Genomic DNA, 144,179 nt, shown 5'->3' with positions numbered 1-144,179 from the left:
TGACTGGGACGAAACAGTCAGCCTTCCCTGCTGGGTCCCTGACCCAGCACCAGATGAACAAGGGGCAGGAGCCCACTGGGGACCTTGCAGTCTGTGATGGGTAGCCATAAACTCTTGATCTGTCTCCTAAAACCCCACCAGCAGCGCTGCCCCACTGAGCCATTGCTGAAGTCAGTCAATGCCATCAGCATTAGTGTCATTTTGGGGGAACTGCCGAGGTTTCTGGTGCAGCTGAGTGATGTGTGCTAACACCGCTCCCTCCCGAACTCCAGACGAGCACTTGCAGATAAAACCCCGTTCGGCACCAGGGTGCTGAGCATCGTTTCTCCTGCAGGTTTGGCTGCTGGTGCTCAGGGCCAACCTAGAGACAGCCCAGAGCAGGGCTCCCCACTTCTCACTGGTGGCCGTGGGGAAAGTCTTCCAAACGTGCCGTGGGGGGGCCATGGCCAGGGTTGACCCCCACCCTGCAAGAGCTGCTTTCAGCCGAGCTTCTCCCATTCGACCTCTGCCTGGTCCCGCTGTGTGGGGCTGTGGAGCACTCTGTGTGCCCCCAGTCGGTGTGTTGCTATCCCACACAGCCCACCCGTGCTCCTGTAGGGTTTGCTTGTCCCAGTTCCAGTAGCCATGGTATTTGGATCATCTTCTGCACCTTGTGTTTCCTCAGTGATGATTCCAAGCGCACCGTAAAGCAGATCCATAAATCCCTCTGTGTCACCCCATAACACCCTTTGCTTTGTCACATATTTGGCATTTGTGCACTCCGAGGTTCTGACCACACCATACTCTGGGTCTCCTTCAAGCTAAGCTGCAAACCACCTACAGCACCTAATGCTGTCCCTGTTTTATAACATCCTCCAATGGTAAAAAAAGCCACCTCAAGCCTGCCTCAAGTTTTTTTTTGGCCCCCGTGGGAAAAGTAAACTCATCCGCACCCTGTTCTGGGCACCTGAGGTCCAAATTTAAATACGGGTCCCACCTGATCTTAATCAACAGTGCAACAGATGAAAAAGCATAGGGAAGGCCAGGCCATATTCATTACTGCTTCAGAAACTGCTTTTAGGCCCATTTCAAAACACAGCTCTGATGGCACCTTCCAAAATGATCTAAACCTCAGTCTGTTCTGATTTAAACTTCCGTGATGCTGTTCTGCACCATAACTCCCGTAATTGTTGTCTCTAGAGGGTAATTTTCCAAGGCTCCAGGACAGGAGCTGTGCAAACAATTGGTTTTTTCAGCTCTTCAGCTAACCTGAAAAATTGAAATTGAAATGAGTTGCAGTCTCTGTCAAATGGCAACTTTTTTTTCTCATTTAAACAATGGACAAATAATGGCAGAGTAAAATCCATCTCAGGATTCAAACCTTGCAATGTTTTCCTCTGGTTTTGGAGTTTTAATCTGTTGAAAAAGCTTTAAGATTAAATTTTTAATGTTTTCATCTGTTTCTTTCCCTCCTGGAATGAAATGACTTGCTGAATTTTACTCCTATGTGCAAGTAGCTGTGCCCTCCCTTATCCCTTTGTCCTAGTTGCATTTTCAAGGCAGAGAAATATTTCCCTCCTCTCGCCCCGCCAAGTTGCCTGTCCTCTTCAGGGTGGCCAGAAGACCATCACACAAGGCTGCGGTTCTCTCAGTGGTAGGAATCTAACCCGAATTTCCTTGTTTTGTCCTCTAAGCGTGTCTCCCCTAAGCACCATTTGGGAGAGGGAGGATGCCTTCCAGCCATAGCTGCCAAGAGCGTGTGGCTAGAGCAGTTAGCAACACGATGTCTTCGTGGCAGCCTTCACCTAAGGAAGGGACAGTCTTGGGTATAGCTAGCTGAGAAAGAAGTGCTCTGGTGAGCTAGGTCTGATGGACCTTGTCTCTGGGTTAGCGTAGCAAACGGGCTGAAGCAGTGCCTGGATGAGTCCGTTATCAGCCACAGCTCCCGGAGAGTGAGTGAGGGACCAGAAGACTGGAAAAGGACATATGCAGGGCCTATCTTGAAAAAAAAAAGCGCAAAGGAACCAAAGAATTAAAAAAAAAACCCAAACATTTAGCTTAATTCAATTCTTGGAAAAGCTCTGGAACAAACCAAGCAAAAATAGAACTGTAAGCCTCTAAGGAGAGACTGAGTAACTGTAAATGTAGCTTATTCAGGAGCAAACTATTTGAAACCAGTCTATTTAGTGAACTAAGGAAGCATGAGTATAACACTGGGTGGACAAACTTTCTAAAAAAAGACACTGTTGATGGTTAGTTGTCAAAAAGGAAGAGGCTCCTTGAAGAGTTTCATGAAGTCTGAGATAACCTCAATGTTGTTTCTGGTACGTGTTTTTGCCTGGTAGAGGAGACAATACAGATATTAAACAGGCCTATAAAACACGTTGTGAGATGGGCTCAGACTCCAAAATAAACTTGACAAATTGGAAGAGAGGTCTGTGAAAAAAAATATAAATAATGTAATTTCATAAGTACGGGTGCGAGATAGCACACAGGCGGAAACGCTTAAGTAAATACGGAATGGGGGACAACTGGATGGGTCAGCTGTGATGTTTTACACCATCTCCAGATGTGACCTTTTAGTGACACTGAACCCGTGGAAAAATCACATACACAGAAGTGAATATGCAAGAGGTGAGCAGGAGGAGTTGATATTAGTCATTGTGTTTCAATTGGATTCAAAGTCTGTAATTCCAACACCAGTTGGACCAGTAGGATGCTGACACTTCAGCTGGGTTGCAGATGGACCCACTTTTAGCACTGATACCAGAGTACAGCAGGAAATGCTGCAACTGTTGGACCGACAGAGGTAGCAGTTATTTTGATGCCTGCAGAATGAAATGTCACCACATTAATTTTGCGGATTTGTGCTCTCCGCTCTGTTCAAGCCAAGCGAAAAGGAAGCTTGCCAGCTGCCAGCGTGCGGGGGAACTTGCAGCCTGGACTGCTGCAGAGTTTATTCCCCTGCCCCAGGGTTGTGAAGGAGATCAGCCCATGCAGCAGTGACTCCATCCTCCATCCGTGGAGGATCGGACGTGCACCGCTCCCTCTGCCCCTGCAGCTGGGAAAAAATGCCTGTCAGCGGAGGAGCAGAGCGGACAACTCTCTTTCTAACATCTGGAACCAGATGAGCTTAACTACAGCTGCCGTAATATATTATTACACAGCCTCCGTGAGAGGGAGACCCCTTCGCTGTGGTAGTAGACAGTACTACCCCTTTCAAAATAAGGCTCCACATACTGGCTTTTCTCCCCAATTCACTCAGCAATGACCTTCACGTTGCAAAGCCAACTCCGTGGCGGCAGTGGCAGAATGGATGCCACCCTCTGTCCCCAGATGTCCCCTGAGCAACTGGTTACATTGCCTAGACATGAAGCCAGATCTGTTGGCTATTCTAAGTTGCTCTCTCAAATTCTTGGTGTCCAGTGCTAGCATAGCTTGTCCCTATGCAGAAATGCTGCCTGAATACTTTACTGAGAGATATATACCCAACATGGGGAATACTGCAATCAAAACTGATAACATGAAACAAGTAGAAACTCCTGAGAGCAATAGACTTCATTTACTGACAATAGACTATGTGATGAAATACAACAGCAGTAATGAAAAGCAAGGAATGCAAAGAAGGAGATAATAGCTAGTTAAAGGTACCGGTGAGAAAATGGCAAAGGGAACTGTGCTGCATAGTACCTGTGGCAGGAAATTTCAGCAGTATCTAGGGGTTTTAGGAAAAGATGGCACATGTAAAATAATGTGCAATAGGTCGATGAAATGGACAAACCGCATAACATTTACACATCTGCCAGACTTCCCTAAGTCGACTGAAGATTTTCTCAGTATCTTTCCCCTTACTTTGACCTGTTACTATTTGTTGGTGCTCTCCACTACCAGAGCATGTGTGGGAAGCCTAGGCACGCACACTGGATGATTTCCAGAAGAAGAATTTGTTCATCTTTTCTCATCCTTGCTGAAAAGTTCAGGAAAAATGACCTCTTGGGAAGACTGGTAACACAGTAAAGTTTCCTGGTGTGGTAGAAAAAACCTATATATAGGTATATCTCAAGACTGAAAGTTGCTGGACCCATGCAGTCCTTGGTGAAAGGGCAGCTAGAATTGCAGGCTGTTGTGCCTGGGACTTCTCTTTGCCAGGCCACACTGGGATAGAGAGAGAGGTTTTTGCCGCTGACTCAACAGAAATGACTCTCGATTCAGGGACTCTATGTACTTAGTTAAATGACCACAGGACTGGAAATAACAATTAGTTTAAATACTGAATAGCAAAGGAAGTTTGCAGGTGGTAGCAAGTAGCGTTTGGAGAGGAATAGGCGTGTAGAAGCAAAATTTTTGGACAAATACCGTCCAAATGCTGCAGCTTTTGCATTTCTGGCACATGAGAAAGCACCTATCACACTAATGTTTGCTCTCATCCAGCAAAAACTGGGTGCTGTGCTGCCTAAAGCTGGGCGAGGCAGAAGGACCCATTGCTAGAAGTTTCTTCAGCTGCCGCATTCAGAATCTTGATAAAATCCATGCAAGCCCGGCAATCAGGAGCCTCACAGAAGCTGTCGGGTGGGGGCCCGGCAGTGCCTCTACTAATTAAAGCAGTCAGTCATTTCCAGCAGAACTCGCTGCCATTAATGTTTTGTGCTCAACCTCCCTCTTCCCCTCGCTGCAATATGGCACGGAGACGCAGACTGCCTTTGGCGAGGCAGCGCTCTTCCTCCTCACCTTCATCTTACTTAGTGTTTGTAGAAGGTGAGGACTTTTTCAACCTGCTGCTCCTCTCTACGTTTTCATAGGGATGAAGGAGCAAGATGTTTGCTGGTGCTGCCTGACACCCTCAGGGGAACGCACGGAGACCGCTGCGCAGAAAGGAGGATCACACTGAAGGTAACGTTTTAATGCAAATTTAAAATGTTAAACCCACGTTGAAGCTCTTCTGGACCTGAAACTTGAGTGTTTGGGTGACTGACGGCATCCACGCACTAAAAGAGGCAAATCAGCATTTTGTAACTCAGACCCGTGCCATTCTTGGCTGATAAGTGATTTTGGAACATCACTTGCAGCAATGAAAACCAGAGTGAAGATCAGGCTTTAGCTCTCATTTCACCAGAGACTAGCTTATGACCTCAGGTGAACATGATAACGGGAATCAAGACAGACACAGAATCATAGAATAGTTTGGGTTGGAAGGGAGCTTTAAATGTCTATCTACTCCAGCCCCTGTGCAGTGAGCAGGGACATCTTCAACTAGACCAGGTTGCTCCAAGCCCCATCCAACCTGGCCCTGAACTCTGCCAGGGATGGGGCAGCCACAACTTCTCTGGGCAACCTGTGCCGGTGCCTCATGACCCTCATTGTAAAACGTTTCTTCCTTATGTCCAATCTAAATCTACCCTCTTCCAGTTTAAAACCATTGCCCCTTGTCCTGTCACTACAGGTCCTGGTAAGAAGTCTGTCCTCATCTTTCTTATAAGCCCCCTTTATATATTTAAAGACTGCTATTAGGTCTCCCCGGAGCCTTCTATTCTCCAGGCTGAACAACCCCAACTTTCTCAGCCTTTCCTCACAGCAGAGGTGTTCCAGCCTCCTGATGGTTTTCATGACCCCATCCGGACCTGCTCCAACAGGTCCACGTCTGTCCCGTGCTGAGGACCCCAGAGCTGGACGCAGGACCACAGGTGGGCTCTCACCCAGTGGGAGCAGAGGGGCAGAATCCCCTCCCTCGACCTGCTGCCCACACCGCTTGGGATGCAGCCCAGGACATGGTCGGCTCGTGCCCGGCTTTTCATCCCCTGGTACCCCCAAGTCCTTCTCGGCAGGGCTGCTCTCCATCCCTTCATCCCCAGCCTGTGTTGATACTGGGGGTTGCCCCGACCCAGGGGCAGGACCCTGCACTTGGCCTTGATGAACCTCATGAGGTTCACGTGGGCTCATTTCTGGAGCTTGTAAATTGATGGAAGTTAATGCATGCTTTTATTTGTAAGACAATTTTTCTACTTTTTTTTTTTTTTAAGTGGATATTTAAAAGAAATTGGCAATTACGCAGCATCACAGTAAATGAGGTTGCATGCTCACTGACTGCAGAACTATGTTAGTAGCCCAGCGACAAAAGGCAGATAAGCCATGAAATAATAGAACACACAAAGAGCTAAGCAAAAGGGGCAGAATGGTAGTTGCAGAGATTTTAGCTGCACTATGACAGGGTCAGGTATGTGAACTGGAGCAAATAGAGCTGGAGGATATGTTTGTGGGACTATTATTTTTAATGCAATGCAAAATATCCAATGACAAGGAAGTTACACTTCATTGCAACAGAAGATGATTCAGGCAGTAACAAAGGTCAGATGAGGAGAATCTGGGAGAAGCTATTAAGACAGATGCCTATGTGATGTCTTTTATCAAGTCCTTGGTTGGCTCTGAATGAGAAAACGAAGAAAAATGAACACCTTTGAAAGGTTACCTAGACTAGTCTAAATCTGGAGCTGATGGTTAGGAGGAAAAAACCCCCACTTGCTGTGACATTTAAGCTTTTAATGAGTGTAGGTCAAGTTCAGCTTAATGGCTATATCTAATCAAGGTAGCAAGTCTAGACCTAGACTTCATCCCAGCCAACTAAGGTGTCTAAACAACATTTGTCCAGATGACATTAGGATTTTAAGATTGTTTAATAGCAGTCAGACTTGAACGAGTGTCCAAGGACACTGATGGATTAGACCTCCAAAGCCAAAAGCCCCTGGAATACCCCAGATTTATCCTCTGTAGGGAAGCCAGAAATAGTCCAAAAATGAGCATGTGGAGCTTTAACAAGTGCTTTCTTGTCAGACTATGTCTACTTTATTTTATTCCAGCCGTCAGATGAAGGTTGTACAGCTTTATCAGGTGCTGCAGAAAATGGAGAGCTCTGGCTGCTGGAAGGCATGAGGGGCAGTCTTAACACTAGAATTTGTGCTTGAATTACGGTTAATGCCAGCATTTGATGTTCATCTATTGGATGAGCATGCCCATAGAAAAATTATTATTTTTCTTTCTAGACAGGGAAACTGGAGTCACAGGAATTGTCAAGGAGTAAATGTTTTAGAAGGTCCAAGACCCTAGGGCCCACTTTTTGCAATGGTAAATTGCACCCACAGTTTTGCATCTACAGATAGAAATATTAGTTGTAAATCCAAGTGTTATTTTCTCTCATTGCACGAATCACATTGTAATGACATTACCAGCCATTCTAGTCCCCCAAAGTCTCTGTAGCTGGGGTGTATGGGCAAATTTGGGGTGCAAAGGAAAAGAAAATGGGGCCATCCTCTTTGTGAGCTCTCTGCAGGTACTGCTGTTTAAAGGAATAGTGACAGACGCCAGGTCAGGATGCTTTGGTTCCAGCTCTCCTGGAATACCTGTGACTACTGAATATCAGTGACTACTGCTATAGTAATTCAGTGCTGAATAAAGGGTGACTGGTAAACTTCAGCACGTCACTCCACCTTTCTGAGCTCCAGCTTTGCCCTCTCTGAATCATGTTTTTACAGAATGTTTTTACATATTGTAAATTAGGCAGGAGGTGGAGAATCCACATTAGAACAGACGAGATCTTTGATTTTAGGCATTGTTGGTACCATACTAAACTTGTCCAACATTTCTGTTTCTAAGAGTAGGATCCACTTCAAGCAGCCTCTCTGAAGTTCCTTTGTAATTAGTGGGAAAGAAATAGATTGATTTAGGCTGCCAATCACATCCTCCTATTGTAGATATCTACAATGTATTGGAGAAATCCCACCTTTAAAATGCTGATGATGGCTAAGAAGGCAATTCAGGGTGACTACCTCAGACAGACATCACAGGTTATGAGAGCAGAGTTACCCTCCGACTGACACTCGCAGGAAAAGACTCAACAGCTCTGTCGACTTCAAAGAATCGTTCCAGTTTCTCCCAGCATTCAAGACCAGAGGTATCTGACAAGCTGGAAATTAACCATCAAATATAAAATAAGGTTTAGGCTCAGGACTGGAATACTGTATAGATTCAGCACCAGAGGATAAAAGAAGCACCTGGAGAGAGATATCTCCTGAGCCAGAGATGGAATGAGGAGAAAATGGTGGATGAGGATGGTAACGAGAGAGAAAAAGGTTGAGCGGAGAAGTTAAATGTGGTCTTGGCCACCTCCTTAATGTGGAAGTCAGCAGTGGGACTTTAAATTTAGTAAACATGCAACCTTGAGACACTGTTGGGATGGGACCCAGTGAAACACCAAGGAGCAGAATCACAGGTTGAAATATGTGAAAATGAATGGTGCCTGCTTTAAAAGAAGGGGTCACGGTTTGAAAGGGTGATGACACCCCATTGGAGGCTGTGGAGCCTCAGCACTGGAGCAAACTGGGGGCAGGGGAGACGGAGCAGAAGAAGGAAAGATCAGCAAACTCAGTGAACAAGGAAACTGCAAACATTTGGCAGTAAGGGCAGAATTGATGAGGATCAAAACAGAGTCTATGTTTTGGACTTTGCAGAATCAGCTGCATGGCTCGCTGAGTTCAACAGACAAAAGGGACAGCATTATTCCCAGTAAGCAAAAGGAATGGGCTCATTCCCAGATCTGAAGCTGTATCTCCAAACTATCTTTAAAGCTCAGGACATAAAGCTACAGCTTTTCAAATGCCAGGGAGATGACCCCTGAATTAACATGATAAGGGATTCTCAGCTCCTCCAGCAGCACCCTATCTCCTGACCCAGGGCTAAACAGAATAAATAAGCCTTTGCAATAGCCACATCACGTACAGTTTGAATTGTCATCCTTCAGTCCCTTTGCTACTCCAGCAAATTAAAAGTCTCACAGTTTCTCTGGAAAGATTGCATTCCCATTCTGCATGCTTGTCACGGAGGCAGGAAGGCAGTCCTGCATGCCAAGGAGCAATCTAGTTCCATTAAATAAATGCATTTATAATTTTGTATTATCCTGGCTGTGTCAGGTGCCCCTATTCATGACTTCATACAGTGTCCTGAGTCTCTCCTCTCAGTATCTCTTTTATAATTTTTTTTCCACATTCTATGCATTATTAAAGATTTTCATGATGCATAAATCTCACATCTGTCCCTACAAGCATCAAAGAATTGTTTGACTCATTAGATAAATGCGACACACCAGATAACACCCTAGAATATAGTCTTGTATAATTTGTTGAGGGCATTCAGATCAATACTGAAGAACACCTCAAAACTTCCTGAAGCAAGTTTTTAAGGCTTTCCTGAATCAGGGTCACATTTCTCAATCTCCAAGTCATTAGTTTAAATCGTAAATAACTAAAGCCAGCAGAAATCAAATGTTCCTGGGGAGAAAGAGTCCCATAAAGCAGAGAATGTGCTAGAATTTGACTTATCTCTGATCTCTTGCCTTTTCTAATCTCCCCTTGCTTTTTAACACATAATCGCACTACTGGTTTCGGAATTTACACACACTTTTGTTTTAAAAGCTTTCTATGCACCTTTGACTTGTAAAAAATTAGAACAACAATACAGTTGTGTTAAGGGAGGCAATTCCTAGTTCTGAGTTTCAGACTTTGCTTGCATAACATTGCTTTCTTGATTTTTAACTTTCATCTGTAAGGATGGTTTCATTCATCTTGTTCTGTAAGACGTAAGATGCGTGATGTGTGTCCCTGCTGAACTGGCTCCCCTTTCTCTACCCAGTCACATCACTCTTGTTTACTGTCACTGCACTAGCAAACAAGAGCTCCCAGTGATCTCAGAGATTTTTCTTCTGTGCTTTGCAGGCATGAAGAGACAGTGGGAATAGCAGAGGCATTAATGTTATGGCCATAGGACTGCTTTCTACCCTTCTGAGTTTCTGCTCCCAGCAATGACCCACTGAGAACCCCCATGCCTGTTCCCGTTACACCCAAACAGGTCACAAAGTCAATAACAGGCAGCGTAACATTCTGGTTTATACTGGGTGAGTAGGATGTGGAATATGGACAAAGAAATTTAGGATAGACAAGCAAGAAACAGATTGGCAAAACCAAAAAAACCAGCCAAAGAACTGAAAGAAGAGACAACATCTGCACAAGGAAAAATATAACTATAGCTATTCAGTCAGAAAAGAAATGTTGGTAGAAAAGCAAGATTATGCCTCATCAGGGTCCCAGAAGAAGCTCAAAGAAGTTCCTTCTGTTTCTTAAGACCTGTGAATACTGCCTGGGGGCACACAGAGAAGTGCTAACCTGCGAGTCAGGCAGGATCAGTCGGATGTGACAGACCTTCCTTGTGGCCTTCAACAAGAGTCTCTCATCAGCTCTGCCAAAAGTACCGATAAAAAAAGTGGGCCCGTCGTGAGCAGCAAGCACAGTGACACCGCTCAGGCTGCGGTGTTCAAACCCCACAAAGAGAATCTGGAGATCTTAAAGGTTTGGTTTTTTGTTGGTTGGTTGTTTTTTTGGTTTGTTTTTTTTTTTTTTTTTGAGGGAATTTACTTCAGCTCCAGTGCGCTCTCTTCAATTTCTCTGGCATGTTTGCAATCTGCCTTAGAGAGGCTTTAACTCTGTTCTTGGGTCCCGCTGGCTTACCAGAGGGTCAAAGCACAAAGCACTAAAAAGTTTTCTGCTCCATCATTCTGTATTTTAGATGGCAAAAGATGACTGCAGCTGGGGATTTGGGGTGTGTTTTGTTGCTAGGCTCTTTGCTGAGAGGACCCTGCAGGTTGGTTCACTAAATGTGAATTAATTGGAAGGTTACAAACTACTGCCATGCTTTGAAATCAAAGCAGTCAGATCCTGTTGTGGCTTACTGATAAAAGACAGCTGAAGGAGGACAGGGAAAAGGTCAAGACAGAGAAAAGGGCAATCATTGTTTAGGCTTCAAGAAAGTGTGTGTGGGCAGTGCTTGGGTTACTGTGGCTTGGAGAAACTGAAGCAGCAAGGGGGCTAATCAGCCGAGCTCATTAATGGAGGAAAACAGAGGGACAGAAAGTGTGCCTGCTGCTAGGAAAGACTTCAGAGAGGAGTCTAGAGAGTCTGGAAAATGTCATGGTGCTACCGCTGCCGTTAGCTCCCTCCCTGCCTGCCTGCGGCTGTAGGGAACCCATCCAGAGGAGGATCCCTAGGCTGGGACCATCTGCTAAAGCCCTGGTCTTGGTTTGCTGAGACTAGGACAAGCGCAGTCCCACTGGAGGAAGGTGTACAGGGTGTGCGTCGCGGTGCAAAAGGCTGGTCCAGATGCGGATCGACCAAGGGCACTGGGACTGAATTCAGAGGGAGCTTACGGAGCTGCTGTGTGGTGAGTTAGAGGTGAAAGAGCTGCCAGAAATGCTGGGTGTCGGTGTCGCCTATCTGGTTAGGTCAAGAGCAGCTGTGAGACTAGAACCGTATGACCCGACAACTGAAAAAGAGGTGGCAAATATTATTCTGCAAAGGTTTCCTTCTGAACTGAGCGATGGCTCTGGGAGGCAGTAAGACGATTGCCAAAACTCAACGTGGGGTGCTGCACAATAAATTGTTTTTCATTGGGGTACAGCCAAGAGAGGCAAAAGAGCAGAATACGGCCACAAAAAAGTCTTCGAGTTAGGTCTGGAGTTGGGTAGACATCCAAGCAAGGCCAGAATCTTAAAAAAAATAGTAGTCCACCACCATGGTTAAATCTAAAATTGGTGAAGTACTAAACGTTAGGCATATTTGGCTAAGACCACGAGGAATGAACAGGATCAATGTATGGTTTAGTATATAGTAATGCACTTGACTGATGCATAGGACCCTGGATGTGCCAGCAGGGTACAAGCCATAAAGACTAGCTGGAATAAATCCTAAGCCTGGAGCACTGGTGTGGAAAGCTATTGCTTCTTCAGGAAGGACTTGCAGGAGAAATGGAGGGAGAAATTGTTGCACTGGCCATCACAGGTGAAACCCAAGGGAGAAAAGCAGGCTTGTTGAAGAGATCGGAATGGTAAGAGATGGAAAGTACCAGTCGCAGCGGGGTGCAGGGCAGTTCCAGTTTGGCAGAAGGATTTCCCTCTTCTCTCCCTGTGTGTCTTTGCTGGCCCTCAATGTCCTCTTCTGCCAACACGACATCTCTTAGTCATTCTCCTTGCTCTCTGCCTATGCTAGGGAGCATGGTACCAAGGGCATGGATGAACATAGGGCAGGGGCAAAAAATGTCAGTGTGTGCAGACCACTATGGGTCAGAGAGACAAGGAGAAAATGTTTGAGGAAGAGAAAGTCCTGGGAAGAGGGGGAAAAAAAGATGGAAGTGATAAGCATAAAAGAAAACAGCAGACGGAATAGTGTGAGGAGGGAGAGATGATGAGAGAGCCTGAGGGAAGGGAAATAACTCGGAGGGGATTGAGTGGAAATGGGAGAGTACAGAAGGGGGAAGCCAAAAAGGGAGGCAACAGAGGGAGGGAACAATACTGCTGTTTGGAAAGCAGGTTTGAAAGAAGTGAGGAAGAGTGGAACGTGAACCCCAGATACAAAACCAGTGAAATAGTATGAAAGCTGAGAAATGAAATGAACACAGGCAGCTTTTCAGGCATTTATTAGCTTTTGTCCCCCAGAAGAGACCGTATAAAACTCAGTGCACAGAAAAGTACATGTGTGAGTAGGGTGGTGTTATCTTACTTTTACTTCTCATTCCCAATTTTCCCATCTGTGGTATCATACTCCTTATGTCATGCTCGCACGCTAACATGTGGCAAAATTATCTATCTAGTTAGAAGATTCTGTGTTTCCTATTTTGCTAACATAACTTTCCCCTTATAAGTTCTTTTTTCACTCAGTTGGTAAAAGAAGTCTGGATGACTAATACTGTAGAAATCAATGATGAGGTGAGGCATGATATATCCCATCCAGCTTACAAGGTTCAAGAAAAGAAGCCTTATGGTGCAGGAAATCAAGAAAGCAATAGATTGGCATGGCAGAGCATTGGGACCTTTCATTTTGCACTGTGCAAAACTGCAGAGAAGGCACTGTCAGTATCACAGTATGCAAAGTCTGAGAGAGTGGGTATCCACAGAAATTGCGTGGGCTCACTTCAGAGTCGGTGTCACAAGGGCCAAAGCATTTTCTAGTGAGCAGAGAAAATCTCGGTGGCATATATAAGGGTGGTGGGCAGAACATGTGGATCTCAAAAGCCCTGGAGGAGTTTGTAACAGTTAAATTTCAACAATCCAAGCAAAATAATGGAATAACAGAGAAAAAAAATGCAAAACCAAAGGCTCCTCTGCTGAACTTTGCCTCAGAGGAAAAATTGCCAAGAAAAATTGCCAAAAATTGCCAATTACCTGCAAAGTGAACCTTTTGTGGGGGTTAAGTTTGGAAAGGAAAGGGAAGCCAGCAGGATTTTGGTGGGAGCAAGGCATGTTTTCCAAATGTAATTCTAGTTGACAGCTCTGTAGAGAGGGCTTGATGAACAAGTCTGCTCGGATGTGGGGAAGGGCTTCAGTTACCAGCTCAGGAGTGGATTTTCAACTGGTGGGGATCAGAGGCATTTATATTGGTGGAGGACTTAAGCATCTACATCTCTCAAGAACACAACAGATGAATGCTATTCCTTTTTCACTGAGCACTTACCTTCATTTCATACTGTTTATAAATGTCTCATGAAGTAGCTTATCCTCCTATGACACAAGCAACACTTTGTGAGGTGTTTGGCAGTGTCTGCTAGATTAGAAAACATATCATCATTTGAACTATGATAAGAAGTGACAAGAAAATAGGCAAGATTTCATTCATATTGTTTTTAAAGACATAAAACATTTTTTTATTAAATTGGTGAGGAAAACAACAGAAGAGGATGATCAGCCTGACTTGAAGTTCTGTGCAATATTTTATAAATCAAAACACACCATTAATTCATGTTACAAACTACAGGAACTGATGACAAGCCTCATGAGAGAATCAATACAGTTAGTGTTTTTAATAAGATCTCGGGAATAAAATATGATTCTGCAGCAAAAAAGGTGTATGGGGCGTAGAAGAATGCATTATGAAGAACAATAGAAAAGCAGAAGTAGAACTTTGTACTGGACTTAGAGAGTGAATAGCCCTAAGTGTACTGTTTCTTAATTTATATTATTGGGTAATGAATGGTTGAGTCAAAAATATCTTTATTTCTTTACCTCCTTTCAGGCCCCTCCCCTGAGCTGAATGAATCAAATATCAGTGGATATGCTACAAGGCCCTTCGTTCCCTTATGGGTGCGTGCAGAGAAGCAGAGGGTCTCACTGAGTAGGGTCTTCCCCACAGGAACTCCTCTGGTGGACGGCCTTGCCCTGTGGAATCCCATGGCACATGGCAGTCGGCCAAAGGGTGAAGATGAAAAATGGGATCCTCTTACTCCCGTTACAGCCACTACTGATGAACTGCAGATGTTCTTACTGAGACTGTAACCAACCATCTGGCGGGAGCTATCTGTATTAGGACTCAGGCAGGCATTTCTGATTTTCTCAATTATTTCCTGAGAAGATAACTATAGTTGGAAGCATGTGGGGAGAGGATCTGTTTCTCCAGGCTTCCTTCTCCTCTGCTCCTCAAAAGACTGTGTGAATGAGAAACATGAGGAACGATGGATGTGTTGTCTGGTTATGACTTACGGTGGTACTGCTGACACAGGGCAGGTATTCTCTTCTCTGTGGCCCCTGCAGTAACATCTGCTCTAGAGACTGAACCTTGCTGAAGTCCAGCCAAAATTTATTACGACCCTTACAAGATCTACTTTAAGACTTTTGTGAAATTGTAGGTGGCCATGTAGGTCTTCAACTCAAAGTGTAGCTTACTCCATCAGCCCCTGAAGCTACAGGCCGTGTACTCTTCTTTTGTGCCCAACACACTGTTGGACATCGCTCTTCAGCACAGGCTCCCAGTGGCAGTCCTTTGAGCCCAAATCTGACTTGGTTTCTAATAAAACCGTGATACTGGAACAATGTTTCTGCTGCAGAAGACAGAAAAGATGTTGTAGTCCAGCTGATTAGTTCTCTCTACAAAATAATAGTGCTGGCACTTGGGACAGGCTTTTAATTAAAGATTTAATTAAAAATTCTAAGTGTTCAGGAGTTCTTAGTGTACTTGGAGTTCTGGATCTTTAAAAATCTATCGTACATTAACGGAACTTTTTAGATTTAAATATGTGGGAAAATATTAGTTTTAGTATGTGTCAAATATTCCCTTGTATTCTTTAGTTATAAGAAACAGACACAACTATTTTGGCATCCTATGAAAATGAATAAAAATTTAACCAGGTTTGGAAATATTAATGATCACTTGCAGTTTCTGTGAAATTTATTTGTTTGCTTGTTCACTTTCATTTTTCAGCTACTGCACTCCTGGAATGTAAATGTTTACTCTTGTGTGGAAAATACAAATAAAAACATAAAGGAAAATCAATAGATTTTAATATATAGGGTAGGAGAAGCTGAGCAGAAGGGTAGTATTGGGAATGAGAATAAGACAAATTCAGATCTTGTGCTGTACATTAGCCAGACACAAAAAGGACCCAATGTCTATTGAAGATATTGATTTCAGTAGATATTGATTCAGGCCTAGAAACACTTGGTCTGATACTAAAAAAATTTAGCATGAAAACTCACTACAAGTCTTTGGCCTTCTCAAGAGCAGTCAAACACCTGAAAGGTGATTTCACGTTGGCTGGAAATATTATATGTCATATTTCTTAAAGACCTCTCTTTGGGCCTGACAAAGATACAGCAATTCTTGTCTTGGGTTAATGAATGTGCACAGCTGTCCTGAGCACAGCTGGATTTCCCATTCTACATGCACATTCAAGATGTTAAAGCTGCTCCCTTTCTGCCATAGGAGAAAATTAACATCTTTCACAAGGTCTCCTGAAAAGGCAGAGAGAGACAGAACAGGTCATGCTAAACAGATAACAGCCTAGTGGTTATGGCATCTCCAAGACCATAGATAAAGGTAGTTGAAATTTGCTGTGCTTGCGTAAGTAGCAAATGAAGCTGTACTCCACATTTCAAGTGAGTGCCGACCCACTGGTTTATTGGTTCTTCTCAGGAGGAAGCAAATTTGTCCAGTCCGCCCATCTTATTAGCTGTTCTGCTGTGCACAAAAAATAATTAAAAAAAGGCCAACAATACTCCCCCTTTCCCATATTACTTAGCTAGCTCTACAATCCATCAGGCAGGGGACTTGCCCAGCCTGCGAGAAACACAGATTCATTTTTCTCCCTCATCTGCTACTGAATTGGTTATACAAACTGTTAAAGACATTCCACTTGGGACAGCAGTGGGTTTTTCTTCTCAGAAACAATGGAATGAAACAGAGTTAAGATTTTGATGAAATGGCATTTCTGAATCCTTATGCCTCTCAGCTCCCTTTTCTCCCATCAATCGCCTTTCTTCTTCACCAGATGGAACCAAATAATCAATATGTTGTCAGAATAACCCGAGGCAAAGGCATAGACCAAACTCAGCAAAACTACAGCACAGTAAAACTGAAATACTTTGTCTTCCTTGTATGTGTGTTCTTGCTGTTTGTTTCCTTGCTTTGACATTAGTACAACAAATGGTATAGTTTCAGGGCAAAAAAGGTTTTAGTGGAAAGGGTAGGTCTTACACCGTTACACAAATTCAAGCACCATTGCCCAAATTCAAAGGTACAGTTAAGATACAAATTTAAAGATATAGCTGTTTGTTGCTTTCAGAAACATAAATGTCTCAAAAGAAATCAGAATTTAAAATAATGTAGAGGGTACAAATACTGTCATTTGTAAAAAAAACTTTAAACGGGCTTGTTCCGAGTTTTTCACCAGCTCTTTATTCTTCATACCTGACTCACAGAGACCTTACTGCTGTCTTGAAAGGAACATCTTGAATTTCAGGAGTTGAAATATCCATGCCTTAAAACAGGACGGAGCATTTTTTTCCTCCAGAGTCCCCATAATTGGTACTAGACAGCTATTTTTACGCCACCAGATTTGCTAGCTCATCCTCCACTTTCTCAAGTCAGTTTGTTGGTATTCTCAGAAGCCCCTGACACCAACTGAATCCTTATGGGGAGGTCTGAATTACCCAAACCCTCCGGTGTCCTTCTGGTAGACCTTGGCATGAGTGTCTAAGGTTTCTGTGCCGCAGAAGCAGGGACCTTCCTGCCATTTCTGCCTGACGTTGGAGAGCTTTGACCACCCCTACTTTGCAGAACGTCGTGCTTGATTGAGAAGACAGCATTTTAACCGGTACGTTTGTTTGAGAACTCAGTTTGATGAGCTTGAGCTCCAAACACACTTTCCTCAGCTGCTCATATCTTCTTCTGCTTTGCCCAGAGAATCTGAAATCAGGCGGTGGGAGCGACTCTTCTTCTTGTTTTGGGAGATCCGTCACAGGTTACCAGCAGTTGCCAACTACTTGGCAACTATGAGCTGTTTGCCCTAGTGCACAGACTGGATTGCCATTGGAAATGGCATTAACCGTATAAAGATTCAGAGCAATCATCCAGCAGTGTGTGGCTTGAGAGCTTCGGAGAGAGACTTCCCTGTGAAGAATGACTATGTGAAAAGCAGATGAACCCTGTTTTAGGAAAAAATGGGGAAAGATAGACTTTATTAGAATAAACTGCGCTCGTTCATATATTTGTAGAGATACGTTTCTCTTTGCAGGCAAGTCAGCTTTAGAGAGGGAAGTTTCCTTCTGGTCGGTTATCTATCTGCTAAAATCCTGTGAGCTGTATTTTCTCTAAATGATTTGTGTGTACACAGAGAAAATTCTCTTAAGGGCTGCAGATGCTTTGAAAGATCATCCTGATGGAAATTCCACCTGTACTGAATGTAAAACCTCATCGGGATTGAAATGGCTTCCAGAAAACCCACAACCCAATTTCAGCTACATCTGTGCTACATTACTGATTGCTACTACCCTTTATTTTAAAATGTTTTAAAGATATCTTCCAATTTTTTGTTTCCATAAAGCAAAATACATTGTGATGCTGTGACCTAATTTTCTGAAAATGTTTTTTTCACTTTTCTTCCAAGCTCTCCTTATCTGCAGATAGTACCCAAAATCCCAAATGTTTGTGTGCAGATCACTGAAAAATGTAATGAGGATTAAACTGCTATTTGATCTTTTGTACCATTGATAGCCTTTTAGGAAACCAGAGAGATGTCATATAGTATTTTTCAACCTTTTTCCTCAGAAATACAAGCAGAGTCGTAGTCCTTAAATTTTGTTTAGCACCAGTCAGGCTTTGGAGCCTATAAAACTAAATGCTCTTTATGCGCTACACTGTATTTTAAGGCATCTATACTCAGTTTCTGCCTCTTCTCCTGTCACCCCTTAATTTCTTCTGCTACTTCCATAAAAGAAAGCAACAGTCCTTCATTACCCTTTCCTACCCCTACATAGAGTCTGAAATTCTCTTAGTAAAAAAAAATCCCCAAACAAAGCACGATTAATTCTGTAATAGAAATAAAACAAGGCTAAGCATTAATCTGCCGAACTGTGTTAGCTTTTGCCTTCTCCCTATGTGCTTTTTCTATTATGAGATCTTTGAAAGCAGAACAATGCCTTCCAGTGTGTTCATTCAGCATGTAATACAATGAGATATTGATCATCACGAGTAATTCTGGACACCAACATAACATCAGGCAGCTGCTAACGAAGGTCTTTCCTGAGCATCGTTGCTCATAATGGTTCTAGGGCCTGACCAGGATTTTTTAATCTTCCAGTGCCCTCACGCAGTTCACGCGTTGCACTACAAGTCCTTCCTGGTGGGGTAATCCAGCCTGTTTCTTCTCTATACTCTTTTTCCCTCATTCACTGTTCGAAATCTTTTAATAAACTGTTTTTGATCTGATGATCCAGATATTTGTCAATAACTATTAATAATCCCAGGTGGTACAACTGTCCTAGAATAGTCAAATCACATGGTGTAGAGCTTCACATTCCATGAATATTTCAAGATAATGAACAAGAGCTAGGTCATTGAATATAAACTTGTATTTTTCATCCAGTATCTCTCCCATAATTACATGAACTTTACCTTTTAGAAATTTTACCCACTGCAACCAAATCAGCAAGCAACAATAGTAAAGAGCAGGATTTTTTTTTTTAATATTATAGTTGGACGTCCACAGTTGCAGAAATGCCCTACTTTGTGTTTGGTAAATCAGTGAGACCTAATGCAAATGCAATGAAGTTAAAAGAAAAAAATTAATCGGTTTCTCATGTTTAGACAGGTTTGTCATTTGATGTTACATGGGGACCAATGACACTGACCACTTATAAAACATGAACCAGGTATTGGGTTTGCATGGCAAGGTTTTGGTAGTGGGGGGGTTACAGGGGTGGCTTCTGTGAGAAGCTGCTGGAAGTTTCCCCCATGTCTGACAGAGCCAATGCCAGCCGGCTCCAAGACGGACCCGCCGCTGGCCAAGGCCGAGCCCATCAGTGATGGTGGTAGCACCTCTGGGAGAACGTATTTAAGAAGGGGGAAAAATACTTGTGCAATTGCAGCCAGAGTGAGAATATGTGAGAGCACCAACTCTGCAGTCCGTAGTGAAGACCACGGTGAGGCAGGTTGTCCCCCTGCAGCCCAGGGAGGTCCATGGTGGAGCAGATCTCCACCTGCAGCCTGGGAAGAACCCTACACCGGAGCAGGGGGATGCCCAAAGGAGGCTGTGACCCCGTGGGAAGCCCACGCTGGAGCAGGCTGTGCCTGAAGGACTGCAGCCCGTGGAAGGGACCCACGCTGGAGCAGCTCGTGAAGAACTGCAGCCCGTGGAAAGGACTCATGTTGGAGAAGTTCATGGAGGACTGTCTCCCGTGGGTAGGACCCCACGGTGGCAGGGGCCAAGTGCGGAGTCCTCCTCCCCCTGAGGAGGAAGGAGCGGCAGAGACAAGGGGTGAGGAACCGACCCCAGCCCCCATTCCCCGTCCCCCTGTGCCACTGGGGGAAGGAGGTGGAGAATTCGGGAGTGGAGTTGAGCCCGGGATGAAGGGAGGGATGGAGGGAAGGTGTTTTTAAGATTTCGTTTTATTTCCTCATTACCCTTCTCTGTTTTGATTGGTAATGATTTAAGCTAATTTCCCCAAGTTGAGTCTGTTTTGCCCACGACAGTAATTGGTGAGCGATCTCTCCCTGTCCTTATCTTGACCCATGAGCTTTCCGTTCTTTTTTCCTTCCCTGACCAGCTGAGGAGGAGAGTGATAGAGCAGCTTTGGGGGGCACCAGCGTCCAGCCAGGGTCAACCCATCACAAACACTAACGGTTCAGATTCTGTAATTAAAATCCGAATGTAGACAAGGATACCCTTTGAAGCAAAACAGTAGATTTCTGAGTCAGCAAAGATAAGGAAGACCCCTGCACTTAAGGAGACTGATGAGCACTGCCTCAGCCCCAGGTGATGGGGAGAAGCCCTTTCACACCGGGGCCTCAAAGTACAATGACGGTCACTCACTGCTGTACCTTTGGCCACAAGCAGGAATGCACATTCCCAGTGGTGCTGTCACAGGACCTGGCTGGGCTCCCTCTTCCAGATCCTCTTCCAGCCTCCAGAGGAGAATGATTTCAAATGCCAGACCGCGCTGCCCGCGGTGTCTCGAGTGGGGCTCTGCAATCCTCCCCGTTTGACAAGATCTCAGGTTGTAACCGTGTTGCGTACCAGAAGGAAGAAGCTGGGAGCCTGTCTGCACTGAATTTTCCTCCAGGAATCTGTCAGCATAAATGGCATCGGGCTTACTCAAAACCAAGTACGGTCTGTTTGTCAAGAGGAACATGGAAAGATGAACCTGTAATAGGAAATCAGTGCAAGTTCTGTCTAATGTCTCCTTTTGACTTTCTGCAAGCTTTCTGGTGGATGTGTGCTGAGTCTGGGTGTTCTCTCACCCTCCGAGGGGCCAGTTTACACCTTCTTTACCTACAAATCTTGACGCTGTCAGCCTTGAGCAGCTGTCAGCTTCCAGCTGCTTTTGTGCAGGCAGTACTGGTGCTGAACAGTCACTTTGATCCCTACAGTCTCTCTTCAAGAACTGTTTCATAACTATTTGTCCTGTCTATCGTATTTCTTAGTTCTGCTCTATAGATTGTCTTTGATATAACTCCACTGCACTTTGAGGAATGCGGCGGGTGTGGATGTGGAACCACATTGCAACATCATTCTCCGTCTGGTAGGAAATGGTAAAAAATGACACTAAAACAATACCAAGCCAGTACAAAGACTGCAGAGGCAGCATCTGATCTGCACCAATGGTAAGCTGAACAAGGACCACATAGTTATAAGGCTGTGACTTGCTCAGCAGAAAACTAAACCAAAATATGACTGACCTGGAAGGGACAGAACCACAGTGCCTTGAAAGCTGGCAGGTTTCAGTTAAAGCAAACCTAAAAAACTCTGTGTGGTCTAGCCTTATGAAAATGATGTGCCTATGTCTGACGACAAATTATGGCTGCAAATAATGTGTCACAGGAGGTCTACCTGGGGCCACAAGACAAATTCCAGGGACACACGCATTACAGAACATGTAGGTGGCTCCCATCATCAAACTGTAAAGGGAATGGAGATAAGAATCAACAAAGTATTGGTTGGTTTGAGAGTCTCAGACAAACAATATGCACAGAAGAGCTGAGGCAACTGAGCCCTGGTACACGGCACAGCCAGGGACACTTCCAGTGCTGCCTTTAACAGTGGTAGTGGTACCCCCAGAGGGAAGCGTGCTGGTTTACCCAACGGTGAAGGGAGGCTTACCAAGTAATTAACCATTGCTCTCTTTGGTATGGCACGTTTAACTTCCCTATTATGTTTATTATTCAAACATGAGACTTGGGAAAGCACATGTGGGGAAGTGCTCTCGGAAAAGCTAGCGCACAGTGTCCTCAGCACCGTTTTTGTTCTGCAAACGGTCTTTGTCAGAAGCTCATATGGATCTACAGAATCCGTGCGTGGTCCTCACCCTCACGCTGCATGCCATACAGGTCGTCAGGCTATTTTCCTTGACTGTTTCATCAGTTCAGCTAGCTTTTTTCTTTCAGGCTATGCTGGATGCCACATAATGGTGTGACTAATTGAAGTTGTTTTTTTTCTGTCCTCCTCCTCCAGATCTCTTGATTAATATTTTGTTGTATGCCTTAATTAGCACATTTCTGGCTTCTGGCTGCTTGTACCTCTTAGAGCTTTCTGAAGAGACACTAGTAAAACTTTACACATTGTATTATAACAAATATTGCAGACACAAACTCCTTACTACATTTGTAATTATATCATGCCCACAGAATTCTATTAAAAACCCAGCATGACACCGCAGATGGTGAAATGGGGAATGGGCTGCTTCCTGTATGCATGGAATTAATTCTGGTAAACCCCATCATAATCATGTTAGAAAGTTAGACTATTAAAAGGAAAATGGCAATTGTTAGCCTTTCTAATACAGTTTGTGTTTTCCAGGGGTTTTATTTTAGTGTCTCAGTTTCCTGCCTACTGAATCATGCTCTCAAATGGGGTTTATATACAAAAACACAGAGGAAACCAGCTCTGCCATTAGTTTTCCCATGAAAAACATTTGTATTAGCTGTAAGAAACAGCCTTTATAATTTCTCTTAAAGAAGTTTAAGATGTCTTCAACTTCTGCTTTTGGCCTTACATGCATGTAAATTTATTCCCACTGAGACCCAAGACATCTTCACGATGGATGGGAAAGTTTCAAGTTTTACACAGTTTCAAAGGGGGTTAGGAGGAAGATGGGGTCCCAAACTTGGCAATATATAGTCTTCTTTTTAGAGGCAATAAAGCCTGCTGCAATTCTGTGCCTATTGGTGTGAATCAGATGAGAAGAGACTCCTTTGAGACGCTGTGAACATGACTACATAAGAGTACATACTTTAAGCTCTTTGCATACATTTTGCTTTCTGTTGGGGAGGGAAAGAACACCACCACTATGGAGTTATTTGGTACAACTACTTTGCTTGACTTAGAACTATTGCTTTCTCACTTTAGGTTGCCACTAAAAATACACATTTTCTGGGAAAGAGTAAATTTCCTGTGTTTTCTGTGGGTATCTAGGTATTCAACTTCTATTAGTATTGGGATGAATCCATGTAGCTAAATCCCCGTGAGCAAATAAGCATCTTTCTTATGCCCAGACTTGGCAAATCAATTTCATTTCCACAAAATGGAGAAGGCAATGACGCAGAAAGACAATAAGCTAAGTCCACTGCTCTGGGCATGTGATCCTTGAAGGAATACTTATTTATTTTACTTATGTATTTTTAATAGAGTTGCAGGCTTCAAGCATTACATCACTTGCTGGGAACAGGGATTATGGGAACTGAGATTTTACTGACATCAACCACAATAATATAAATCATCTACATTTACAAAAGAAGAAAGACATCAGTAAGTGAAACAAGCGTGCATGCGCTCTTCCTGCTGAATAAAGCCTGGTTTTGAGAAAAGATGCTTGGATAGTGCACAATAATAATCCATCTTTCTCTAAAGACTGCCACTCTGTGTCTTATAAAAATTAAATAAAGCGGGCATGTAGAGCCAGATAGTTATTTCCTGTTATTAAAGCTTTAAGGGACAAATTCATCTCTGTTGTAACTCCATTGACTTCCACAGGGTCTCCATTGACTTGAGTGAAATTACATTGCAGATGATTTGGATGTGGGTTCTGGAGGATGGGGACCATTTAGGGAGTCACCTGTGTACCACTTCTGCATTTCACTTAACTGTCATGAGTTGTCTGTATCTTTGGATACCACTTCACCATGTAGTTCCTTGTACTACTAATACAGCAGCTTTGCACTATACCGTGCAGCACGGTGCTTGGGTTTTGGAACTAGCATAGTGGACGTAACTGGAATAAACAGCTCCAGTGTTGAAAGTGCATTAAAGCATTGCTGAGTTTGGAGCAAGTTCAAATACGTCTTTTGAACTGTGTAGTGTAGATACACCCCAAATCTCACAGTTGTCTTTTACTGTATTCTTGCCTCCCTTTCTCACTTGGGCACGCATTTAATAAAAAGTCATCAGTTAAGTGCTACGAACAACTGAGTCAACCCTGCGACAGCAGACCAAAGGAGGAAGAAGCTTCACCTTACCACTGAAGCAGGTAGCTGTGCTTCCACATCCTAGCCCCCCTCATCTGCACTCTCATGTGGACTGGGAAGACTGGAAGGACTGGAAAGAAGAACAGATGGAGGCTTTGGAGGAAGCAAACTGGTTAACAGATACTTAAGGACAAAAAGTACCTCCTTTTTGCGGAAGAAGCATCTGTCTCACTGCTAACACTAAGGGTGGGATTATGTTAAATTTAAGTGTCTAAAAATTGCTTATCTACTCTAAGACAACCATACTCTCTTCAGACAGTGAAGAGGCAAGCACCTCCCATGCCTAATATATTCCATCCTAAAGCTTGCGTCTGAGGAAAATGGGATGAAATGCTCTCTGGGCACAGCCCTTTACCTCCATGGACTGTAGAGACCACCTGCCTTTTCAGCACTGGCTGTAAAGGAAGATGAATCCAGGTCAGTTTGGGCCATAGCATTCCAGGTGGAATGTTACAACTGAGCACAAGCCTCTTAAACAAACTCTTGAGATGATACAGTTTGTTCAAAAACTGAGAAAATGGATGCAGATGTTTCCTGTATTTCCTGCCTCTTTCTGCCTACTCTACTGCCTACATTTTTATGACATTAAAAAAAGCCATCTGTGTGGCTCTTCTGATTATTTTAGGTAAGCCTACCCACCACTCTGAAGCACTCAAATAAATCTAGCAGTTTTTCTCCAAGTGTACTTAACTCACAAAGGTGGTTTTGGGCCCCTAGGCTTGCTCAAGACATAGTAGGAAGAACAGTGCTGATCTGCACTGGAACTTTGCAACACCTCTGGCATCAACTACACAATAAATGTGAGACTTGGTCTCACACCCAGCAGCGTAGCTGCTACGCTTAATTATTGAAACTGTGCCCTTGGGTGGAAAAAAACTGACAGTCATTGGGCCATGAAAATCCATGGATGGGAGAATATCTCTGCAGTCCAGTGATTAGACCACAAGTGAGAACTGTATTCGAGTCCTTTCACAGTAGAAGAGGAGGTTAAACTGTTTTCAGTTGTTCCTTTGATGGCTGCCTGACACATCCATTATCATAAAAAATGGGAGCAGCTCCTTCTTCAGATACACCTTAAAGAAAACCGTGAGTCTTAGCCAAGTTGTGAGAAGAAAGACTACAGCCAACTATTTTCAGTCCTCTCCATCCCAGATGTGTAGAGGGTATTCTCCAAAGCCTTGAAATGTACATTTGAAGCATTGTCCCTGCTCTCAGCATTTATTTTTCTTTTGTCTGTGCTATTCTTGCTTCTCTCCGTCAACACCCTCAGGACAACTGGGTTGGGTGTTATGTGGCCCAGTTTAAGGACCCTCCATCTCTTCATATCTCGTAATAAGGAATTTGGACCAGTGAGCCCCAGCACCAGAGACAGGCACCTACAAGTGGCTCCATTTCTCCCCCCAAAACAATTACTCTCACTCGACCTTTTCTTCCCAAATACGAACATGGTTACTGCCAGCTGGTTTCAAGTGGTCGGGGCTGCAAACGCCCAAGCCAATGCTAAGAAGGTGACTCAGCAGTGCTGAACTGAACATGGCACAGGCTTTCATGAGCAAAGAAATACTGCCTGGGATATTCAGCTGTCATTTTGCATGGAAAAACCACAACCACTGCTGCAGAGACAACGACTGTCTCTGAATCAGGTCCTTCAGGCTGGGTCCGTGGGAACCTTGGCATCACACTGAGCATTTCCTACCCAACAACAGGCTGCCCTGTGCTTGCGGTTCATCGTAGGCTAAAGTACCTATGCAAAGAGTTGTATTCCCTTGTCTAGGACTCCTAAAATCAGCACAGATGACTAAGAAGCCTTCAAGATAGCCTGGGAAAGAAGGACCCTGCCTCATCGCCCCCAGCTCTCACAGTCAACGCATCACTTGTATCTTGTAGATAGATACAGGACTGTGTCACCTTTTGGGCTTCTCAGCCGTGAACTACCTCTCTGAGTTTGCAGGTAAGCCCAGTCAACCTTGTCTCACAGAAATCAGAGGCAAGTGCATTATTGCTGGCAATCTGGTGGCAATGGCAATCCCAGAATCTGTCCAGAAATCCCACGCTGGGTGGTAGTTTAAAGGAAGGTGTTAAATCCAGCTGCCATCCCATCACAAGGCAGTAATCACCAAGGTCTAGGGTCTTCCAGGCTTAGCCTTCCTTAAGCTCTTCTTCTGCACATGTGTCATCTTTTGTCTAATTGTTAAATAATAAGAGGATAAAGGGCAAGAATTTTATTTTCCAGTGAGCTGATGTAAAGATTTTGCTGGTTTTACGTATGCCAACCAACCAGAATTTAAACTCCTTCAGCACTGGTAGCTGCTGAGCAGGGGTTTTGAAGAACCACGGGGTTTGAAGAGCTAAGATGCACCCAGTGCAGCCTTACGCTCTACTAATCCCACTCTGCTGATGTTACAAGAAATGCTAATGAAGGACGAGCTGTACAGCTTTGACCAGCAGGCAACAAGCAAATCCCAGCACTGCAGACTGAGGAGTTAGCTGCAGTTGTCAAACTCTGGGGCTTTTTCCTCATGAAATTCAAATATCAGGGATGTTAAAATAAATCAGATGGTGGAAGGATTCCAGAGAAAAAGGATTCCAGGGTATGAAATTGTTCTCAGTATTTCAGAGTGTTCTTACGTATTCTGGTTTTTAATCAAGCTTGTGCTATTTATTAAACATTTTAGGATATTAGGGTGATTTCTTTGGCAACATCAGATGCCAGCCGATTACTTCTGAATGAGACAGTGAGGAGATTAAGGACAAAAAGACAATGCCTTTCAGCCCAAGGCTTTGAAGTGCCATCAGAGATGAAATATTAACTTTAGTGAAGAGGTGGGACTTTGTGAAATAAACTCCAGGAGAAGGCTTTGCGCTGCCCCCACCACTGCACTGGGATGCTCTGGGCATGGTCCATGCTGTATCCCAGCGTGCCGGCAGTGGGGCTGGACAGGGTCTGACCAGTCTCCACATCTGCATCCCGGCTTGAGGAACCAAGCCGTGATCTACCTGGGATGCCTTTAACTACCACAGCCTCTAATGCTATAGCCCAATGGGGGGAATAAACCTTCATGTAATGTGGGTATAAACCTACGCTAGCTGAAGATCTGTCCAGACAGGAGACAAAAAACCCTCACAATTTTTTTTTTTTGTACTAGACAACACAGTGGTGCCTTCTATCAAAAATATAGGCCATCCCATATTACCCTGGAATGCCGATGTCAGAGCATGTGCGATAATTTGAAAGGAAGGTGTTAATAGAAAAGCATGTTTTTAATCTATTTTCCCTTCTCTATAACCAGAGGGCGTTTCTCCGGTTATCATGAAGACGAACAACTTCATGTCTGTGGTTTGCTCTACTCTGGAGATACTGAGAAGCAGAGAACATTGGGATTCCTCTTTAACTTCAAAAATAGTTTGGAGTATGCTTAATTAGTGCTGGTAGAAACAAAAGTGACAGGAACATAAACCACAGAAGGAGTTCAATCCATCTTGAATTTACTTGGCTTGGAAATAGTGCCAGTTGTGGCCAAATATAGTAATGTGCAAGCAAGAATATCCTTACCTTCCTCAGTTTGCCTGAACAAGTTATTTGAGTGGGAAAAAAAAAGTAAGAAACTTCCTTTCCCTTTATGACTTGGAAATAGCACTGGGAATCAGAATAGATTTTGCTTAACCACTTACAGCAACTTGGTGCTTTGCTGAAGCCCTTATTACTGTCGAACAGAAATGTTGGAGGCAAAGGCATTAGCCGCTGCCTGAATGTGCTGTATGTAATGCGCACTGGTTACAAATAGCTTGGGGAAAATAGAGAACTCATTAAGTAGTTGGGATTTAAAAAAGACAAAACCCAAACCCACAAAAAGTTCTTTATTGAGCCTGAACAGCTGCAGTTACATATCTTTTTCCAGAATCAGTAAGATAATGGATTTTGTTATTGTTTTTGTCTGGATGTTTTTTATTTTGTTCTAAGATATGACCTGAATGTAATGCGCTTTGCCAATGCGATCAGACTGCCAACAATCAAAGTGAATGCAAACAATAGAAATAAAAGATGTGGGAATCTGGCACTTACTTGGACCAGTATTTTCAACTCAGGAGTTCAGGGTTTGGAAAAAAAACAGGTCTTGGGCCAAATTTCAGGACTGTAGGTGTACCGCTGGTTAAAATACAAAGTTGCAAAACTGAGGATTTGACATTATGTTGGCGGTTTAACTCAGCAAGGGATTCAGTGTGTTTGAGTGTGGCACAAGGAGGCCGCTGCAATGTAGATATTTGCCATAAGGAGCCATATGGAGGGGAAGGAGGGAACATTAGAACAGGTAGAAAACAAGTTGTTCTTGGCTTGCTTAGGGTGTTAATGTGACTAATGCCACGAGGTGACTAACCTCAGGCCCCTTAAGAGATTCTTGTTTTCAAAAGTGTTGGAGCGCGCAGATTTTGAAACTCAGGCCGTTTGCGGTATATTTCCATTGGTGGTGAAGCACAAGTCAAAACTTAACTGCATACTCTCAGGATCATACCTAAAAGTCGCCTAAGCCTGACTTCTAGCGTGGAACAGCCCAGGCTCTCATCCATGCCACCTGAATGCCATGTGAGGAGTCAGAGCTCAGACCACAGTACCTGGCTAAGCCCAAGGTAATTGTCCAAGGCTTCGTTACACGGGGAAAATGAATCAGGAGGATTGCCATGGTGAAGAACAACCTTTTGCCAGCTCCTCTTGCAGTGGAGGCTTTCCTGCCAGCCCTTCTATCCCCACTGAGACCCAAAACATCTTCACAATGGATGGGAAAGTTTCAAGTTTTACACGGTCTTAAAGGGGGTTAGGAGGAAGATGGGGTCCCAAACTTGGCAATCCATAGTCTTCTCTTTGGAGGCAATAAAGCCTGCTGCAATTCTGTGCCTATTGGTGTGAATCAGATGAAAAGGGACTCCTTTGAGACTCTGTGAACATGGCTGTATAAAAGAGAGTCTACTCTTTTATGGCTACATAAAAGCGTCAGACCTCAGGCCACAGTATGTGGCTAAGCACGAGGTAGCTGTCCAAGGCTTTGTTACAAGGGGAAAATGAATCAGGAGGATTGCCATGGTGAAGAACAACCTTTTGCCAACTCCCCTTGCCGTGGAGGCTTTCCTGCCAGCCCTTCTGAAGTTACCGCAAAATGCAGACACTGAAAATCACTGGTCATTTTGGGACACCTTGACTTCATTCACATCTCCCAGAGAAAACATGATTTGGAGAGTTGCAGACTAATCAGGGGATAGAAATTCTGTAATCCTTCTGTTGTTAGGTCTTGCGTGATTTCTACTCTTTTCCTCAGGACAGTTTTGCTACTGCAAACGATGGGATATGACAAATAGACTGAACTACATTGTTTGCCTTTCTGAGATACAAGGATTAACATAAATTAACATGATGGCTTCTCTATGGTCCTGCAAAGTCAAGCCTTGGCATCATAATTATGGGATAAACAACAACTTCCACTGCAAAGGTTTTCCCTGTGTACCTCTACAGTGCACCACCATAGCCCTACAATAAAGGAAATACAGATTGGTTGCAGATCTGTTTCCTAATGACTCTCACACGTATAGTTCATTGAAATGTTGCACTAATAATTCCATATGAATGCCTCCTTTCCAATAACTACTCAAGAGTCAAGAAATGGATGCTAAGACTTCTCGTGTTTAAAATACCAATTCTTGCATTTGGCCTTTTTTTTGATTATGTGATCTGACAGACCAAAATGTCTTTTGAGAAAAGTTATCTGAAAGCTATTTCCAGAAAGATACATGACAGTCTTTATCCACCTCTTTTCTATCACCTCAATATTGTTTTCAAAGCATTTTCCATTCAGACCTACATGACTGTTAAAATCACCTAGAACATCTTTTTTATCTTAAACGTTTTAATCTAATTTTAGTTTTTATTAGAACATGCCCTGAAACAATGCCTGATGCTATGTAACATGCATTTTGCCTTGAAATCAACATTGCCTTACTTAGGTGAAGTTGAGAGACTGAATTAGTAATCTGCACGTGATTTAACAGCTCACTGGTAAAGCCTACGCTGTTTTCCTTACTGTGAAATGTTTATTCCAGCTGGGCACAGGGACAAAATCCCTCACAGTGAGAACGATGAAGCATTGGAAGAGAGACCCAAAGAGGCTGTGGAAAACTGCATTCTTGGTAATATTCAAAACTTTACTGGACAAGGTCCTGAGCAGCCTGATTTAACTTTGCGATTTGCCCTGCTTTGAGCCATGGAGCAGACTAGATGACTTTACAGGCTCCTTCCAAACTACCTTATTCTATGAGTCTATATTAGATACACAAGTTTTTCTGTGGCCTCTCTCTGACTCCTCTGGCAAAAAAAAAGAAAGGGAATACATTCTGCATAAAACATCAGTGATTATACCAAAGTTCACATGTATATTCTCAGTAAGATCATTACCAGAGTGTACAGATTCCTGAAGGGCATTATGAAAAGTAGTTCAAAATGCAGCCTGGATATCCAACGCCAACACATGAACCTTCTGCGTGCACTCTACCGGTTGGACAAATGGAGTAGCTACTTTTGCAATGTGGCCTGTCATATAAAGTTTCTTTGAGGGTCTATAATATGATCTTTAGGGAAAACCCAATTTGAACTGTATCCTGTAATGAGCATTTCAGGTATTCACAAAGTATGAGCTTCTGACTTAAAAGTCAACTAAGATTCTTAAACATCTTCTTAGAATTGCATAGCTACTGATGGAATACCATTTTAGATTCCAGAATATCTTAAAAAACTGCTGGTCTCTGCAGATGTCACGACAAGTCTGCTGCACAGTAACTGAGTCCCATTTGTCCCTTAATAAGATAAAGTCCTGCAAAAACCTGAGGAATACACCCCTTTTGCCACTGGTGCAACTTTATACAGAGCCAAGACTTCATTTTAAAAGGGACTGGGCTCTATTTTGATTCTGTTTTCCCTCTCCCACCATGCAGGCTCTCTGGGAAGGGTTGGGTAGGAGCTGGGGGTGGAGATGAGGTTCTGTCCTTGTCCCTGAGGGGTCACCAACTTCAGGAGGGATTTGAACTCTCTTCAGGTCTCCAGCACCTTTCCAAGGTGCCTATGCAGGGACCACAGTTAGGCAGCCAAAGTTAGAGGGAATTAATCTTTCCTGTAATTTCCTGCGCTGAAGGGCAATCCGAGAAGGTTTCTTCGCTTTCTGTCAGCTAACTTTATTTGTTGGTAAAAAAGAGCTACCAATTCCAGGGGCTTGTTTGCTCTTCTGTTGAGTCATTACGCTGCAAGAAACTGCCCGTGGATGTTCACCTGCAATGAACTCCCGCCACACTGGAGCATATCCACATTTACCCCAAATTATAGGGATGACCCCAAAATATAGGTATGACCCTTTTACTTATGTGAACAGTCACACCCAGAGCCCTTCCCTGGCTGGCTGCCCCCAACACCAGTTGTCACCCTGCACTGGGCTCAGGGTGGCACTGGTCAGCATTACATAGGACCATCCTGGACTCTCTGATGGGTTTTACTTTCCTTGTCTGTTTTATCGGATACTAAGGCAAAATCTTTCAAAAAGAAAGTGCCCAGCGATGCTGGGGATGAATGAGCAATCCTGCCCCAGCTTCCCAGCATGTCAGGGCCCCGTGGCGTGGATGCATTCCCCGATGGCTGAAGTGTCACTGCCGGTAACCGTCATCTTGGCTTGTGCTAAGTGGCAGGCAGTGATTTTCAGCTGGGAGTAAGACAACAGTCAGAGCAAAGTTGAAAATGATCTAAACTGGACAAAAGTTAATTTGGTTGCCAGGTTTAGGAGTGAGATTTCCAGGGTGTCAGGTCGCAAGAAAAGATGTTTTCTGGGGGTCTTTTGGCAGAACTGTAAATATTGGCACACCAGTGTTCGGGGCATCCCTTGTGTGTGTGTAAATATTAAGAAAAATATCCAATGTACTAATACAGCGAGGATTTTAACAAAGGTTAGTAGTCACAAGGATGTCAAACAATACCCACTCTGTTGCTTTCAATGGCCTGTAGCTGATGGCTAAGTTGGGCACTGTCCCCAGGAATCCTCCCACTTCTGGAGATAAAATGAAGTGATTTTGGTCTCAGCAAAGCTTTAGATTGCTTCTCCTTCAAGTCTTTCACGAGAACACAGAGCAATGTATGAAAACATCAATTCTCTTTAAGTTGGGGAACAGCTTCTCAACAGTGAAGGAAAATGTGTGCTTTGGCTAAAGTAGCATCATATCGTTCCTCTGAAACCCTCCAGTGCCAAGGCAGTAGGAGAGAGGCAGCACCAGCCAAATCATAATTCTCTCCCTACTCAATGTTTGGAGCCCAAACTGAACCTTCCTCTGTAAATGTAAGTAACCATATAAAATGCTCCATGATGTCCAATTCCATATTTGTTCATTACAGCAAATAAAATGTGCAGAAATGTTTTATTCTTTGATTATTTTTTTTTAAAATGTTAAATTCCACCATGTATGTGTCCCAGAAATCCATTGACAACTCACTGAGAGAATTCACCCAGAAAGATTTTGAACTCTAGACATGACAAGAAGAGTCATGGTTACTTCAGTCTTCCCAGTTTCATACTCTGAACATGTTCATACTGTACTTTTTTTGTAAGAAAGTTTAATAGGAGCTGGAATGAGAAAAGGACAATTTTCGTCCCAGTTCCACAAAGTGCTTAGTTATATCCATGGTTGTAGGCCTGCTGACTGTGATGGGATCAGAGTTCTCAGCTTAAATTAAGCCTGTGCTTTGGAAGAGCTTTTTCTATGCATCCCATGCATCCAAAGCCTTAAGATATAAACACATGGCTTTATGAAATGTCTGGATCATAATTTTCCAAGGTGAGTGTTAAGTAGAATTAGTTGGCAATGTACCAAATTAATTTACAAGAGTACACAAACACTAGTTTAGACATAGCTGCAGAAATTATTTCTCCTTTTACAAATATAAATCTTGTGTTCCCTGCAGGAACTTTTTATCCCTCCTACTCAATCCTTGTTATGAAAACCATACTTGAAATAACATTAAGACTTGCATTTCCTAATACCTCCTACTCCTCTTCACAGCCTAGTGATAATGAAGAGGAAGGTTTGTTCTGGGCTCTTTCTCAGCTTCTAGAGCACCCACATAACAGACACATGTGAAAATGACTCAAAAAGTGATGAAAAAAATCTCACTACATCTGCATCTTGATCCTAATCTCACATTTTTATTCCTTGTTCAAGTTGTAATAACCATCTCAGTCCCGAGATCATTACAGCCCTTTAAATATCCTGAACAAGAGTTATTTGGCAATATTCATGTTGTTCATTCAACCACAAGTCATTTTAAAATGGCTTTAACTTATGACAAGGTGCTGGCAGAGAAAGAACTATCAAATTAGAATATTTTAAGGAAAAAGAATTAGCAAGCATCAACCACAGGGCACATTATCAAGATAAGGGAAACAGCCCAGTTTTCCCAGTCTCATGAACAAGTGCTAATGGTTTTGGAGGATGAACTGTAAAACCATCTGATGTGTGCACACCTGTGCAGGGCTGGTATGGGGGAGCGCGCTACTAGCCCCCAGGGCTTCATTGCAAAGCTTGTGCAAGAACTGAGTTTGGTTTCCGTTGTAAATCTCTCTTGATGGTTTGGATATGTTCAAGCCACCTGGCATGCAAAATTATCTGTATTTTGATGATCAGCTTCTCAGCTTGACTGCGAGGACAGGAACAATACGTGTTGTCCTTTGACTGTAGCGCTTCTGTTTTCTCAACCCCAAATCATGGATTTTGCCCAGGTTCTGCCCTTGCAGGAGGTACTTAAATGACCATCAAGGTACAGTCGCCATGTTCTCCCATTCTTCTAGCCTCTCCATTTGTTCTCTTACCATTTCTCTGCCTCTTACGTTTTTTTTCTGGTCACTTTTATGAAATGTCTTATTGCTCCCTCCATACTTCATTCCTCCATTTGCTTTTCTTCTTCATGTCCTTCTTTTCCTTTCTTTGCTGTTCTTTTGCCCTCTGCCTGTCACCCATCCGGCACAGCACTTGTCCTTTTACCTCTCCTTAAGTTGTTCCTGTTTGTCCTACCTTTAACTCATTCTTCCCAGAAGATCTGGAAGAATTATTCAGGTAAAAGATCTGCACAGAGCAAAGGCAAGTAGTTTTTCAGCTGCTCCATTTGAGAAGACAGCAACAAATCCTCCATTTGTCAAACAGGTAGGAAGACTGGCAGCTTTTGAGGTTATTTTTTGGAACATTTCCTTAACGGTGGGTTACACTAACTCACAAGGCCTCTGGACCATGAGCATGCACTGTCAGCAATGACATCTCGGGCTGCAGAAGGGGTCTTCTTCAAAGGAGAAGGTGTGTGGGGGTCCTCTTCAAAAGGATTAACTCAGTTACTTGCAGTCCTCTGTCCACACCTCTAATAGCTGGTTGGGGATTACCTTTGGAAGATTATTGTCATCCAGATGAACTGGAAAATTGGTAAGTCATGATGACCAAGCCCTGGAGGTTTTGCTTGAAATACTCCCATGTTCACTGAGTCCCTTAAGCGTTGCTGAAACTGCAGTGAATTTAGCTGCTTTTATTCTTGTGGTGGTGAAAATGTAAATTCTATAGTGCAAGAAACTTGAGTGTCAGGAAGTTCACTGTAGCTCTAACTTTTTTTTCTTTTTTTTTTTCCTTTTCTTTTTAATCAATAATATCACCACAGTCACTCATGGGTTTCAGATTTGTTGAGCCGTAAGTGTGCTGTGCTTTCTAGATGAAGAGTCCAGAGGCCCATCAGAAAATGACAACTTGGTTATTAAGTTAGATGATTCAATTCAAATTGTACATACAAAAGAATAACCTTGCTAAGAACTAGCTCACTTTCTACAACTGTTTGGACCAATAGCTCCCCATGGCTTGGCTAAACAAGGAAGGCAGAATTTTCCCCAGTGTTTTCCCAGTGTCAACAGGCCAGGAAGTAAAAGTGCCTTTTTTATTTATTCTTGGTACTTACCCTGGTAAGTAGAGTGCTGAACCAGATCTGATCTTGCCCAATACACCTCTACTGTGATGCATTCCACCCAGAACTAATTGAAGATTGAGATCTTCCTTCCTTCCTTTCTTGATCTGAATAATACTAAGACCATTGAAATTTTTGTTTTGCAACTTGGGAATTTAGATAAAACACCAACTCATGGGGTTTTCTAAGGGAAAAATTCCTTCCTGACCATGTGACTGCTGAGAATTCTTGATAAAAAAAGCAATTTCATGGTGAACACATTGAAGCTGTGAAGTCGGTGGTGGTTGAGGTGGTTGGAGAGGAGAGCTTGGGTGGGTTGTTCTCTTCACAATAGGCAGCTTCAAAGCTCCTGGATGCTTGGGTGGTGCAGAATCACAGATGCTTAAATTTTACATCTCTCTTCCAAAGTCCCTCTAACCTGACATGTTTTGAATAAATTTTAGGCTCTACCAAACGGTAATTTCTGATGGAAATTTGGGAAGGTATTGACAGAATGTAATTGAGACATGCAAGTTATGTAATCCAGAAGGTTTCAATAAACTTGAAAAGATAATGCAAAGTGCCTGGCACTTCCAGAGAATGCTTCAGAGCAGAACTACAACATACAGACTCTGTGTTGTCCTCCTCAGATTTTGATAGCTCTCTAAAGACCCTGCAGGGAAACCGGGGATGCTGCATTCCTAAGTCAGGTGCCCAAACTTGGTGCCCCCGTGCCAGGGACAGCTTCTCCTTCGTTTTCTGTGTGAAGTCAACAGCTTGGGAGCAGTGCACAAGGAAGCAAACTGTTTAAAGAGCAAGAGGGCAGAATATCACTGTATTTAAATAGTGTAGAGAAAAGGCAGGGATGCTTTCTGTAGCTGGAGAAATCTCAGATGTAGTGAAGGGATGAAGCTAGATGATGCATTTTCAGCTTTCTAGTAGTTTCAGGGTGAAATGACTGACATTAATATGTTGTGTTGCTAATATCTAGGCCCATTAATAGGATTAACTTGAATCCTGAGTGTGAACATAACCTAAGGGTGATGGTGAGAACATGCACATAGCTGCCAGCTTCCTACAAGGCACTGGATTTAGGATCTGGGGAAATTTGAACTTCCAACAAAGGGCTCAGATCAAATTTCTGGGCCTGTGTGTCACCACAGCTAGATATGACTATATCTGGCTGGCTCGGAAACATGCATAATATTATAATCAGAGTTATCTGCAAAACCCTAGGTAGCATTAGCATAGGCTTATCCAAAAGAACACGGTGTAAGGAGCACCTTATACTCACAAAGTTATCAGCTAATATGTACTAGACAATCTGAAAGAATAAGGTCATACAGAGCTCCTGGGAGCTGACAAACCTTCGACTTGTCAGGAAGGATAACTCTTCTTTCTTTAGTTGTGTCTTCTTAGACTTATCCTACTATCCTACCTTTAAAACCCTCTGCCTTCTCAGTTTTGTCTTCCCTGTGCAAAAAATAACAGTGATTATTGATTTGCAGCAAGTGTGGATGTTTTTTGTTTGGATTTTTTTTGGCTTTCATAATGCTTTATGTGAAGAGGTTTATGTTCCAAAATCAGGAGTGGCACAAGGGAGGGGAAATTTCACCTGGAAAGCAACATCAGAAAAGAACATTACAAAAAAATATTGGGAACAAAAGGTTGTTCAGGCAACTGGAAGAAGCCTGAACCCGATTTGGAGCTAACAAAGATGAGTCTGAGGTTGCTGGAGATAACAGAAGTGCACATGTTTCCACTAGAGGAGGATCTATTACTTTTTGTAGATGACTTTGGATAGACAGCTATTTAATTTTGTTAACTAGACAACAGCGACTATGTAGTCTCTAGTGCTGCAAATCCAGCACCTCTTGCCAGAATTCTTTTGCCGACTTGCCAAAAATGACCTATTCCTTTAAAAAAAAAATAAATTGAGAGTTTTTCCTTGCTTTTGGAACAAACAGCTTTCACCATGCAAGGTAGAACTTGAAACTCTAAGAAACGCTTTAAACCTAGAGATGCTGAAGATGTTTGAATCCTTTATTGAATGTAAAGGCTTCAGTAACAGCCGAGAAATACATGGCTTCTCTTGTAAAAAGGAGCATGGAAATAAAAATGGGGATCTCTTTGCTTTGAAAACCTTTTAAACAGACTTCAACTTTAACATGCATCTTAATGTGTCACACATCTGCAAAACCAAGACCAAAATTTTCTTTAAAAAAAGGAAAAAGGGGTTAAAATCAACAATATCCCAAGGGGTCCAGGTGGATCCTGACTGTATATAATGTCCTTGAAAAAAGTATATTCTGCAGCTAAACATGATGCAAAAAGTGAAATAGAGAGGATTTTAAAAAAAGAGGTTTGACCAAATGAAAGCTTTTCTGAGGTGCTTCTAAAGTGTTCTGCTATTCTTTACACTATCCTCTATTATTTTCAGCAGGGGAGAGCATAGTTCTCAGGCAAAACAAAGGAATTGGGTTAATAACAGCAATTATATGGAACATTGGAAATAGCAGAGTAGAGAATGCTCATCTTGTTGTTTCCAAAGTGTGCTGTATGCGTCTTTACTTATGGTAAAGCTCAGATCCCTGTGAAATAGGCAGGAGGTAAGGCAAAGAACTTCGTGAGGAGTCAGCCAGAGTGTGTAAAGGAAGTAGCACTCAGCTACAACTTTCTTCAAAACAATAAATTCCATTCAGTCTCTTTTGTTTGCTTACACAGGAAGGATGCTGCGAAGACAGGGCTCTTATTCAGCCAGGTCCTGGGAAACGGAGCAGTGGGAAGCGTTACTCCATGTTCTTAGAAGTGTTGCTGGAGTCAACGAATACAGTCGGGTTCAGAGATGACATTTCATATAATTTGTTATACTGGACAAACTTTCTTTACTAAATTACAAGCTGTTTTCATTAGATGTCTCTTTCCTGCCATACAGACAAGTGCTGTTTCTGATTTCTTAATCTTTTCTTTTTCCTTCTGGGTTTTTTTTGTTTGTTTGTTTGTTTGTTTGTTTTGTGGTTTTTTTTTAATTCATGGTCCAACGCAGACACCCTAAATCTCATGGGGCCAAAATGAACTTTGCTCTGACATGTGTAGGGCAGCAAATAATTTCCCAGTGGGACAGTTTTCTGCTGGAATTTCCGCAGTATTTCTGCTGAGCAGCATCTCTCTGGGGTGTCTCCTACCTGCCGTCCTGCCTCCCTGCTCCAGACCATACCCGTGTGTGAGCTGCCAGGGTGTGGGAACAGCCAGATCTCCTGAAAGCGGTCTCCTCCGTCTCCTCTTGAGCTCCCCGTTTGGAAGCGTGGGCTCCCAGGGCTCCCTATATGATCTGAGGTCTCCATATTCTGAGTCCTCTGTGCTACACTGGGGACAGATCCCTGTTGTGGGGTCCCCATCAACCCACTGGAAATCCAGGTCCAGAATGAAGAAAATGTGTTTTTCTGGAAATTTTCTGTAGCTTATCAGTCCAAAACGCCTCATGGTGTATGTTTTAGGGGCTGTTTTTACTTTCCAGTTCACCACATGTTGGGTGCTGGCTAAAATCCCACAGCTGAATATATGTGGTCTCAAACTTTTAAACTGAGAAAGGGACCAGATCAACATTATCTACTGTTCAGTTGCCCTAATGATAAAAAAATAAATATGAAAAAAAGCCCCAACCTTGCTGCTGTCTTCCAAACTTCAGAATATCTAGAAATGAAAGACTTTCGTCTAGAAGTAAGGCTTTCCATAGGTGAGTGGGTCTAATACAGGATTTTGCTATTTGCACTGTGTAAAGAGTTTGATCAATTTGGGGCTGTAGATCTTTCATTAACAATACGCTCCTATTTATACTGGTGTCAGTCATCTCCTACATAAGCCCTAAGCTTGCAAAAAGTAGCAGAACCTGGAGAAAGCAAATTGTAGTCACGAATACGTGAGATCATTGTATTTGGTGCCCTATGCAGTCAGATGCCCTTATGGATCCGTTGTGTCCAAATGCAGTAATACGTTTCTCAGTATTCAAGCTATGTTCCAATTGGGTTGGCAAACTGTGCATGCAAAATCATTTAGGCACATAAATGGCAATAATTACAGTTAATATTACTGTGCTGGGGATCTAATTCTTGACTGTTGCAGATCAGCAAACTCTAGTGATGGCAAATAGGGGGAATTATGCTGATTTATTCCTAAAGCATCAGGCTGTATTGAAAATGATGACAAACTCCAACACACATTAGCCGTTTCCCTGTGGTGTATACCTCAAAGTACTATCCTCTTGATGCAATAATTATTTCTGAGCTATATAATTGCTTATCCTTTAGTGAATTTTATCCACAACTGTGGTGCTACAACATAAGAGAATGGTTTTTATTCAGAATCTTCTCTATGTTAGTCATTCTACTGTGTTCATCATGAAAAATTGCCTACATAGGAAGTTTACAGGAAAATGCCAGTCATCATCAATACATTTACAAAGCCTACAATATTTATTTGTGAGAATGACACAGGCTAATGGAATGTATTTGGCCAAAACCCCAGAAACCCGTCCAAACTCGTCCCCAAAGAATTCCATCGAGAACACATTAGGGATTAGTTTGTCTCCGTATTTTAAAATGACAATGCTCTAATAGCTTTTCCAACTTAGTTTGGATCTTGGGGTGATTTTATTGTATGAAGAATACTGACCAAAACTCCAGCATTAACCCTTTCTCACCTACACTGTCTTGGAATTGAGCAGCAATGTGGAGGGACTAACTTCAGGGTTTTTATTTGCAGACAGGGACATGAAATCACTGTTGTAGGTTGTCTTTACACTCAGGGAAGGATAGACATCTCCAGAGAGTGAGCATCCTCCCGGCACCCAATTATATGATAGCTCTGTCAGTCAGTGACCAAAAAGGTTGAACATTTGAGACAAATGAAGATTTGTCAAGGCACTTGGCTTATTGGGAAGCTGACAAGGAAATCTTTGCCTGAAGCATGTGCTTTGGCTTCAACCCAAGGCTGTTGCAGAGATTTGCTGGATGCTGTGGGTGTCCAGACCTTTTTGGGTGTAAGCAACAATACATAGTCCTTGGTCCTCTGTTGCTGAGAACAAGTTTCTTCTCTTTATTCCCAGCCTGCTTCCTCCGGACCAAGATCAATCTATATAAGGGGAAATTGGGACAGTGACATCTCCAACCCCAACTGCCTTGAGTTTTAAAGAACCCTGGTGATAACACAAGGTACTGTTGGCAGATTATACTACTGCACTACACTCTTGCCTTTCCTTTTTTTTTTTTTTTTTTTTTTTTAAATAGGATACAATTGTATTAGCATTGAGTATCTTAAATGTAATCTACAAGGCAGGACAAAAATAGTAAAAGTGGCTGGTTATGAAATTTAGTTAGTCTGAACGTTCTTCGGCATTGTGTAAAATTTTTTGTTCCTAGAGCACTGAACATCAATACAGAGGCAAATAATCCTTTAATAGACCTTTAAGCGTTTAAGAATCCATAGGCTAGTTTCATCTTTAGTAGGATCAGTAAAATGCCTTGTACTGCATTCAGCTTCCTCTGAGCAGCAATTCACATGAAGTACTCAACAGTGGGAAGATTCTCCAGTGTGTCTGGTTTTAAATGTTCCTCTGCCCCCTGCCTGCCCAGGCAAAGAAGTAGGAAAACTGTGCAAGAGAATTGAAAAACAGTAACAGTAATGACACTGTCATTTTGAGTAGTTAGGAGGTAGAAAGGATGGCAATGAAAAATAAATATTGAATGTATATTCATCTGTACAGGTTTGTAATGAAAAGTAGTACTGTGGTAGGGTGTGAAATGATGTTGCTGTTGTCCTGAGCTCTCCAGTAAAGCATGGGATGAAAACCTACCTGGAGCTGAGCGACGTTCCTCTGCTTTGTTTTGGTATTCTTGTCCTGTACAGAAAAGTACTGTGCAAAAAAGAAAAAAAAAGGATAATTACATTACCCTATGGTCTTCCCCTGATGTCTCCAAAACTCACTGTGCCTTGTCTACGCTGTTTCCATTATCAACTACCTGAGAGCTGATAGGTAAATGTAAGTCTATCCCTTGCAATAAAAAGGAAAGTAAAAGCTTGTTACTACTAAAAGCTATCTCTTTAAAAGACACTTAACGTGATAACTCCGAGATTTCCCTTGGCGCCTGTTGAAATGAGCTGCCTAGTGGCATCCACGCTCCTGAATTAGGGGAGCTGGCTGCCTGTAGAGTGCGCGGGAGCCGTGCAGAGAGGACATCGAAGCCGGCAAGAAATGCTATGGGAGGAACGTCACTATTGCCTCTGGTGATCAGAGGTGCTGAAGTTCCTTCTGGAAAGAGGTGCTTGTCTCTTTTGGGGTTTTGAACAGCGAATTCATAGCTTCACAAAACACAGGAGTGAGTTTCTAAATACCATTATTTAATGTACTAAAATTCCCAACTGAACCCCCACCAAATCGCCCATCTTGCACAGTGGCCCTAGAAACAAGGCTAAAGAGAACTTTCTTCCCTTTTCTCTTCCTCCTCAGCCCAGAAACATGGGATACTCATTCCAAGCACACCCAGGAGAGCCAAGCAGCATCCACCAAACACAGTCTCGTCTTTGAAGCAAGTTCAGGTCTCTTCAGCTGGAGGGGAGGAAAGAACCCAAGACCAGCAGAGCCTCAGAAGGTGTGTTGACCAGGAGATTATCAGCTACAACAGCAGCAAGGGAGAAAGGAGAAAGCCTTGCTTCTTCTAGAGCAAAGGTCCTCATAGCTGCACTCTGAAGACACCAACTGATTTAAGTCCTGAAGGTGGAATATGTGTAGGAATATGTCTATGTCCTCATCATGGACACAATCAGGTAGCTGCTTCGCGCTAGTATGGTGGGGAGTATTCTCGTCATACCCAAGGAGAGATATCTAAATGTCATAGGACCTTTATAAATTACTGAGAAATTCTGGGCAATAACTAAGGAAATGGGAATGTTTGGAGTCTAATTAGCATCCATATTGGGCATATTCCATGTTCCTAAATCCTTTTGTGACTCTGGTATCCTAGATATAATGACAGTTGGCATTTCTCTATTTTGAAGTTTTTAAAAATATGTTTACATATATAGTATGCAAAAAATAATAATAATAAAAAAATTCTTGGCACCCTGAAAGTTTTGTCATCCCATTACAAATCCTTCCTCAAGTTTCCCTGCTTCTGGGTACCACAAATCTAGTAACCGTGACCCTTACTCCTTTTTTCTACATCTTTGGTTGCTCTGTTTAAGATCTGTACATGCAGGAGATGCAAAGACAGCTGTTATTTTGTTCCCAGAACATTGGAGCCTTTTGTGGAGAGATACTGCACAGATGTGTCTCATTGCTACTTTCATGCTGTTCTTTCTGCATGATTTTTTTCTTGCCTTAATCTTTCCTGTACAACAGTTTAAAATTACAAATACTGTTTTTTCTCCTTATATATAAGAAATCTTACAAATTCCACTACTGCATGATGGATCCTTCTTTATAGACTACATATATTTTTAACACAGTGTAACATAATGATATCACAAGCTATTTAGTCAAAACAGTGAATGTAGGGAAAACAATGTAGGCTCAGTTCTATTGCATCAAACTCTAGGATCTTCTTACCTGAAGCGTATTTCTCCTCAACTCTCACTTTAGGCATTGGAACATGGCAGGTACCTTCCCAGAGTGATTGATCTCCTCCTAAAATCTGAATTACTCTTGGAGATGCCTACAATTCATCATGGGCAGCATCAAAATCTGGGATCTAATACTCTCAGTTAGGTGTCTTACATTAGAAGAGGGAATTTAGGTTTTAGGTGTCCATGCTGCTAGCTGCTCCAAAGAGCATCCCGTGTCATTGTGGTATTTCACTAAAAGAGATGACCAGAGGTTTGTATGCAGACCTAGAGCCTTTGTACACTTTGCTGGTAAATTTATGCTACTGTAGACATAACAATAAATGAGAATAAACAAATAACTGCAGAAACACAGTAGGTTATCTCCCTGTTGGACAACTAGCCCAATTTTGTTTTCACTGGTGTTAATACCAATAAATCCTTTCTATTCACAGAAATTGCTCTTGATTCAGCTTGATATAATTATAAAAGAATCTGTCCTGTTCTCCAGGGTCTCTTCAGATTCAAAGATTTCAAAGAAATCAGGAGTTGCCATTATCATTTTCATACAATTTTCAACACAATACACTATGTTCAGTCTGATGAAACACTGCATCATTACAGTAGTGAGGAGCAACATGACAAAATTATTTCTTACATAGCCCTGCAAATGACTGATTACCCATATTATTGGGAATTAAAATGATAAAAAAGAAAAGTATCCAAAATTTTGCAGGTAAATTAAATAGAAACTGACAGGTATAATTATTTTATATACTTGAAAGGAATTAAAAATCTCCAAAGTGAAGAGTTCTATAAACAGAACAGAGATCAGTGATGAGTCGTGTTCCTCGGTCGGTATTGGGACCGGTGCTGTTCAACATTTTTGTTGGCAACGTGGACAGTGGGATTGAGTGCACCTTCAGCAAGTTTCATGATGACACCAAGCTGTGTGGTGCCATCGACAGGCTGGAGGGATGGGATGCCATCCAGAGGCACCTGCACAAGGTTGAGAAATGAGCCCATGTGAACCTCATGAGGTTCATCAAGGCCAAGTGCAGGGTCCTGCGCCTGGATTGGGGCAACCCCCAGTATCAACACAGGCTGGGGGATGAAGGGATGGAGAGCAGCCCTGCCGAGAAGGACTTGGGGGTACCGGGGGATGAAAAGCCAGGCACGAGCCGGCAACGTGCGCCTGCAGCCCCGAAAGCTGACCGTGTCCTGGGCTGCATCCCAAGCGGCGTGGGCAGCAGGTCGAGGGAGGGGATTCTGCCCCTCTGCTCCCATCGGGTGAGAGCCCACCTGCGGTCCTGCGTCCAGCTCTGGGGTCCTCAGCACGGGACAGACGTGTCCGGAGGGGGACACGAAAACCATCAGGGGGCTGGAGCACCTCTGCTGTGGAGAAAGGCTGAGAGAGTTGGGGTTGTCCAGCCTGGAGAAGAGAAGGCTCCGGGGAGACCTTACAGCAGCCCCCCAGTACCTAAAGGGGGCCTACAGGAAAGCTGAAGAGGGACTTTTTACAAGGGCTTGTAGTGATAGGGCAAGGGTAATGGTTTTAAACTGAGGTAGTGTAGATTTAGATTAGATGTAAGGAAGAAGTTAATTGTGAGGGTGGTAAGGCACTGGCCCAGGTTGCCCAGAGAGGCTGTGGCTGCCCCATCCCTGGCAGAGTTCAAGGCCAGGTTGGATGGGGCTTGGAGCAACCTGGGCTAATGGAAGGTGTCCCTGCCCACTGCAGGGGGGTTGGAACGAGATGATCTTTAAGGTCCCTTCCAACCCAAACCATTCTATGATTCTATAATTCTCTGTTTTAAAAAGAAAAAAAAAAGAAGAAATCTGCTTCTTAATATAGTAGTAGCTGGCGTCCTGCAATTACCCTCTACACATTGGAGTCTGTGAATGTTACAGCCTGCTTACAGATAGTTTTATCATTGTGCAATTTGCATTTAATATTCTAGCGTATTTTGATTTTTATATAGCAAAAGGAAGGTGTGAGCTCAGACTCCAAAGCTGAGTGTTTGTGCTGGTCTGTGCAGGCACATGAGCATCAGAAAAAAACATGTCTGGTTCTTCTAACAGACATCCAGACTGTTTGAAGATACAGGACTAAGATCCAGAAAAGCTGAATGCAATTCCTTCAGAATCCGGCATACTGTTGGGACACTTCGCCCAAACCAGGGATAGATCCTGAGGGTGGTTTGACCTACCTCCATTTTCGGTTAAAGCTATTTAATGGTAGTTGTTTGCTGATTTCTGTTTTCACAAATAAGAATCAACTTGTCTTGACTACTGCTGCTGACAACCCAAACATGCTTCAAACCAGGGTCCTCATTTCCCCTCTGTGAAACCAAAACATTACTTCTTTAATGAAATGTGCATTGCACTTTTTTAGGTTCCAGTGTTAACGAGGGCTGTTTGCAGGCATATTTTTAAGTATCACTGCAAAATTTAGGCACTTAACCTGTCTCTAAAATTCACCTGCAGAGCTGAACACATTTAAAGCAGCAGCCAGTTGGTTTCATAGACATAATACAGACGTAGCACTTTTGTGGTCCTAAGCCAGGAGCAAATGGCACCCCTGAACACAAGTGTGCTCAGTGGCCAGGCGAGCAGTCACGGGCAGCTTTATCAGAATGTCTTCTTACCGAAAGTTGTCCCAGTTCGGTTTTTGAGGCTGTCAAATTCAGCAGGGGTCTGAGCTTGGTTGCTGAGGTACAGCAATACCAACACGAAATAATTGTTCATTTCAGTCTTGCTCTTCGACAGGGAGAGTTAAAAATGGGGACAGGAAGGTTTTTGATACCTTTGAAATATTAATTTTATTCATTGCAACACAGAGGCCAATGAAGAGTGTGGTGACAGCCTGGAAGGCTGAACATTTGCCTTACAATGTACAACTACCAGTATTGCATGTGGTGTTCCTTCTTCTTTCTCGACTGGGTGGAAGACAAAGGTTAGGCTGGCCTGTGATACTCTCTCATGAACGCTGTGAGCAGTGGTTCCTATGCGCTCCATCATTATTTATTTTAGGACCTCTAAGAAGATCAGAACAGACTTTAGGAATATTTCTTCTTGGACAAGGAAGATGTATCAATACTGCAGCCTTCTGCAAACTTATGTTTATATTGTCATGTATTGTATTTCATATACAAGAAGGGGGAAAAACCCCTCTTTTAAGGCAAACTTCCATTTAGGCATTTCAACACAAAAGAAGCACTGAGGTTCCCTAAACCCAGCAGAGCTGTCATTTGAGATACTCCAGGGCGTGCAAGACATTCAGATGGGTCTGGCACATATGACAAATGCCGTTGGAGACCCGTGCCATTCTGCAGGAGCAGCTGGAGCCGATACCAAAGGTCATGCCAAAGGGCACCAAAGAGGTACCCTGTCCTTTCCTGGTCACCATCATCCAGCAATTTCTTCCCATGGGTGAAAATCAAATCTGGAACATCCTGCCTGGGCTCTGTGAAGTGCAGAGGGCTTCTCAGAGAAAAGGATTCAAACTGTGGCAGTGCTGGGGGCCGGTGGGAGCTGAGGAACTGCAGCCATTCGAGGGTGTCCTTAGGAAGATTTGCTGTAATTTATGAAAAGGAGGAATTCTACTTTTCAGAAATAGTATAAATGCTATGTTAGTGAAGTTTTTGTGTTAGACCTTTCCATGTCTTGCTCATTACGTTGCAGAGCTGGAGGATGCTTTGATTATATAGTGCTATGTCAGATGCTTGCTCGAATAGTAATATTGAATTTATATTGAGCTCCTGAAGTCTTTGCATTTCCCACTGCTTTGACACTACCCACCCATCAAGAGTACTAATTAGAGGGAAAATATAGCTCACACCAGTTATTTATTTATTTTTATACAGCACCCCTCAGCACAAACTTCCTAATGTCCTTTTCTCTCATTAAAATCCAATCAACTACAAGTATTCTTTATTAAGTGGCCCATGAAATAACTTCTTAATTTTAGAACAAAAGGATATGAAGGCTATTACTTGTTCAAAATACTTCCTAGCAATGTACTCTGGAGAAAGAAGAGGTACATGTATCTTCAACTCACTGGGGAGACCTTGAGAAAACAGCCCCCAGAAATGATGGCTGGTGTTTCATTGCCTCGGTACCCGCTGTTCGTTTCCACCGTACCTTCTCCACATTTATGACTGCAGCTCTGGAAGAAGAAAGTGAAAATAAAAGACCAAAGCAATGACGAGGAGGAGAAGTATATTAAAAAAGAGAGAACAAGGAAACAAGAGAACATAAATGAGTCTTTGCTGATACCAGGTGCAGTGACAAAGTAATCGTTTCAGAAAAATGCTCCTGTCAGAAAACCTCTTTGCCACAAAGGAAAGGAGAGCGGGAAGACAACCATAGTACCGGCTGGAATATTTGCAATCTTACTTGTCAAATAGGCTTGTTTTCGCCTATGGAATGCATTCATTTAAATTTAAATCCTGTTGTGGAAAAGTGCAACACACCACCAGCTGGAAGCAGTGGTAGGACTTGGCTTGCCTTTGCTGATGCGTCATGCCGGAGCTTCAAAGAGGTGCACTGGCACTTGTGTGGTCACACAGTGAAGAGGACAGCGGCACAGGGACACCTTTCCTCTGCCTCTGCCCAAACTGATCCCTGTAAATGCCAATCTGTTTCCCTAAATCGCCTCTGAAACACTGATTGCAGTTTCAAGAGGGGTTCTGTTCTGTGAAAATGATGGTTTTCACGTGCATGCTTGTGGGACCAAAGCCACCCTTGTTCTGGACCTTGCTTTTCCTTCATGTACATTCCTCTTTGGAGCATTAAAGGCTTCTCCTTGACCTAGCTATCACCTGGGGGTGTTGATGGAGAGGAGATGTCGCTTGGATTTCCAGTTTTTCAGCTGTGTTTCAATAAACAGCACGTAAGCCTGGCGCTGGCTCAGTTGCAGGAAGGAGAATGGAGCTGGACTGAAACGTCTGCGTGGCCGCACATGCCAGGCAGCCTGACAAACAAGGTAAATTGTTAAAACCAGAAAAGTCCATGTAGACAAGACCTGCTGTCACAGCGTGCAGCCATGGCGTTATAAAAGCTGAGCAATAATGCTGATTTCTACCCTGCTTAAGAAGTTTAAGGCAGATTAAGGAGAAAAATAATCACCTGGGAGACATTTCTTGTTGGGGTCTCTGACAACAGGATCCGTACAGTTGTTACCACTGCAATAGTCCTACATCTTTATCATTTACCGAAGCAGCATCCTGGCTAAACTATTACCTGGGGAAGGGAAGGAGGGGTTCAGTTGTCACCATGCTTGCAACCTATCGCATTTTTAAAGATGGAAGCTCTATGGGACAACACTCCAGGCTCTGTGCACAGCCCTCAGCTGCCCTGCATCCCCAGGCAGGCTGCAGACCCACCTCCTGAGGTGGGCAACGGGCTTCTTCGCCGCGTGGGGGGGTGTAGGGTAGTCATCCCTGCCAGGGAAAAGGGAGAGCAAAGCACGGATCCCCATCCCTCCCACACCATTGCTGCTCACAGGGCGCTCGTGTCTAACTAAGCATCCTCCCAGAGAAGTCCCCCAAAGGATGGACAATTCCTTGGGGATACCTGGGCACCCCTCTGCCAGAAAAGTGGCTGGGCATCAGGCACTTCAGCGGGAGCGGAGGGTTAAATGACTCCAAAAACCTGCTCTCACCCTATGATTACAAGCCTTGCGAAAAAGAAAGAGCGAGAGACACAGTTCAGTTTTGTTTTTATTAGATCCTCACCTTTTCTTTGCCAGGTTTTTAAAGGCAAGAGCCTTAGAGCGAAAGAGGGAATGAGTCACCGCAATAGCTTCTCATTAAACTAATGACAAGACATATAAACAGAGGGAGCTCACTTGGCTAATGTTCCTAGCATCCGCAACGCTAAGCCATAGGAAATTAAACTAGAAAAAAGTCATGTAGCGTGCCTTGGACTGGGTGTTCAATTAACCTTAAATTGGAAATGTTAACATTTGATTTGAAAACAACAACAGTTAGGCATTTGCACCAGGTGCCCTGTAGCTGGACAGGGTAAAAAAGAAGTAAAATCAAATATCAAGCTCTGTTGTTTGCACTTTTGAGTGAATATACACTGGGTAATAGCACCTCTGTTGAACCACAAAGGCGGGGAGTTCCTTGCTGTTCTCATTGCTCTCTTTTTAATACCAAGTCAATTACCCAGACACCTCCTTGGGTTATGGTAGGCGCTGAACGCTTCTGAAAAATACCCTCTCAGTAAAAGCCATTATTTGCCAGTCTGAGTCCATAAAAATCAACCTGCCAGAAAAAATAAATTCTGAAGGACCCCACGCTAAAACCTCTCTTCAGAGAATACTCCGTTTTCAGTAGAGAAGTAGATATGAATGATCCTCATCCAGTTCAAAGAGATTAAAAAGGCCACAAGATATTAATCTGCAGAAAAGGTCTTATAGCAAAACTGTTCTAGGTGTACAGCATCAGTCACAGATTGCAGGAAGGATAAGATCTTTTGGTACTGAGAAAATAATACTGAACTTTTTTTAAAAGTTGCAAACACTTAGCAGCGTTCAAAACACCCATTTTCAGCAGTGTTTCCCAACTAATATTTACTAACTTTTTAAATTGAAATTTTTAGTTGAAATGAATGAAAAATGCAATCATCATTTTGAAATATTTTGATAACATTTTATTTTAAAAGGGGATTGGCAGTTCCTTATATGCTTCACAAAAATGTGGACATAGCAGTATTAATGCCAACTAGTTTTTAAACAAAGAATTGAAGATCAAGTTTTTCTAGCAACAACTCCATGTAACTGCATAAGATCTCAAGCCTCTCTGCCTGATAATTTTAAGTTTTGGAGCAATTTACGTTGAAGCATATGTTAGAGCTTTGGCAAAAACCCCAGCAATAACATACCTTTTTGCCCCATAAATGCCTTAAAAATAGCTGAAGCTTCTTCAGCTCCATGGCTAATGTAAAGGGAATGAGGAAATACATTCCTTTCATTTCCTCTCTTTTGTATAAAGGCCAAGGTTTAACAGAGAAAGAAGAATAATTTAGAATTTTAACTATGTTTGTAACAGGCAATCGGGAGAACTTGTCTATACAAAGATCCTTAACAACAGAAAACAAAAAGAGCAGAATCTTAAAAACACTAAAAACTGTATAGAAGTGGAAGGCCGACACAAAACCAGCCCAACAAATTAAGTTACACAAATACTTTATGTCATCAGTCCATTAAATTTATCCATTACAAATTGCACAACCTTTCTATATGATAAAACATGAGAGCTGAGCAATCATTTATTCCTGGCATTGCTCAGCATGCAGTAGAAGTACAAGTAGAAGAATGATTTGTACACTAACTCGCACTAATAAACAAGGCCATTATCCTGGCAATGCAAAAAATAATTACAAACAGTTGAAGTTGGGTGGGTGGTTGGGTGGGGGGTTGCTGATAGACTGGAGATATTTTTGAGCCTGGAGGTACAAGTAATTTTCTCTACTGGTTTCTAGAGAGCTATTTCAAAAGTGGTAGCTAAAAATAAAGGGGCAACAATATTATTAAACACCATCAAGCTGACAGATATTTCTTTACTAAGATGCAAATAAACTCTTCATGTCACAGATAATGACACCTGCTCTTTTCAGTTCTTTGCCAAACTTGAATGTTTTGGGCCAACAGTTTTCATACGAAGCAAGCGTCTTAGTTCGAATGGGTTTGTTTAAGCTCTGTCTAATGTCATTCAGCCTTTTCTGAGAGAGCGATAAAGGAAAAAATTTGTTTTCTTTTGCTCATCACAAGCCTTACAATGTTTCTTAATTGAGAAGTTCTAGCACCTCCACGTGACACAGCCAAGATGACGTTCATCTCTGTAGACCTGGTGTCACAGCCTTTCTTTTTGCAATCCCTGTGCAAGTTTATTGCCATCTGAGCTTCAGTTTCAGTTAAGGCTGATGTCCTCAATGTCTTCTTTGCCTCAGTCTTCACTATATATGTCTCCCAGACCCCTGTGCTATTTTCATAGAATCATAGAATGGTTTGGGTCGGAAGGGACCTTCAAAGATCATCTCGTTCCAACCCCCCTGCCATGGGCAGGGACACCTTCCACTAGACCAGGTTGCTCCAAGCCCCATCCAACCTGGCCTTGAACATTTCCAAGGATGGGGCAACCAACAACCTCTCTGGACAACCCGTGCCAGTGCCTTGCCACCCTCTTCTTCTGTGAAGAAGTTCTTCCTTACAACTAATGTAAATCTACCCTCTTTCAGTTTAAAGCCATTACCCCTTGTCCTGTCACTACATGCCCTTGTAAAAAGTCCCTCTCCAGCTTTCTTGTAGGCCCCTTTAGGTACTGGAAGGCTGTATATAGGAAGCATTTCTTTACCAAAAGGGTGGTCGAACACTGGAACAGGCTTCCTAGAGAGGTGGTCGGTGCCCCAAGCCTGCCACTGTCGTTTGGGCAATGCCCTTAACAACTTGCTTTAACTTTCGGTCAGCCCTGAATTGCTCAGGCAGTTGGACTAGATGGTCGTCCTACGTCCCTTCCAACTGAAATAGTCCAGTCTGTTCTATCTTACTGGTACTGCTGTAGGTCAGCCATGGTCAGAGGAGCAAAGTCATCAGCTTTGGCTTTTCTGGAACCTGGCAGACAAAGGTGAAGATGATTTACAGAAGGATACAGAGGGTGGCAAGATGCAGGATGAAATGGAAACAAAGGAAGGGGCTGGAGTAAATATGGAGGGTGAGGCAGGGAGAAAGGAAGGAGACAGCAGAAGCAGAGACAGTACCTGGGGATGTGTGCTTGTGGTTGGAGTCAGGAGAGGTTGGACAGGGTCTGTAACTACCAGATAACCACAAACAGACAACGCTGTCCCTAATTTCTGGTGGTGTTGTGCTGTCATACAAAAGCCAGAGAGTGCAAACATCACCTTAATTCAACAATTTGTGCATTGGCATTACAGTACAGTAGGAGAATAGTGACCAGAGGGTTAAAGTCTGCATCACAATACGTACATGCAAGGTTGCATAGACAGTCATAACTCTGCTATTTTCTAAGCACAGTGTGCTTGCCATTACACTCTTCACTATTTTTTGTAGTTTGGATTGATGAAGTCTTGCAGCAAGAGTTGTGCCTTACCTAAGTCTCAGAAAAGCATCCAAGTGAATAGTGAATCTGCATGGAAAACAGTTTAATATACTCATCAGCAGCAGTTTTAACAGTAATGAAGTTCAAATGTTGGTATTAAGAAGATAAAACCTCTTCTAAAGGAATTTTAGTTCCACCTGGTTTAATAGGAAAGAAATTATGCTGCTATTGCTAAAAGCCCATGACTTTGCTTTCTTAAATACTAGGGGGAAAAAGAATGTTTCCCTCCACTCATCAGGCTCAGACTCTCCACAGCAGTACAGACCCTCTTCCCCAAAGGGAAAGGAGGTTCCCTATCTGGTCTCATTCCAAAGGACACAGACAGGCTAATGCTGAAGATAACAGACTCAAAAAAACCACCGCACTCCATTACGCAGTGGGGAAGAACAGAAAGATGGAGCTGGAGAAAATAAATATGGAAAGTTGACCTGAAGGCCCAAATGTGATAAATCCCAAATCCTCAATCTTCTGAATTCTGAGTCCAAGCACACATTTGTACACTTGCTAAATCTGGACTTTATCAACCAAAAGATCTGATCTGTGCAAGTAGTTTATTAACAAGAGGCAAAAGGAACTGATCCTATACACTGAGTAATGAAGCTGCTCGATTACAGTTCTTATTATCCAGTGCCCCAAACAGGAGGAAGTGTGAAATTAATTGATAAAAATCAAATTCTCTCATATGCAAATATCAAGGCAATTGTTGAACGTGAAATTTATGATCAATAACCTCCAATACAGCAGGTAGCTCAAGAAAAACCACTTCTTACAATTCTGAATTGTAGCAACAATGAAAATGTCAAAGAGGCTAAGAAAAGCTTTCTTCTGCCAGAAAACTGACTTTAAAATACATGACTGATAGAGGTTGAATTGAATAACAATTGCAGTTGTCTAATATGACTAAAGACAATATGTTCTTCAACTTTAGAATTATCTACTTATGCACTACTGTGAAAAGACAAATTGAACCCAAAAGCTGTTTTTCAATATTGGTGATATTCATCTGAAAAGAAAAATTCCCTAAGGTCAAAGTGGCATTAATAATTATATGTGGGTTAAGGGTCTGCAGGGGAATTCCACACAGGATTAACATTTAAAGTGCACTAACCTTTTACATTCTGGATGTGTTATTTAATGTGAATCAGTAAGTGAATGAAAAACACATATTAAACACATTCTTGATTATTCATTAAATTCTCTTAGTGCTCTTAATAAATGTGATTACCTGGTTTGAGACAATTTGTTCATGCACCTTATATCTAATCTCCTGTTATTTGTGAACAATAATTCCCCTGAAGATTTTCAGGAAATTAAATGCGAGGATGGGAAATCTCCAGAAATGGACTGACAAAAAATAATAATCTGAGCTACAAAACATACCAGTTTTGAGTGTGTCGATGCTGAATCCCTACATTGACTCTTCAATCAAAATGTATCTAGAGGACTTGCAGGCCTGAGATGGTTCTTGTTTGAAATTTAATACCATTTCACAGGTGGTTTTTAAAAGAAAAAGTACAATCAAGTTAGTAAATCAAACATTTGTGATGCAGTGGGTAAGGCAAAAAGGCCAGTAACGTAACTGGATTTCACATGAAGCTGTCCAGATGTAAATCCCAACAGTATAATTACAGAGAGGCCAGGAGATCACCAAGTGAGGCAGCTCATCACGCAATACTCACTTGTCACCATATTTGAACGCAGACATGGGCTTCATGTTAGAATAGGGCAAGAGGCTATTTTCTCATTTTATTGGTTTTGGAACATTTTAAATTCCTCTACTGAACCGGGACAAAACCCAAGAACCTCAAAGAGACCAAAATGAAACAAACAAACAACTCCCCTCCCCAACAAATATAGCTTTAGAGCTGACTTTTATATGTTGATCTTTTTCATTAAAAGTCTTACTTTTCACTGTAGTTACATTTCAGAAGGTAAGTACTTCTGAAATGAAAAAGCAGAGCATTTCATTTTGAAGATACTGGAACAAGATATTAAACAAATGTCAAATCTTTTTGACTTGGGAAAAAAATACTGAAAGCAATGCTTTGTCATAAAAAAAGTCTAGTTTTGACAAATTGGCATTTTCAAACTAAAAAAAGAGATTTTTTCTCGTAAATCACATTCAGCTCTACACATCTCCAGGATACATTGCAAGGAACTGATTCTTGTGTGATTCTGTATGTGCATTAGGAAAGAAACCAGTCTCGGGCTGACAGGCAGATGGCCTCCTATGACCTTTGGACTTCTAAATGTGAAAAATAAACAAAATTAAGACCAGCAAAAGGAGGTCTCACATTGTAATATCCCATTCAGGGAGTTTTGAAAATGGTTTTCTTCTTGATTCTGGCTAGAATACAACAGAGATGACTACCGGAAAATGTTCTCTATTAAATAAATTAATTGCCTGACTTATCCTCATTACTTTTTTTGATATATATATTCAATTACAGATCTATTAGTAGGTGTATTTCATTCGTGGAAGATGATACCACAACTTGAAGAATTATGAACTGAGAGCTTAATCAGCCATCTAAGTACTTGTGGATATAATTTGTAAGTATAATGAGTTATTTTTTTTCTCCTTACTCACACCTTTATGCCCCCAATAATTGCAGCGCTCAAGTGGAAGTGGGAGCCGCATGTGGCCCTGTATCCCGACAGCAGCCAGTGGGTCACATCAGATTGCACAAGTGCCCAGGTTGGCGATCTCGGAGCGAGGGAGATATTCTCTGCCTCGTGCTGTTTGGTAAAACTTCGAACCTCTTAGCGAAATAGCAGCTGGATTGTTCTTGAAAAGGAAACCTGGGGCCAAAACCTCTGCCAATTTCCCACCCTCCTGACCTCGGATCTCCAAGAAAGAGGTCAAAATACCCGAAAGATGAATTTTAGAGCAGCCTAAATACAATGTTGGCATGGCGGTTTCACAATCGTTTCTCTGTTGAAGCTCAGCGAGACTCTCCGTGCTCCAGTCCCGCTGAATTCTGGTGCATCCCAGGGTAGAACCCTCTTCCTCGGGAGGGGTGGGAAGGGGCTGCTGTAAGGTAAGCACCTCTTTCCCCCTCAACCCACAGACTACTTGGCTTTTTGCCGTTCTCTTTCTGTACGTGCAGTTTACAAAATTCAGCCGCCCAGGAAAATTGGATGTTGGTGGCTATTGCACTCCGTATTTTCCTCTTTCTGCAGATGGAAATTTCTTATCAGTCCGCCGCACGAAATGGCAGGCAGGGCAGCGTGCTATCAGAGCTGGCAGGCTGGAGGAGCTGAGGACGTCTCGTCATATGCCACTTTGGACAAGAGAGCAATGGCACACAATGGAGCCGTTAAAAGGTAATTTTCACATAAAGAACTCAGGCAAGGAAATCTGGCTCACAACAAATGGATTGGAAGTAGGAGGGAACATCAGTCAGTCACCACAGACACGTATTATCTTCCAGGAAAATACAGCTGAAGAGGAGGAGGGGACGGAGGACCAGAGCTTGCTGAGAGCCGAGCAGATGGCTCAGCAGTGCAAGGGCAACGCCATCCAGTCATCAAGTGTGTCACAGGAGGAGAATTTACAAGGTATTTTTAAAGTATGCCTCCACATTTATTTGTCCCAGTCATGTGATAAAATAAGAATAAACCTTCTTTACTAGTGATGCTTTGATGTCATTTATCTATGTACTTATACAGCACAGCTGATGTGGCTCCATAAACAATGTTCTGTGGCCAACGACAGCAGTGATGAAGCTGTAAAATGTGTGCCAAAGCAATAGGTGAATGACTTTTATAAAGCCACTAAATCTTTTCTGTTGAGTTGGAATTCAGAACACTTCCTCTCATTATCATTATTATTATTACCATTATCTTTATGACTGTGACATATAGATGTTGTCACAGAATAAAAGATGTCCCTTGCCCCACAGATGGTCATGATTTAAATTTAAGACAGGAGAATATTAATAACACCGGAGAGGTGAAGAGGCATCTTCAAGGAAACAAGTGCTATATTGGCAAGATGGGAGGGGATATCAGGTTGCTAAAAAGGACAAGCTTTTCCAAATTTTTTTGTAGCTATTATGTAAAAGAAAGTTAGAAGGGGTATTCTGAATGACAGCAAGATAGAGTCAAAGATGTTTATGGCATTAGCTCCCCAGCATGGGTGAGAATGGGAGAGTCGTCACAAATGTGTTTGGCATTTAGCAAGCAGGAGATTGGGAAGCAGAGAATAATCAAAGATAGCAGTGCTCTTTGAAGGACTGAATGACAGGTGACAGGCAGAGTAGGGACTGGCCGAGAAAGGCTTTGAAAATAGACATGTCACTTAAATTTAGTGAGATAGAGAAGCAGGGTGCACAGACATGGAAAATAATTGGTAAGTGGTAGCACTCTGAACAGGTAAGGGGAAAAAAATGTGTTTTTCAAAGCCAGAGGAAAGTATGTCGCAACAACTAAGATGAGCTGATGATGACAACTGCAAAGGAGATTCAACTGAGTGGATGGACTGCAAGTACGACATTCATGCAGTGCTGTTCAGGACGAACTTCAGGACATCAGGAGACACAGAGAAGCTACAGATGAAGTTGATGACCAGGCTGAGGACCCAGGAACGGGTACTACCTGAAGGAACTGATACCAAAAGAAGGGAGTGGTAAAGCACTCTGGTAAGTATAGGCGATAGCTACACATCCATGAGGAGGTGTCAGAGAAACAGGCTGAGATCTTAGTGTGTATCAATAGAGGACGGCTGATTAGAGACATGAGCTCTCTTGTTGGGGACTGGAAGAAGATCCACGGCAAGACAGCCACTGCAACCAGAGGAAGACAAGGTTTTCCAAAAAATAACATGATCAGTGATGTCAAAGACGACAACAGGCCAGGAAGGATATTCCTGCAGCACAGATGCCAAGCCTCTCCGTGAGGAGTCACTGAAGGATTAGATGTGAGTGAGAGCTTAAGGAAACAGTGTAAAAGATGGAAACCACGTTCACAACAAGATGCAATCAACATGGAGGAGTGAAGTTCTTGCCAAGGGATAGGGCAAGTGGCAGTAGTCAGAAGAGGCAAGTGAAGTTGAAAGGAATGTTTTAAGATGGACAAGGTGGGAAGTTTTCTGCATAGTGAGGAAAGACATCCAGGGAAGAGTGAGAAGAAAGGGGAAGTGTAAATGAAAGGATAGGAAGAGATCTGGGGAGACCAGCAGGGACTTGTCAGGAGAAATGAATGTTAGCATTGCCTTAGGTACTCTAGTCTGTCTCAGTAACTTCTTACTCATGGGTTTGTGAGTTGATTAACTTGACTGTTACTTAGTTTTCCCCCTGCAGAGCAGAAAGAATTATAAAAGTTTAAAAGAAAAGTGAATGGAGAGTTTTGCTAACTCTTCATTTTGATTCAAAGAGAAGGAGCAGTGATGGAAGAAGATTGTAGAGGATGGTGGAATCAGTAGATTTGCTTGCTTGTCACAATTTAATGGTCATCCGTGATGCTGGATTGCCAGAATATTAGATCCTATACTGGAGGAATTGAAATGCTGAAGTGACACTTTTAACAGCACACAATGGAAACGACAATGTCTTCTGTGAGCAGACCACCATCACTCTGCTGCTGGCTTTATAAAAATAAAATATTTGGAGAAAGAAATTATAAGGGCTTGGATCAATGACTATGGCTCCCAAATTATATAAAGACATAGCTCTCGCTCTTGAAGATCCAGTCGTGCTATAATAAAATCAGTGGGTGATTTACCGCTGATTTCCAAAAAAATGTCTCCCCCATGATCTAAGGTAATGTCTGCATTTTACGGGGTGAGCTGGTAGATAGAGAGATCCAAACAACAATACTGATCAATCTCTTTCAAGCTGGGCTGAGCTTCCACTCCATGCTGGCCTCTCTATCACCAGCACTGGACCCTCGACTAAATAGGAGGCTGCCAAAATAGTCCCTGACATCTTTTTAACCGGTCTGTAGCCAGGAAATCTCTCTAGTATGCTACAACAACCATCAGATATAAGAAAATGGGAAATACCAGATCTAATTTCAAAAAGGTTCTGGAGGTGTTTGCTTGCATTGCCGTTACTGGTTGTGAAGCACTGTCCACAGACTCAGCTCTGGAAAAGACACACAGCAAGTCACAGAATCATAGGATCATGCCAAAATTCAGGTTTGATGTGGCCTCTAAGTCACAGCATTCTAGGATGATGCCATAATTCAGGTTTGAAGGGACCTCTGGAGGTCTTCCAGTCATCATCTGGAATAAGTCAGGGTGCTGAAACCAACATGGCTTCTCCCATCAATGTCAACAAGAACAGGACCAATGGCATCTTCTCTGAATTGCCATAATCGACCATGCTTTTTTGACCTCAGGTAACTTCCAAATTTTTAAAAGTAATGTTTCCGAAAGCTGCCTTAGGAAGTAACATGCTGCCTCAGATAACCCACAGAGCATCAGAGGTAGAAGCAAAGGCAATTAGAGACAGGAGACAGATGTGTTTGTGGAGGGGCATGGAGAACAGGCCAGTCTGTCCCCAGTTCCTTCCCCTCCCACCGGCTGCGCTGGAGATGACGCCTTTTCAGCCACCCCGGCTCTGTTGTTTGTGTAGCTGCTGAGGAGCAGAATCCTCCAGCCTGGCAGCAGCAGCAGTGATCATCCTTTCCTGTTTTTTTTTCTTAAATCAATACCATTTGTGCCTGCTAGGCAAAATTAACAGCTCCAGCTGCCAGTGGATGCAAGCTGGAGAAAGCGAGGAACCCATTTAACAATTAAGACCAAAGCCTGAAACAGAGAATTTAAGTCAGACGTAGGAGATCTCTGCCCCACATGGGACGTGGCTATTGATCTGGGTCTCCTTTCTGTGTCTTTGCTCCTTATTTAATTGTAGGCCTTCTCACAGCCAGAAAACAAGAGCAGCCTTGTATGAAAGGGCTTGTCTGGAGCATAAGGAAGCACTTTGGGAAAAGCAGAGATTTTAGAGAGCTGAATGGTAGCATTTGTCATGGAACTGTCCAGGGAACAGCTCATTAATTGAAGTAAATTGAAGCAAAGTGCACGCTCTTAGTGGTATATCTGTATAGTTAAATTATAGTAAGTGACTCCTACTTAATTACTTTATAATTTTTGCTGCTGGATTTAGGGGAAATGTGTTTAAAAGGCAGTCATTAACTATGAGATAAAAAATCCACCGTCAAGCTCTTTCCACTTTGAGATAAGCCAAGCCAACAGGGAAAAGCTTTTGATGCTTGTCACTATTTCTACATAATATTTTTACACGCTATTACCTTTATCTTGCAATCAGAGATTTCTGATTAATGTCCACGAATTCACACTTAGCAGAAAGCCTGCTTTGTGTCCAGCTGGATCATTCCCCTACACTGGGTCACTGGCCGTGCTTGGAAGCAGGGCAAGAACAACTGCTGGGTTTCAGCTGTAAAGGGGAGCAGGTTTCTGTCTGGCAACTGCTAATTGACAGTATTAATTAAACTGCACCCTCATGGGGTGATCTCACGGCAGATGAGGCCAACCTAAATGTGGGATGCCCTCCACAGCCCCTGTAACCCTTCCGTAAGCGTGCCTTCCCAAAACTGGTCACTACACTATGAACTTCAGGACTACTGGTCCTGGTGCGTGGGAAATGATGGGGACAGGAGCAAAGGGAAAGGCTGGCAAGTGGGGGGAGAGGAGCCCAGAATCATTTAGGTTGGGAAAAGACCTTTAAGATCATTGAGACCAAAGGGTTACGGTGGAGGGGAAGTGTGCTTCTGGGTAATCTGGGGGTTGCGCTCTGGTTTGGAGACATGCGTGATGGGAAATTATTACCAAGATGCGGAAGAGCTTTCTTCTGAGATTTTTGCTGTATTTTGCCTTGTTTGTCTCCAGCTCTGAGGTTTTGGGTGGGAAGCTTTCTCTCTGAGGACAGTTCTGTGTGGAAAAAATGTAAAAATGACCAAGTTTGCTTTCACCATAATTAGAAATATTATTAGACCTTAAACAAAATCTGAAATTCCAAATACAGTTAATGTTGCTGTTCCCATTTTTCACTTTCCATTTTTCTCATTATTTTAAAAATAACGGTTCAAGTGTTAACAAAGTAAGCTGCAGTTTGTTTAGCCTCCCCTTCTCAAACCTGTCGTTGACTCCTAGCCCTATTCCTCCAACCTTCTCTCTTTCTCTCCAAAATTACTTAACGCCTAAGCAGCAAAATGTGCAGACTTCACTGTGAATTTTTCCCAGGCCGCCCTGGGGGTTTGTGTGCACAGGGGATTTATGTGCACTGCAGCCCTCGCTGACCTGGGTTAGTTAGCTCAGGCACTGGAGATGGTGTGACATGACCGCAGAGGACAAACCGTTCTTACCGGTCACAGAACATCCACATTGTTGCAGTCTGCTATTAATACTTGTAATTAATGATACTAACTTTTATTTATCCTTCAAGGAGCTTTGGGAGTGAGGAGGAGGAAGGTGGCAGGAAGGGGCTGTAGGTACAACTAGGAAAACTTTTGGAAATTGCCTGGGAGGAGAGGCTTGGTGCATGTTGCAGCTGGCTTCCCTAAGCCCACGGTTCATTACATTAGAAGGAAACTCGGAGAGAAAGGGGCTTTTCCAGTTCAATGGCTGCTTTGGAGAAGATAAACATGACTTTCAGCTCTCATTTTAGTTCTTAAAGTACATGGAAGAGAGAAAGAAGAGCATAAGGGTCACCATGGGAAAAGAAGAGATGACAGATGACTCCCCTGCCACCATGGCAAGTACGAGACTGAAGGAAAAAAAACTCCAAATGACCCACATAAGTTCTGCCTATACACTTGTCCCTCAACAATACCATTCCATTTTAGCAGAATTTTGTATTTTTCAGCTTTCAGTACCCATGAAATTAAGGATCCAAGCAGACCTTTTTTAAATAGGCTCATCTGAAAGTGGTTATTGGTGCATAAGCAGTTGGTGGGACTTCTGGGGAAACATAAGTGGCCTAACAGGAAAAGCTCTGTGCTAGAAAAATAAATGGCACTATGAGCAGGATTAAGAGTACTGCCCAGGCAGGTATACAGAAGCCTTCCTGTTCCCTTTTATTTACAAGGAGCGTTTCCACCCTCTCTGGTGGAAGAACTTTTGCAGACATTTCACTCAAATGTTCTTGTAGGCTGCTTTCATTGCTCTCATTTGTGAAGTAGTAAGTAAACAAGGCAGCGGGTACCTTTAGCACAACGTTGGTACGTTCCCCCGGAGCACAGAGCAGTTGCTAAAGCTACAGCGCAGATCAAGACCTTTCAACATGCTCCTTTCTTTGTAATTAATATATCCTAATGTGCATTTGTTGCAAATCTAACCTGTCCTTCCTGCATCAATATTGAAGCACTAGACTACATAAGACAAAAAGCTCCTGAGTTTGTATACTTGAATTAAAGGCAGAGTTTGATTATTTATCTTACCTTTGCTATCTCTGATCCTGAAGGAAAATTGCTGGGTAAACAGCTTCTCATCACAGGGTTTTTTAAGGGTATATAATATCTGCTTCACCTAACTATCTGAGATTTTGTAAAGTGAAGTCAGCTAAAGAAGAGAGGGTCAGCATTGTAGCACTGGACCAGATGGTAAACAAGGTATAGGTAAGTGACACCATAAGAACAGGGTAATTGCCCATTTATTAAACTTTACCCATATTTTGGGGGGTCTTCAAGAAATGCAGAACCCAATTAATTCAGATTACCAATGTTTGCCAGTGGTATAGGTTATTTATATGCATTTACATTTAAAAATTACAGAGAACACTGTAGCCGTCATGTCTTCCAAATACAAGAGGAAAAAATTTTAAAGACAGCCTTTCAGGTGTACAGGCTTTTGTTCAAGCAAGCTGTGCAAAACTCATATGCCCAAAAGCCTTTCTGGTTTTCGCAGATGGTATTGATTGGTCTGAGATATTATCACACTTTACCAACCAAAGAATAAAAGAAGAACCAGCAGCATTTCTGGAAGGCGTGCAGGCGTACAAGTACTTAGGCTCATTTCCTTCAGGAACAAAGCCGATACCTTGGCCAGGGAACCGATAAAACGTAACCTTCAAATAGTGCCATTAAAAAACTTTCTTAGCAAGGTGGGAAGGTTAATATGAGCACCAGGGAGAGGTCTTGAGAGCACCAGAAATAGTCCTGAGGAGGTAGAACTCCTCTTCACCTCCACCTTGCCCTTGCCAGCTTTCAGGTTTGACGGATAACCAACATCCCACAGGAGCCAAAGGCACGTGGTGCCTTGTGGCATCTGCAGGACAAGCCAAGCTCGTTTTTTCTCATCCAAGCTGGAAAAGCAGGAGTTCCTCCTGTGAGAATGAGAAGCCCGCAGAGGGGATGGCGGCAAAAGTTAACGGGAAAACGATAAGTTCAGGGGAGGCTGAAGTTTGGGCTGAAGTTCAGGAGAGCCACAGGAGATTCACTGTAGAACACTTCTGATGAAAAGAGGAGTACAAATAACTGGATGCTTGGAAAGCTGCAGACAAAACAAGCTGTAAGATTTGCTTTTTTTTTTCAACTTGAACATTTTTGTGAGCTGGTAGTCAAGGGTGCTCAAAGCAATAGGGACCTGCCGCCAAATGATATCTGTCTTCGAAACTCATCAGGCAAAACTCTGGTATACCAAATTTGGTACAACTCTGTTTTCTGTGACTGATGAACGTGTAAACACAACAGTTATAAGACCATAAAAAATAATCAGGTACAAACTTTGAAATTGTTCCTTCATACTTTTTTAACCTTTGGAGAGAGCAGCAACTTTTAAAGAATATTGGAAGAAAAAGACCTAGAAAATGGAACTCCTACAGTATGTTAATCTGTCCTGACTCCCCAGCAGGTACAGCAATTTAAATACAGGTCTAGTCATTGTGATCACTGAAAGCGTGGGTGGGAAAAGGACTGCTACAAAGTGATAGAAGTGATATTCTTATCCTTGCAGTTATGGTTTCAATAGGTTTGTTCAACAAATAAGTGATTGCACATTGGTCTTTTGCAATGTTGGTGTTTATTTAAAGTACGGCTGCAGCTGCAGAGCTCCAGCCCCTTGGCTTTGCAGAGCTGCTTTCCTAAACGCTCACCTCTGCTCTCTGGACGTACACGAGCTCTGCCATTTTGTGTTAATACTGCAGAAGTACCATTTGCTTTGTGCTACACCTGGACCACTTTACTAGTTCTGGATTGACTCCAAGCACGTGCCACAGTACCTCAATACCACCTACCTTTGTTCCCTGCTGCTGCTTGTCCACGTCCAGAGATACCCACATCCCACCTCCCCAAGGTCTGTTACTATGAAATTCCCAAACTCAAAGCTTTCTAGCAGCTCCTGACGTTCTCCCTCATCACTGGCGCTGTCACAGTCTTGCCCCCAGGCACGTGTCGTTCCTATTCACATGCCATATTTCCGATTTGGAGCCTGAGCAAAATAAAGAGCAGGGCCCCCGCTCCCTTGCAGAGGAAGGGCAGATAGGTAAAGAAAGGAAGAAGCTGAGGGAAGTGAGATAAGGCTTGCACAACTACAGCAAAGCACGCAGTCCTGTGAGCAGCACAACAAATTAAAACTGAGCTTATTGAGGATTTACGTTTTGAGGAAAGTATTCCTGTGTGGATGCTCTGGTTTCTAATCAGAGCTGAACTCACCCAGCAGTCCTTCTCATTCTGAAATCCTTAAAAGTAACCCTTCACTCAGCTGCCTTTTTCATGAGATACGGGGAAATCTAATATCCTTAGGAACTCCATTCTTCTTTCCCATGTGGCTGAAATTAGCCAATTCCCTCAAAACATATTACCGAGGAAAAGGTAGACGTATGTTGAGAACACTGTCATGTACGCCACACTTTCCAAGGAAATTGGGCTAAAAATAAAATGATCTTTGCTGCATTTGGAAATTTTCCTATAGGAAATCTGGCCCGTGATGTTTCAAAGTTCTCCTCTTGCCCAAAGACAAGGGTGTGCAAAGGGGCGTGAAAGTTTTTCAAAAGCTCGATGCAACATCTTTGGAGCGTGCGTGTGTGTCTGTCCCACAAGAAGCGATGCTGCGGAGGGACTACGCCACCTCTCTAAGCCCCTCATCCACCTCGCAGATCTGTGCCACTCCTCACACCTACTCTCTGTGTTGTCTGTGGAGAACACACTCTTGCTCTTTTCCTCCACAGCAAGCGTGAAACCTGAACACTTGACTGCAGTTAGTATGACTCATCTGGGCTTTACAGTGCCCTCCATGGTTTTACGCTCCCGTGTAGCTTATGAATGGCCCTATCATTCCTGATTCCGTTCAGAACTGGACAAGTGACGTAGAAATGGAAGAACTGGCATACACTTACTTTTGAGCACCAGTAGCGATTCTTTCCGTGCGGAAGATTTCTGATAGTAAAAAGCTCCACATCATACCAAGAGGCCTGGCTGGAGCACACTTAGTTTCATAAATCTCTGGGAGCTAAAATACCATTGGGGTATTTTGGAGAAATTCCTTCTTCTAAGAACCGACTGAGAATTTATTCCAAGAATAAAGACTTCTAAGAGTTTATTCCAGGAATAAACTTCTCAACCATACCTAGTAACAAGAAGCTAACTCTTCCCCTTAGAAACCATCATTACTTTTCAGGGTAGAGAAAACCAGTAAGACTCTCATGTCCGCCCTAAAGTCCTGTCTGGGTTTAAACAACGGTATTTTGGTTCCTATATTCTAAGAAGTAACATCTTTTGGGACTTCTTTGTCTTTGAACACATAAATAGGAGTCTCCACAAAAGTTCGATGAATGTTTGGAGTAAAGTTCAAACCTGTTTTATTATGTTTCAGTGTGATTGCCATTCCCTATTAGAAAAGTCATTCATACTGTGTGCGCAGTAGTATGCATAATCTAGACTATGATCTAATATATATATATATTAGGCCAACATATGGCAAGAGGAGCTGGTGAGAGACAGTGAGCATGACTCAATGAGTTGTAATCCGTCCAGTGGGAAGTACAACATCAGAAAGTTACTGGCAAGAGACAAGATTTATGGGAGAGGGAGAATACGTGGGCAGCAAGTGCAGGGGGAAAGGGAGTGAGAAAGATCTTTGAGCATGTTTCCCTTTATTCTTCATCTGGGAAATACCCCATTTCCACATCCCATCTGCTTTTTCCAGGAATACATAAACTGCAATAGCAACAAGTACAGAGTAATTGTGTTTTTGTTTCACCACATCAATAATAAGCATTTCTAAACATTTCACTGTACAAAGCTGGCATCGTATAAAATGATTACTAACATCAGCCAAGCACGTTTACGTTCATTCTCATGCCGCAGGAAATCACGGTGGATGTGTCTGCAATGCGGGCAACTGCTGTGGAGCATGGAGGTACTTGAGCTCGAGTCATACGATCCAGGTCAGGTAGCAGTCCAGCACCACTGCAAAGACCTCAGTGCAAACAAGAAGAAGTCATTAATAACCCAGCTTCCCTCTCTGAAGCGTGAGTTAAGTTCAGAGCAGTGGAAACGAGACCCAAGTGGTAGTATAAAGCCACCGTGACCTGTCTACAGGGCCTTGCAGCGGAATTAATATGGGCTCTTGGCAGATAGAAACCATAGGGCTTGAAACATTGAGCAACCAACTTGAGCTGGAAAGGAGAAAACTCCCAAGGTGAAGGCAAGGGAATTTTAGAGTCGGCTTTACCTTGTTTAACTTTAAGCAATTAATAGTGCAGTGTTTAGGCTCAGGTAATCATCTGTGGTGTGATTCATTTGCCTTCATATAGACATAAATGCTATGTTAGCCACCCCAAGGTATCCTGTCTGGCCTCCTGCAGCCCCTTTTAGGGAATGTGAATCATCTGTAGCATCAGACCTGCCAGCCCTGTGGAGATATGGTGCATCCCATCCCCAGTCAATGAAGAAAAAGTCATCTCTGATGTGGGAGAAATCCCTTGGTAGAGCGGGTGTCCGAGGCATGAGTTGGGTGTAGGAACACAGACATCCAGTGCTACTTGAGATGCCCCAGTGTAAGCCTACATCGTCACAGGGCTGGAAGACACCACATAAGACCTGTATCCTACTGGAGTGTCAACTGGATACTCAGAGGTACTCCAGGAAATCTCAAATTGCACCAGACCCCTGTGTCTAATGAATTGTGCCCAGAGAGGAATGGGATGAGTTGCTGCCACCAGCAGGTGCCTATTCTCTCACCAGCCGGAGAGGGAGACTAAATGTCTGGTTTAGATGAGTTTTGCATGTCTGACGTTGGGTGAGATGAATCCCTATGCGTACGGTAATGCAGAGTTTGAGGGCAGTAGTGTGAATGCCAGGAACTGCACATAGCATGTGTGCAACCATGGCAAACCACATCCTCAGCTCCACAACTGCCTTTAGTCATTGAATTCCTTCATTTAGCACAAGCTGCTGAAGAAGGCACCTCACCCAATAAGTTAAATATAAGGGACAACACTCTTGCCTTCAGCTCCACATGCAAACACAGAGACAATGCACCAAGATCAAACTGTAAAGAAAGGGAGAACCGGGTTGGAAAAGATCAAGTCATTTCACTAATGAGGCCATTCCTCCATTAATTACATTAAGTGCTGTGAGGATTCAGTCGTCAGGAGCAGAACTGGAGCTGAGGGACTGTGTGACAGAGATGCCAACAGCAAGTCAGTGAAATTACGGTTGGACTCATTTGGGCTCTGGAACCCTTTCTTCCCCCATCAAATCACGCCATCAGTCAGCCTACGGGGGATAACTTCACAATGAGTCGTAGAGTTCCTCTGCTACGATTCTCAGGAGCGTACGCGCTATAATTACTCATTTTTTGTTATCCTTCTTTTTGTATTACTACTGCCATACTACTCCGGGCTATTAACTCACCATCACCCTGAACTAAGCAAAAGCAGCCCTGCTGCGCTCCGTTTGGAAGGGAGACACTGAGATCCTGTAAAAACACTGTCTCTGACCCAGTAACTGAACTGGCGCCCTAATGTGACACAGTACACCCAAAACTCTTCTCTGTGGTGTCTGTGGACCATCTTTGGGAACTTGCTGTCTTTAACATGCACCTACCTGCCAGTTTACTTCATGTCTACAATATGCTCCTTCCTCGTGAGAGGAGGGCATTAACGCAGCCCTGAGTGCAGTTCAAGGATGAGATCCCAACACAAAACTACTTTTTTGTTGCTCTGACCATGCATTTTGGAAAGAGCTGAGGGCAGAGGGACCGGTGTCTGGCCTGATGGAAGAACATGCCAGCAACTCAGATCTCCCACATCACCAGCAGAGTCAAAATGATTAAAGGAAATAAAGGAGAGGCAAGGAGGCTTGGCAAAACCAAAATGCATGTTTCCCTCTGAACCTGGATTGGACTGGTTGGCATGCTAGACATCAGGAAAACACTGGGTGCTAAAGGTAGATTTGTTCAAGTGAAGCAGGAATCTCCCATCCTGAGCGTTTGGTGTCATCTCCACTCCTCGGAGGCTGTCTGCCAAAGTCAGCTCCAGTGCTCTAGGTAAAGTTTTGTCACAGCGATGACACTCTCCCCAGTGTCAAGTCTTCAAGTAGATGCAGTAATTGCATTAATTCCTAGCCTAATTAGCTTTTTTTTTTTTTGTATTTCAGTGTGCTACTCATCACTTTAGCACTCCTCGTTCAGAAATAGGGGTGAGACTCCTGCATTTGTCTCTATGTACCTACAGCACAGCAAAGCTCCTTGGGCATAAAGATCCTGCTGAAAGCCACTATGTTTTCATTATTTCATTATATATTGATGATGCCTAGTTAGCCACAGTGCTCTGGCGTATGTTATGAGGCTGTGTGGTATGTCCCTGTGATGGTAAGTGTCAGAAACGTCCAGTTCACAGCTGTCATGGTATATGGCATCTGCTCAGAGAGCTGGGCACTGAGCTGTACAAGAGCAAAGAAAAGGACAAGAAAAAGTCGGCAGGCTCTGGGGGAGAGTCTGAGCTTGAAAGAATTTTCCCTCCTATACATATGTATGACACAGGAATACAAAAAATCATTTTAGTCTCTCCACCAAAAACGCAGGTTATTCTTTCGTGCCTTAAAGTATTTCGTGTGTGCCTGTATTCACCTCTCTTCAGCATCTTGAATTTACTGTAAGCAGTTTATTCACTCTCCCTATTTGTTCACCTTTTCTAAGCAGATCCAATCAAAGGACTACTTCAGTAATAGAACTGAAGCACTGGCACCAAAAACCATCTCAGAGAGAAGCGACCTGCTATTACTGCTTGAAACCGAGTAAATTCTGGGAAGAGTTAGCCATAAAATGCACATTTCTTACGGCTTTGGTTACCGAACGTCCTTCGAGAGGGGCTCAGCAGGTGCCAGGTATATACAGAAATAACAAGTCACAACTTCCAGGCCACTTTCCATCACAGCCCACAGCAGCAGACTGCATTAGTGTCAGCAGCAAGGCAGCACTGATGCAACACAGCAGCCACACGGAGTATTGCAAGTCGCCTGCCCAAAGTGCTTCTGACTGCTTGTACGAGCTCGAGCAAAGCGGACTTGAGGAGGTTTTTGCATGGATGTGAAGATATTTTATTTTTTGAGGAAACGGGATTGGGTTGGAAATGTTTTCTCCCTTCTGTCAGAAACTGACATTACAAAATAAGTCAAAATAAAGAAGAAAAGCCCTGACAAAATTTTGAGAATTCATGACATTAATTTTCAGATAAAATTGACTTTAAAATTATTACTTATATAATTATTGCAATTAGTTGAACTTCTGACAAAAATAAGTCTTCTGGATTTTTTTTTTTCCTTTTTATGGCAGAAATATCTGACATTGGGACTATGTAAAATCTTCTTTCAAAAGGGAAATTAATAGATATTGACCTTCTTTCCTTAACAACGTTGCTTTTGCCAAATCAGATTTTTCTGACAAAAATTGCTCATTGAAAATTTTTCCAACTAGCTTTTCAAGGAACTTTTAAAGGAATAGCAACTCTATACAGAAAAGAGGCCTCCAGTCTAACTGGATCAGACACAACATCTGGCACCGAAAAACTTTCAAATTGTAGTTCAACTTGGGGGTAAACTGTCCAGATGCAGAGATACATTTGACTGTATAATGACATCTGTTATGCAAACCAGTATTACAGGCTTAGATCTGTATCTCCTAATGGGTAAGGCAAAAATTAAGCTAAACTAAATGATAAGGAATGATTTAAGATTACAAACTTAATTAAATGGAAGATAAGGGGGTTTCCTCCTGAACAGTTGATTAAAAACTTGTATCTGATCAGAAAAAAATGCACACACATCAACATACAGGATTTAGGAGGAGAAATATTAGGTCAATCAAGAAATAGGCATTACTGGTCCATTGCAAGGTGGATCAGTATGGACGCACCTTGATGGACGTCAATGACACAATGATATTTGCCTACAGCTTTGTGGACTAGGTCATACAAATGGAGGACATAAGTCCTACATGAAATTTTTGCTAGAGTCTAAGATAAAAATCTAGATTTTTATGGCTATAAATGTAAACTTGTAGCAATAAAAATCTACTGCTAGATCAGCCTATGGAAAAAGGAAAAGACTAAAGCTGGGAGGATCCATATGAAAGCACGTGCTTGAGATAGAAGGTAACTAGGCTTATTTATATGGCTTATTTACCCTTGTCTTTAATAATGGGAAAGATGAGAGGAGGCTTAATAGGAATGAATATTCAAAAAGGAAAATTCCAACAGATGAAGATGAAAAAAATATCTACTTTCACTGTGCTGAAACTTCTGGAGCAGGTTAATCTTCCAGGAAGTACTAGCATGTGAAATCGCAAGTCCTGCAGCAAAGCTTTTCTAAATGAACCTATTCATCTCTGGCTAGTGCATTAGCATTTGAAATTAGCAGACACAGCACTTGTATTTTGAAAAAGAGTAAAATGACCCGTGCAGCTACAGGACTGTTAGCCTGGCTCCCAGTGTATGCAAGGTGTTGGAACAAATTTCAAAAGAAAGACTGCCTAACAAAATGGAGATAAGCAGAAAATGGGATGCAACACAACCGGAATTTACAGCAATGGATTTTGGCAGATAAACTTGGCATCTTTCTGTGATATACTAGTCTATGTTTAGACGAAAGAATGTGATAAACAGAACCCACCTTACCTTCTGCTAAGACTCACATACATTCCAAGGACAAATTATTAATGCTTAAGGAAAAGACAAGAGGGGATAATTACAATTAGTTTTAGGAAAAGACGTGGCTGCAGGGTAGGTAACAATAGCTAACACTATTGGAGGAAGGAAGACGAAGCCAGAAAAAGGCAGGTTCTAAGTGGAATATGTCCAGGATCAGCCATTTTGTCAGTTGTTCACAATACCAGGGCACAAAAATAACTAATCAAAATAGTTAATGACACAAATCAGGGAGACAATGTTAATAGAGAGGAAAGACAGAATATTATATAGGAGGAACCTGATAATCTTGAGCAATGAAGCAATAAAATTCAGATTAAATTTAACAGCCTGAAGTGCCAGGTCAGGCACAGAGAGACTACTACAAAGATTTGCTGTAAGCTGGGGGCTGAACTGTGATAATGCGAGGAGAGGAGAAAGCCCAGACTGGAAATAATCATTCACAGCATGGCCATGAGTCATCAACATGATTCAGCCACACAAAGGTTGATGCAATTGTAGGATGTATCAGGAATAATTTTTCCAGTAGACAGGGACAGAGGAGAACGGTAAATCAAAGAGGGTTATACCTGGAATATGACAGAAACCCAGCCACTTATACTCTATATGGTCACTTACTATAAATGTCGATGGGATAAGAGGATCTAAACAGAAAGACCTTGTTGGCCACAGAAGAGAGGGGTAAAAAGGGGACGTGGAAATTCAGGCTGGAAATGAGCAAAGTTCAAAGATGACGAGCACTGCCGCTGGCCCGCAGCAGCGTAGTCCCCTGCCCACGAAAAAACACGCATAGCACCGCAGTGCCCACCAGGCGAGGAATAAACACTTCTCCTATATGATCCGGTTCAGCCTAAACAAATGCTCTTCCATCAGCCAGAGGCAGGGACCAACTGGATTTGGGAGCTATCGGAGCAGCTTTTTCCAGCTCGAGGAAGGTTTGTGCTCCCAAACTTTTCCCACGGGTGCCATGCCTCTCCTCCCAGCTTCTCAGCAGAAAGTTTGACACGAAGTTGCCATCAAATTGCCAATAATTAACTTCATGTTGTGTTTCCTGGACTCATTTTTACTAATTTTACTATTGCAAGGAGTACATTTTGAGGCTCATGAGTGACAATTCTTGTCACAAGGAGCAGATCTCTCATTAATTCTTCCTGCTCTAGATTAATTTGTGTGACAATCATTTGTGACAAAGATTAATCTTTCAAACAATTACTGTGACAATCTTCTCCACAGAGACAAGCCATCACACTTCTGCTGCTTTGCTCTGACCTTGTTTTGTGACTTTGGGAAAGTTATTGTTTCCTTAAGACTCATTTTACCTACCTATGAAATCTATAGAAGTCATCTGCACAGAGTATTTACCACGTATCTCAGGACATGGGCACTTAATAAACTGTGAAAGGATCAAAGGGAAAAAGGTGATTGGAAAATAATCTGGGATCTTCAATAAAAAAAGATAATAGACATAACTTCACAAATATTACAGTGAAGAGCCAACCAGAACATTAAAAAAAAAAGGATGTATTTTTCTGGAAGTATTTTGTTTGTTTGCTTCTAAGAACTGAGGGTGTTTTCATAAGTAATTTCACAATTTTGATGAAATGGGTATCCAAAATTTCATAAAAAGAGTTAGTGAAGTGATCAAAGCGCTATCTCTAGCAAGTAAACAATATTAATAACACTGAACAAAGTTAATCTGCTTTTTTTGGCAGGACTGCAATGCTGACTATGCAAACAATATTTTGCAAAAATATTAAGCTTAAACATATTTCTTTTTTATTGAAATTTTTTGGCAACCTCTCATGAACATTGGTCCACACAGTGACTTTTGAAGCATGCAGAATCTCTTCTCTGCATGAAATATTCATAACGTAGAGAAAGGGTTATTCTTAGAAAGACAGAGAGAGAGTGTGAGTAGCATGACGGAGAAGGCAACTTTTTCTGTTAACAGACTCCTGCTCTCTCATTTTTTCATATTTAAATAAAAATATACCGTGCAGCTACAGTTCCTGTTCAAACCTTTGGTGTCTAGGGGGGTACCCACCTGCCTACAACACGTGTCGGCTTTACAATACGCTAAACAGCACAGCAAAGTGTACGGGATTATTCTTTAAAAATGATATCCACAGTGTTAAGGACTCTCTAATGAGGACTCTCACTTGCCGGTGATGGACACCCTGCAGCTTGCAAGTCTGAACCTGAAATGATGTTCTACATCTGAGTTTCCAAACTGTTTTCTGTTTTATAAAAGACAGATTCCTTAGGCTGCAGGGCAGAGGCAGCGAGACCGAAGCTCCGATTAACAAGCTGAGGAGAATCTGAAGGAATTTAAGTGCCCAATCCCAAGCCCATGATCTTTGCCTTCCCCCCTGAAAAGTCGTGCCCAGGGTGAGGGTCGCGGGGGTCCCCCCATGCCCTGGCCTTCAGGAGGGTCCCACTGGTGTTGTGCACCCTGAGGGTGCAAGGCTTGGCCATGGTTTTTTTGGGGAACAAGCTGGATCCTGCCTTACGCTCCCATGCAGGACCCTCATGGCCAAGGCTGTCTTTAACCCTGGGGAGGACCCAGGTCCAGCCCTCCTGTGTGACTGTCCTGGTTTTGACTGGGAGAGAGTTAATTGTCTCCCTAGCAGCTGGTGTAGTGCTGTGTTTTGGGTTCAGTATGAGAAAAATGTTGATAACACACGGATGTTTTCAGTTGTTGCTAAGTAATGTTTAGACTAAAGTCAAGGATTTTTCAGCTTCTCATGCCCAGCCTGCAAGAAAGCTGGAGGGGCACAAGGAGTTGGGAGGGGACACAGCCAGGGCAGTGACCCAAACTGGCCAAAGGGGTATTGCATACCGTGTGATGTCATGTCCAGTATAGAAACTGGGGGGAGTGGGGCTGGAAGGAATCACTGCTCAGGAACTGACTGGCCATCGGTTGGCGGGTGGTGAGCAATTGCATTGTGCATCACTTGTTTTGTACATTCCAATCCTTTTATTATTACTGTTGTCATTTTATTAGTGTTATTATTATCATTATTAGTTTCTTCCCTTCTGTTCTATTAAACCGTTCTTATCTCAACCCACGAGTTTTACTTCTTTTCCCGATTTTCTCCCCCATCCCACTGGGTGGGGGGGAGTGAGCGAGCGGCTGCGTGGTGCTTCGTCGCTGGCTGGGGTTAAACCACGACAGTGACACACTGACCAGGCAGGGCTGGTGACACCTCCACCGCAGACTCTGCTGCTGGAAGGTTTGAGCTGCTCCCCTTGTAGGTCACTGCCAGCCCCAAGGAGCTCAGCCCCCCCAGCCCTGGGTGGGGAGCAGAGGGTCCTAAATCAAACCAGCAGCCATCCCGCTGGCACAGAGGCACCTGAACGCAGATATTGCACATGTCTGTGAACCCAGATCTCAGCAACTTCACAGGGTTTCACCCAAAACCTTTCATGGAGGTGGGAATCTTCACTGGGATCCTGGAGTTACTGGTAAGTGCTCTTTCCCTACAGACATGTGTTAGCACTGCATTCCCGCAGGTTTTTACAGGTATAAGGCTATTACCTCCCTGTAGTACAGCATCATAAAGCTGGACGTGTACAGGGGTGGATCACACTCTGAACAGCTACAAAATACGCCAGCAGGTTTGTGTTAGTTGGTTGTGGGTTCTCTTCCTGGGTTACGTATGCTCATGCAGTTAATGGGACTGCAATGAAGTCAGAAAATCATGCCTGATTACAAACCATGCAAATGGCACACTAATAATGCGAAATCATGGGATTTGTATCATAGAGGTGACATGCAGAGGTGACATGAAAAAAAAAAAAGTTTTCAACAAATCAGAGGCTACAATCAGAGGGAAGCGGTTTCTGTATTCAGGCTGGAAGTTAATGAGCCTGATGTAAAGTGTGAGCAAAGAAACATGGTGGGAAATTAAAACGTTTCAAGAATCATTAGGTGTAGACATCTGGGTTTCCTAAAATTCATTTACACTAAAACTAGTTTTCCAATGTAAAGCTTTGGCAACCACTGTTTAGCTGTAAATTGAAGCAGTAATACATTTGATGTTGCTGATGTAAAAAAGGCACTCTAAATGAAAACTTTGCCTGGGAAATGTTGTCTTAATCCCTAATTCAGTTTAAAAAAGCACAAGCAATACATCTCATGCATCTGAACTTCTGCAAAGCATTAGATAGCGTAGTTAAACTGGAGACTGCAGATTGAATCACAGATTGACAGGAAAGCACTACGTGGGACGTGGTGGGAAGTATACTGCAAGAGGAAATTTTGGCTGGATGGGGTTACTGACGGAGCTCCTCAAGAACCAGCCAGAAATAACAAAGTGATCAGAGCCCAGTGCCCAGCCCCAGGGTGACTCCAGCCCCTTTGTGAGGCAGCCACTAAAAAACAACTTCAAAACTAAGCTGGATTCAAGTGAGATGTCTCCAGAAAAAGGATAGGCAAGTATCAGTTCCCCAGTTTTAGGCAGCAGTGACACCCCCCTTGAATCTTGTATGTAATCAGCACAGCCACGCTTAGGACAACAAAAGCAAAGCAGATGCTGGAAATTGTCCTCTTACAGACTTTTCAGGGGAACTGGCAGGCTGGGACGGTGCTAAAGGTACTTTACAATTAAAGCATCTGTATCATCACATCCCCAGAAGTGTAGGGTTTATACCAGCTGTAGTTCATGTAGGATGAGTGCTGGCCTTAGATTTTGGTCCCACTGTACTGCTTAACATAGGGACTGGTCAGCCATGTCACGGCTGACATCAAGTACTGAAGTCAATGGGCTCCTTCCCAGAAAATGGTGATTTTATTTGCCATAAGGTGCTATGGGTTTCACATGAAGTTGAGCTACATATATCCTACAATGTCAGAGTGAGCGTGCAAAGCTTAGAGCAAGGAACATACCTTGTGTTAGCTGTACTTCCAGCAGTGTTTCTAAGTCTGAAAAAGTCTGGCGTGCTTAGTTTGACAAAGCAAAGGCTGTTTTCCTTTATAGAGGAGAATACTTAAAAGAAAAGAGAGAGCTGAGACTGGCCAGACCTTTTAGCCTACCAATAAATCTGAGAGGATCTTCAGTGACCAGAAAAGAGAAATTTGACTTAACTGTCACCTAGAAGATAGTCAGAGCAAAAGCCATGCCTTTGTCATACTCTGCAGTCCTTCTCGCAGCCTGTCTGCTTTCACTTTGCAGCTGTTAAAATATCCTTGTGTAGTTGTCAGGGATTGTACAGAGAAATAATTCCAGTCCTGTTAAGTCCCTCGATACAAGACTATAATTTAAAAAATCAATTACTCCAAGTCAAAAGCTGTGGCTGTCCTAAAAAAGCACAAAAGGAAGAGCATGCCATGTCAGCCAGGCAGAATTTGCACAGCCCTGGTTTCCCTCCCTGGTGTGCAGTTCCTTAGGCTGCTCTTTAATTCTTTGCCATGCTGAGGATTTTCAAAGATAGATGCCAAATTCAGAAAGAATATGACACTTGCTACCTTTCCATCAAAGTCTATGAGAGCAACTCAAGATCACTGATTATTAAGCCTGCTAATGTCCCTGTGGAGAAGGTCCACTGTGGGAGACCGTAGCCCCAGCAGGTTTGTAATTTGCCACGTGGCAAACGCGGTTCCACCGTGGCAGTAATTACGACAGCTTTAAGGTCACCCTCGAGCCAGTGTCCATCCATTTGGTCTCCAAAGCGGTTCAGCTGTGGTCGATGCCCGCCTGCAGCGTTTGGCCCTTATCTGTACCTGGTAGACCACGGGCAGCAAATCCACCAGCATCATGCCCCACATTAGCTGTTCCCGATCCTCTGACCTCTCCTTTCTTTCAAAGGCAGCAAGGGAAAGCGGGGTAGATCGTGTGCCCTTTGAAAACCCCCTCGTTCCTCCTCATGCTCCTCTTCCCTGTCCCCTCCGTTGCCCACACTGATCCTTTGAGGGCCTGGGTGCTCTAAATCAACCCAAGGAAATGTTCTGGCAAACAAAAAGATTACAAAAGAAGAAGGGGTTTGGGGTTTTTTTCTAGTTGCTGTTTTAACCCCAGCTTATTTTCCTGATCCGGTTTACAGCACAGCCCTCATAAAATACTCCTGTGAAGAGGTCAGGGTTGGACCTACATCAAATAAATTTGCCAGCGGGCAAATATTCATGTAACTGTACCTTGAAGTTGTCGAAGCAATTAACATAATTAAGATAAATTCAGGGCAGTAGTTCCCTACCTGCAGAGAGCTTAACTACTTTCTTTTTTCCTTTTCTATCCCTAAGAACAGACGTACTCTGCAGAAAAGCTCGTATATTTTTTCCCAATTATACTGCTTAGTCTAATAAAAGATTCTCCTGCTCAGTAGAAGTGACAGAATTACATAAACATCCCAGGAATCCTATTGTTTAGAAAATCTTTAAGCTTGTTTCAGAACTTTGTACTCATATTAATCTATGGGCTTTGTAAGAAATTACTATAACAGAACTCTGCAAGAGATCTTATGGAAAGAAAGCTGATTTTTGCAATACAAAAATCTGTAAGTGAGTCACTTACTCCTTCTCAGCCTCTCATAGGTTTTGTTCACACACTTTCCTCTGACCCATATACTCACGAGTACCAAGACACACGTGCCCAAGCAGTCGTAGACCGCTTGTATGCAACGTGGAGGACAAAGGACATCAGGAGCTGAGGCTTCAACATGTATCCTGGGTTTTGGACTTGCCTTTTTTACCTTTTAGGAGCGGATGCCGTACTGGATTGCTTGCCTTGTGATTTTGACTCACCTCCTGTAAACGTTAGGCAAAATTCCTGAATTGCACAACTTTTATTTTCCTAGCCTGATAAGCTCTAGTTCTGTTCTTCATCCACTTGACAACTTCAACGTTAGCTCAATTTGTTCTTCCTCTTTATTAGAATGAAATCACAGATCCTGAGCTCTGTGGCAATTAACACATGCCTCTCCTTTTAACCTCTGCTCTGCTGCTTCCTCCAGTGCTCTTGCGCACACATTTCCATTCTTACTCCATTCACACCAATCTTCATTTTTTTATTACAAATTTCTGCAGTGCTAGTGGAGTCGCTCCTAACTTGGCACATTGGAACGGACCGCTCATTACAGTCCCCCCAAGAATACCAAATTCATGTGGTAAGAACAAGGAAGAAAGCAACTGCTTTTTTTTTTTTTTCTCTTTTTGTTTTTTTTTTTCTTTTTTTGTCCAAGAATTGTAAAAATATCAAACATGAGGAAAATACAAAGAAGAATCCCATGCCTTTGATCTCACACAACACATTATTTTAACGTGGGTAAGGTTATTCAGATGATTTGCCCTTGGTTGATTCCGTGAGTGCCATTGTAGTCACTTGCTATTGCACCCACACGTTCTGTACGGGACCGTCCAGGTCAGCCCCACCGCAGCCCTGCTTGGCTCTGGCAGAGGAAGATCACTCACTGCTCACCCACTTCTGCACCCACCCGTTCAACCCTCTTCTGCATGACGTGCAAGCAGGAGTCTCACACAGCTCTTCTTAATCTCTCACAGAAATGCTTTCTCCTACCAACAGGCTCATAAGCAAACAACACAATGTCATTGACAAAATGATTATAGTGGGATGACAGAATGGATCTCCATAGTAACAAGTAAGTGGGGCTAATGCCACCCCTTGCAGCATCACAGGCAGCCACCCAAAGTTTCTTTTACTTTCTCAGAGCAGAATGCACGGAGGATCTCAGCTGCTGCTCGGTCCTGGGAGGTGGAGAGCCAGCAAATGCCTCTCGCGGCTTTTTTTTGCCTGCCTGGAATGGGTAGTCAGGTATTGTCACAGCTACGAGCAGCACCTGATGTTCCTTAAAATTGTTTTAAAGGAGGCAGCAGGACATACTCGTTCCCTCCATGAGCCCTCTTCTATTCATCCTCAACAGAGCAAGCAGAGTCAGGTCCCCTGCAAAGTACTCTTTGTATTTGCATTCGGTTAATTTTAAGTAATTCTGTGTTTCATTTTGGAAGTGAAATGTATTGAGTGGTGAGGAGGTGGCCAGGGAGCTTTTCCTATCTTCCTAACCACATGTTTTATTATCATCAACATTTTGACAATTGCAGACCCACTATGTTTCAGTACCGTTGAATATCGCTCACTATTAATTCGTTGAAATCCGTGCAACATGAACAGGCCAAAGTTTCAGTCCTTAGTTTGGCTGAGGTTAGAATTTTGCTCTTTTGGTGTTAAATGTGTTGTTCATCTCCAAGTAAGGCCTTGGGCTAGTACAACCCAGAGTAGCTTTAATGATTTCAGTGCATCTGTGCATTTTTCCCCCCTCAGTATCTTGTCCTACTGTCTGTCTTGTTCGCTTTCTCTCAAGGCTCCTGCATCTCCAAATGTTTCTTGCAATTCCCACGACAAAGCTGAGAAATGCAGGCATGCATTTAGAAGGAAACGTATCCCTGGCATGCACAGTTCTCCACTCCGAACAGCAGAACCAACCTCCGGGTGGATATTCTGATCCTAACACATACAGACAATTTCCCTAAATGTCACTGCTAGGTGCCCGACTCATCCCTCAGGCACAAAGCAGCACTTCCAAAGTAAAGCCAGGATGACGCTGAAGACCAGCACAAATTTTCTACTAAGTACTTTTCTTTGTGCTTTTCTGTCATTATACATGAGATAAAGTTGCTGCCTTGAGATGTGATTCTCTACCTCTCCGGCAGATACCTGCTGGGGCTAATTCCTGTGAAGTCACGGCATTATATATCATGAAAGGAGGGGATGCTCAGGTCTCCTTATGCCCCTGGCTTTAATGGAGAATGTGTGATGGAAAATGATTAATGGTAGTCTGTGAGCTCTTAATATAACTCACATCCACGGTTTATGGCTTCTCCTCTGCAACACATTACTTCCTCTATTTCCAATCAGTTTTTCAGGCAGAGAAGCCATGTGAAGAAGCGACTTGCTTCCTTTCAACTTTGCACAAGTAAAAGCAAATCTGTTGCTCTGCATTTGCAGAAGTGTTTTCTGATACACAGCAGACAGATAGCCATTAAAAATAACAGAATAGATCTGAATAATAAAACTTACAAGCAACTCAGTGATGATACTCCTAATGAATGTCTGATATTCCTAACCTGTATTTAAAACAATGATGTTCTAAAGGACCAAGAAGATAGTAAAAAAAAAAAAAGTATATATATTTTGATGTGGTGTTTCTACATTAATAAGAGTCAGGTTTATTTTGTAGGGAGTGATTTTCACCTTAATAGTTGTCTGATTTACTTTATGGCCATTTTCTGACTGTCAGTTTTGTGACTGATATTAGGGTACTACTTCTGGAAGTTAGACTATCTGATGTCCGCTCCTTCCCATTACTGTGGGCGCAGCTGATCCTTTTCATGAGGAAAATAGTGCTCTTAAAGATGGACTCTTTTACATGTCTTTCACCCCTATTTCCTGATGATAAAATGTGTATGTTTACTTCGTTTGTCTGCTTCTGTTTCTGCCAATTCAGACTTAGTGAACCCACTGGCCAATTCCTACCTAATTTGACAGCAAGTTTGACGTGTCAAAGCTATCAAGTTTTTCAGATCTTCGTAGGCATTGATGGCTGGATAAGTGAGGGTCACCATTTAGTCACGTCCACTCTCGGGGTAAAAGATGAAGAATTCACATGTGACCCCTTCTGCCTGGAACCAACCATCCCACCAGTACATGGTACCTCCAGCACCATCACACCAGTCATTGAGTTTTTACTCACCTCTACATAATTCTGGGAACAGGTAAAACTGAAGAAGTCTATGGGTTGAATGTAGCGGGGACTGGGAGAATTACAGGTGGGTTGGGGAGTGCTGAAGCATGGAGAGAAAGTAAAAATGGAAAGGAGATGAAAGTGCAGTAAGAGGGGGGAGAATATGGAATTATCGTAGGGGCTGGCTGGAAGTTGGAAAGATGAGAACAAGATCTATTGTGCTGGGTCTGATAAAGGATTTGGGGTAGATTGAGGTTAATGTTGGGGAAGGGTGCTTATAAAATGAAGCTGGAAGCCTTATTCTAGCCTTATTGGTGCTGCTAATCTGATTCTTTGCTCAATTCTGCTTTTCCCGGAGGCAAAGTTTGAGGATGTATGGAACAGATCCTGAAATCTTCTTTTCTCAAAGAACTAATGTCTCTGAAGCACTGTCTTTCGTTTTTAAAGCTGTGATTCAACTGCTATGGATGTCTAGCGTATTCAGGTTAGCTCCCATGGCTGGTCCAAACATGCTGACTTTCACATAATCCTGGTATTGCAGTGCTTCGTTGGATTTTGGGCTTGCCAGTCAATAAAGCAGTGATTTATCATCTGTTATTGTTAACAGGCATCAATATACCAAGAAGCAAGAGTGGAAATGTTTTCAAGAGAAAGGACAGAGCATATTGTGGAAGTATAATGCAAAATTACAGCCAGGCTACTCCTTGCTTGTGAGATTCTCCAAGGAAACTCTCCGCATAAAACTAACAATTTATGCAAGCATGAACTGTTCCTACTGTAACACATCAGAAGCTTTTTAGGTATTCTGAGTGGTGGAGTTACAGTGCCATTTTAAAAAACAAATGCATGTCAGATTTTTTAGATACTATTGACTTAGGAAATAAAAAACTTCCCAGAAATGGTTCTGAACCAGAATGGCTCAGAAGATTATTAGACAGGTTTAGTAGAAATAGACAGTGTACGGAGAAACAAAATGAGTAAACATCAAATACAGAAATAATAATTTAGACTAACTATAATCTGTCATATGAATTATTAGATGTCTATACTGCCGTTTTAGTAATTTAATCACTATTCCTGAACCAGTTTGTTTCTCCCAAGCAAACTCTTTACATGGATCCACATAATTCTGTCATCTAATTATAAGTTCAGTTTTTCCAGGATCTCGTGCTTGGGAATCTGTTCATTGGTATTAGCAGGAACAAAAATACTGCTTATAGACACATACTGAAAAAGGAGGAGTAAAGGACAGGCACGGAAAGTGATTCCTCACCTCAGTGGTATAAAAATGGACTGGCTGAACCTGCTAGCAGGCAACAACCCAGAGCTGGCTTCTCATAGCTAGACCTTTAAATTATTCTCATCCAAAGTCGCTTCAAATAAATCAAATTTGAAGGAAACATGCTTACAAGATATACACCCTTTACTTCTCAGGGGTCTCTGTGGGATGTTTATTTGCCGGTGCCCTCGGGGAGTTATGAGGCAAGGCTGGAATGATCCCAGCTCATTCCCTTCAGCCTGGGAAAAAACCTGCTCCAGAGCTGCCTTCCTAGAACTGTCTCCCCCAACTCTGAAAAAAGGATTCAGCTATCAGTGAGCTTACCCCAATTTCCCTGACAGGCTGAGAAAACAGAGAGGGCTCTCAGCCCTCCGCTGCTGCGCTTGGGACGAGACTAAAGAAAACCAGGCTTTTGGGTTTTGTCCAGGCTTCAGCGGTTTTCTGTGTGCTTCTCCACGCTCCCAGGGTCTGCCCTTGCTGTCTACCTCAGAGCCCCTGGATCTGGCCCCATCTGACCTTAGGGGGCCTGTGAGCCTGACATCAGCTAAATTTTTAGTCTGGTATACCTTACTGAGACTGCCAGCTCTTGCTTCTGTGGGAGCCAGAGTGCTCATTTTCTACCTTTTTTGTTGAAGCTATTGTCTTTATTCTCAATTAAAAAGAGCTGGATACACCAGTTGGTACGGAAACAGAGAAGAGGAAAAAAAGTGTTAATTGCAAATAGCTCTTGAGCACTGTGTAAATCCTATTTTGCATGTTAAAGCGGGACTTTGATGGAATAAAAGCTTTGTGCAGCTCCTCAGCACTGGGGAAGTTCATCCAGAGTGCTCCATTTCTCTGTCATCCACATGCACAGCTCGAAATATCTTGGGAGTGGTCAGAAGCGTCTTCTGGATGAAAGGAAAAAATATTTGTTGCATGGCATTAGGAAAATAATATCTCCACCCGTACAGTCTGTGTTTTGTACATAAGCCAAAATGACCTGCGCTGTGCCAAAGCTGGAAGAGAAGGTTAAAGCTGTCTGCTGCTGCTGCTGGACCTCATTCCCCTCCAGATTTTGCACAGGTAGAAAGCTGCCCTCACCTCTGTTCTGCTCCAGGTTCAGGGAATGCTGAGCTTCCTCACCCACTTCTGTTTTCTCAGCCCCGTCTGACTTATTTTTTGGTCCATCAAGAAATAGCTTTCCTTGTTGCCCCAGGGATATTTTGAGTAAAAACCTTCAAATCTTCACCTTATATATGTCCTGCAGTAAGTGCTTAGGAAGCTGTGCTTAAACCCCTTCAATGGCATGTACTATTAAGCCTGCATTTTTTTAAGAGTTTCTGTGTGCAGTTTTCCCCTCTTCTTCCTGATTTGCCTCTGAGCATGATCCAGAAAGGCTCAGAAACAGCTGAGCCACTTGGCTTCAGCATTTACGATTTATCATGGGACCCCATGCAAAGAGAGGATTTATCACCAATCTACCTCGTAAGTTTTTGAGCGCTTTGAAAATCAAACATTTTTGAGGCTTGGTTTTCCCACTTAGACAGGAGAAGAAAATTTGGACGTTCTTCTAAACTGGAATTCACAGTCGATGTGATAAATACCTTTTGGGCTGGCATTATGCCATTTTAACAGGTGGGATGCAAGTACTTCGCTGCTTAGGCAGACCATTGTGAAAAGACTGATTCCCAGCCAGGGACACGGGAAAGCTGGTCTTAAAGGCTGCGTGCTTATACTTAGTGATGAATAGGGAATGAGAGTCTTTAATAATCCACCTCTGATTTGGGTTATTTTCATATTTCTAGTCACCTCAGGCGCGTTTGGTGAGCGTTCATTACAATGAAATGTCCCACTTACATTGACACGCGTTACTTTGCAAGAAAATGACAACAGTTAAGGGCACCTGGTTGTGTGCCTTAGCAAGTCTTCTCAGCCCTCCCGAATTTCTGCAAGCTGGCCAACTGCTCTGCAGGTCATGTACGGCGTCAGTGACACAGCTCGTAAAAGAATAACAATGGGAACTGGGCAGATATTGAATATTAAAGAGGTTTGTGGAGCATTAGGGGAATTTTGCTTCTCAAACAGGGAGGGAAAAAAAAATCTGTAAAGCTCCTGTTTCTGTGTAGGCTGGCTCTGGTATTCAGTATTGAAATGAGTTAGAGACCCTCAGCAAATGCATCTTGTGAGCGAGTGAACTAAGGCTTCCTTCTGGCCCCATCTCCTGCCCAAAGACCCACTTGCAGAAAGTGAGCTACAGAGCTGCTGGGTGAAGAGAAAGGGACCGGGTACCTCTAACGTGAAAGTCTTTCAAGTTAGTAAACACTCTTCGTCAGGATAAAGCTGTGGGCCCTGGGTTATTTTTCTCCTGAAGATTCAAGAGGAGAGCTTTCATATATAATAAAACATAAATCTTTTTACTAAAAGATATTGTAAATATTAAATATATTTGCACAGTTAAAGAACTAGTGGCAAGCCACCGATACACAGCATCTATCCATCTTGCTTGCTCGCATATCTGAAGCTCTTGCTTTTATTTCTCCTGCCTTTGGTGCTAACATGTCTTTCTGGGTGAGCATTATTTCAAGTGACAGGGAATTACTATAATTCTAAAAATAATTTATTATCTTCCAGGAGCAAAGGTCATTTTCATTTTGAACAAATAAATGTCAAATAGTGGATGATATACAGGATAATAATGCATGGGCAGCCAGCCAGAGGAGATAGCTGTAATTAAATTCAAGTTCAGGATGACAGAGAGAGCCGAGAGATGAAAATCTGAATGTTTTTAGACAAGTTATCAGAGTCCATTTTACTGCAGGATGTGCTGTTATCTGATCCCCTAATCCTGCCTGTGCCCTCATAAAACACAGAAAACCTACAGAAAGATGGGTCCTGTAGAAATCCCTCTTATCTGAGAGCCCAGGCAACCAACAGGCTAGCTTTAGGTAAGGCACGTGCTGGTGCTGGTGATTCACGCTGGACGGACCTGCGACAGTTTCCACCAGCGGAGAAGCTGCTCAGTGTCTGTGGAAGTAAATACGACAGGGAGAGAAGCACGAAGTGCTGAAGGGGAAAAAAGCTCTTCACAGGGAAAAACTTGCTGGGTACCGGGGGACACATAGGCAGCTTTTTGCCTCCCCTGTTCCGTTCGTTTTTTAATTTGCAACTTCACTTGGGACTCAGCTCAAGACTAAGACACCCAACTGTAGTTTTGATAGGCAGATATCCAAGAGTCAGTGGAGAGCGAGTCTTTCAGGCAGTTGACCTACTTTGATTAAGCCAAATCATCCTCTTGAATTCATTGACTATGGGTTCAAGTCATGAGGCTAAACCTAGGAATTTCAGTGCCTCTTGGGATGACCTCAGGTATCTGAGACACCTAGCTGGACCTGCCTCCCTGTGGCAGATATGGCAGAAGACCTTCAGATGACCCACAGCCTTCAAAACAGGCAGCTGGAGGCCAGGCAGGGTACCCGAGAGCACGTCAAAGCGCTACAGACTCCCGGGTTTTAGGCAACTGAATTGTTACCTTGGTCTCCATTGACTCTAACAAGAGCGTAAACAGCTAGCTCATGGAATTACAGAATCACAGCACCGCTGAAGCTGGCGGGCACCTCTGGAGATCATCCAGCCCGACCCCCTGCTCAGAGCAGGGTCAGCTGCAGCAGGTTGCTCAGGGCCGTGGACAGTCGGATTCTGAGTATCGGCAAAGGCGAAGATGGGACAACCTCCCCGGGCAACCTGTGCGGGTGCTCGACCACCCTCAAAACCCACCTCCGTTCAGTACCATCCGCAGAGCCAAGGGAGAGACCCAGCTCACACAGCAGGACATCCCTCCCGGAGGAACTCTTTTTTCCTAACACGGGGGTCTAGTGCCATTCCAAATGTCCTTGTGTGTCCTGCCGGGCACCCACCTGCCAGTCCCAAAGGTCTCCCATCGGTCCCGTGTGATATGTGTCATTTAACAAAGAACGAATTTTCTGTGATGTACTGTTGTTTTTTCCCCCTGCTTTTGCACAAGCATCTAATAATTGTCAGTGCCACAGGCGGTATCTGGAATGAGACAGCTGATTTGCCTCATTCTAAATGGCCAATGTTATGTTGTGTGGCCCTATTACTGCAGCTGTAATAGATGTGCACATCCTATTATTAGAGCTGCAAAGGGTCATGAACTGGAAAATGCAAGTTCAGATAGGGCTTGCTCAGGCATTTGGAGGCTTTTGGAGCTGGGAGAGAATGAACAGTGGTTTACTGTATTACCTTTCCCTACAGAGAAAGGCTGCTTGTGAGATCTGTGTGTACATCCAAGATTTCTTGCCATTTAAGGATGCTCTGATCTAGGTTATGATTCAGGCCCATTCACAGCCACAACTTGAGTAACAGCTGTCAACCAATTAATTTCAATGAGTAATTAACAGAAAAGAAACAGAAAAAAAAAAATCTGTAATCATGCAATAACAGGAGATAATTCTTTAGGCACACAAGAATCTTTTCAGTAAATCTGACATGACAAACTTACTTCCATATTGTGGAGGAAAATTAAGAATTCTCAGCCTAAGTGAAGCAAAAAATAACTTTCTGAGGACTCAATAAAACCAGATTTCTTCCTTTTATTAGAAGTCTGCATATTATATGATTGAACTATTCCCAGGACAACAGAAATTTGCACATGAATAAGTAGACAACTGCAAATTGCAAAGCAGATGTTCTACTGACCTCCTCCCACTGGAATGTGCTAGCTGACCTGATTGGGTTATTCTCCCTTTCACCCATCAATAAATCAGCACGTCGACTAGACCACAACAGAGGAAACTTTTAACTAAGTGGGCAGAAATATAATTACACAATTCCTCACAGTGTTGCTAACAACTGGTAGTTAAAATGGAACCACATGCATTGCAGAAGTATTGCAACTTAATCCTCACTATTTTTTATGCGGTGTTCATTATTATTTTGTTGGCATTCAGCACTTGGTACTATGAAACTAGAAAAATAGAATTTGGGACAAGTGGGGAAAAAATGTTTTAATGGTGAAGTTCATTAGACTGAGGAATAATGTCCTAGAGAAAGCAGTGTAAGTTTTATTGTTTAGTAATACAGATATTGCCTAGGCAGCACATCGGGAAAATGCAGACAATAATTGTGAGTTCCTTATCCTGGCACTCCAAAAGAAAAGGGAACTGTGTGAACATGATAATCTAGTAAATCCTTTTAATCCCTAAATCCTATGATACTCTTGTCCAGTAAAATACTTGTCAATTAACCATATGCCTAAAAGTTGTGTTGGATGTGTGCCTATCTGATTCAATGAATATTCAATATTGAGCCCAAGAAAATGCCACAATCTATCCCGCTTCTCTTCACTAATACTAAATAACCCTTGCAATACTGTAAGTGTGGGCTTTTTTTTTTTTACTGTTTTGAGATTCATGCTAATTTGTGCTACGGTATTGATTCAGACCATATAAGCAAGCAATCTTTTCAATGTGCCCTGAGGTAAGTAATCTGCTTTTGCGTTGTATGTTAGTCATGAAGATCCAAAGCTGTTCAAATCACAAAGCCGCCGCATTAAGATTCAGTGTTGCATAAGAAAGAGATTTTGTAGTCTGAAGCAATGCTTTGGAGGGCTCCTAATCAGGAAGGCAGTGCTGAGGATGTATCACCTTGCATGCAAGCAAGCCTAAGAGGGTATATTTAACAGATACTGTATTCGCGTACTTGCCAACAGTTGCCCTTTTGCTTTGCGCATTGAGCTTTAGCTGACTTGGCACATCTGCTTTCCTCTTGCTGTAGGCACTTTATCCAACAAGGTGTCAAAGTTTGTGTTGCTGTGAGGAAGACTCAGTGGGAATATTTTCGAGGTGCTGGGACTTAATAAAACATTTTTGAGAGTAACATCTGTCGGATGTTAATTTAGGAAGTTTTTATTCTGAATAAACAGATTACAAATTGCCCCAGGAAATCAAAACAGTTTGCTCTTTCGTGATACGCATTCCAGATTGAGATTATGTGTTGGGGGGCTATCACATAGCCGTACTCACGAGGGCTTTCTTTCTCGGAGGAAGGACAACTTCATTTGTTTCAAGGGGGCAAACTATGCCTATGACTCACCTGTGCTTCCTCTCCTTCTACCCCAGGAATTCAGGCACCCCATTAAGTGGAGAGGAAGAACTCTTATGCTGAGCAGAAGGGGATATCAGGGCTATGAAAGTTACTCTAAAAGTTGTTTTCTTGTCAAACTTTTATCTTCTTCAACACTTAGAGGGTACAGAAATAGCCCAAGACAGCACAAGCCATGGGTTTTAAAGCCTCATATTGCTATAACTGCACGGAAGCTATCACATTATGCAAATATTCCCTTTCATTTGGTTGAACTATGTACAGAGGAAAGTATACTGAATATTGGTAAAAAAGTCAGAACCTGACCTAGAATTAATTTCTGTATTATTGGTCATGAGATCATATAAAGAGCTCTGGAACTCTCTCGCAATGAAAAGCTAGATAACTGTCACAATACAATTAACATGTTCATTTTATTCATGCCAGTTTTTCAAATCTACATGTTTATATTCCTCACTTCGGGCTTGCAAAAGCTGTGTCCTGGGGCATGCGGAAATGAGCAGACTGTTAATAAACAGGCAATAAACCCTCCTTGCTGGGTGAAGACTGCCTTTCTTCTGTATATCCCTGAGTTGAGTTTCTCTGCTCTTTCGGTAGGAGGATGTGTTAACCCCAGATATCTGTTAACCACACTAGAATGAACCTCACCGTGGTTTATAGAGGAAATCAGAGAAGAATTAAGAGCAGGGTTGGACTCGGTACTGGAAGACGTACAATGATCAAGGTTGGACGAGACCATCTGATCTTCTACCGTGACCCGTTTCCCGAGCCAGTAGCTTTAACACCATTACCTCCATACTAAACCAGATCACTTGGGTCTGATTAAACATACGCCTTGAGAAGGGCATCTATCCTTGACTGCAGAAAATGAGGTGACAGAGGATTTATCAGCTCCTTTGTACCCAGTGGCTAATCACCCTCCCTGTTAGAAGTTTGTGTCTAATTTCTCATTTGAATTTGGCTTCACTTCCAGCCAGTAGTTCTTGATGTGCTTTTCTCTGCTAGATTAAAGAGCCGTTCAGTAACTGGTATTTACTCCCCATGAAGGTTCTTACATGCTATGATCAAGCTGTCTTTTGATCTGTTTGATAAGATAAACAGATTGAGCTCTCACTGTTCTCTCTTTTTTTATCCCCTTCCAGCCATCAAAACATATCTGTGGCTTATTTCTATATCCTCTGTAGTACTTCAACATCCCTTTTAAAATGTTGACATCAGGACTGTATACATTATTCTACATCAGTCCCAATAATGTCACACAGAAAGAAAAGTCAATTTCCTCCTCCTACTCACTATTCTGTTGTTTATACTGACAAGAATTGAATTAGCACTTTTTGCCTCTGTATCATACAGGAGCTCATGCTAGTTCATTTTCCCTTAGAAGCCAATGCTATTTTCAGTCAGTGCTTTCCAGGGTACAGAACTTCTTTCTGCAAGAACAGTCTGCATTGCCTGCTTTTAAATGGATAATTTGGTTTGGCTAGGTTTTAGCCTACCATACCATGAGATGAACCTCTCTCTGGTTTTGGCAGTCCTATTATTCTCGACAGTATTTATTATTGCATCACTAGGGATTTTGTATTAGCTTCCTAAACAGGAGACTATTGAACATCATGAAATTTGTCACCAAACTCTACAGAAGCTCCTAGAAGTAACACTCTCTGATAAAGACCCCTGACAACAATAATTTTTTTGAGATCTTTGAGACAGTCAGGTATTAAGCTACTCAATATGTACTTTACTGATACCCTAGGGAGCTCCTTTGTTGATCACCATATTGCGTGATAATAAATCAAACACTTTGTAGAGGTCTGAATAATACCATGTCTTTGCAATTACCATTGCCAAGAGAACTTGTAATCTCATAAAAAATGAAATCAGAGTTGTCTGATAACAGCTAGATCCTTCACATATATTCACTGTCATTAATTATTTACACTCCTATGCCTTAATTCTCTATGTACTTATTCCTGGGTTAGCTGGTCTCTTACTTTGCCTGTAGCAGATGTACTTAAATGGCTGTACAACTTTCAGGTCAGCCCGCTGCACTTTGGAATATTGGCACACAAGAAGTACTTTCAGGATCTTGCACATTCCAACTGATATTGCAAGATTTAGTGGGAAATTACATTGCTGACAAATGTAAAATACAGTTACCATCTCCTGATTGCAAGTAGTGCGGCACTGACAGTTATAGAAATATTTGTCATCTATCATCCATTAAATAAGGGAATGTGACATACTTCAGCAACATACGCTACATAATTCAAAGACCTCACCCTGTTCTTTCTGAACAGTCTGTACAAAATTTTTTAGCATCTTTGCATTTTCAGCACCACTATTAAAATTCCCATTTGGTATGTAATTTATACCAGCACCAGGGCTTCTTTTCTTCCAAAAATATTAGTTTCTTGATACTGTCCTCTACCTCAGACAGATACAGACTTCTGCCAGTGCCTACCGCTTTCTACTGGTCGCCTATTCTTGCCCCAGATTGCATAGTTTATCGGTGGCACACATGACAGCAAATTTCAGGAGCCCACAGAACCTCATGATTGGCTCTGTTTTTTCAACAACCTGATGAATGATGGCACATCAGCTTCAAATGCATACTAAAGTTATCAGAGATCTGCAGGACATCTCTCCTGGACGGATGCAGGTGTCTCAACAAGGGTGTCTAGGGCCATTTGAAATGCTCTTGTGTGTCCTGCCTGGTGTCCATCTACCAGTCCCAAAGATCTCCCCTAGGTCCCGTGTGATATCTGCCAGCCCCATAGGGTTATCTTGGATACCCTGCGTGTCCTGGTTTGGGCTGGGATAGAGTTAACTTTCTTCCCAGCATCTGGTAGAGTGCTGTGTTTTGGGTTCAGTATGAGAAGAATGTTGACAACACACGGATGTTTTCAGTTGTTGCCAAGTAGTGTTTAGACTAAGTACGTCAAGGATTTTTCAGCTTCTGATGCCCAGCCAGCGAGAAGGCTGGAGGGGCACAAGGAGTTGGGAGGGGACACAGCCAGGGCACCTGACCCAAACTGGCCAAAGGGGTATTGCATACCGTGTGATGTCATGTCCAGTATATAAACTGGGGGAAGTTGGCCTGGGGGCGGTATTGCTGCTCAGGAACTGACTGGCCATCATTTGGTACGTGGTGAGCAATTGCATTGTGCATCACTTGTTTTGTTTGTTCTTAATCCTTTTATTATTTTTGCTCCTATTTTATTATTATCATCATGATTAGTTTCTTCTTTTCTGTTCTATTAAACTGTTCTTATCTCAACCCATGAGTTTTACTTTTTTTTTCTGATTCTCTCCCCCATCCCACTGGATGGGGGGGAGTGAGTGAGCGGCTGCGTGGTGCTTAGCTGCTGGCTGGGGTTAAACCACGGTACCTGGGGCATCTCACTTGGCGGTAGTTCAGGCAACTGAATCATCCCAGGTAGCTGGTCAGAGGACTCACTCGCTAGGCTTCACCAGCTGCAAAGCTTTTCACTGGCTGTAACAGCTTAGACAACCGACTTACACGTAGACTTCTGAATTAAGGTGTTTTGGACATGGACAGCTAAATTAAAGTGTCTTGAGTTTGAACTGAATCCCACCCTTCTTGTTCCTTCATGACAGTCTGGAACTGAGGCTTTTTATGTCCTTATATTTATGTCAGAATCTTGTCCTCTCATACTGAGTTAATTGCCATGATGGGCTAGTCCTCTGAGGCAAAAGTGATGCTTTTTAACTGTGTAGGCAGCATTTAGAAACTCTGGTTGACATATCAGTAGTCCCTTGAAACTCTTCAATCTCACAGTGACGGTATGCTTTTTGCTTTCAATAAAACTTCTCACTCCCAATATGCTTTGAGTATTTTAGCTACTTACTTTTACCCCCAAGATTAAAGCAGTGTTAATTTTACTCTTCTCCAGCTCTACTCAGTCATGCAGTAGGCAGAGATTGAGGCAAAGTCCCGTGACTTTAAAAATTCAATTCCGTCTGTTCCATGGCAGCAGATGTAGCTCAAAAAGACAGCTGTCATTAAAAGAGAAGTTTGGTCTTCAGTTCATAAGGCCACTGATTTAACGAAGCTTTCTCCAACACAGTCTGACAATTCTTCAATTGTCAAACCATAATTTTCAAATTATCTCCTATAACAACATAATGCACCGGAGAAGGGTTAAATCTAAGTCCATTTGATCTTCTGGATGCTGAAAACATCTTTTCAGTTTCTTATAGCAGGCATCAATGTCACGTGTGATGGTCTACTAATAACCCACTAGACAGTGCAGTTTTTCTTTTTCTCTTGCTAGCTCTCCTTTCTGTGTGCTGTTTGTTCCCATTAGTAAGACAAGAACAAAGAATCGAGCTTTGCACTTGAAATGGAGGTGTCCTGTGCAGTCGTTCTTATTTCCTGCAGACTTTGACCTCAGTGCCTTGAGACTGCCCTTACCCACTCCCTCACAAGTCATGTCTTCTGTATGACGGAGCATCTTGCTCGACGCCTCCACTGAGCTATGAGAGTGGGGATACCAATCACGTAGTATCAATTTTGGAGTATTTTGTGTTGGGGTCTCCCTCAGCTCAGGGGACTGAGCTCCTGGAAGGTCAGGATGTGAGACTTTGAATAGAGTGGGACAGAGAGTAAGTCTGGTGGGAATGCGATAGCCCGTGTTGTGGGCAAGATGTGGGTTTGCATTTAGTGTAACTGTTGCTATTGAGGGCTGAAGGTTTTGTGATCCACCAAAATATGTCGCTATACTGGGATCACATATAATACAGCTGTGTATAAAAGGCAGGCTGTCACCACTCAGATGAAAAGTGGACCCTGAAATCTGTTTTCATAAAACAAGGTGTAAAACTAACTTTTCATTTACAGGCAGATTGATCGGTCATTTACATTGAATTTGTCACGCGCACATGAAAGAAATTTCAGCATAAGGCCCTATGCCTGCAAGATGCCACCCATTTCTAGTTCTTTCTCCCAAACTCTCTACCTCTAGAAAAGATGATTTGGCAATATAACTTCTACTTTGAACAAAAAATGAAGTTATTGCAATTGTCTAACCCTGCATCCCTCAGAATCAACGCGACTAGTGATTGACAGAGTTTAGTCCATAATGTTCTGTTCAGATTTCAGCTGTGCAACTCTGAAATTATATTTTAATTCCATGCCAGATCCATCAGGTAACTCTGTAGGTAAACTACAGTAGAGGTATATGTTACTCTGCAATGAATTGCTCTTCTCTACGACGTATGACTTGAGAGAAGAAGTCCATTTAATATATAAAAGGGAAAATAATTATGTCTCTCATTGATTTACAAGTATAACGCCTTCACCTACATCTGTACTCCAGACAGGAGAAATATGTGCAAAGGAAAAAGCCCAGTATGATCAATCTTAATGTGCAGAAGATAGAGCTCTCTAGTGATGTGCTGAATATATGAAATGAAAGCTGGTAAACCTCTGTTGAGGGCTACTTCTAGTGAACCTCACTAACCCTAATAGTTATTCAGCAGCTTGGTCTTCTGCAGTCCCATGGAGAAGTCTCTGTTTCTCTGTCCCCAGAAGCCAGAGTCAGAGTATAAGTCAGAACGTGTATTTCAGGCAATCATCTTTAAGCACACATTTTATCAGCGTTCTAGCTGGCTCTTCCACAAGCAACTGCAATTTCACCTTTATTCCCCTACATTTTGAGGCAAGCAATTTGATTTTAAGCATTTCTCTAATGACTTTGTATGGCAACTAAAGCAACTAATACCACACCAGGAAAAAATTTTATCACAATCATTAAATGATTTGTTAAATAGACACATTTGACCATTTGTCCTTCATTTCCATTTTACTATCTCCATAGTCATAAAAGGTTATAAAATGTAGCCATCTACCCTTCCCTTTTACGTTGAAAAAAATGGTGATTCTGAGGCTTCATTTGGCTCCACACTTGAATTTTGCTTCAAATGGCAAATTTACTTCATAATTAGCTGCACTTCAAAAAACCCTCACCTTTATGATTGCAAACTAGGTGCTACATTCCCCATAGAAGTGGATGCTAATTAGGAGAACTTTTAACCTCCCAATTACACAAAATCAAAGTTTACAGGCTTGCCAGAGGAAGCATGCCCACATGAGAAGACACTGATTAACACAAACTCTCTGCCAAGCACTTATTAATCTTTTATTCATTATTTGCAGGACGCTGGTAAATCTGACCTTAGAGTTTTGCCTTTACTTTCCAGGGGAAAAAGCAGACTTTTTCTCTGTAGTTCTCACAGAGCTTGAGAATAATGCTGAATTTTTCTTACTTGAGTCATAGTATTCTTTGAGGCTGTTAAAAAATGAAGGAAATTCTGAATGCTAGTGTTGATACGTGCCTGCGAGTGATCCTCATCACAAGTATTTTTCACAGATTTAAGGTTAATAATGAATGGTTCAAATGTAACAATCATGATTTCTTACACCCTGGCCGTGGTGCCTGGGAGAAGGAAGGGACACGTCCTCATGTCCTGCCCGTTCTTCGCCTTTCCTTCTTTTCTTCTCTGCTGCAAAACCGTTGGCAGTTGTTCCTCTTTAGGTCACCCCCTGCTCGTTTTTTGCTGTTTGCACTTACTTCTCTCTTTCTACCTTTCATCCAGACCTGCTGCTGTAATGCTTTTCAGGCAACATGAAATCGTGAAAAATGGATTCATGCTGCTTCACACCTTTCAGAACAGTTTTTAAACAACAGCAAATCAAAACAAAAGCTCTTTTCCAAGTGAAAAAGAGCTAAGTAAATTAATTACGTTTCTTCTTTTCTTATCTTTTTATTGCTCATGTAGGTTCTTTCTCCTCTCTTTAGCTCCCTCTCTTGAATTTCTCCTTTCTGTCTATACTACCTTATATTTAAAACTTAGGAAGACAAATTACCCAAACTGTTGGGCTTGTTCATGGGGATGACTCTGCCAAAATAAACTTTTTTTCAGTCCTTCCAGAATATAAACGATTCGAGCTGCACTTCAAGGCCTGGCCAAGACCCAGCAGGATGTTTATAAGAAAGTAGTCAGATAGATCCTCTCTTTTAAGTGAACTCCAGTAAAAGAGAAATTTTGAAAAAGATTCCTCCAACAGCATCTCTATCACCCAGCTCGAGATGATTTCCGTATGGCATTCCCTGCTCGGAGACCCACGGACAGAAGATCTCCAAACCCTTGCAGGCAGAAATACTGAAAAAGCAACTCTTACCCCACGATGATATTGGGTTAATCATTGTACGGTGATAAACTATGACAGAAATAAGCAGTTTGTCATAATCCATTGCTATGTTGCAATATTTTCAACCTATTCTTAGGCTTCCTCATGCTACTGACGTGTTTTATTATAAACACTTTCTTTTTTTTAAATTTATACTGCAGTTCTGGCCTGTATCATGATCAGGCACACATGGTGCCAGGCTCTAATCTGGAAGAGTTTATAGTCTACGTATGGAAGAATTTGTACTGTCAGTTAAATATTTCAGTTGTAAATCCTGCCCCAGCACCTTCAGGCACCACATTGACGTACGACTGTGTTCTCACCAGCACTGTTCTCTAACTTCTTGGTAATATAAAATCCCTGTGCTGTTGAAAGGATCAGAGGGACCCTCCACAATCAAAAGAGCAAGCCGTGAGCTCTCCAAACAAGGAGACCTCTTTCCAAAGGTAAAAGGAAAGCACCACAGCGCTCACCAGAGAGAGGAAAGTGCTGTGAGGGCGCTCGCAGTAACTTTGATCAATCTCGATTGCAGTCAGTGAAGAAATCACGCTGAAACCTTCTGCTGTGGCAGAGGAGGAATGAGTATCTGGGATGTCCCCTGACAAACGGCACAGCCATCCCAGAGGGTCCCTGTCCCATCTCTCAACATCTGAGCAAACGAAATGCGTTATCTCTGGGCACCCTTAGCAGGCAGAGTCCCTCCCCTCACAAGCATTGGAAGCTTTCTGCAAAACGAGTGAAAGACGGCACAGCTGGAAAATAGGGAAAATGCAACAGAACGTGCTGTGTAAACAGCAGTTGTATCCTGACCCTTTGAGAAGGCTGAAAAGCTGAGCTAGGCAATAAGGATCCTTTTCCCTGGTCCGGCATGGAAACAGCAACTTTAAAACACTTCAGTGATTTACACTTTTTAATTTAAAGTTTATCTAGCTATTCTCCAGTGAGCTGCATCCTCCTCGACACCTCTCAGAGCACGAAGAACGTCTGAAACCACTAATCTTTGCCACAGAATAAAAAATCTTCTCTCGGTCTTTCTGGACATCTGTTATGTCTTTGAAATATAACAGTGACTAGACAGATTGTGAGTACAGAGCATAAGCTGAAAAAACCCTGTATAGTAGTTCTTTTCCCTTTTGATCATGTGGGGAAGTACCACAGTGCTTGTAAAGCAAACATTCAATTTGCATTGTCATCCACAATGCCAGTAATTAACTCACTGGCTAATTTGTTATAAGCTTAGCTGCAGCTAATGGATACAAGATGAAACTTGTCCTTGTTAAATAATCACCTGGTCTTTGATATACTTCCTTCTCGCACAGAATGCCTATGTATATAAACTCCTTAAAAGACAAAAAAGAAATCTTGCATGCACAGATATTGCCACTTTTCATAAGCTCTGACTTATTTCTACTGCAGCTCAATTTTCAAGTTATATGTAATGTATTGGAGAGATGTGGATTTGATGGATGGACCACTCAGTGGATAAGGAATTGGCTGGATGGTCGCACTAAAAAAGAGATGTGGTCAACGGCTCAATGTCCAAGTGGAGACCAGTGATGAGTGGTGTTCCTCAGGGGCCGGTATTGGGACCGGTGCTGTTCAACATCTTTGTCAACAACATGGACAGTGGGATTGAGTGCACCTTCAGCAAGTTTGATGATGACACCAAGCTGTGTGGTGCGGTCAACAGGCTGGAGGGACGGGATGCCATCCAGAGGCACCTGGACAAGGTCAAGGAGTGGGCCCATGTGAACCTCATGAGGTTCATCAAGGCCAAGTGTAGGGTCCTGCCCCTGGGTCAGGGCAACCCCCAGTATCAACACAGGTGGGGATGAAGGGATGGAGAGCAGCCCTGCCGAGAAGGACTTGGGGGTACCGGGGGATGAAAAGCCGGGCACGAGCCGACCATGTCCTGGGCTGCATCCCAAGCAGCGTGGGCTGCAGGTCGAGGGAGGGGATTCTGCCCCTCTGCTCCCATCGGCTGAGAGCCCACCTGCAGTACTGCGTCCAGCTCTGGGGTCCTCAACATGGGACAGACGTGGACCTGTTGGAGCGGGTCCAGAGAAGGGACACAAAAACCATCAGAGGGCTGGAGCACCTCTGCTGTGGAGAAAGGCTGAGAGAGTTGGGGTTGTCCAGCCTGGAGAAGAGAAGGGTCTGGGGAGACTTTACAGCAGCCCCCCAGTACCTAAAGGGGGCTTATAAGAAAGATGGGGACAGACTTCTTACCAGGACCTGTAGTGACAGGACAAGGGGCAATGGTTTTAAACTGAAAGAGGGTAGATTTAGATTAGATATTAGGAAAAAATTATTTAATACAAGGGTGGTAAGGCACTGGCACAGGTTGCCCAGAGAGGTTGTGGCTGCCCCATCCCTGGCAGAATTCAGGGCCAGGCTGGATGGGGCTTGGAGCGACCTGGTCTAGTGGAAGGTGTCCCTGCCCATGGCAGGGGGGTTGGACTAGATGATCTTTAAGGTCCCTTCCAGCCCAAACCATTCTATGATTCTGAGTATTGAATGTTAAGGATCCTCTTTTCCTATTGCAGTGGAAAATTCTGATTGGCTTTGAAACACAGAAAACACAGAAGACATGAATTACCCAGAATTTGGCTCCTCTTATTAAACAGCACAAAGAAGTAACAATATGATTTTTAAAGGTGCAACTAGGTCAGTAATATTCAGGGAAATGAAGGGGCAAGACTTTCTAAACTTACCGGAAGAGGCTCTTGATCTCACTTTTCACAGTATGACATTTCTGAGTATTTACTTCCACCTTTTTCCTGTCCCCCCCACCCCCCCAACAAATTTTACAGTCAGCTAAATAATTTGAAGCATAGCAGCAATCTCCCTTCTGCCCAAGGCTAGTGGGGATCCAAGGAAGGGCTGTGTGGGTTCTAATAGCGTTATTCCCAACAGTGTATGGATCCAGTGGTTGTTTCAGATGAGCTCAGGAAACTCAAAGAACAATTACACTGGTTGTCAGAGTCTCGCATCTCATTGCAACAGCCAGCCCTAATAAGTTTTCTCTTTAAATGCCACTTGCGTGCCTTACAAATTAATTAACAGAGGAGCTTGCTTGCACTTCAGTTGTTCACTTCTTTTTGTAAGTGACCTTAGAGGGTTGCATAACCCAATACAACACTGTGATTCACTGCAATGCTCTACCATATTTAGTCTTATTAGCAGCTATTCGAGAAACGCTGCTGCTCACTCTGGAGAGACATCATTTATAGCGCTATATAAAGGTCTCTATATTTTTCCCTCATGAAAAGGATTACTGCAGCATTCTTATCTGTAATGCGATCCAGAATAGGAAACACTCATTGATTTTTGAGGAGGCGTTTTCAATATGGTGACCTGTTCCACGCTTTCATTTGAGGTGTAATTATAGCACAAAATACTAGGATGGGAAGTGTGCGTTGTGGGGGGAAAATATAATACATGTTTTTGCTTGGCATTTACTGAGAAAAAACCTTGCCCATTTTCTAAATGTTAATGAACAGCATACACACGAAGCACCAGTGAATTTCTTCAGAGTTTAAATACCCACCATGCTGACACCAATTGCAATGACAGCATTCTGAAGAACAGGGTGAGGGCTGAATTTTCACTCCTAACAGTAGCTCTTTTAGCAGAGAGGAACAACCAGAAGACAGATCTGCACTGCATGAGCATTTTAAAATTAAAATCAGGGAATAGATCCCTTGTCGTCTCCTCCTGAGCTATGGTATGACTGTCATTTTCTGGATTTTGACAGAGCTACCCCCAGTCTTGTCAGTGCAAGCGGCAGAGAAAAAGCAAGCTTGGTGCTAGTGTTAGCCTGTTTGCCAGAAAAGCCATAATTTTTGCTGCTTTAACCTGTGCATTTTATAATTCTGTCTGCCTCCCAAAATATGAGAGAATTAAATTTATCAGTCTTGACATGTTAACAATTTTAATAGGAAATTATTTTTGTTGGAAGAAGTAAACCTTTCATTCTGGTCAATCTGGATTTTTTACCCCTGCCTGGGGCTGGGGAACGCCTGGTTCCTACTGCCTCAAAGCAAGGCTCAGCCAGGCTCTGCAGACTTTATCAGAAACAATGTCATTTTCAATCTAGGAAATATAAGGAAAACACTGAGAAGGGAACAGCAAATTTCATATAAGGCACAAAGCTCCTATGAATACCTACCGCCAAAAGTCATATCTGAGGGCATTACACACTTCCCAAGAAGCAGCCAGCACCTTTGAATATCTAAGCCTATTTTCTTTATAACTTCTTCATTCTCTTGGAGAAAATGAAAAAAAGAGGTGCCTATATTGCATATGTATCTATATTGGATGCTTTGAAAATGAATTTTTTTTATTCTGTATAATCAAGTTATACCTTCTCTTCTGCTATATATAATGTACACAAACCTAAAAGCCACAGGAATTGCTTGGTAGTTTTATGAAACTTTTAAAATGCAATATTTATATTTTACAGTTATTACCATATCTTTGGCGTGAATTATTCATATTATTTCCAGTGTCACTGTTGTTTTTCTCAGCCTTGTGGAAGAACACCAAAGAAGTTAAATGAAAGGAGACGATTTTTGTGTGTGTGTGATAAAAAAGGCTGACCAATTGCTAACCATTTAATCTCAGGATGAACTTGCAGTAACAGACTATGGGAATTCTAGAGTAAAGACCTCAACAGTACCGTCAATACCATGAAGATCAGTGATGTCACTGTACAATATGATAGAGAAATGCCAAATAGTGCTGGAGGGCACACATACAAGTATATCTTGGTTTTTAAGCCCCCCTGTCTTTAAAGAGAATTTCGTTTCTGCAAAGCAGATACGCTCAAATCAGCAGACCAACAGGGTTGTCACTGTCCTGAGCACACCATCACAGCCACCTCCACTGCAGCTATCACTCATAAGATGTTGCCGTGCGTTTCCACCATCAGACAACTCCCAGATCTCGTCTTCAGAGAGTCATGAGCTTCCTGCAGCCAAAGATAACGGTGTGATAGCACGTCTAGATAGTCGACTCAGGGCCTCTAGAGATGATAGATAGGATGGAGGAGTGCTCAGTCGCCACCTTTCACCACAGAGTCCTACGAAGCAACTTGCCTTTGTTTCGACAGCTGCTGTGACATCTTTGACCCAACAAGCTTTTCCCATCCATGACTACGGTGGTTTTGTTCAAAGAGACCAACACCCACCTCCATCGTGGTTTCCACGTGCTGTCTATCTGAAGCGGAGAGATCAACACCGCGGGAGCAAGCAAACGGGACTGGACGTTAGGAAGTACTCAATTACTAGGAAGATGTCCCAGTGCTGGAACAGATCCCTGAAACTGTGCAATCTCCACCCTTGGAGCTTGTCGGGATTTGGCTGGATGAAGCCAGAAGTGCTAATTCTGCATTGGTGTAGGTCCTGTTTTGAATAGGACGCAGGGGTATATGACCTCCTGGGGTCCCTTCCAATATTTCTATGATTCTGTGAAATGTACCTCAAGCATCCTGTACGTAGCCAACACCACCTTTTCACACCCTCTTATTTGTAACGGAATTGGAGCTACTCAAGCCCTCATCACATGTTGCCCATCCAAACCTCACAACTCTGGGCTAATCCTTTCAAACAAAGAACAGTGATCTCATGGGACTGCTGTGTCCTTTTAGATTTAAGTGATGATCTTTTCTATGCCCAACGCTGTGGTCACTTCAGTTAGGATGTACAACTGCTTTCTTCTCGCTACAGATCTGCTTGTTTAGCAAAAACATCTGTTGAACTTCACTGTTAATTCAGTTCCCACCATCTTAGACCCGCATATGAGACAGAGCAATCTATAAAGAGAATGGAAAATCAAATGACTGTGAGGGTTGTAAAAAGAAGGTAGCTGCAATAGCAAGCTGGAAGAATACACATTTAAACTGAGTTGAAATAGTAGTTATCAGTGTCTTTTTGTCACACTGAAAAGGATGGAGTCCTGCAGAAACCTGCCCTGACCCCAGTGATTATGTATTCTTTATGGACTGTTAATGAACTGAAAGTATATATAAATTTGCAGATAGCATGAAGCAGAAGGGTGTGTAGCACTCCGGAGGACAGGTTCAAGATTAATTTTAATTTTGATAAACTGAAAAAAAAAAATAGTATGAAATCTGAAAGGTAGAATTCTGTGAAGAGGAGAGCAAAGGGGTCCGTTAAGAGAGGCATTAAATGAATGAGTCCAGAATAGGAAATGACGTAGCAGGCAGCAGTACTAGAGGGTATAATGGATCAGTGAGACAATAAGAGTCCTATGTGAACCTGCAGGGTAAAAAAAGACAACTCTACATCCTTATTAACAGGGGAGTTACACATAAGACACAGGAAGTAATTATTCTGCTCTATTTGATATGGAGGAAACCACAGCTGGAATAGTGAGTCCAGTTGTGATCCTTACACACTGAAGCGATGTAAAATTATTGGAGATTACAAGAGGGATAAGAGACTTTGAAACATGATTTAGGAGGAAAGAATTGGGTTTCTTGTAGGAAACTTTGATTATGCAAAAGATTGCTGTAGGGATGGTGATGATTCACTGTACTATTTGCTGTGTCTCCACCAAACAGCTACTGAAGAAGATTTAAGAAGATCTGATTCCTCCCCAGTGCAGATGGATGGACCGTATGATAGGACTGTATGATATCTTTAGAGATCCCTCCCCTACCCTTCCAGAGTTCAACGAGTCGGACACAACTCGGTACATTCTAAGGAGTTATCTTGCTAATCCTCTCTGAAATCCCTTAGTCATTTTTGTGGATAATTGTGTGAGAGCACTGTGAACGAAGCAATTAAATCTGAGGGCCAGAGGGCAAAGACGTATTGCCAGAAAGCCCCGCTCAGATCAATTCTCCTGGCTCTATTTAAATCCTTCTTCATTTGACACCTCGCACCAACATCCTGCATCAGCCCCAGGACACGTTATGTATTTCTGGGAACTGCTTAATTCACACTAACTCCCTTCTGCTCACACGAGCAGCACATACTTGCCACGCTCTCTCTGATACCCGTCCTGCAGAATTCTTTTGCAGATCCTAAAGTGGCCTCAGAAAAAGGGCATGTTCTTTTCAAAAGGTTTCTGCTCTGTTGAATAAGACTTTATTGCTGGGTAGCCTTGGGAACAAGGCTTCCACCAACTCCGAGACTGTATAAATGTACATCTCATTGTTCTAGTTTATCAGCAGCGAGTTATGATTTTGGAGGTAGCAGAGAGGGTGAGAAACCTCTGGAAAAAATAGCTCTTTACAGTAAAGATGTAAATCTAAATACTTGCACAGGCTGCATTGCTGTGGTATTTCAGCAACTAAAAGCTTTTACTATATTTTATACCTTCAGTACCTGTCTTTAAATTGCCCCACCCCGAGACGGAGAAAAACACTATATCATTTTGCAGATTGGAATTTGGGTTGGAAAATTGAGCAACGTACATGACTCAGAAAATGACTGTGAGCATTCCCAGCTGCAGTAATCTGCTAGTGTGCACTACCCTGCCAGTGCCTGCTGGTGATGAATATTCCTTCCATTGGGTTGTATAATTCTGACCCCAGGTAAAACTGCTTTTTTGACCCCTTCTGTACTTACATGGGGCATTCTCTGGGAATATTGATGGCTGCACATACTATCTGAATGATTATATTATGCACCAGATAATGAAGCCAAAAATGTTCTCAAGTTTTTCCATTTTTTTTTGATTGATATGACAATGTTTTAAGTACCAAGAGGCAACAGTCCAATTCCAGAACCCTTCTGCTCACTGTTTATATGTTCATTTTCTCACTGCGAAGCCAGTATTCCTCAGTGCAAGCTGAAGATTCCCAGTGACACACTCTCAGCAGAAGAAGAGAAACCCAAATGGATTTCCTCCTTCTTCAGGTGACTTTTAGAGATCACAGCTTTACTGATTCCCTGGCAGATTTGCACCCTGGTGATTAGTGCTGTTCTTTATTTTGGCCACTTCTGGATTATCCATTAGTTCACAGATATTCCAAAAGCACCAGTGACTAGGGTCCTCACCGCTTACTTTTGCTTGTGGTAATGGTCGATCTTGTCTGGCGTATGAAGGGAGGCAAATTTTGGGACATCTTTTCTACCTCCTCTTCTTCAGGGTGAGCATTAAGGCACCCCAGAAAATTACTGAGTGCTGTTGCCTTTCTAGATCAGAGAGCTTGGGTTGCTGATGGGAGCAGTCATAAAGGCGATGTGGTTATAAGTATAAAATACTGACAGAGAAAACACCTGCCAGCCTGGGAACTGCTAACCTGGGAACTAGACCTGTGCAAACATACTTGAGAAGCACAGCTGGAACCTTTGAAGTGCAGCTGGGTACCTAAAAACTAGAGATATCCTGAGATACTATTGATAAGTGCAAACCCAAGAAACCGTAACAGCAACTTATCATCTGGAAAGGTGAAAAATAGTCTGGAAAAGAGGGAAAAGATCCTGAGGAAGTAGGAATCGGCCATGTTATTGGCTGTTCTAGCTGAAATAACAGGAAAACAGTCTGCAACAATAAAACTTGGCCTGCAATAATAAAAACCATCATTGTCTATTGGCTGTCCCAGGTGAAGAATAGAAGTTAGCAGCAACTGTTGGCTGCTCCGGGTGGTGGTGTCCTACAGCCCTTAATTCCCTGTGATATAAATTTGACTTGATTTCTACCCAAAATGGAACCTTTTTCTCTGAGGATGTGCTCTGAATGAACTTTTCTATGAGATCTCCTGGGCAAATTGGACCATTGCTGGGGATGCCTGACTGACTCCAGACTCTGTGACATGGACCATTTTTGAAGTGAGACTTTGTCCATCATCGATTTTGAGGTCCTACTCCTGGGAGCGGTTTGGTGAGTGTTGTACTGGTACTACTGTGAATAATATATATAGGTGTGCATATAAGTAATTAATCATAACTGTGTTTGCTGCTTTCTAGTAACTTGTAATTTCCTAGTAACTTCCTAGCAACTTGTAATATTTAAATATATACTAGCTGCTACTATTGATTACTGTTGCTATTGAAATATATATATGTGATTTTCTGGTACTAATTTTGTAATAATTTTATATATATGCCTTATTAATCGTAGGTATACTTGCTTTACTAATAATAATTTGCAGTAATCTGTAATAAAGTTATTTAGAAAATAAAGCTTCTGTGTCCTTGGATATTATGCAATCGTGCAAACCCAGTGTCATGGCAGCCCTTTAAGTCACAACAGTTGCCTAAATGCAGGTCTACAGCATTTACTACCAATACCAGCAGGTTTATAATTTTGACCTTTCATACTTTATTGTCTCACATGCATCAGAAAACTATGACTGCCAGCAGCAGAAGAAAAACATCATGAGACGACAGAGTATGGCTTGGCTACTCTACCTCCCAGTGGCTGCAACTCTCCTGATGAATGTGGTCATTTGGTGTGGTGTAGCCATTCCAGGAAAACTGGCACCCAAGGTGGGATTTGAGGGGAAAAAAGTAGAAGAAAAGTAAGGTGAGGGGAGGAGGCAATTTGTGTGAAAAGGAAAGTAGCTCTGGGAAAAACCAAATACTGTATCTTCAAAACAGGCATCGGCAGCAGAGGAGGGGAAACTGAGGCAAGCACGAGAGACAGGAGAAAGTAGATGTGAAGTAGCAGCCATCCAAAGACACGAGTGGGAAGAACAAGGAGCTTCAGACTGAAGTACCAGAAAGTAGCGTGGGCTGTTACGGCCAAAGGCAGGGACTGGGAAAAAGTCCTCCCCTTGTTCTATCCTCATTCTAGTCTGGGAACACAGTGGAAAAGCCTGATGCACTAGACCAGTGACTCATTTCATTGCACACAGCAATGATGTTCAATTATTGGAAAGACATGTCCTTCTGGATGTCCACATCTAGCTGAAGTGGAAATTTGCATCAGTGTTACAGGTTATGACACACTGAGAACTTCTACGTCTCTAGAGCTGATGTCAAATAGCTGACTTCGTTACTGTTAAGTATGCACTGAAAATAGCTGTTCCATTAATAGAGAGCAGCTTTTCTTCCTGCCCACTTTGGCTTCTTTCCCTGGCAGTAGTGACATATCTGCACACGCTGTAGTTCATTATACTGCATGGGGGTTTGATATAGTTGGGCAAATAGACTATTAAAATTGAGTGTTTGTGCCTGTTCAGAATCGCTGCCTCACCAACAGTGCAAAGTCAGGCCTTCTAAAAATAGAAGAAATTGTTCAAACAGACTTTGATTCCCAAGTTCTTCTGTCTGGATGAGAGAAGCCTAGGTATACATGACTCTTTAGTACAGACACAGCTCTTCGTTTACTCATTCATGCATTCTGGTCCCAACAGCTTTATAACCTTGTGTGTCAAGACATGTCCTGGGCTTTCCTCTTTTTTTCAGAGCAGCATGGCTGGTCCCAGCATGCCACCAACGTGAAACAGAAACGTCGTGATCTCAGCATGCAGAAGCCATGAGAAGCCACGAGCCAAGCCATCTCTTCTTGCCATCAGACACTTGTCAATCAGACAAATCTCCTTTCACTGATAAGTGCTCATCTTCCTTCCCACCGGTCTCATGCATAACCTAAGCACTTCCTACAACCCAGGCTACTCCAGACAGAATGGTATTTCCCCATGCTTTAAATCAGTTCACCTGGCAGCGTTCATAATAAGGAAGACTACACCAAGTTGCATTCACTGAGAGCCTTCAACTGCTCTCTCTTCAAATGATGTCACCAAAACTAATGAAAAATTGATCTGATTTCCCCCACCTTCAGCTGACTTCATCTCCAAATAGTGCTAAATCATCGGCAGAAATTGGTTTACTTATTATCATCATCTCTGGAGGGAAAAACTGTTTTGCAGTGTTGTCACACCATATTTGAAGGGGGGGAGGCATGAATGTGTCTGTCTATCCCAGGAGAGCACCCACGGCTCCGACTGTAGGTCTGTAAGGTCCTGTCCCTTCATCCTCTTCCATATGGCACAGAACTTTATAGACCCCACATACTCCAGCATATTAAACCAGGAGAAAAAAAGCTTCAGAGCTCTTTCTGTCCAGAATCTCGTTTCCCTACACAGTTGATGAAAGATGGTTGTTGGGGCACCAAAGCCAGGCACGAAAAACAAAGATCTGAACATAACAACATAACATCGCTGACTTCTCTCCAGTCCTGCTCTGCCAGAGGCCCTGGGTCTGCAGCCCTGGGAAAAAAAAGGCTTAATAGGTCTCTTGGGACTAGATTTGGGAGTAGGCAGCTATGACTGGTATTGTCACTACAGCCGTGGTTCTCAACACAGTCACAAAATGGTTGTTTCTAAAAGGCAAGCACAAATGTTCTGAGGTAAACCTTGAATATGAAATAGTCTGGTCAAGTTTTTTCCCTATGCACAGGGGAAGCTGATGGGGGGAAACTAGCAGAAATTTGTTTTAAAGAGCCCATATTGAAATGCTAGCAGCACATATATTTGCAAAAACCTCAGGTGCGTAACTGCATTTTGTGGACAAATTATGTAGCTGTCTGCATTCTTGCTTAGACAGAGATTTCAACCGCATACTTAAGCCCTGCTTTAAAGTATTTGCATATGTATTTGCATTTAGAGGTAGCCATACCACTGCGATAAGGAATAAAAAAGATGTTTTCAGTTCTTATGGATTCCAGTTTCATTCAGATTGGTCTTAGCTGCCTGCTCACACCTCAACAGATATAAATTTTACTGGCAGGAAAGCACGCAGCTTAAAACTGTATGATCTGAATTTGGCTTCTGCTTCTTTTTACTCCTTGATTTTTTAAAAAACAACAACTCAGAGTGATCATTAGACATATCTCTACACTGATTATTAGGGTCAGCTTTGAAGTTATCTGCAAGGACTCTCAGGTACATACCTACACAATACTCCTTATCGAAGTAGAGCTGTAATACAGCTTTATCGCAGATGCCTTTTCTCTCCTTCTGGACAGGAGAGGAACCAAGAGGGGGTTGGAAAGGTGATGCTGGCAGTGTCCTTGTACTAAACCCTTGCACAGGGAGGTAAGGTCAACACGAGGATGTTGACCAGAGGATGGCACAGGAGTCAAGGATGACCTACAGTCTGGTCCTCAGGACGTGGACTATCTGCGACCAGTCTGGATGGCTGATGATTACCATAAGTCCACCTACAGGTCTCTGAGCCCGGTCCTATTCTAACCCTGGGAACGAAGAGGCGATCTCCTTCCCTGGTCAGAATAGGATTGCTGGCCAGAGGAGGACATCTAAACCAACTTTGTGGGCACACAAGAGACAGTAGCTTCTGTCCAAGCAAGGTGTTCCCCTTTCAGCCCTGGCAAAGGCTGAATGCTCCAAAATAGGGGAAAAGAAATGATGGGAGGAGAGTAGGGGGAAGATCCAATCCTTAACACGACTCTTGTTTTTCCTTCCCTAAATGGCTCAGGCAGCTCCTATAGCCAGGACATTGGGCATATACTGTGCTATCGTTTACACTGTAGTGGCTTTTCTAAGGGTGCTTTACATCACTACTGTTCAGTAGTGGAACTATGATCTCTGTCTTAAACCCAAGCCTATGGGTTTCTGGCTTACAAGCAAGATTTCTACAAGCTGAAGAACTGACACTCATTGAGACGACTAGTCCCTAAAATCGGGTTGTGAAAATAGGTTTACCCCTCAGCTCTGTTAGCTCAAGGAACTATTAAGATATATTTACTACTGCTGAATCTTTCTGAGAAAATTAAGTTATCGCTTCATACAGATTAATTGATTACTTTGCTTCAACCTACACATGTCAGATTGTATTACATTCTCATATATCTCACATCAGTGAATATCTGAAGGAGGAAAGTACCAAAGATAACACAGAAAGAACTATATGTTCAGCCCAACATACCTCAGAACTGCTGTGCCCCATAAATAGGCTGTTGATTAAAACTAAGCACTCAGCCAAGGTGAGCAGGACTTGGGCTGCAGTCTAGTGCACAAACCCAAACCCAAGTAGGAAACCTATCCACTGCCAGTGATAGTTACTCACCTCAATATTAGACCCAAATTCCTTGTACTTGTCTCGTTAGGTAAAAGAAATTTAAAGCCATTTGTAATACGACAGCAAGAACAGTGAATCAAATTATATATATATTTTAATTCAAACGACTGTTCTTACAATTTGAAAAAACAGGAAGAAAGGATTTAAGTACCACAATGCTGAATCACACCAGTCTGGGACATGATCACAGAAATTCAACTGCAATTTGGTAAAAGATCTTCCCATATTTGTCTTCGTAACATTTTAATTACAAACATGTGTTTTACATGGCCAGTAGTGTTGCCCTCAGGGTGGTGAAACCAAGTCACAGAGATTTGGGGTTTCACTGGGTAATTACTGGAGGTGCCAAGGGAACCAGTGCCTATCTTTCTAAAGGTACAGGTAGGACACCAGCCTGTGGAGCCAGCACAGACACAGGGCTGGACCAGTGGTACTGTTTGGAGCTCAGACCCACTTGCTGTCTTTGGGACACATAGCAAACGTCTCTGGCCCTTGAACGCGATGTGCAAGTGTCGCGGTTTAACCCCAGCCAGCAACTAAGCACCACGCAGCTGCTCACTCACTCCCCCCCATCCAGTGGGATGGGGGAGAGAATCAGGGGGGAAAAAAACACCCTCATGAGTTAAGAACAGTTTAGTAGAACAGAAAAGAAACTAATAATGATAATAATAAAAGGATTTTAATATACAAAACAAGTGATGCACAACACGATTGCTCACCACCCGCCAACCGATGCCCAGTTAGTTCCCGAGAGGCAATTCCTTCCAGGCCCACTCCCCCAGTTTCTATACTGGGCGTGACGTCATACAGTACGGAATACCCCTTTAGCCAGTTTGGGTCACTGCCCTGGCTGTGTCCCCTCCCAACTCCTTGTGCCCCTCCAGCCTTCTCGCTGGCTGGGCATCAGAAGCTGAAAAATCCTTCACTTAGTCTAAACATTACTTAGCAACAACTGAAACATCTGTGTGTTATCAAAATTTTTCTCATACTGAACCCAAAACACAGCACTGTACCAGCTGCTAGGGAGACAATTAACTCTCTCCCAGCCAAAACCAGGACAGCAAGTTTGTGTATGGGAAATCCTCTGAGATTCCCCAGACCCTCCTAGAAATTTTGCATAGGCATCAGATAGGATCAGCTGCAAACCCTTAGCTGTCAAGTTGTGTGTGCCTTTTTGGTACCTGTGCAACTACACATCAACATATGGAGTGGAAAGCCTCAACTACTCTCACAGACTACTGTCAGCATGGCTGAGTTTAACAAAGGCCATCACAGCTCCAAAATGGAGATTAGTTGGAAAATGCTCTCCCAGATTCTCTCCAAATAATTAGACAAAGGAACTGAATTTTTCAGAGAGCTTGTTCTATTAATGTCTTTCCAAGAGTGATAAACAATATTAGTACAATTGGAGAAAACCTAAGAAATAGAGAAATTTAAGCATCACAGAATCACGGAACAGCTGAGGTTGGAAGGCACCTCTGGAGACTGTTGAGTGCAACCCTCTGGTCAAAGTAGCTGAGCTAGAGCAGGTTGCTCATGACTGTGTCCAGTTGCGTTTTAAGTATCTCCACGGACATCTTCACAGCCTCTCTGGTCAGCCTGTCCCAGTGTTCAACCACCCTCATGACTGAGAAGTTTGTTCCTATGTTTAAAGTGAATTTTCCATAGTTCAGTTTGTGCTCACTGCCTCATGCTCAGTGGTTGCCTCTGAGAAGAGCCTGGCTCTGTCTTCTTCATCCCTTCTCATCAGGTATTTATCCACCTGGGTAAGATTCCCTTAAATAAATCTGTGGCCCTGCACTGGACTCACTCCAGTATGTTCAAGCCTGTCTCGCTCTGGGGAGCCCAGGACCAGACCCAGCAATCCTGATGTGTCTCACCAGTGCTGAGTGGAGGGGATCACATATGTAGTAAGTAGCAGAACTACCTTAAAAATCAGGTTCATCAAAACATTTCTGCAGTTCACAAAAATAGGGGACATTTTAATAAACATCTAAACCCCATGTTTATAGTTATACACGATTAAATTTATTTTTGCAACACTGTATGTTTGGAATAAATACTTTGAGGTTATTTATGTCAGAAGGAAATCTTATACTGAATACCATGATATTATTACCATGAAACTGAAAGGTCAACATCACATTGCCTTTGTTTTTCCATCAACAGGAATTTAAATATAAGTCCACTTAAAATTTAGTACGAAAGGTGATCACTGGGAATGGAAAGCAGAGAAAAAAAGAAAACAAAACTTCTACACGATTTTCTAAATGTTGCTAATTCTCTAAATGATATTTGTCTGAATCACGGTCAATCAATTTCAGAGCAGATGGTCCCTGACAATTTGCAGCCTCTTACCAACAGTACCTCCAAAAACATTCAATCTTCTGTACTCTATAAAATCTAGCACAGAGACACAGTTGCTCCCAAATCCTTAGGCATCGTCTCTCTTTTGGCACATATAATATTTTTGAGACCACAGGGCAAGTATTTATGATGGAAGTTCATGATCTTTCCGTACCATGGAACAAACTAATTCCAGTAAGTGTTTGTCTCCAGTAAAGGACCATGATGTACTGAAAGCACCATCATAAATAACAGAAAGCTGGGAAACTAGAGTCATGAGGGTTTCATTTTAGCCAGGAGTAGATCAATGTACTTAGCGCTTTCATCTTGATCAAAAGACAAGAAGAGACATCAGATTTCACCAGTTTTCACCAGGTCAGAGGGTTCAGATTATTGGCCAGATAAAGGATGTACACTTTGCAGCACTGCAAACCACAGGAAGATAGATACTAATCCCCACATTAGCACCGAGCACATTTTTCCCAAGCCACTACGTAGTAGCAGGCAGCTCACATCTTCAAGCAAAGCAGCCTAGTGATGCAGCTGAGGAAGACTCCGGCATATTCCTAGTTAGGTTCCTGCTAATCAGAGGTTAAAGAGATCCCTCCAACATTATATGTCATGGTGGAGCTTAAAACAGAAGGTAGATGGGTAGGGACTGATAACTTAATTGAGAGATTCCTGAGCAGTGCCTGGAATTTCTCTAGGAGGGAGCCTCGGCTTACAAGTATAAAATCGTGTGACTCATTTTTATCCTAAGATAAAAGAGCAACCAGATGAAATGACCGTGTGGAATGAGCCTAATGGTGCTGATTTAAGTAACTGCAATGTCCCAGAAAGAAGCTACTGACCACATCCTTGAAATATCATGAGACATGAGACATTATAATGCACTCTTAATACTGAAAATCCTTTCATACACACTTGTTCAGAAAAGGGCATTCAAAGGTAAATGAAGGCCATCTTAGACAAGCCTATTCATCGCTGGAGATCTACTGTCATCAATATCCTCTAAGTAAACAAAATGAGAAACTATTAAACATTCAATTAAGCACTGTCAGATATATTATAATTATGTGGAAGAAATACCATGCAAGATTAATTGTGAAACTGCTAATAGAAACAGTGGATAAAGAAAAATTATTTCATAGAGAGTATTATGAAATTACAGATGGTTCAGTCAATAATAATACGTAATGTATGAGAAAGCAGAGCTGGTCAGATGCTTCCTAAAAGGACAAGCTGTTCTTGTCCTCCCCAATAAAAGAAAGAGATCAGGCATAGGGCACAACATGTATTTTGAATTATTATTTTCCAACACCTGTCTACGTGTGGCATATTTAATTCATTGTACAAGAATTTTAGAAGTTCCATAAAAATAAGACACTGCAATATAAATCCCCAACTGTATACTCTGAAATCAAACTGCTCTGACTTGGAGCAATACCGATACGATTTTGCCAATATTTCTTTGTCAGTGAGACATAGACAGATGTGCATTCCGCAAACAGCTGTGTCAGCGGCACGTAAGACCGCTCGGGATCTTTCCTCCAGCTGTTCACAACCCTCCTCCTGCTGCACCACATCTTCCAGCAGAGTTGCTCCCAGCTCATTCCGCTGGGTTTAACAACAGTTTATAATTTTGTTATTTTCCCCATGAGACTCTTTTGGCCAGCAATTTTTCTGCCACATACAAGGTAGTAACAGGAGAGGGAAGAGGTGAGCGGCAGATGAGGCAGGTACTTCAGATTTCAGTAGACACAACTGCAACGCAAGGAGATATCTGCCCAGCATGTCAACAAGGGGCAGGTAAGGCAAGCCCTGAGCTTCATCCTTGTACAAGTGTGACAGCCCTTTGCTTGAGACAATGAAATGAGTCACTTTATTGAGACCTGAGCCCAATAAGCAGGGTTGTTATCAAGCCTTCTCCGTGAAAATAATACACTTAGAGACAGCCAACAGCGAGGATTTCGGTTCTGCAGAATACCCTGGTACTTTAGGCCAGTCTCTTGAAGAAGGGTCACGTAACTGAAATTTTTAAATATCCCCAGGAAATACACACCTTGAAATGTTTACGTTTTGTCAGGGTTTCTATCTTTTCAGATTATTTCCCAGGCCCCCGGTCAGCCTTGCAAGTAGGAGATGGGCAGTCCAGAGAAGCCCTGAAGCAGTTTCAGCAGGGAAGGGGGAAGATGGGTCCCAGGCCTTCATGTTGCCAAGGAGCTGGGGCAACAGGCATCCCTCGGGTTCCCCATCCCCATGGGATTCAGCCAGACCTGCTGTCTCCAGACCCTGTGCATCATAAGCCGTCTTGACTAAAGCGGAGGGACATCCCCAGCAACCTCCTCGCCTTAATTCCCAGTGGTCCACACCCTGGGGGAAGTTCTCTGATGTTTAATTTGGAGATGACCACCTCAGAACAACATCCTTCTTCATAATTAAAGAGAGAAACAGCATTCCTGTGGTGTGATCCATCTCATCGTAGGTTATACAGCCGCAGCGTAAGATGTACTGTGCCCTAAAAGTGCCTGTTTCTTTCCATTGACTGGAAGGAGAACCTGGAGCGTTCAGGTTCTGAACTGAACCTGATACTAATCAGGTGAGGTGACTCACCCTACCCATCTAGCAGAAGCTAAAATGCAGATGGGACAAATCTATTCTGGTATTAATACTTCATGAAGATGATTTTTTTTTTTTTTCCTCCATGAAAGTGAGACAAAAAGCCCACCTCAAACTCCCTCCCCAACCACCAGGCTCCAGAACAACATCTCCTTGCTTTTTTTACCTTGGTATTCCATACGCAAGGCTGCACAGCAATGGCCATAGACCACAGGAGCCCCTTAAAATGACCGCAGGTCTCTTTGCAAGGGAACTGGTAGTGGCCCCCATAAGAGAGGGTAACACATCCTATCCTAGCTAGACTTGTGTTGCTTTTTAAAGCTGCTCTAATTCATCCCTGCAGTTTGCAGAAAAACCTTCAAAATTCAGCGGGGAGAAAGCCCTCAGGCTAAAGGAATACTTAGTCCCATTAAATTCCATTTAACTTTGGCTGAGTTATAAACCGTTTAAAACCACAAACTCCCCACTAAATCTTGAAATCCTCAAGAAAAAATATTGCCAAAGTGCCAAAACAAGTTAAAAAAAGAGGGAAGAGGATTTATGCATTGGTTTCTTGCGCTGCCGAGCAGCACCAGCGAGTTCTGGAAGATCCTAGAGAATGGGAGACAGAGCCAGGTCTGGTTGATCTGGCCATACTTCTCCTTACACTTATACATAGTCCCATCAGATCCTGGCACACAAAGCAAAATCTGCTCAGTCCAACAGGGTCAGGCACCTTTAACCAGCCTCTACAGATACGGCATCGGACACCAGCCATCCATCTCCTGTCTGGGATGACAGTTTTCTCTAGGAAACAGCCAATACAGCAACTGGAGCGCTGGACCACTGGGCCGGCAAGGCTGTAAATCCCCCACGCTAACCCGCTCCTGAGGAGGAGATTACTAAAGTTAGAGACACAGACTTCTTTCAAGCTTTTTCTTTAAAAGGAAAAAGTTAAATTTATCACCACCTGAATAATCTTGGTTCTCTGATTAATTCTCCATATCCATCATGATAGTCTACTTCTATTCCTCCGTGCTATTTTTTCCCCCGTTGTGATCCGATTCATCCCACACACTGTGATGATATTCCTTGCAGAGGGGAGAGAACAGAGATTGCACATGCAACCATGATAGGATTTTTCCTTCATTTTTTGTGTCCTTGTAATGCTGATCAGGTTTTTTCCCCACATACAACACACATGAAAGACTGGTAAACTGATGTGGATTTGATAAACATTCTTTTTTACTTTCTGACCTTTTTTTCTAACTTCCTGTTTGTGCTGGTTCCACAGAGTGATTTTGTTTAATTTTGTCTACAAACTTTATTAGTCAGAAAACCCATTGTGTCATTTAATCAATGCCCCTATCATCATAAAAATGTTACGATTACCACATTTTTCTCTCTTCTAGCAGATGCAGAATTGTTGCAGCTATCTTAAGCAATGCGCTAACAGAATTTATATTGTGAGATTACTCCCCTCTCTCAGATTTTACTGATGGGAATTTTTGCCTGACAAAAATAGTTTCTTTTTTAAAAAAATTTTTTTTAAAAATCACCCATCACATTTCTGGCTTATAATTCAATGCCTTTGTTACTAAGTTTGTCCTTTTAAAACACCTTCACCTGCTTCACTGCTTATAATATTCAAATATTTGCAGGCAGTAACGTTTTCAGTTAGTCGGCACATACCCAAGTTAAAAATACGTAGCTCCCCTAATATCTTCTCCAAGTATCAGGCATACTGTCAGTGATGTTGGAGGGTCTCAGACACTGCTGAGTTCTAATGAACAGTTAATCTGAGCTGTATAACTCAGCTTCAGAGCATAAAAAACTCTGAATTAATTTATAGCTGAGTACCACTGCAACCTGCTACAACTGTTAAAAACATAAAGGCAGATAGAAGATTATTACAGGCAATTGTAAGATGGCTAGTGAGCCTTTATTTCAAGAGATATTTTTTCCCCCCTTTCTTTTCTTGTACGAGTGAAAGGAAGATTGAATCAATCATCAGTGAAACCTCGCCAGACCGACACAGAGTCATGTAACTATTGATTAAATACTGGTTTCAGAATAGAATTCAGAATTAGCTTTTAAATGAAAATAACCACAGAGCCTCCAAACTGGAAACCTGCGTTTTCTAATACTGCTCTGAAATGCACACTTGAAATTAAAAAAAATCATAGATGAGACTTCATCTTTGAGAACCTTTAGAACATCGTATGGCATATATATATATATATATAAAAAACATCCCTTCACCTACGGCTCAGGGAGATTGCATACAAGTGAGAAACTTCTAGAAAGGTCAATGAACGCTTATGTAAAGAGCAACAGTTGCCCTACATAGATTCTAGTGTATTTTATTGCAAAGGTTTAGCACGTAATGTGTGCAAGGTGGAGCTCTGAACTTGGGAATAAACCCTCTTACTTGTAGAAGCCAGAGAACCTTGGCAGATGTCTTACCAGAAAACTCTGGATATTTGCATCCAACTTCTTCAGCGCACGAGGCGAGAAGGTCTCCAGCCCCACTGGGCTCTGTAGCCGAGGGTCAGCCTGCCCTTGGCCAATTTGGAGCCTGGAGCTGGGAAAAGAGATGGACTCCCTTCAGCTTCAACCTCGAGGCAAAGCATTTCAGAGAGAACCGGGGTGGAAGATGTCACGAAGAAGAAAAAAGTTGGAAACTGCCTCAGAATCTTGCTGGCAGATCAAGGAACCCATCAAAGAGTTGGGAAGAGCTGAGGGAAGTGTTGAAGGTGGCTCTCATTCCCCCAGGGCACGCTCGTGTCCGAGGGGAGGGCCTGTGGACAGGATCTCGGGCACGTCTTTACATCTACAGAACACACTTAAAACCAAAGGATGTAAAATTTCCTTATAAATTGTTTACAAAAGTTATTCCACCTGCCATAGCAATGCAAAACCCAAACAACTGCAGCTGGGGTTATACTGCACATGGAGCATTTTCATATCTGAAGAGGACTTTATCCGAAATGTTTGTCAGAAGCAGAGCTAACTACTGGCTGTGTCACAAAAAGTGTTTATTAGCCCAGCACTTTGTGGGCTGGAGTGACTGATTATATCCAAGCGGGAATCTGTGCCTTATTGATTTAGAAGTGGTTGCTGAAAATACTTCTTTGTGTGGCTGATGATATAGTAGAGATCGTAATAAGAGCATTTTATCAACACATCAAGACACAGTCCTTAAGATGAAACAGAGGAATGAGCATTCCTGGAATGAGTACAGAAGTGACTTTTCATGGTTCAGTAGAGAAAGCAATAGTTCCCATAAGAGTTACTGTACTTTACAGAGACACATTTTCTCAATTGCTTGTAAGCATGTAAGTGATCATAATCATTCCTAACATGAGACAAAAAGAAAATCTTTGAAACATTTCTTCCTTTTCTTAGGAATTTTTTAATGCAGATCACTCTAATTTGACAGCAAAATGAATAGTGTTATTCCAAGATTTCCAATAGCTAAAAAGTTTTATCTTCTTAAGACAACAGCTTCAGGCATCATTCACAAAATATTAACTTGCCTTTCAACTGAAAAAGACTTTTAAAGCCAATGTAGAAAATGACAAACTTTTCCTGTCGTCATTGATGATGCAAACCATGGAGACACAAAAATGTTGTTGATAAACTGTTTGTTACTGCATGGTCAAAAGGGGAATATTCCATTATTTTCAAGACACCCATAAAACCGTAAGAAATGCTTGCAGAGGTAAAGCGTGTACTGCAGTCAACCAGCTTGAATTTGGCAATGCATCATTTGTGACAAGATATCACGGTAATGCTGATCTGACTTTGGGATACACCTTTCTGCCCACAGATAAATGGAGAAGGAAAATGAATAGCTGCTTCTTGCTAATTGTCTTTGTCTATACAATACAGCAAAGCATTCAAAAGATAAATCAACAGACAAACTTGGGGGCTGTATAGCAATAATTTTGACAATTTTTCTGTATCTTCCAGGTTTCAAAACTACTAAAGATCCTAAATTCTGTCAGTCTGAAGCAGTGGGGTAGGGTAGCCTGCACCATGGCTCTTTCTGTGTCTTGTGATTGAAAGAATCTTGAAATGGTTTTCTGTTATGAGAAGTTCCTATAGAATGGTTGAGAATTCCCCACTGAAACTTTAAAGTTCTTTAAGAAGGATAAATTTGGGGAAGATAGAGACATACTTTTGGTGACTTTTATTTCTCTCAAAAGCTGAAGACGTATTACAAAGCTTTTACCTCTCAAAATTAGAATACTCAGTATGTACTGACGTTTATGACCTCACTGAAAAGTAAAATATAATAGAAACAACAACAGGTTTGTTGGTCAAGAATGTCATTCTTATTTAAAAGCATGACATGACAAAGCAGGTAAAAACGGAAAGTGGGACATTATTCAGAGACATAAATTTCATACGAATTTGTTTGAATTGAGGAACAACAATATATTAACTTGATCTAGCTCCCTTTTTAAAAACAACACCATACTTTGACTTTTTTAGGAAATCATAAGCATTACTGAAAGGTTGAAACCTGACAAAATGCTAGATCATAAAAAATATATATGTATAAAATAGTTGTGTACTGAGCAATTCAATAAGCTATTTATACATATTTCAGGAGTTTTATATTAGAAAATAGGTAATATTCTACCTTAAAATGTTGGTTATTTCAGTTTATTAAACCATACAGATTAAGAACCACTTTATTATGTCCAGCCTTAACTCACATGCAACCCTGGAAATAGTATTTTCTTTATGAAAAAAAGACTGGGCAGATTGCAGAATCCTGCTGAATATTGATAATCTTCTGACAGAGCTTCAAATCAAAGTTAATTTCTATTGTTCACATGAAGACCTCAATAAGCTTATCTCAGAAAGCAAATAAATATTGAAACACATTAAACCTGTTAATAAGCACCATTTTAATAATAAATAAAGTCTTAAACAACTTATTTGGATATTTAAAAATAGTAGAAATGTGCACTTGAGTGAAAAATACATGACTTGCCGAAGGAAAATCGTTTTTCAGTAAAGTTTCTCTAAATAATAAATTACCCTTGGTTTTGATGCGATTTCTCCTTATTTCCCCTCAAACACGGTAGTTGGGATATACTGGTGCCCTGCATAATTGTTATTGAAAGGACAGAGACTGGAGAAATGGTGTTTATGGGTTGCACCTGCCCTCAAATCCCCAGGGCTAGGTAGATAATACTCAAGAGCAGCCTGGCTGAATTGAAGGTTTCTACAAAAGCAACAAGCCCAAAGACGGTGACCAAATAAAAGTGTTCTACTCTGTGCCATCCCCTATAATTCCATAACCTCCAACACCCATTACTCAGGTTTGTTTGTACCTGAACTTGTTTACTGAGACCCTCAAATTCTATTATTTCATCTGTTTAGCCCTCTGATAACGTTTCTGCATCCATAATATCAAACAGAACTTTACACTATTGCTTTTTTTTTTTTTTCCCCTTGAAGGTTCATGAACCACCACTCCCCTCTCTTCCAGTTTCTCTGTATCCCTGCCAGTTCTACTTATTTTTTTTTTTCCTCTCTTCTCCAAAGCTGCAGCTTTGCAAGCAAGAGCAATTTCCTTGCTTGATTTAAGTGTACGCAGTCAAATTGTGTAGATACATTCCTGGTAAGTACAGCAGGTAGTGACATGCGTGCAGGATCCTAAATATGTACAATTTAAGTAGACAGGGACTGCGTATATTATATGGAGGATGGAGATGAAGGAGCAGGATTGTCAAGGTCATCAAGCGGTGGGGATGCTGGCTTTTTGGAACAGATCACTGTACTGAAACATCTCAATCACTGCCTCCATGATACCAAACCATCAGCGTGAACCTCCCAAAGCGCCTGTTCCCGTACGGCTTTTGCAGTCCTGATCAGATCAATCAGATTCAAACAAATGCATCAAGAGTGAAAGACAGAAAAAGGGAGCAAAGGCAATGGTTAGTAGAGCAGGGTAACAAACTGGTGACAGGACTCTAAAGTGATGTGACAGATCTGTGTTGCTGTATATTATAGAGTATTTTTGTTATACGACACTACTCATTCCCCTTCTCTCCAGTATGTTCTAAGGGAACCTTTGCAGGTGATTACTGCTTTCTTTTTTATTAGCTCTACTAAAAAGAGGGCAGGCCAAACCGAGGGTGATGTGGTAGTAGTGCTGCTTGCTATTTAATACTACGTAGTACCATAAGGCCTTGATAAATCCGCAGTGGAAGACCTGCCACCGTAGTGCCTGGCATCTCTGTTCCCGAGGCAGAAACGAAGGACCCGCTGGCGTGCCCACGCGTGACCTGCGCAACTTCTCCATCCAGCTCAGCGCTGTGCGCCAGCGCGCCGGGCTGGAGATTCACTGCACCTCCAGAGCCAATTCAAAAGAAGAGTAGGGGTTTCTGCCTTCCTTCTGGAAACATCTAGTAGGTGGGATGGAAGTGGGAGTAGATGCAGCCCTTAAATCCGAATCTGACAGCACAGACCTATCAAAGCCTTTAGCAGGGACCATAAGCCTCTCATCTGGCAAGCGCTCTGACCGCTACGTATGTACATCTGCTGCCTTCTAGAAAGAATGCCAATCTTTGGGTGCGCGTCCAAAGAAACACCCGCCGGGCCGAGCACTTTCCAAATCAGGCAGGGTTTGAGGGAATCTAAAGTTTAAACATTATCTTCAGACCTATTCCTCTTTTTGGTGATGTTCACCGTTTCCTTGTTCCCATTCCCCAGTTCCTGACCCAACGCAAAGGAAACGGGACAAGTGCTCTAGACGCAATTCGGCTAGGTGAGCATCATCAAGCGGTGCCAGTATACGCCAACAGGGTAGTTCTAGATGCAGTTTCCATGTCTCGAGAGCTGGTGAATTGAGCATAGACATTTTCCCTACCTCAAAAGGATCTCAAAATATTTATGCTAAAATTCATGAGGCACTAAAAAAATGAGGACAACATGAAAATCTTGTATAGGCAGAAGTAAATGACACAGATCTGCTGCTGTTGTCACTAGGACTTCAATTAACTGCCTCACCGCAACCATTTATTGTCACTTAAAATAATCTGGTATATCCAAGGTATCCACATAGGACTGGCAGATATGCATCTGGAGATACGCCAAGATATCCTAGGGCATCCTTACTGGCAGTTGACCTATGTGTGGGCAATTTCTTCAAGTCCCTGGTCACTATAGTCAATGGAGTCTACGGGGAAATTCAGCTGACCAGACATAGGTGTCTGTTTGGGAGAGATAACTAGCTTTTCAGATTATATCGACTACAAGGGTGGAACAAAAAAGTAGTTTAGTACCAGGCTCATGCTAGACACCCGAATCTCGGTACCTATGCTCTCGAGCTGCACACCACACCAGGAGGTCCAGCCAAGCATCTCATCCCTAGCACAGCTACTGCTATATTTGTTGTGCTCTGACAGATCCTGTTCTTGAGAAACCATGAGTTTTGCAACTCCTGGCCACTTACCGCTCACTCGTGATCACACCCAGCTTAAGCCGTACCTAGCCTAGCTCTTCCAATTGTGAGGGCCTTGTTTCAGTGAGCTAGTTTCTTTCTGGTTCATAGATATCCATTTCATAAAGCTGTCTACCCCATCCTATTTTTCATTATTACCATCAGCAACCTTTTCACCAAGATGCTAGTTTCTCAACTAGAAATAGTCTCTAGAGTCAACAATTTTTTAAAGAAAACATATTTATTTATTTCTCTCTGTAAAGCATCCTCATTAGCTTTTCATTGCATATGGGGAAAAAGAGGAGCTTTTGTGCTGACAGATTCCATACAATGTACTGACAGTTAATGGAGTGTGAAATGCACAGGCATAAAAGCAAACTAATGTTAATTGAAAATGGCTCCTAAACATGTGTGCTTATTTTGCTAGCACATGGTTGGGAAAAATGTACATTCATTTCATCTAGCTGTGCCCAAGATCACCTGTTTCTGTGCAACAATCTTTTAATCATTGTTTACAGCCATTGAGCTTTACATTTGCCAGTAACACTATCATATTATTACTGCAGAAACTGTAATGCCACACAGCTGCAGCAAGGAAAGGAGAAAGGAGCAGCTTCTGTTGTAGGAAGTAGAATAAAAACAACAAATATGATAATTGTCATTCTCTTCCCCTCCTCCTCCTTCCCCTCATATACGTTGGCACATTGCTCATGTATATATATGTGTATATATACACATAAAGACACACGTGTATTTCTCAGGAATAAAAAGAAAGAAAAGAAAGGACCTGACCTTGTACTTCAAATTTCAGTTCCTCTGAAGGTGTTAGCAAAATCCTTTCATCTAACAGCAATACTCCAGCTCTGACTGCTCAGGACAGAGGCCAGCATGCTCAAAATGGTGCAGGGAGGCTTTTCTGCCTGCATCTCTGCAGATGCCACAAGATTCTAGCAGAAGTAGCAAGAAGAGCAAGTAGCACCCTGTAATCATCCTTTATGAGAGGCTGAACTTGTCAACAGCCTCACAGCAATAGGTTTTCCATCATGCTTTTCCCCTAGGAGAACAGCTCCGGTACTAGCCCTCTTCTTTTAGCTGGGCTTCACTTTGTGCGACCCCTGACAGCCAACAACATTGTCCTCCGAGTCCTCGACAGGAATTTCCCCGAGGAGAACTCGGGTATGTGAATGGAGGAAAGTCGTTAAGAACTGAGATTTCAAAGCTCTCTTACTTCATATAAGGAGTGAGGGATTTTCTATTTGCACTTGTGTGGTTTCTTCCCCACAGAAAAAGAAGAAAGAAAATGAGATATATGCTCCCAAAATCCAACAGTAACCATAGCTTAGACTTACTCAGGTGTCCAGAGAGGCAGATAGCAGGTCTGTGACTTCACTTCCAGCTAAAGGCAGGTTCTATTTAACACACATTTTCTTGTGCAGCCATGGTTTGGAAAAACCTCCGAGCCTCGCGATGCCCGTTGTTGTTCTCTGCAGATGCTTACTGAGATTGATTTGAACTGAATTAGTTGTTTCCTTTAAAAGATTCCAGCTAGTTGTAACCCAAACTTAATTAATGATAACACACAAAATGCTGCTCAGCTGAAGAGCAATTAAGGGGTAAGCTGAAGGACAACAAACAGTCAAGAAAGTGATGGTGTAGGCTAACAGCTTGCAGGTGGTGTGAGAAACCTAGTTAGTATCCAACAACAACAGATACGTAACTATTCTTAACCTCACCCTCAAAAGGAAAACAAAGAGTACCTGCCACAGTGTGATTTCCCATTCCCTAAACAAGACAGAAGAAGAGAAAAAAAAAAAAGAAATACAGAAGTTGGCAGAGGAAAAACAGCTGCTGAGATAAGCACTACCAGCCTCAAAGGAAGAAGTGGAAAAATTATAAAAGTGATGAGAACGAAGAACCTGTGACACCTGGAACAGAGAGCTGAACGCACGTGCAGCCTGCGGCTCGGTCCCCGTGTACCCTTGGTACCCCACGTACCCCAAATACCCACCGCTCCCTGGATGACAGAGTGGTCAGGTGATATTAAAAAGGATTACATGTCACTGCTTAGTTTTGTACAATTTTGTTTGTTCCCAGGAAGTTTCTCCATCAGACTTTTACCATCTCTACCTTCACTGCCAACTCTTTGCTTGCCCTCTGGGTTTATCCCTTCAGCGACAGCGGAGCAGGGAAAAAACGGTGAGGGACCGAGAGGAACAGCTTAGGTGAAGGCAGAGTTTCTGAAAGGAAAAGTTGTAGGCGAGAAAATAGCGATAGTAAGACAGTGTTCAGGCAGTGGAGTGGAGTTTTAAGTGCAAATTAAAGCTCAGTGGAAAGAATAACTCTGAAAGTGGGCTTGATGCTAGGCTTGATGCCAATTAAGAAGCAATGCAGCCTGAAACTCTCCACAAAAGAAACAACAGTTCCACAGCTCTGTCACAAAAGTCTGTTTCCTTCACTGGAAGATGCTTTTCTCATTAAAAAAGCCACATTGTCTCGTCCTTGTCTCAAAATAACTCAAAATTTTCTTCCTTTGGTTATGACTGTTCAGTTCCTTGTCATGGCAGGAAACCGAGTTAAACTGATGAGTTGCAGTTGTAATTTTCTGGAGTCAGTTTGAGGTTCACGCAAGGTCATCAGGGAGAAATATAGAGAGCTTCATATAGGAGATGGGGTATTAGCGTTGAGTCTGTGTGTGATATCCCCTGGTCCCACACCTTTCCCAAAATAGTACAAAACCAAGCCAAGAACGCTGCAAGTTCCTACTACTATTGAACTGATGGTTTTGATTTCTCAAGTAATTTACAGATGATTGAAATGTTGTTAACAGCTCCAAAATCCAGTCTCCAAAATCATCGCTGCCACTTTGGACCCTATGCGTCCTAAATTATAACTTCTTTTCTTCTATGAGAAGTATGATTAGGAGACTTGGTGAGCCTTGTATTTTTAAAATTGACTCCAGAATTATTTACCTCTGTTTGCTCCTTTGCAGCTTTTAGAGTTTCCTGTGGCATGAATCCCCACTCCCGGTCTAAGGACTTTGCTACAGCTTTGCCTTTTAAGATCCTGACTGGAGTTTGTACCAGGATATACGGCCATGTAGACTAGGGAATAGCTTGTAAGCAGACCACTTGTTGGTACCTCTAGGCTATATCTCTGCTAGCTGTCACTGTCTCTGCTAACAAAGGAAGGACATTACAGAAAAAGCAAAAAAATTATCTGGAGTTTATCGTAGATTAGAAGCTGAATACGAGCCAAAAACTTGCTGCTGCGAGAAACTTTAATGCAATTGTGGGATGTACAGAGGTTTCGTAAGTGGCGGGGAATGTAATTTTTCTGCCCCGCACAGCACTGTTGAGAGCCTGTCTGGAGTACAAAAATGTAAAAATAATGGGAAAATCCCAGAAGAGAGTAACACTATTTCTGAGAGCTTTAGAAAACAGACTGGTGAGAAATGCTTGTCAAGAATTTTGTTTCTTCCGTCTGGAACAGAGAGACTTGAAGAAGGTGTCTTCCAATATAAACCGAGTTTTCATAAAGGGGACTGCAATGAATGGTTTCATTTCGCACCAGGTGTGGAACGGAAAGTTCTTTGCCACAAGAGATAAACAACCCAAATATAAGAAAAAAAACCCTTCTAAAGGTAGTGGTATGTGCAAACAAGGATCTTAAGAATATTTGGCACTTCTAACAAGGCTACAAGCTGTGCCAAGGCCACGCACTTCTCTTTCCCCAGAGGAGGGAGATGGCTAAAAGGACTTTCTCCAAGTCCCTTCCAGGATGAATAATTTCTGTAATTCATAAACTCATACCTGTGCCCAACAGAAATCCTACACAGCCAACTTCCAGAGCCTCCTGCCAAGCTGCCCCAACACAGAAACAGCATGCCAAATGCAAAGTGATGCTACTGTCATCACCAGAGGCTCCTAGCGAGATTTCATTCATCAAGTGTCTGTTGGTATTAGCTGCCAAGTAGACAGCTGTCCTAGTAGTGAAGTCCTCCCTTTCATGGTTCCTCTCCTTTTACTGGTAATGTTTCCTGCTAGTCTGGTGCAGATTGTATATAATCACTCTTCTCTCTCCATTTCTGCTTATAGCAATTTGCTGTCTTCATAGAATTCAAGCACCTTTTGTTTTATTTTATACCGTATCTAATATAAATAAATGAACACTATAAACCATGTGTTAAGCTGACTTTTACAACGGAACAGCTGTCTTGGGTTTAGTGGGATGGTTCAAAGAGGGCTCGAGAGCACTTATTCCAAAATCACTGGCGCAGGTTTGTATTTCCTCTGGCAGTCCCCAGCGAACGCTCGGGAAGCGCACGCACTCGTGGTGCGATACGATCCAGGTGGTAGGAGGAAAGCAGGACGGACATCTGAATGGGGACGTGCTGTTTCAGCGGCTCAGACTTTACTGAAAAGAATTGCTTTTTAAGCAGGAGGTGTCGATTGCTGCTTCAGTCCCAGCCTAGATTTTAACAAAAGGTGGGCCACGAAATTGCGTCAGATGCACAGTATTTTCCCTGCCTTAGCCTTCTGACTGAAAATCAGATTAAATGGAGGAATAGTATGTAGTGTACTCCTAATGGTTTATCCTGTCAAACTGTGGTGCCTGAGCTCAGCTGAGATCTATAGTCATCATCTGAAACCCCTTATCACCTATAGTGTTTGCATACAAATTATATTCCTTCCAACGTCTCATAAATCCTAATTAGCTCTAACTCTGATGCCTTAGAGTCTCTGATTAAGGAGATCATCGTATCTCACTTTGCTGCAGGATCCCTCAAGAACCAAAGTACATCATATGAAGAATAGTCTGATATAAAGTTAATAACCTACGAGCATCATGTTCAGACCTGATATCTTTAATTAAGAAAACACCAGTTGTCCCATTTGGAAGTTTGAAAGAAAGAATAGGGCAGTTAAAGCAAAACATTTACAAGAGGAGAGTGGCCATTAAGCAATGCAGTTCTTGCGACTGCCTTTAAGAAATATTCATATCGCAAATGTATTTTATACTGGCGTCATTTACCATAGAGCAATTTGGGAGCTTGCATCTGAACTGTACCCTTACTGGTTTGTAACTGGAAGAGGGCTGAAGGGCTTATTGCACTGCTGGTATGAAATGTTGCCTGCAACCTGGGGAGCCCACTTTCCCCTGGGTTATTGTTTTGTCTTCCCGTATCTAATGCTTCCTAGAAAGGCAAAAAAAGCTAGTTGCTTCTCACACTCTGCAACTCTTGCCTTTAAAGATAATGGTCTGTCATACTCTGTGCTTTCTCCCCTTCTGCTCTAGGCTCGTCCTTTATAGCCCCCAGCCTTTATGGCATGGCTGTCTATTTGCTTTTTATTCCCTGCCTGCAAACCCACACTCCTTGTTTCTTTTTTATGCAGACTTACTCTGTTCCTCCGATATGCTTTTCGAGTGCTACCTTGGAAATTAAATTTGAGCTTCCCTGAGTTAACCTCAGTTTCACTTCACTCATGGACTGTATATTCCCAAATAGTTTTTGCAGCATTACAGCGCTCTGCCTATCTTCCTACCTCAAAGAGAGACCTATCTGGTGTCAACAAGAATAGCATCCATTTCCACTAACGTATCTTAAAACTAGACTTTTTGCCAGATCTGGCCGCACTGAGGCAAACACTGCGGAATGATTTTGTCTTCTTGCAGACACGCAGAGTGCCGTATACACAAATAACAATGCGTAACAAGCAGAGCTGGTTTTAAAAGTATTCTTCCACAGCAAATGTTGACCAAAAATTTAAGAGCAAGTATAGTTGCCTTATTAAAAGCAAAACCTGTAGAGTTTGGAGTCCTTGCCCTCACCTTCCTCGGTTAGTCGTTTTCCTTCCCTCCCTTTCTCTTTCCTTCTGCTGGAAAGAAGTAGGGAAAAAGAGTGAATAGGGAGAATGGCAGAATTCCCCAAATTTTCCTCCTTCTACAGAATCTCATTCTTTATTTTCTTCCTCTCCCTTCCTCTCTCTTTCAGAACACACTTTTTAAATAGAAAGCAAGAAAGTAAAACAAACTCTGAAAACTCCTGAAACTTTTCCTTTTCTTTTTAATCTTCCCTCTTTGTTCCCACTGGGAAGGGGAATAAACCACCAGGATGCATATGTGAAATGAACAGATTTTCCACGTTTTCAAGGCAATCTACTCCAAAGTCTTCCCAAAGTAAAGCAGTTTATTCAATTCAATATCTGTAAGGTGACAAGGTAAAATAAAATGGTTTTCTCTTAGGTCACATTGAGCAACTTGAGATCTTAGGTTATACCTAAAGTTTTCCTTTGACTTTGCTGCTGGTTAAAGCATTTTCCCCTTCCAAAGGTGACAGAGAAACAGCAGCTGTGGGCAGTTTAATTACAGCTGAGTCTGCAGTAATGTCTTCTGCAGAAATCCCCCTACCTTACATATTCATGCAGCTTTTACCCTCTGCCTGTCTCTCTTCTCAAATTCAATTTGCCCTCAGCTCCTTGCAGCACGACACATCTCCCCAAGGAGTTTGCCTCTGTGTTTCAGAGGGATGTTTGGCTTCCCTACATGCACAGAAGTCGCATCTGTTCTGCTGAATCAGAAGATACTCACATCTGCCGGTCAGACTGGATTTGCTGGGCTTTCACTGGTTGCACTACGAAAGCTTCCGAAGCCATGGAAGAGCAAGGCTCAACGAAGAATCCATCCTCAGGGGTGCGGGGCAGAAATTTAACCCCACTGCTCTCGGGGTGGGTGGCTAACACAGCCGCCACTCACAACACCAGACAAGGGTACGATGAAGACCGGGGGCACAAAACCCACTGAACAATTAACTCCGGCTATTTACGTTCCCCGTTGACTGCAGCATCTTTAGCGTTGGGCGATGCAGGTGTCAGGCGTAACACGGAGTGGGGTGGGGGACAGAGGGGAGTTTGCGCTGCCGGGCTGAAGGCAAAAATAGAGTTTGAGGTCACTTCTTCACTTTTCCCCCGGGCTTTCCGCAGGATGAGACAGACGTCTGCCATCTCCCTGCCAAAACACAGGCATATGCTCTGTTAGCCAGTGTCAGCAAACTGCGTGGTGACGGCTACGTTTCTCCTTACACAAGCAGAGGATTTTGTCACTGTAAATGACTAGAGTGCTAATCCTAAAAAGTGTCGTGAATTGGTTCAACCCCTCTGAAGAATTAGATCTTAGTTTCTATTTGTCTTCTTACTTGGGGGGGGGGGGGGGGGGGGTGTGTGGAGTGTGGAATAGAAAACTAATGTCATTTCTTTAGCTGCCACAGAAAACAGAATGGAGAAAAATATTTTGGAAGCTCAGAGGTTTTCCTTTTTCATAATATTGCACCAAACCTTCTCAAACTAAAAATTTTACAGTGAAAATGTAAGCTATGCGCTTTTGCTTACCATGTAATGAAGAACAGTAATTCCTCCCAGAAGACAACAGCACTCCAAGAACTTTTGCTGTCCTAAATACAACAGGATTTCAGCTATCTATCTCCTGGCACCAGAAATATATTCCTTCCCATATTCAGAAATCTTTGCTGGCAGGGAAAGAAAAGAGCAAACACCTACACTTCCCATGAGCTGCTGTTAGCACTTGTGCGATGAATTAATAAGAAGCGATTTGGTCCCACAGCTTCTCTGCTCCAGTCGAGTTGGCTGTCATTTCCAAGAGCTGGTGGGACTGCATGCCTGAAGGGTCAGGTTTTGATTTACATTTATTTTCAACTCTATTATTCTCTTAAGCATTTTTCCAACAACCTATCTTCGAGCACTGCCAACAGGAGTATCTTCTGCCCAATAAATGCTGTCTGGTTCCAGCTGCTAGAATACAAGATTACAGCCAAGATATTAGGGATTTGGGGTGTGAGGCTGAGCGGGTCAGAGAGGAACAGCCGCCCACGGAACCAGACACTAGTTGTGCATTTCTCGGGAGTGGAGCGGCAGCGGCAAGAAGGGAAGCCTGAGGTGCTCTTGAACCTAGTGATGGTCAGTCTGAGAACCGGCTGCAATTAGCAGCCAGCTCTTCCAAACCGCCTCTAGCGCAGCTTTGCTTCTCACCTGGACCCGTGACCTGGTGATTCAGTGAGTGGCTTTTCTTTATGAGTCAGAACTGATCAACTGCCTTACAGAAGCAGGTACAGGAGCTGGTACAGTCATCTTTCAGCCGAGCTCTACAGCAAAGACTCCAATCACAGAAATGGAGATTTGATCGCATCTTCCTAAGTGTCCTGGTATTTATCAGTGTCTGCACACTGCATCTCTGATTGGTAGTTTTGTTTTGTCTGCATGAATTCCTCAATCAAGCTTCTCATAGAGTATAGGTTGGGTTCTTATATTAATATCTCTTGAGACAGAAGACTACCTCAATTCCACAGAAAAAGGAAGAAATCCTTTACAAAGATAGGGCAAAGACTCCCCAGAGCCACTAATTCCAAAGTCAACCACTGAGAAATATTTTGCATATATGTATGAAGTATGTACAAATATGCTATATATAATAGATATATAGTACTATACATAGGATGTAGTAATAAGTAGGATACCAATTCGCTATGCAACTAGGAAATGTCAAATTAAATTTGCAACACTTCATAAAATTCAATGTTTGAAGAGATTTGACTTACTTATGAATTAAATTCTAGCCCAGCCTTTTTGTCAGATTTCAGTTATCTTTTATTTTTTTTCTTTAAGAGAAATGTACATAGTGATTAGATAAGGAAGCATTTATTCTGTTGTCACTGCTTTACCAAAACCCTCTGCTCTCAGATACTATTCTCAGTCATATTCTACATACCTATGTAGGTTATTCTGTAAAACTTACTTGACAAGGAGTTTTCTGGGGGGAAAAAAACAGAAGAGAAAAAAAAAATCAAAAAAAACAAAACAAAGTGAACCCATCCACCTACCCACCCCCCCATATTCTTTGATTTCACTAATAAAACATCAGTACCTCGGTTATGACCTTTGCTCTGACTCTGTGCATGATTCAGAGAGTACCCAAAACAGCCCAGCTGGTGTGTAAACAACTGCCAAAGTTGCAAAAAGTAGGGAAGGATTAGATGCACAGTAAGTGTGCCCTTAACTTCAAGGGGCATTGCAATTGCCCAGCATTATGCAAAGTGTGAATCACCATAAAGTAGGTAAGAATTATTTTTGTTTTCACCAACACTTGAAGCTCTAAATTGTGTTGACTGCAGCTAATTACAGTAGAGTTCTTTGAACAGGGAACAACGTATTGGTGCACAGGAGTGCCTCTATTCATTATCAACTCTTGACAGAGGTTTCCAAAGTTGTTTTTAAAATGTTTGCTAGTTTCTAGTAGAGGGATATTAAAACTGTAAGAGAGTATTTCTTTTATCCCAGTGTGAAATTCTTATAGTACCTTCCTGTTGGTAGCCTTCACAGGACACCTTATGCCTGGGAGAAGGAACCACCATCAGCAAACCCAGAACTCTCCATCATCTCTAAAGAGAAATAATATACCTTAGTGAAGAGAGATCCGGATCTGGGGTGTCCCCAGGTTTCATGAGACTGTGCGAGGGGAAGGAGCTACGTTCTGTGAGTGAGGAAAATGTGATACCAACCTAACTTTGGCTTTGGCCATCAAGCTGGGAAGGCGCCTGAAGAACTTTGCCCGATGTGAAGTCAGGAATATTGCTAGAGTAACTGCTGGAATTGCAGGTTTTCCCAGAGCTCAGAGCAGATGTTCACACCACAGCCCGTGGAGGACCCCACGCTGGAGCAGGTCTATCGTGAAGGACTGCAGCTCTGGGAAAGACCCAGGGGAAGAGTGGGAGGAGGAAGGAGCAGCAGAGAGGAGCTGGTACGGACCCACTGTAACCCCCCACATTCCCCATTTCCCCTGCGCCTCTTGGGGAGCAAGAGATAGAGGAGTCGGGAATGAAGAAGTGAAGCTGAACCTGGGAAGAAGGAGAGGGCGCAGGGAAGTTGCTTTAGTTCTTGTCTTTGTTTCTTACCATCCCGTCCCATTTTTAATTGGCAATAAATTAAATTGATTTTCCCCCGTGGTGGTAACTGGTAAGCAATTTCCCTGTCATTATGCTGACCCATGAGCTTCTTCACACAATTTTCTCTCCCTGTCCTGTTTCAGAGGGGGACTGAGCGAGCGGCTGGGTGGGTGTTTGGCCCGTAACCAAGGTCAACCCACCACAGCACTGCACAGCTGGACTTGGGGAACTTGATGTGTGGCCAACAAAAAGTCTGCTGGAAAGGCACTGTCTCCTCTCGAAAGTGTGCAGGGTGATTACTGATGTAGATCCGCTCAGAAGCAGTTCGTCCCTGTAGGTGATGACTACGGTGATCATGCAAGTACCTGCAAGTACAGATGAACCCATCGAGGAACTACATGGAAATAGTCAAGTTTACCATTTAATCTGAGCTGAGCACTCAATTCCCAGCTTACCTCAAAGGCGGAAACTCTGTTTCAGTTCACCCTCTACTCAATAAAATTTATTTTGCTTTTCTGTCAAATGCAGCAAGCTATTTAAGCCTTGACTTTAGTGGAAGGGCAATTTAATTAATTCACAGAGTTATTCTTTTAATTGGATTTATGTGAATCAACTTTTCTGAAACTCAAGAAAGGCAGGTTATTAGCTTGGCTTCATAGATGCTATTCCTGCTTGCATTTCAGCTAGCACCAGAAGCAAGGTTATTTCTCTCTGAGGATGTCTGAGACAGTGGCATCCACAGCAGTTTTATTATTTTATTAACACAAAAATGCAAGAAAATGGAATGTTAAAATCAAACTCTCCCCTTCATAACACATTTTTAAATTATGACAATGTAAATTAGGCTGACACCAACTTGATCATCAGGCTGTCAAGAAAACAAAAATCAATGAAAGGAGAAAAGATTCACATTTTGGTGAGGAAACATTCTTGTCATCTTCGTCATGCAACTGGGGCACTTGATTCACCTGAGCGCAAGCTGGTAGATAAGACAGAAGTGATGTTCACAGAAGTGTTGTCAGCTCCCTTTGCTCTGCTAAGTAAAGCAAATTCAGTAAAACAGTGAAGAACAACCAGACTAGTCTACACTAAAATAACAGAAGGCTGCTCCTGTATTCTGGCAGGAATAGCTAGTTGAGGAGAAATTATAAAACCAGGACGGAAACAAATCAAAAACTCTCAATAACAACCTTTTAACCTAAAAATACTCAAAGACCAAAATGTCTTGAGATAGAATCAGCACTCTATCAATAAGATATGTCAAGGGAAGGATTTTTAGTTATCTTTTTTTCAGTGGCAGTGAATTCTGGGGTCATTAGGAAGTGCACAGCTAGCACGATCTCAGTTCCAAACAGTAGGAGCTTCCAGATGGTGCCTTAATGCAAAAAATGCTCCTGATTCCTCCCCCCATTCCTTCCCAGTGCACGGGCAGACAGGAGTGGGCAGCGTGTACTGTTAGTGGTTGTGTTTATGTACAGATATAAGCTTCAGCTGAGTCTGGGGCTGAGCACATGGTCCCCCGATGGCACCAGGGACAGTATAAAAGCAGAACAGGACACGGTTCTTGCCTCCAGAAGTTTCTAAGTCCAATGAGACACGAAATACTGGAAAAGGAGACAGAGCACAAAGAGTAAACAGTGTCAGAGAAAGTCCCTCACAAGTGGGACATTCAGTGCTACAAAAGAGATTATGTGTCTGAACTCACTTTAAAAAAAAAAAAAAAAAAAGTCCCTCTAACAGCAATATATACAAAATTGGAATTCAGGTAAGGCAATGAATTCACATTCTATGGCTGCACTCGTAAACACCAAAGTAGATGTTGACATTTAATTTTCTCACATTTATATTCCTAAGAGGAATTATACATTCAGTTTACACAGATTTATTGCCTTAATTGCTTAGCATCATCTGGTATAATAATAAAAAGGTCAAAAAAATGTTTTTAATACCTATTGTGAGGTTCTGAGCCCCTGTGGATTACAATTATAAAGCCTTCCCTCTAAAACAAAAAGCAGTCTAGATGTGAATGTGCACAAATGAAATGGCTTCAGAGGTGGGAAAAAAGGAAAAAAGAGGTAAATGCTGCTTTAAGCAGCATGCACAGAAGCACATTTATGGAGGTAAATACTGTCTTCTCTGGTGGGTGGCAATATGTATGTGCTGTTGCACCTGAAGTCCTCAGCTGCGATCTTCTTGTTGCCTGTTCCTGAGCAAAGACCCCGGAGGGAAGGGAGCTCGTGGTTCTGCTTGTACAGGAGGCTGATAGGACCATCCACTCCCGAGCACTGGGTCTCATCTAATGGTTTCGATTCACACTTTGCAGTAAGGGGAAAATTAGGGGGTTTATAAACAAAACCCTCCTGCAGAAAGCTTTGCTTTCTTTCAAACGCTTTCAGATTCTGAGGAAAAACCTTTCTTTTTCTTAATCAAATATATATTCCTTTTTTTTCCAAAAAAATTCAATTTTTTTCTAAAGAATGTTTTCTTTTCCAAACAGCTCTAGTAGATATGTCAATGATTAATCATGTAATTGATTATCATTTAAGGTCAAGATATGATCTTGTGTAATTCAGGCTGGTTCTGCTGAAGTCCAAAGAGTTATGGCCAGGCAGCGAACTTTCCCAGATACTGTGGAGTCTGCACCACACCGTCTTCTCTCTATCCATGCCAGCAAATAAACCTGCAATCAATGCATTGAGTCTTATACACCTCCTTCCCCATTCAGATCAGGGCTGCATGCTCCACTGGCAATGCCATTATATGCTGGATGAGGGTCTGGTCATCAGTGTATTCCTTTTTCCGTCCTAAATTCCTTTGCATGTTTCCCACGTGCAAAGCCCTGAGCAGCTTATGAGCTGCTCGCTGTGGCTAAATAGGAAATTGTTTCAATCAAACAATTTCCCACTCTGTGATGATGATATGTACTGTAACTTCGGTGCATGACTCCTACCGCTAATTTAGCTTAATATGAACATGTATCATCACAAAATCATTTGGCAACAGCAGCATTAGGATGCCAACCAGAGCTGTTGCCGTGAGATGAAGATTAGTTTAGTCTTCTAAAGCAAGGGATGATATTTTAGCTGGAAATGCTACAAACTGTGAAGAACTTAATCTGAAAATAAGGATATGGAGTTGTACAAAATACAGCTGATTTAGGCATGTACATTACCAAACCAGTATGACATTACACTGACCATACTGTAGTTTTTATAAATCATACCTTAATGCTGTAATCGGTACATTTGTTTTGAATTCAGCATTTCATCTGATTTTGATGGAAGAAGAAATATCAGAAATTGGTATTCACTGTGCTTCCTCAGACCAGTATTGTTCTGAACAAGTTTCACTGTGCCTGGGCAAGTAAAAATTACAGCAGGATTTAAGGGTTTGTTGCCATCTTCTAGACTGTCACCGTTAGAGCTGGATGCTAGAAATGAGAAAAAAACCTCTCCGGACATTGAGTCTAATTCAATCCAAAACATTTGCTGTCATCCGTGTATTTTCTAAAATCCTCATTCACAAGGTTCCCTGGGGTGGATTTCTCCAGAAAGGGAAGGAGGTTAGATGGTGAAAGAAAAAATTGTCTCTTGGCTTCAACCTGTTTCTGTTCAACCCTTTTCCTTGCTTAGACTTTGCTACTTCCATTTCTTCTGTGTAGAAATATTTCCTGTCTCTATCATCCCGTCTTGTATACCTCTGCCAATAACCAACTAAACTGAGTCTTTGCTGTTGAGTTAAGCCCCTACACTTACCTGTTGCTTTTCTGGAGCGCTGATATGTTCCGTTTCCATTGTACAGTAACACCGAAGTAGTTCACGTCTGCAGAGGGATACCCCATCCTCACCCTACGCTCCTTCACCAGGTAGGAATGGAAACCAAACACAGAACCCCCAACTATGTCAACCAAACCAGGGTGGAAAAACTCTACCAGCCCTCAAATCTATCTATGATTCCCATCATGCTTTCTCTTTCAGTAAGAAGAGGCTTTGGAGGACCAGCTTTTTACACAGATGAAAATTATCCCTACGCGGCTTCCCGGGTGGGTGGGCCACTGCTTGGCTAATACCACTGTGGGCACCTCTCTTTCCAAAAATGCTGCAGCCAAAACAGGTCACAGCTGAAGGTCTTGCCTCTTCCTAGCCTGGTTTCCGTCTGCTGATCTGCCATCCTTCAGATCAGGCTATGTTAGAATGAAGGCACTGGGAATTTTAAAGCCTTAAGCAGACACCAGTTAAAGTGATTACCTCCCCGATAAAACTTTAGGCAGAAAAATGTTCTCTGTTCCTATCAGAGCTCTGGAGCTTGACCAGTTGCTGCTACAGACAGAAGGCTTATTCCTCATCTTAAGTGAGAAAAGAGATTTTTTTCCAAACCAAAAGGGGATTTTGAAAATTTTAAGACAAAGCTTAAACTACTAAGCTGTTCCAGTGTGGCTTGTAAAATATAGTACCAGATACAATATAATATTATGTAAGGATCTCTGGGAAGCAGAGACGTAGGACTCCTTGCAATTTCAGATCAGTTTTCAGGAGCAATTTCTCAAGACCCTGCTGTGGCAGGGAGAACATGCAGTCAGAAAACCAACTCGGAGAGCGAATGAACGAAGGAGTCAAGGTTAGGGTGGCCAAATGCACAGAGTTCTGTGAAAAAAACACATTTGGTAACTCACAAAACATACTGCTAGGTCTGAGATCACCGGGTGCATCAAATACAGATAAAAACACACCACTGCCCAGGCACCCCTTGGGCAAAATCCGCCCTGTAAGTCTGCCCAAGTATAGGTTTATTTTTCTTCCCACAAGGCAAGAACAATTCAACGGTTCTTGAGGTGCTGGGTATAAACAAGCTGTCAGAATTATATTCAGGGGCAGTCCTACTTCGTTTTGCTCATTTATTTGTATGTATAGGACAGGGTAAGCACCTATAAATATTTTCCTGCCTAGAACAGGAAGGGGGATATTTGATGGTTCACAGCAATCACTCACAGACCCTCAACATTGCTGAATTGCTTCACATGGACAAACTGCCCAACCCCTTGCTCCTGTGCTCAAGCAGGCGTGCAGTTAACTCATATGAAAATTCCCGTCCATATACCATGGAACATCCAGCTGGACCGTGAACACGAAGCATCTTGCAAAATGGGATTGCTTGGACTGTCCAAAACCCTGCCCAAGTACACGCAGCTGGAACAAGGGATGGTGACACCATTATGACTAATGAATGTAGGTCATTAAGTAATCAAAAAAAGAAACTTCCTACCTCAGACTCACTTACTGTTTGGGAAATTCTATCATTACGCTTTGGGAAATTATATTCATTTTTTTCCCTGGATGCTTATGGGTGTGACAGTGCCAAAGACTTAAAATAGGAAGGGTCAAGCTTGCTTAACACTTCAATATTTGTTTGTTGGAGACTATTTCCAGCAGGAAAATCTGGATTGCACATGTAAAGAAGAAAAAAGCAGAAATGTGGCTAAAATCCTGTGAAGAAGAGGGCAGCTGAAGAAATATGTAAAAATTGCTCAGAAACAAAACAAAACAAAACAAAACAAAACAAATCATTGTTTTCAACCATTGCCCCTTGTCCTGTCACTACAGGTCCTGGTAAGAAGTCTGTCCCCATCCTTCTTATAAGCCCCCTTTATATATTCAAAGACTGCTATAAGGTTTCTCCAGGCTGAACAACCCCAACTCTCTCAGCCTTTCTCCACAGCAGAGGTGCTCCAGCCCCCTGATGGTTTTCGTGTCCCCCTCCGGACCCGCTCCAACAGGTCCACGTCTGTCCCGTGCTGAGGACCCCAGAGCTGGACGCAGGACCGCAGGTGGGCTCTCACCCGATGGGAGCAGAGGGGCAGAATCCCCTCCCTCGACCTGCTGCCCACGCCGCTTGGGATGCAGCCCAGGACACGGTCGGCTTTCGGGGCTGCGGGCGCACGTTGCCGGCTCGTGCCCGGCTTTTCATCCCCCGGTACCCCCAAGTCCTTCTCGGCAGGGCTGCTCTCCATCCCTTCATCCCCCAGCCTATATTTGTGATACTGGGGGTTGCCAGGTGCACTCGATCCTCCTGCCCATGTTGCCGACAAAGACGTTAAACAGCGTGGTTTACATGCTAACCTGTTCCAGGTGGGTTGCTTGATGCTTCTCTGGCTGTCACCCTCTGGGAAATTTCCGTGACCGTTACGCATCATGGAGCTAAAACCCAAACCAACTGGTATACAAGGCTTCCTTACACTAGTTGCAACTGAATATTTTTCAGAATACCTGTCATCGTGGAGGAACAGGCAGGATCCTTGGAGATGAGGTTGTTTTCACAACTTGATCCAACTATTGTAGCTCCTACCACAATAGATGCATGCCCCTGCGCTTCTCCTCTGAAGGGATGTTTCAGTAACAGCAGAATATTCCCCTCGTAGTGCTATAAACTGCAAGAGGAATCCTTGAACAGTGATTCCCCTTAGCGCTTGGGGTCCTCTTACTTTCCTGAGGCCAGTTTTATCAATTATTGATGCCAATCTTCTTTGTTATAGTGCCCTGCTATCTCAAGCACATGGTGGTGGAAGACTTTTCCATCTTAAAGCCTATTCACTCCGCTCCACCCTACCATGCACGTCATCCTATATCAAGATGTACTCTCAGTACAGAAGGTTTTCTGAGAACATGAGCTCTTTTTTTGAGGTTACAAATCCGGCTTTCCCATGTTCTCTGCTGCACCATGAACTCTGCTTTTCTCACCCTGCCATAAATTTAGCTGACAGCGGTCCCGCACCACTTCCCTCTCCCCCGCTATCCCTCTACCCCATCAGCCGCGGCGGCCGTATCTCTTCCTCCTGCCACCTCCTGCCTACTCGGCCTCCCCAGTTCAACGTCCCAGTGTGATCCTCGCCTCTGCAGCTCTCCTGCTCAAAAGTGTCTTCTCCCCACTGATGCTCACCAGTCCTCCAAAGCATTTGCCTTGCTTTATCCCCTTTGCTTGCCACCAGCCTCCTCCGGTGCCTGACTTTTCCCAAACCTTTTTAGCACTGATGGGGTTAACAATGGAATGAAACAGCTGTGGAATGGGAAGGGCAAAAGCTCCTAATTCATTTTCTCTTTTTTTCCTTCCCCGCTTTTTAAGGGGAAAAGCTGCAAACACAATTTCAAGGACTGAATGTGGCTGAAATTGCATTCATTCCCCCCACCCTGAATTGGGGGGGACAATCCGTTCCAGCCCAGAAAGTGGTGGGAAGAGAGTCCAAGCAAAAGCAAATTGTCCATCTCCAATAGGATTAATTATCTTCCACTTTGGATACAAAGGTTTGGCAAACCTGTCCTGGCTGTGTATTACCATCAAAGCTGAAATGTTAAGATGTACGCACTGTGAGAAATCGTAAAAGCAGGGCAGCAAAAAGAATGCAGAGACTGCAGGAAGAAAGATTTTAAAGGCTAAATATGCATAGAAGTGAGCTTAAACACATTTACAAAAGAAAAGGGACATAGCAATTTTCTTATCAATATTTGAAGGGTCCGACCACCAAGGGGAGTTACCTCCTTCAGCAGAAAGAATGCAATTAGGAACGGTGGATGAAATCACAAGGTGAATTTAAACTGCCCATTGTGGAGGGGAAAAAAAAAAGTATTTACATAGGAAGATATTCTAGGAAGTGGGTGTCCCATTGCTGGGGGTGTGGAGAACTACGCTGATTCAACAGAAGCACACCGCCTGCAGCAGTCCTGCACTGCCAGGGACGCGCAATAAATGACCACAAACTCAAGATTTGTATGTATTTATTAAAAGAGTTTAAGATTGCTTCTTTGCGCCGTGTCCCACAGGCTGGCATCGCTTTGTTTTCCTCTGTTGCCAGCACAAGCGCAGTTTTAATTATTAATGAAAGAGTGTTTTTTTTAAAGCTTTTCTTACCCCAATATGTTAAATCTGGCTTGGAGTTGTACTACTTGTAATTAAGTTTAATGCATTTGAGTTGGAGGCACAAATAAGGTGGATGCTGTAGTAGCAGTGTAACGATGGGATTTTTCGCCAGTTGATGACACACCCCGGAGCGTTTCCAATTTTCAAATTTTGAATCTAATGGCTCGTTCCTGTTCTTTACCAGGGAGCATGCGTGAGACAGAGAAACAGGGTGCAAGCGCTGAGCTGCTTATCTCGTAAAGTCAGCGGCTACGCAGTGGGTGTGAAGCCAGACCAGTAGCTCATCCCAGAAGCTGGGGGCAGGAGGACAGAAAGCAAACTTCAGGCGATCATTTGCTATTTGGTTTGGACATTACAGAACCAACTGCTCTCACTTGCCAGCACACACGGATGCCAGGGACGTTACGGGACCTTGGAACAACATATCTAAACATCTAAACAGCAGCAGCAGGATGGGGAAATGGGGAGCCCCGTCCCAGGCAGCTGCAGGCAGGAGGGATGCACCATTTTCCAGCTTCATGTTTGCATTTTCTTGGAGCTCAGGACCTCCTGGGATGGCCCTCCTAAAACACCAGGCTGATTTCTAGTTTCTGTGACTCTCTAATAATTAATTTTCCATAGTCCGGGCAGTGAGGTGGGTAGCACTGATGTGTTTATTTTGGAAAACCACCTACAAGTCCCAGTAAGCCTTGTGTCCCCATGCCAGAAAGCACCTTGCAGAGCGCAGCCCATAAAATAGGCCTGGATCACTTCTTTTTAGGACTTCGAGACACTGAGATAGTTAATGCATTTGATGCAGGAACTTCTGCCCCGCATTCTCCAGCTTACATTTTGTGGGAGCTTGATTCTCTATTAACTTCACACTAGTGGGAACACTATTGGTTTCAGGGAATTCACTGTTAGGAAAAAGAACGTGCTTTTACGAAGTCTTCCTTTATTTGTCTTGGATCATGCCGTTTTCTTTGTTCACCTATCACCAGCACAGAATAATTCAAGCCGGATGCGCCAGTTCATCAGTCTGATATTTAAGCACGTATTTACAGGAAAAAGGCATTCCCTGAGCAGCCCTTGACTCAGAAATCGGATTTTGCCAGCCTGGCAGGGCCCGGGGGTTTCGGCCATTAGAAAACAATACAAGGCTCATCTCCTGTCAGGTTTTTTGGGTGGATGCCCTATCGACTTTCAGAGGCAAACTTCTGGCTTGAATCTTGCATTGTAATGCCATGCGTTACATTAAACACCGCACACAGAGCATCAAAGAAGCAATTCGGTGCGATGCTTGCAGCTCTCCGGCGTGATTGCACCCAGCGTGTGCTGGCTATGTCTCGTAGCCTTGAAATTTTCCAGCACCACAGAACAGTTTGATTTCTGTTCCCCTCCCGGTGTATTTCTTGGGGACAAGGTATAAGATAACTCCTTATAGCAGAAGTATCTCTCCAAAGTCAACGTGCTGTAGGCACTTCTATCCTTTTCACTTCCAAACTGCCCCAGGCACAACTCCTGACTGTACTAAACAATACGGTGCTGATAAATGAGTTGTGTTCATAATAACTCTTCCTACAAGGCAACCTGGAAAGGAGGTGAACTTTTCCTACTGCCTTTTTTCCTGTGGATTGTGCAATCCAAAATCTCCCTATAAATAAAACCAGACACATATAAACACGCAGCCTCTAACCTCTGCCAAGCAGACTTCCAGTAGCACCAGGAGCCTGCCTCTGCAAACAAAACATCACGAATCCTTATTCTGAATTTGCTCCCCACTATAACCTGTGCAACTAATGGTGACTCCTTGCCTACACATAGTTTCTACTGAAATCTTACCTGTCCATTCCAAGCCTTCCTTTACAAAGGCAGGTTCTCCGCTGTTTTCTCTCAGACTCTCACTGGATTTCCAGTGTTAGAGGTATTAAAAGTCAGTCTCAGACAGGAAAGCATACTGGCACAGCGCCTTGGGAAACGCCAGTAAGAAGATCCCCATGGGCCAGATTCTGCCCTACTGCAGAACAAGGCTCAGGCAAGCTGTTTCCTTGGAAAACTTTGGTTTCCACCTGGAAACACACTGGAGATTTTCCATTTACACTTGTTTACCAGTGGTTTGAAAGACACTGTACTGCCCTGCCAAGCTTTCCTTTTCTTAGTCCAAACAGGGACATGGGACTAAGTTCCTTGGAGAAGTTTTTCTTTCTACAGCATGCCTGACAAACATATGGAGATAAAGTAGTCTAAGAAATACTGAAGGATGAAAAGGGCATTAAAATAAGGACTTGACTGTGTATAAAAGCCAAGAAAGGATTAAAACTTTAAAGAGAGCTCTCCAGGACCCTAAAGACTCTTTTGGACAGAGATCTAATCTTGGCGGTTTGCTTTTTTTTTTTACTCTGTGAGTTTTTGCATTTGAAGCAACAAACTTCAAACCATGGCTGTGGGAAAGGGTCATTCCTGGGCTTACAAAGGAATCTAGCTGGGTGGAAGGGAGTTTTTGTCAAAGACTCATCTGAGTCTGCATACCTGATACCTGACTCTTACGAAGCTGCATCCCATAACTGATAGGTAGATCTTCCTTCCCTCCCCTTCACCCACCAAACATCAAATCCTTCTCCATCCTCCTATACACCCCTCACTTCCTCGCCTGCAGGTCCCGCCACTTTGCATTGCCCTATATTGTATTAATAGACATTATTATTAATTACATTGCCCTATATTGTATTAATAGACATTATAAAAACTCGTGGTTGGAAGAAAGGCAATAACTTAAACCATTCAACACTTTAATACTCTTTAATAGTAATGACCGTTCCCTCATTCCTGCCTCTCATCAACAGCTTTCGAGGAAGCATCATTAAGAAGGCATATTCCAGTACAAGAGAGGCATCAGGCTCAGTTAATTTAAAAGAGATATTTCAATAAAGCTAATTTAACATTCAGATCAGAGGTGCCCTCAGGGATTCCCGTGCCTGCCCCGCACGGCTCTGATGCTCGGCTGTAGCCCACGTTTGTACAATACTGGTGTGTAAGGTATGGGGGTGCCCCGCGAGTGTGGATTTTACTAAAAGGCTGTCACATAAGTCAGTCTTTTTTTGGACTCCATAATACAGTGGTGGTCAGGCATATGTCAGAGCGTGGGAGGGTATAAATTGCATTACATAAAGTGATCAGGTTCTCCGCTTGTACTCCAACTTACGGAACTTGCATCCCTGGTGGAAAGTGATAGAAAACTTGATATTTGGACCCCTGGTGGACTCAAAAATGAGTAGGAAGAAAATGAAAGCCAAAATGTTTACAGAGAAATCAAACCCCGCTGGAAAAATATTTTAGCTTTCAGTAGTATTCCACTTGTTTCCTTAAGTGATTCAGTGCTTTAAATAAATAGTTTTGATTGCCTTAAGTGTTCTGAAGGAAAACATTTGGATTCCAGGGATATGCAGGAACTAGAGCACACGTAAAGCAGTGTCTATTAAACTAGGTAAATAATAACATCTTCTTTTACAAATCAAGTTGTAAGTTTTTGTGATCTCCCCAGGACCTTCACAGCAGAATTTTACAGGCTCTGCAGAGAGTACCTGTTCACAAACTGCATTGAAAAAAGAAGGTGGGAATTAGTTGCACCACTAAGCCAAAAGGATGCTACATTTCCTCTGGAACACCTGAAATTGTAGTAAAATTATTTTGCAAGAAATACAGCATTTGAAACATTGGAAGTAACAGCGAAGTCTCAGCACAGTCAGTTGAGCTGAGCCAACTAGTCCAGACAGTGCTGCATCTAGATGTAAAAACCTATTTACGCACTTGGAGATAACACAATTCTTTTAATCTATTTTGCAGATCTGTCTTGGCTCTCGCTGTCTTAAGAACCAGACGCTAGGAAGCTACAATTTGTAGCTTGATATGTGAATCGCCGCCTTACATGACATGATTAAAGGGTGGGATCCAGCACAGCAGTCCAGTGAATGAGTGCCCCTAAATTTACTGCCACAGAATCGATAGAAGCTTTTCCATTGACTCTCAGTGGAGAGACTCAATTGCCTTTCCATTAAGGCAACTTTTTTTCTATGCACCTACTATTTAGGTGGATATCTATCTTAAACAGGCAGTCTGGATCCCAGCCTATAATGCCAACTAACGCTGTTGACAAGCCACAGTCACAACCTCATGACTAATATTTAAGGACTCAATCAACAGGTGTGTCTGGGTAACAAATTTGCATCTTCTTGCCAGACCACATTGCCCAAACAACCTCGATTTAATGCTGGACTATGTTTGCCTAAAGACAACAACTTTGCCTAATTTCACACAAAATTAGACCTATTGGGTCCTATTAGACCTTTACAGAACTCTTGCATACATTCCTGAAAGCTGTTCTAATCAGTTAAATATGATTAAACAAAACCTGATAGCAAAAATCTTAGGTTTGCCAAGGAGGAATAACTGTATATTTCTAGAAATATAGCACACATTCAGTAATAGACATTCATACTGACGCTAATTCATGCGCTGCATAATGTTTTCCACTTTGATGGTTATAAATTACACACTGTAACTTAACAAGTTGGAAAATGTGCTATCCCAGGAATAAGAAAGGGAAAACATAACAGCAGTTACCTGCCCGTTTGAATAGAGAGCTGTAACAAATAGCAGCTATATCTATTTTTTTAAGATCATCACTTCAGGGCTGCAGCTGTTTGGTTCTGCCATATTTAAAGAGCAAGAAAGGTATGCAGAGAAAAAATATTTGTCATCTTAAATCCTGCTGGTCTGGCAGGTCCTGACCTATTTCACAGATCTCTGGTACCGTCTGCCATACGCTGGGGAACCCATGAGCTTCTGGGGGGGTGGGAAGTACAAACATATTTGGGTTACTCCCTGCCACCGCATAATGCTGCTAAACTAGCAGAGGTGACCCACCTCTTCGGATTCAATATTGACTTTTTTTTTTTTTTTAAATGCTTCTCCATCCATCAATGTCCAAGTAGAAATGTAGCAAGGTCCTCATGGATTCAGCTTACTCTTGCTTTTCTGCTTATGGGCTACTGGAGAAACAAGGAGGAAAAAAAAGCCCAAAGAAATACAGACAAATCAGTGCCTGGAACACAAAAAATGGAAATAGCTTTTGCTTTCCTTTTGTAATATTGTACTGACCTTGAGAGGGGAAAAAAGTCTAATTTGAATACTGCAGGATCTAAAATTACAAGTAAGCACCAGCAGTGAATACAGGAAAAAAAATTAAAACTTTGTCATCTTTTATAAAGTGATGGAAGTTATTGGAGGAGGGGAAAGGAAGGAAGGATGAAGTGCCCCCACCTTCTTCTGCAGTGTCTATCGCCTGATGAAAGGAAAACCCAGCTTTTAACAGACATGTAAGACTCCCCGCAGATGATGCTGGCTTGGCAGAAAGTTCCCGCAAAACCACCTTTGCAATATGGTGTATAGTTTTGATCACCTCATTAAAAAGGACGTTATTTCACTGGATAACAGCTGAGGTGATACAGGCTTTGGATGATGACCAGTGTTAATTGTGGGCAGCAAGTGCATCTATAAGCAGAAAACTGAAGCAAATCAAGTGGAAAATGCTCACTACTGCTTGGCAGTTTAAATTGAGGAAAAAAATTAGTGGAAGAGATTCTGGTACTAATGCTGGAATATAGAGCTTTATGTCATGGGATTTGCACTGATGTGTGTTTGGATGAAATAAAATTTCACCTACGGAGGAACTGGCCAATTTGTAGCTCAGATGATCAGAACACAGCATAATATTTTCTCAGAACAAGCCATCCCGCCAGCTTCTTCCTAGCAGAGCTGAAATGAAAATATCTAAAGCCAAACGTGTATTAGTAAATCAAAATTCTGCAGAGGCCTCTGGTGATATAAAAGCTATCATCAAGTATATAAATAGTTAATATTTACAGCTGAGAGAAAGACATGAAGAAGAGCCTGTCATTTCAGGTTTCACTAAAATAGAGCATAGATTTTTAGAGAGGTTTCTTTAAATAAGGCTGCAGAGTTCCACCTAAAGCATCAGAGGCCATTCATTGCTTCAGCAAAAAAGCTTAACGGACACTCCCCAGCAGTTTTAGCCTCCAGTGGGAAATTAAGTTTCCGCAGAATCAACTTTTTATGCAAGAAAAAATTAATCTTGCCCAAAGCATTCAGGTTTCCTTTGGGAAAATCAAAACAAAATATATCCTTCACTACATGGGCTTGACCCAAATCAAACGTTTCAGTTTATTTTTTAACTGAACAAGAATATTTTATTTCAACTCAGTTCAACTTGAAACAGCCTCCGGGCTTGCTGTTATGGTAGATATAAATTGTCCAGGAGAATAAGGGAATAAGACAATTTGCATCTCAGCCAGTTAGCTAGCTCATAAGAAAACATTTTTTAATTCAACAATTTTAAAATGTTACATTTAGATCAACAAGACTGAAGCAAAATATTTTGATGCTTCCAAACTGAAGTTCTTCAGAACTTTTCTTCCCATGAAAAAAATTTTTATATGGGAAAATAAATGTTTAAATAGTCAAAACTGCGTGAGAAAAAAAAAATTTCCCGCTTTAATTTCCAGCCAACTGATCATTACATCAGTTTTACGCCACAGCAATTCCATTGAGCTCCACAGGAATCACACTGGAATCGTATCAACCTAAAAGGGGTCTCAGGTGCAATGTTACTGATCTCAGTGCTACAGATTTAGGCAGATAAAAGTTGTGTCCTAAGGTTCTCTTTCACATTTACCTCCTTGTTGAGACCGTAAGTATGTGGGGGAACTTGCAGATCCTG

The 144,179-nt window shown here is 42.6% G+C and overlaps 1 long non-coding RNA gene across 21 annotated transcripts; it reads right to left on the bottom strand.

Moving 5' to 3' along the window:
• Positions 1–40,356: 40,356 nt before the first annotated feature.
• LOC126045253 (uncharacterized) lies at positions 40,357–136,194 on the bottom strand. Of its 21 annotated transcripts, XR_007508012.1 has the most exons (9): positions 132,720–136,193; positions 129,113–132,176; positions 127,098–128,992; positions 126,930–126,991; positions 126,133–126,549; positions 59,515–59,616; positions 46,658–46,765; positions 40,856–40,915; positions 40,357–40,651 (listed from the first exon to the last, which is right to left on the bottom strand). It is a non-coding gene; the product is annotated as an uncharacterized LOC126045253 (long non-coding RNA). The 21 variants fall into 21 exon arrangements; XR_007508010.1 differs by lacking the exons at positions 40,357–40,651; positions 40,856–40,915 and adding an exon at positions 45,043–46,174; XR_007508017.1 differs by lacking the exons at positions 40,357–40,651; positions 40,856–40,915; positions 46,658–46,765; positions 59,515–59,616 and having other exon boundaries at positions 125,756–126,549; positions 127,098–127,349; positions 128,350–128,364; positions 128,479–128,992; positions 132,720–136,188.
• Positions 136,195–144,179: the final 7,985 nt, after the last annotated feature.

This window comes from Accipiter gentilis, chromosome 13 (assembly GCF_929443795.1).
Source record: "Accipiter gentilis chromosome 13, bAccGen1.1, whole genome shotgun sequence".
Classification (NCBI taxonomy): Eukaryota; Metazoa; Chordata; class Aves; order Accipitriformes; family Accipitridae; genus Astur; species Astur gentilis.
Note: the sequence above shows the minus strand (reverse complement) of the source record. Positions and strands in the feature narration are given on the sequence as shown.